Raw genomic sequence first — 114,096 nt, forward strand, 5'->3', positions numbered from 1 at the left:
AACACTCAGATCACACTGCGGCTGCCCTTCCACTCTTCTCTCATTTTGTCCTCCTGAATTTGCTCTGCCACTCTTCATATCTGGTTATTTGTTCAAATATCTCCTTTGATCCCTTGTCTTTCTTTCCATTGTGTCTCCTTTCATTGTCCATTGTCATTTTCAAGAGTACCGTGAGAAATGTTGCATCTTGTGACATTCATCATGATGTTTCAAAAGAAATGGGGTTTGCCTTGCCTAATAAGGAGAAAAGTGAACGTTCAAATTATAGTTCCTGTTGATGTCACCTAAAACTTTGTGATTGTATTTTTCAAATCAAACATTTGATACATACAAATCCCTACCTTCTAACTGGTTTAACAAATTGTGCCAATTTATACGACCAGAGGCCCGCTGAGTCACTTCAAAAGTTACATGAGCTCTTAGGGATGAGGCTATATTCCATTGAAAAGGAACTGGACTTTTGCTCCAGCTGCAGTGACCCAGACTGACCCCACCTCAGCCAAAAGGTCAGCCAAAGTTCCACACCACTGACTGACCCCAATCAACTGAACAGAGAGGAAGCTATTGTGGGATTGTTCAAGAGTCATGGCATGAAAATGAATACTGATAGACATTGCTGATTCGCTGACTAACCTACAGACTGACCGACTCACTTGCTGATTACCTGTTTGATTTTCGGACCAACCTTTAATACGCTGAATGACAAATCAGGAGCCTTTTTGGAAATGTGTGCTTAGCTTACTGAGTGACTTCACTATTCACTAGATAACTGATTGGATAATTTCCCAATTGAATGACATACCCAGTGTGTCACTTACTGACTCACTTATTTACTATTTGACTTACCCAAAACTGACTAATGTCTGACTCTCTGACTGACTGACACACTTAATGAATGAGTGACTCACTGATTGACTTATTGAATAACTCAGGGATCGCCTACTCTCTGACTGACTCACTCACTAACTCTTAATCACTCATTGACTCTCAGACTGACTCATTGGGTCAATTAGACAGAAATACTAGCTTAAACTAAGATACTGACCGTATACTGAGTTTGCTAATAAAGTTGAGTGACTGAATGACTGACTGACGAATGAACTAACTAACACATCAGTGAGCAATAGACCAAAATAATGAATTAACAAATGATGGATTGAGTGAATGGATGAACATATGATGAAACAAATGAACAAAAGAACAAATGACAAATAGATGAGCAATAGACCAAACAAAAGAACAAATGACCAAACAAATGAGCTAACGAAACAAATGAACAAATGCACGAACAAACAAATGAAAAAAAAAATAAACGGACATATCAAAGACTGACTTAGACAGAAAATTATAGGCTGGCAAATTGACTGAATCATTAGCAAAATGATTGACCTCCTCACTCTCTCTCTTACTCACTCACTCACTCACTCACTCACTCACTCACTCACTCACTCACTCACTCACAAACAAACAAATGAACAAACGAACAACCGACAAAACACAATCCAAGCATCTGACTGAATGACAGATTAACCATTGACTCACTGACTGATGAGTTCACCGGTTGACTATTGCAATAACCAATTGACAGAACAATTACGTGATCAACAAACAGGCTCAAATGCTGACAGTCTTATTCAGTGACTTCCTGACCCATCTAAATATAATATATTCATAGCTGTGCAGGAGCTTTTAGCACAACCATTTCCCATGTACCATCCAAGCAAGTTGACAGCAACTCAAACAGGGTGGTTGATGTGCGGGTGTAGGAGTCTTTGCCCAGAGAGAAGATTGAATTGGTGAGTTGACCTCGTTCTCAGGAGTGTTAGTGTGTTTTGAGTAAACACTTGCTGCAAGACAAAAACACAGGTTACACACACGGGCCAGCCCTCATGCAGTGACACCATTCTTTCCCCAATGTTCCCAAACAGGCATGCAAGGGAAAGCTGTCACTGAGCTACAAGATCTACTCGTGCTTGTATGCACTGGTGACCGGGAATTTATCACATATTGCACACAACATCAGCACATTTGTCTTGGAATTTTGACAATTGATCATGATGAGAATCATGGCAAAAAATGAGGGCATTCGATAATTTGTTAAGTTAAAGTTTTGCATGCCTATAGTGTGACATACTTCATGTGATGTATGCTATTTTGTGATGATCATTGCGACCACAGTACCATGGAGAAGGGAATCAGATTATTTATTTATTGGTTTGTTCGTTTATTCTTTCATGTGATAATTTATTCATCAAAGGTTTCTTTATTTTTTTCGTTTATTGCAAGTTGTGTAACATTGAACATTTACTAAATGTGCTTTATCTGGCCCCTACAATGCATGTGTCCATTGTGTCCATTCATATACCAGAAAAATAGCAACAGGAATGGTCAACTAAACATAAACAGACCACACACGAAAGTATATTTGACAATAAATTGAAACGTAGCCGTAAATATTTTTTTATCAGTGATTAGGATTTTTCATCAATCTAAGAAATTGTATTTATTATTACTCTAATTACTAACAATACTAAACGTATAGTAATAGCACTGGAGGTAGTAGTTTTACTACTACTACTATTGCTATTACTATGATTATACTATCAAAATGTATTGTCATGATGGACTTTTTTTCACTTTATTAATACAATAAAAATAAAGACTACCTTGTTAACATTTTTGCCCATTTATACTGTTATTTTCTCTTTTAAGTATTTGAATCGTTTGTCCTGGATCTCGTTGCATACCACGTTCACTACGTTAATTTAATTACATTAAAGACTTTTCTATTCTATTCTATTCTATTCTTATTCTATTCCACTTATTTCACTAAGTGGCATGAGGTATATAATTAAGTCTTGTAATGTACTAAGTTATTATTTTGTTTTGGTGGTACTATGTACTGTATCTTTTAATGTAATTGCAAACTGGCATAATTTTACTGACACCAGGACCTCGGGGTGTTGTCCTCTGTGAGGTCTCTTTTTGTCCGTTAGGTTCATGCATGTAATCATTGATTCTTCCTTTGTGACACAGCGATTTACCATCTGTGGGCCCTCATGGGGATACTCATGTACTATCATTGCACACTTTGAAAACCCCCATTGAAAAAAAGATAGTTCCTGACATACCATGGCCTCACCTGTTATTAAATTCCTTTGTTTTGACAAAACTAAATTGTATCCTCAAGTAGGAGTGGGCGATACATGGTGGTATCGATTTATACTGATACTTTTTTCTTGGAAATGTCATGATTGACAGAACGGAAACAGGACCCAATTGCGTAACGTTTACCACAAGTTTTATTGAAGGGAAAGAGGAAGGGCTGCATCCACGATCCGGTGTTCGCTGGACGCGGGAAGCAAGTCGCTCTTGTACTCGGATTGTGATCCGAACACAGAAGTGGATGACCGTAGCGAGCGATGGCGGTGTCAGGGACGGGAAAACTGGTTGGTAGCCTGTAATGGGAGAGCAAGGCGTGGTCGGGGTCTGAAACGAGTCGTAAGCCAGAGCGAGAGAGTAGACATAGTCGGGAATAAAAATGGGTCGTAAGCTGGGACGGGAGAGCAGACGTGGTCAGGATCAAAACGGGTCGTAGACAAACAGGAGCAAAAACGGGACTGGCAGGAGTCAGAGTCGAAAAAGGCTTGCCTAGTATACTGGAGTGCACAGAGGAAACCCACGAAGGCACAGGGAGAACATGCAAATTCCACACGGGGAGAACATGCAAACTCCACACAGGGAGGCAGCGCTAGCTGGACATGAACCCTAAACCTCCACACCGTGGGGCTGTGCACTAACCACCCAGCTGCTGTCCTGCCCTACAGAAAAATATATGTTAAAATATATGTAAAAAAAATTAGTCCTTTGCTAAATTACCATTTTATTTAAAAGTATATTTACCTGCCCAAGACTCACCACAGAAAATGAATTGTTTCTAGCATATTTGAGCATAGACATGTGTTGTGGCTACTGATACTTCATATTGGCGTATGCGTATTAATATCATGTTTGTTTCGTCTTTAATTTTGTAAGTTTTAGGGGTGTGGAGCCATGTCTAGGAAGCAAGACCTGGAGGAGGCAGATATGCTCAAAAAGAGGTACAGTATGGTATTTAATAACGAAAGGATGTACAAAGTGACAAACAAGGGTTCACGAAACGAAATGTCCAAACAAAACAAAACTGTAGAGTCCAAACCAGAAACACAGACAGAAACCAGCAACGGAAAATGCAAAATATAAAACAATTTTAGTGTTTTACAATCTTATTTTAAGCACTGAACATTTTTAACTACACAGAATGCCTGAAAATGCAAAAGGATAAAAATTAACCCAAGTGTTATAAATAAACGATAAAATAAAAACAAACCTAACTATTTGCAATTATATTTTAACATTTTTAGACACAGATCCTCTGAAAACCACAGACAAAAATATAAATGATTTGAATTTTTTAAAATGATTCAAAATTTGGCTAATTTTCCAGATTTTTGTACTTACAGTACTTTCTTTTCCGTCCTAAGTATTAACCACCATTTTTACCTGACACCTGTCAGTGTTAAACCCTTTTTGTGTATATGTTAAAAAGTGTGAAGTATTGAAACTGCGCTTCAGTAGCAAAACAACAAATGGTCACAAAACCATTTACAAAATGTCCAACCAAGACAGCCAATAAAAAAGGAAAAAAAAACTTGCTATGGCAATGAAATTAAATAAAGATAACCCGACAACATGCACTTTCAAAATGTCCGGTGAAGATAATTAAGGACAGGTGTGTGGGGATTGGACTCACCTGTGCCCGGTTCCAAACACGCTTGGCGCCCCCTGGTGGAGGGAGACGCCGAAAACTCTAGCATTATTAGCATATTTGGTATTGGAGTAATCCAAAAAATAATTGTAATTATTCAAGTTACATTACTGTGACATTATGGCATTCAGATTATGTTTCTAATAACATTTTTCAACAGTGAACTAGCAACTGTATCGGATTACATTTTTTAAGTAACCCTCCCAACCATGCGTATTGTTGCGATCCAAGAACCCAGTATCAATAACATACCTGTCAAACTGTACGTTTTGGCCGTACAAAGTACGTTTATTATACATTTTAAGACCTGTACGACGTACAAGAAAATCTGTACGGAAAAACGTGAATTTGTCAATTATGGGTACCATCCGGTAAACACCGACTATCACCAAACGACAAATCAATCAAGTCTAAAGAGTTCGCCGCGGAAGCCTCAATCTCTGTATCATTTTTTTTTCGTTGCAAACGAAGCGAGCGCTTTGATGCTACTGTGCGCATGAGTCTGCCGCCTGGGGATTTCCCATCATGCATCATTCCGAAAAAAAAAATGGTGTAAGATTATTTTGTATTTTGTAAGGGAAAATACGACAGTTTGTACGGGCATAGAGCTGTGGAGGTTGACAGGCATGCAATAATCTTGGTATTTGGAATGATCTACTAACCCTTAGCCTCAAGTTTACTTTGTGTGCATCATTTTTCCCACTTGCCGAATAAAAACATGTACATTTCTGCAGGGTAATACGCAGCAAAGTGCAGACTTACATTGCACTATTTTTAGAACACTTATCACATTGTCAAAAAGACCAACGAAACTTTGTTTGGATAATCCATTCGTCCAATGATTAAAAGAAAGTACAAAACCCACAGAATAAGTGGGTGAACCTGCTCAGTCTCATTCCCCATCACCACCCCACCCCTCATTCTCGACCCCCTTACGCGCCTCCCTGGCTACTTTTCCCACTGCTGAAAGGAGCAGGACGCGGCCAATACGGCGGGAAGTAATGATACTCAAGCACTTCCCTTAAGAAGAAGGGGGAAAAAAATCACAAACACAGATGCCACCACTAGTTCAGATCACATCGTCTTAGACACCTGAGGGAATAACGTGACAGGACTCATGCAAATGTGGATGAATACTTTTTGTTACAATACTTTTCTCTCTCTTGATATTGTGTGCATGTTTCAGCACAAACATTGAATTAATCATTCTTTATGTGTTTTTATTTTTGTTTTGATTTCATGTAAATGAAACCGTGGCGTTTGGAATGACTTTTTTTTAGCTTTTTTTTTTAAATTATCTCTCTTTTTTTTAGATCATTTTGCAGAAAGACGGACAGAAAATCCACACAGTGCCTTTCCTGCACTACGTTGAGGTGAATTGAGTGAATGGGACTGTTGGGAGCAGCTGTCAAAGTCATAGGATCAAGCTCCCCCCCAGTCGCCTGGGAGCGCCCCTAAGCTCTCCACTGCGCATGAGCGCAACTCGGACAGCTCCAGAGAGGGAAATTTAAAAAACGTTATTTTGGGGGGGAGAGAATCAAGTGCTGCAAAGTGGAATACAGTACATGCTATCCTGCAGGATCCATTCACACATTCTTCTATATCGTCTAAAAGAGGTAAATTGATGCAAAATCCCTTATTTTTTTAAATGTTCTGCTTGATTATCAAATTGATATTTAAAGGTCATGTTGCTTTCTAGTTAGTGTCTTTGTTTTGAGGTGAGTGAAGAGATACTTCAATCTTTAATGCTGACAATTTAATCTAGAATTTCCGTTTGAATTTCTTAATAATAATAGTGTTATGATAACTTGTTATTTAGATATCAACATCAATACGTTATGTTTTTAATGATGTCAGTATTTAATAAAATTGATTTAAAAACAATAACAAATCAAACACAAAACACAATGTGAGCGTTTTTGTACTTTTTGTGATGGTTCACAAATACATTTTGTGTAAAGGTAATCTCATACCTGTCCGCGTGAACATAATATTTTATATATTCATGATTGTGTGCGCTGTGTAGAATTTTCGAACTGGAAAATAATTAAAATAATAAATGAATATGTTTTTTTTACAAAAACTTTGTGGGGTGAGCGGATGGTTGTAAAACCGATCTCGTGTTGCCCATTTCAGCTCTAATCACAGATTGAGTTTAATATATTTTATTTAGGCAGAGCACAAAAATAACATCAATCATTCTTAACAAAAGGCAACAGTTACTATTTGAGCCATTTGCACAAAGAACAGCTGTACAATACAATCTATAGACATGTTACCAAAAGAAGTAGGCTGAAGCCAAACCTTTTAAGTGCCTACCCCTAATTCTTTTTTTCTTCCTTGCAGGGAAGACGTATTCGAAATCAAAACAAACATACAGCACCATTTCCACTAAATGGAAATGTTTAAAACAGATAAATGACATTTCAAACTTATAATAGTGTCACTTGTGACTCCAATAAAGTATAATACTCACAGAAACTCAAATTGGCAATTTCCTTACTATAAGTGGGGGAGGACTATAAAATGCTGAAAGAATTGTTTGTGTTGTTTATTTGGTGAATAAAATAAACTTGTTTAAACAAATGACATTTGTTTTTATTCTACATCGTTCCGTTTGGCTGTGAAATAAATAGGTGCCGCTTTGCATTTGTAAGGTTTATCATCATTTGATAAGGAACTGATTGGCTGAGGTTGACAGATGTGTAATAAAATATACTTTTGTGTGCAACATTTGGTTTTCTTTTAATGTTTCAGTGCCACTATTGGGGTCCCATATATCACAGGAAATGATAGAAGGAGGAATTACATCCAGAATGTCAGGAATGATTGAGGATGCTGGCCATCATCCGTCGGCACAAGATTTTAGGTGACTATCTTAAAAACCTGCATACCTCTTTGGTGATTCATCTATCCTCGACGTTTCTTTGCGAGCATTAGAAAATAGTTAAGAAGCAACACATTCACTCAGTTGAATCAACACATTTGACAAACAGCTCATTTTGACAATTGGGGGAAGGGGATGTATGAAAAGAAAAAAGACAAGAAGAATAAATGATTTTCGGTTTGAATGGATCTGTCAGAAAGCATCAGCTCTGTTTACACTCCCGCTGTCGGGCACAGGCAGAGCTGGAACCTCTCGGCCGACGGCTCAGGGGGAGATGGGGCGCTCGCTGGGTCACCCGCATGCACAAGTGGCTCCCAATTAGACAAGGACCAGAAAGGGTGGGTGTTCGGGGGTCTGTGGGTTTTGTGGATTCAATATTTTGTGTTGTTGGACCACTCGGAGGACTCGGGTGATAAACGGAGGCACAGGCTCAACATGTTATGCATCGGTGAGCAATTGCTATGCTTCCTGGTGGTGCAAGAAAAGGGGGAAGTGGCAAAGGAACTTGTGTGCCAAGTTTTTGGTCAATGTTTATGACATATGATCAATCTATTTGATTAATTAAGTAAACAAATTAATCTATGCACAAGGAAAAGTCATTAACTACAAATATCCACCTGAATTATGTTTGTTGAAACAACATTATAGGACAGCGTCAAGCGGTTAGTTTTGGTACTGCAAAAGAAATCAAAACTCATAGTAAAAGCTTTAAAAATCTCTTGAATCAAAATGATCCAAAGCATTCATTCTAAAGTTAAACTAGAATGGTTGTGCAACATTAGAGCACCACCCGCATTTGAAACACTGTCACGGTTACCCATTGCCCTCACTTGGCCCCGCCCGTTTTGCGCCAGCTGTGGCTCTAAGCCTGATTGGCTTCCCTCCTATTTAAACTCAGTGCTCTCATTCACTCCTTGTCAGTCCGTCGATGAACCTTTGCACTTGCAAGACTTGTGTTTTTTGCTCGTGTATTCAGTATCCGATATCGATCTCGTCTGTCTCTTCCTGCCCGGGATCTTGATCTAGTCTCCAGAATCTGATATCGATCCCACCTGTCTTGTCCTGTCCGGTATCATGCCCCTGTCACCAGTATTCGGTATCGATCCCGTCTGTTTCGTCCTGTCCGGTATCTTGCTCTAGTATCCGGTATCGATCCCAACTGTCCCATCCGGTATCTACCCGTGTGTCCTGTATTGATCCCATCTGTTCTGTACGGCCTCTATCCTGTCTGCCTCTGACTTCTCTGTTTCAATTCTTCCGTCTAGCGATCACCGCATCCCTGGCGTTTGTGTTCATGCGCATGACTGCCCCATTCCCGTAAAATAAAGCTTGTGTGAAAACGTTACGCATCTGGTTCCTTCTCCTGTTCGGGTTCTGACAGACACTAAACCATTAGCCTTTTTGGCAGGGTCCTTGGCACATGAGAATGGAAAACCCAGAAGTCAGACTGAGTCCTGATGGAACTAAAATCCTGAAATGGGGGTCTGAGCAGCCCAAATATGTAATTGTCTACATATGTACATGTTTGGAAAAGATTCAATTCAAGATGAAAATAATACAAGAAGAAAACAGGAAAAAAATGGAGACCAGAAGTTGAAAAGCAGCTGTTCAGTCATTGTTTTGCTCTTTTTTGCTGAGTCATCAAAACCAAAAGTGCTGAGTCAACTTTTTAGTGGGCATTTTCTTATCTAGGGTAACCTACTTGATGGCCTGTGAAAGGTGGTGGTCAAATCTAAACTCCTTCCCCTTTTTCTTGGGTGGACAGACCCACAAATAAACACTTATATCCCAAAGATCAACATTATCACCAACTTTGCTTTGCCTACGGGTGATAACCAGCTTTAAAGCTTTAGTTTATGAGTTAAGGCTTAGCTTATGAGTCAACGCTGTAATAGGGTGGGTTGTTTGAGGTGTCCTTGAAAAACATAAAAGTTGAATGTTTTCGCTGTTGAGTTTGTGTTTACAGTACCCAACTAAGAGCAAAGAGCCCTTCTGCTTTATTTTCTACCCTGTCCATCTTACGTTTAGCAAAGATGTTTGGATCAGAACACATAAGGTAGGAGGAATGGGGGTTGGAGAGAAGTGTTAGAAAATGACGTCATGCTCGTCCCCTCATTTATTACGTTCTTTCTACTTGTTAGTTTATATGAAAATTGGGAAGGTCATAAGAGGCAATCTTCAAGTAGAGTCCAAACGCCAACCCAAACCCCAAGAAATATGAAAAAGAAAAGGTTATTTCGAGCGCATCTAAGAAATTCACGTTCCTGCACACGCATCATGAACAAGCCGATCGAGGCTGCAATGATGACAAAAGCCACGAGATGGCAGCAGTGAGAAAAAGAAATCCGTAAAGCTCCTTAAAACTTGCAATCGAATGAGCATTAACTTACGGCTTAAAGCTTTAACCATTAAATTGAAGCTTTAGAACTTAGAGAATGTGTTAGTGTCAGGCAGGATGTAATGAAAACTGAGATCACTTGCACTCGTTTCTTGGTTTTTATTGGAAGGTAGGAATGACAAGACGTGAATCTTCGATCCGTTGTTTGACGGATTGTCGAGACTTGACAGGCAGGTGAAGGCTTGGCGGGAATGGTTGCGGACAGGCGTAATCGTCGTGTTGTTGGTTGGGGCTGGACAAGAAGGGCGTCGTTGTGTTCGGAAGAAAGATCAGGAGTCAGGCGGGCAGGGCGTAGGCAGATTCGGAAACGGGTCGGCAACGGAGATCAGGTAGAACAACAGGAGGCAGGCAAAGAGTCGGAGGTACGGGCTTTCTGAGCAAATGGCAACAGATCGCATAGTACAATCGAACAAAGTGTTACCGGAAACTGGAGATTTAAATATACAGGGTGCGCCAATCAGCTGTCCTGGCTGTTGGCGCCAAATCCTGAACACAGGTGTTCCCGATCCGGGTGATTGTGACAGTTAGATTAAATAAAATTTAGAAAAAAAGATTTATGGCAAATATATAATTCACAAAATAATTGTTATTCAGTTTCTGGTTTTGAAAAAAGTACATTTTCTCCCCAACCAAAGTATTTATGAATACAATTTTTATTTATTCGGGAAATATTTACAAAAATTGTTTAGTGCCACTTTTTCTCAGTCTAATACCAGACCTCTCAGATACTGATGCCAATAGCGATACCACTATTACTACTTAAAAGGACTACTCAAATCAAAGGCAGAGAATTTCTGAGATCTATTCAAACATATCATTTGTCAAGAATTGTGTAAAATTAACGCCTATTCTAATGTTAGCGAGTACGTCAATGCAATACCAATACCAGGCATCGGTACTTAGTCATAGTTGGGATCCCCTGCAGGATTGTGGCGGCCCATGCACCGCACGTTTGACACCTTCAATTCTAAACTTAAAAACGATATCCCAACAATTAAATGGTTGTCCAAAGATTTAAATGTAATTTTATATAATCAGTGATCAGTTGTTGTATATTTACTGCATTTCTAAATTATATTGACATATTATAATCATAATTTCTCAATAAATACAGTATTTTTTTTTTTTTATTATTTTTTTTTTTTAGAATTTTGGAGAATGTAAGTCATCATAATTGGCTTCTGGCACTATCTCGGGATGTAGAATCTAGAAAGACACAATATCACCTATTTCAGACTGATGCCATAGAAGTTATAGTCATTGATACGATACCAGATATTGCTACGACCAATACAGAAAATCCACCCTGAACCTCCTACCTGAAAAAGGTATAAGACCCAACATTAGGGATAGGTATAGATATTGCTTTTAATACTAGCACTAATCATGATGGTAGCCGTATCACCTGGCCAATCTGCCGCCTGTATTTATTTTTTTACACACTTGTGCAGCATTTGCAGCACTGTTCCCTTAAAAACTGTTGATTTTGACTTGCTGTTTGACTGTTTTATACAAAAAATATTCTAAATTGCCATTAGATTAGTACAATATTTAGAAAAACATATCATCTTGGAATTTAACGTTATTCCGTTATAAAAAAAACAGTCATGTTTTTTTCGAAAGAGAAGAAAGTTTTACACACTTATGGTATTAGTATGTGGTGTCAGTATCGATAATTGGCTATCAGTCGGAAAGAAATTTGGTGTTGAACACCGTACCAACATGATGTTTTTGCTCACAGTTGCATCAATCTAATGACCATATAAGTTTCACCTAATTCTGAATTTTTAGTTCCTGATTTGTAATCAGCTAGGGATGGGCGGTAAATACCATTTTCATCAAACATCATGAGTAGGGCTGCAACTTACGATTATTTTAATCATCGAGGAATCGGAATTATTTTTCCTCCTCTAGTAAAATTCTGAAGTTTTGAGCAAAAATTGTGCACAAAACAACAGATAACATAAAACACTTTAAACAAAAATGTTTTTTCAAATATCCAACAACAAACAAAAGTACATACAAATATATTCTATACACTTGCAACGATGTAAGGTAGTTTTCTTTTTTACAAAGTGCAAAAAAGAGAGGCAACATCTATCCATCTATCTGTCTGTCCGTCCGTCCGTCGATCAATCGATCTATCTATCTATCCCTGGTCATTTCCCTCGAGAGAGGTAACCGACAGCAAGACAAACACATACACAAAAACAAACAATATAAAAAAGGAAAAAGTAGCAAAGAACACAAAAAAATGACCATGGCCAACCCCAAAACCCAAACACCCAACCAAGTTAGCCTCCGTAATTTAAACACAAACAAACAGACAATCCTCTAAAGAAGAGGTTGCTTGCACGTATACCAAAACTGCCTCTCTTTAAAGCCGTTTGCTTAAGTCCTGGCTTTGCAAGTAACTTTTCGTATGTCATTTTATTGTACATTGATTTTTTTTTTCATACAGTACTTTGAGTTGCATTTCAATGTCTAAAAAGTGCTATATTAATGAATTTGGATTTGGAACAAGATGACTTTGTGCATCAAAATTTGGTCTCGAAGCGGCCTTTGCTGGACCAATGTGCTACTAAGTTTGTCGCAGAATCAAGAGGAAATTTAATGGACGCTCTTATTTGCATTGAATTTACATGGTGGGTGCCGCATACATTGCCGGAAACAACAAATCAATATGAGATTCATTGCCAACACTTTTCAAAATTGATTTAAACCTATGTTATCGATTCATTGTTGCCGCCCTAACTAGAAGTATACTGATTCTTTGTGTTATTTGTACCTGGTATTTGCGCCTCAATAGTAGAAAGCCCTAACTAAGCCAGTTACGGTCTGTGATCAAATTCTTACCGGCCGCGGCCTCTATCAAAAAATTATTATTATGTGGCCCGCTAAAAACTAATTTCCATTATCTGCACCGCGCTTTTCCTCAGTAGAGTCGCGAGTAAAACTAATTTGTTTAAAAAAACATGATTTCACCAGTCCCTGGGAGTAGTCATTTGTCCACCTTGCCTTTGGCTTTCTGGGTGAATTTTAGCCCACCCTGTTTCTGATATGGCGACTGTGAATAAAAAAGGAAAGTTGACTGTGAGGGCTGCTGCTTCCAATACAAGTGGATATTGGGATATTTTTTTCACTGAAATTCGCCGGGAGAGTGCGGCTGTTTTCAAAGAATATGATATTAAGAGGCACTGCCAGACGAAACTTGCCGACTACGACAAGCCAACTGCAAACAGACGCTGTGAAAAGGTGCAGCAATTGGAAGCTGTTTTAAGGGAACAGCAGCACTTTTTCAAAAGACCTCGCGAGTCAAATAAAAATACTACAAACATGAACTGCGAGGTCCCGATGCTGATCGCCAAGCACTGTAAACCTTTCACAGAGGGTTAATTCAAGACTGTTTAAAGAATGCCAAAATTACTACAAAATACCAAAAGTTTGGACACCCTTGTTCCAATTAGTTCCCATTTCCAAGTGATTTGAGTAAAGCGTGTGTTTGACGCGTGCTGTCTGGAGTGATGTCACATCACAAAACATCCATGAAAATACAAATTAAAATCTGACCCCTTTAAGTGTAATTCACCCCCCTTTGGCCCTTTAGTTGATTTCCTCATTTTGGAAGACAGGGGGGGGGGGGGGGGGGTTGTATAGTGTGGATATGGGATGCAGCCTAGGGCGTGGCTTTAACGAGGCTGGAAAGGGACAGGCAAGCAGATGGTCTTCTATTTGTCCCTCTCATGTGAGGCCTGTCATTTGGGCAGATTAATGCAAGGGCCCGAGGCAAAGAAAAGAAACGACAGAAACAATCAAGGAAGGGTCTGGCCCAGACAATAGAGCCACGTGCCACTGGGCAGATTTGTCGTTTGGCAAACAATAGGTGATCATTTTTCAATAGACGGGGCCAACTGTTGCAGGCAGCATGTGCTGCTGCGCCCTGTTTCAAACGATCTCATGTCTTGTTTACGTTTGATTGAGCCAATGGGGAGGGCCGGGCTGCGGTCACCTGACTTTTTTTTTTAATAGGAGATTTGGGGTGTGTTTGAGGGGGGTTGTTCCTTCACTGTCCCCGCAAAGTGAATTGTGTATGTTGTCATGGTGACCAAAAGCCCTGAATACTTACTGTGTTTGCACAGGCGAGACTGAAGAGGATTCTTCTCTTTTTGATTATCTCGCCTCCAAATTGGTTTCCCCAAAGATGTCTTGGTCATAAGATGGTAGTTCAAAGTTTAAAATGAAAGTATATTATTAATAAGTTTATTTTGTTTCTAATATTGGACACAAGCAAAGGAGATTTCATAAGATACCAGTTCCTTGTTTTGACAATTATTAGGCACTGTTGTTCGTTGTTTTGACTATTACATCATTGTCGCTATTGGCCAATTATATTGCTGATCTTTGATAGCCACACCCCTTTGGGCTGATCTATTCTTTTGTAACCTTAAAGATTTCAAGGGCAGGCTCTAGGACAGGATGGAATTCTCTTATCTGAAAGCTCTTCTTCCGTTCCTCATTGCAAGATCAAAATACATTAATGTGTTTTTTCCTTAATTTAAATGTCTACTAAAGTTTTAATTTAACAAAGATTATATTTTTAACTATTATGAATAATCATTGATGCTGGGTGCTAATTCTTTTCAAACAAGTACCAGTAAAATAAAGATTGCGGGGGAGCAACACATAAAAATGATTTTGTTAAACATATTTTTTAGTTTTCACTTTTTTCTTATTCTAATATATTTTTCCAAATATTTTACTGGACACATTGCTGTGTGGAAAAAAGTAAGACACTCATAATGAAATGGCAGAAATATTATTAAAAATGTAAAAATGATCTACTTCTTTTTGTAGAGATTACTAATTATTTCATTTAAATTACATATATGTTTTTGTATTTTACTATTTTTTTCTCCAAAATGTTAACTTGGATTTTTTGCAATGTGGAGATTCAAGCATTTTAGAAATAAATATGGTAAAATAAGAAAGCAATTAAAATAGAATAAATACATCTTGAAATGCGCAAAATTATTGACTAACAGATCATGAGATTTTTACTTTAAAAAAAAGATTTTCATGACATATTTTTCTCAATTTTTTGAGCTAAGCGGTCGACCCCAATGTTCACAAATATTTTTAATAAATACAATGTTCCCTCTATGGCACAGTGTCTTTTATTTAGCACTTCTCTGTGGATAACCGAACTTCATTCATTCAAAAACAAACAATATTTATTCAAGTCATAAGCAATGACCTAACATATAAACATTCATTTTTAAAATTGTTGAGAAATTAGAACTTATTTTGTGTAGAATGAGCCCCACCTGATGGGAGCTGACATAAATATCTACCATGCTGCTGCTACGGGTGCCCAAAAACCTAAAAAAAAATGGGGGGGGGGAATAAGAAGTGAAATGTTGCGTTTTAGTCACTTTGAGTCTCCGTAGTTTGTATTTTTCCCTGTGCTCTCAAGCACTTGTTTTTGGTTACTTTGCACCATACAGTGACATCTATTGGTCAAAATTACACACTGTCCCTTAGAAAACAGGAGCAGTCAATTTAAAAAAACACATTCATGCACATCATTCCTTGTTAAAGGAGCTGTACGGAATTTGCAACATCTTTACTTGAGGCCGCCATCTCCTGGCTTGTTTTATCATTGCAGCCAGTTTCATACTCCTTGTGTTGAGCGTGCAAGTACAAGCATTTCTTAAATGTGCTCGAATAAACGCTTCTTTTTAGATTATTCTTGGGCCATGGGTTTTGGTATTTTCTTTATTCTCATCCCTAGTTGAGGATACAGATATTTATAAATGATGTTGTTTATAAATTTGAAATAGTCTCCTGGTGCTTTGCATGTCTATAATTACATTGTTAAAACATTTTTACAATTACCAACAATAAGTTCCTTGGTATAAAATATTTTGATTTGAGACAATGCCAAAGTAAGCACTATATTCAGCCCCATTCCACGCCCATCACAAAGGACCTATAATATATTCTGAATGGGATTTGTTTAACCCTCTCATCGTTGATTAAAAATGTCCCCGATGAATTAACACAAGTAGCTAATCTCTTTATATGGCCAATCCTCGACGGTTTAGCTAATGCACTTAAACTCGAACCCTCACTCGGCAGCTGAGCTTCTGACTGGGAAAGATAAAAACCTTCTCTTTGCAGCTTTCATGCAAATTCCACCTGTGCTCTTTGGGCTGGATCTGACAGGCATGTCGGCCCCTGACGAGTGCCCCCTAACTCTCCCCCCTCTCCCCATCTGAAGGCTTCTGACTACGGACCCCTCCCAACTGAGGGAGGAGGACCTCCCCGGGGACCTTCAGTCTCTATCATGGCTCACCTCTGTGGACGTCCCTCGGCTGCAGCAGATGGTGGACGGCCGCGGTCACAATAACGGGCCCGCACAGAGCAATTTGTTGGAGCAACCGACAGGTGAGGTCATACAAGCAAAAACGGCAAAGAGTTACAGAAATGGATGGACTTTTGGTAGTGTGGTCAAAGTCCATTTTAACTAATGTTAACTTACCAATGGCAAGTCAATGTCCAAAGTAGCAGAATCGGCTCTTTCGGCATGGCTTTCTGAAAAAAAAACTGTCTCTTTTTGGCTCCCAAACGGTTCTTCAGGTTTTTTTAATATAAATATTACCAATAATAATGAAACCTTATGCCCCAAATTAATTAATTTTGAAAATGTATTATGCTACTGTATTATAATGGCATTTATGGGACTATATACAGTGAACCTACCCAATTTAAACTTTTAAATTGTTTATTCTAAGCAAAAAAAACAGGGATGACAGAGAGAGGCAGAGAAAGAGAGAGAGAATAGGAGGGAGAAAGAGAGATAGAGGGAGAGAGAAAGAAAATAGCGTAAAAAAGAAAAAAGGGAGAGAAATTGAGAAAAGGAGATAGGGAGAAAGAGTGAGTGAGTAGAAGAGTGAAAGAAAGAGAGAAAAAAAGAGAAACGGGAAAAAAGAGTAACAAAGGAAGTGAGAAGGGAGCTAAACATTGGGGGAAAAAGAAAGAAAGAGAAAAAGAGTGAGAGAAAGAGAGAGAGATTGTTTAGCCAAATCATTTTGTTCTGCACGTAAGAGAAGCACAAGAAAAAAATGAGTCAAACAATGACCTTCCGTTTCAAATATGTCCAAGGGATGTCGCCAAAGCCAGGTGCCACTCCCAAAGCGAACCATCTTCCATTGCTGTATTTTCTGAGGACGATTTATCAACCAGAGAACATTGAGGAAACCTATCCCGATGTTATTTTACTTAAAAGGAAAGTCAAGGACGCATTGTCTAAGGCAATACAAAGAAATACAAAAAAAAGTAAAGATGTTCGGATAAACTACATTAAAAATAACAAGCAGAAAGACTTCTTAATTATTATATTAGGCGTTTTTTAAAATATTTAGTGTTTCTATGCCATTTTTGTCCCTTTCCAGTCTACATAAGCTCCCCCAAGTTAAATAAACAGTGGTGGAAATGAACTCACTTGTTGTTTTCCTTTTCTTTTTTTTAACAAATGCACAGTTGATAAACACAAGAGAGAAAATCTTTCTGAAGTAAAAAAAAAAACAACTCAATCATCATTTTATAATCAAATTTGGCTTCCCTGAATCATAATTTAATTGTGAGCCACCAAAGAGACCCATAGCCCTCCAGCTAGGTAACATTGTTTATGCCATTATTTTACTTGTTTGGCCCCCAGGAGAAGGGTTTTTCTACAATGTGGCAACCCGAGCTAAAATGAGTTTGACATCCCTGCTTAAAAAAGCATTAACCGACTCAACTCATTCATGCTTTAAGGCTTTAACTTGAGTTAACTCAGAACTACTTTAAGGGTCATTGTGTATTATTTAGCACCCCCTAGCAGTGAAGAAAACGTATAAACCTGTGAAATACTCAAAATTTGCACATGTTTTACACAACGTGAGCCTGATCTTTAGGGAGCTGTTACTACGGAGATCCAAAATGGAAAAATCTCACGATAGGCTGGGCAACAATTAGCAGAAAAAAGTCACGGTTTGGTCACTTTATGTCTCAGCATTTTGTAGTTTCTCATGTCATTTCTGGCACTCATCTTGATTGAACTTAACAATAAAGCGACCTTTAGTGGTCAAATAATACACACTGTCCTTTTTTACACAGAATCGCTTTAAAGCCTAACTTGAGTTACCTCAGAAATGCTTCAAAGTCTTAACTCGCCAAACTCACTCAAGTGAACTTGAGTTTAACTTAAAAAGTACATCATTTTTATACATAAAATTGACATTTTTAGAAAAGTTAATCCGTTTGTCATTGAAGGTCAACTGAGCAGCATGGCCATGACAGGAAGTCAGTCATCCATGCTTCACCTGCAAAGCAACATCCAGCACAGCACGCTGGGAATCAGCATTATCAACACCCACAGTGGAAACGTGAGTTCAACTCAAATAGTCTCAATACACATCCAAGCCGCTCATAACATGATGGTGTGCCTCCCAGATTTCTCCATTTTCCATGAATGGGATGCCGTCACCGGGGTACCAATGCCCTACCTCAGTATATCAGTCAGCGCCACAGCAAGTGTACTCGCTAACACAGACTGGACAACAGGTATCGTCATTGAATGAATGAGTGAAGCCTACTTGTTGATCCTCATTATTTTTCTGGCAGTAGGCCTTAACCTTTGTCAAAATGGGTTTCGCTCGCTTACTATCACTCGTAAACGAGCTAATTAGGAGTTGCATTAAACAAAACTCTAACATACATTCATACCAGTAGATGGCATAAGATTACATTTTTCTTCTTTTTATATACTAATTATTTGCTCATGAGGTTGGACAGCATATTTAATAACTTTATTTTGTTGAATGTAGCGGTTTAAGATCGCACTGCCAAGCATGATGAGATAAATCAACTCAAGTAGAAATCTTACACATTATTTGGCTGATTTTGATCTTATTCTATTTTACCAAAAAATGTTCTACTTGCATAGTTTTTTCTAATTTTAAATACTGTTTTTGTTATTTTAGTAAACCAAAAATTAAAGTTAATATATTTTTAAATTAAAAAAATAATGGTTAAAAATTGTAAAATTTACAATCACAACAAAGTTAATATTCAAAAATAACCTGGAATACATCCTGAGCCACTGTGACCCAAAATGAGAAGAAATCTTTGTACAGTAAATTTAGACAAAATCAATTTGAAAGAAAAATAGCATTGAATTGGTGCTGGGTTTTTTTTCACAAAAGTTTGCAGACGGTGTGCCTCAAGACTTTTATACTAAAAAAGCGAGCCTTGATTCCATAAAAGGTTGAGAAACATTGAGTAGCGTATGAGTAAACTTTTTCATTACTTTGTAATATTTTGTGATACGTTAGTGTTTGCCATAGCGACATTAAGACAATATAAGACTTGTAATGTTTTGTTTAATTAATATATAATTCAGAATATATGACTTTAAAAAAAAAAATCCTAATACAGAAAATAAGGAATAATATTCTAATTCTATTCCAATGTATAGTCCTGTAAATCAACTCAGCAATTTGCTAACAATGGTTATAAAATGTCACAAACCACTTTTGGATATTGAATTTTGGGCATATTCAGATCTGGTCTGACTTAGATCATTTAAAGGGACGTTGTGTATTATTCAGCGCCTCCTAGTGGTAAAAAAAACTACAACTTCATGAGCAAACATAGATGAACTCTCACAAAAACATGCATTTTTGATGCTCATTTATTTTACGTATCATGAGGCTCCCCTAGAAGGAACTGGGATAATTGTCCGCCATCTTGATGCTAAGGGTTTCCTAAAAACCAAAAGCCTTGTGAAAGGCTAGGGCAAAAAAAAAAAAGAGAAAAAAATGAGCAGTTTGGTCACTTTGAGCCTCTGTAGTGTGTAATCTTCTCTGTGCTATGTAGCACTCGTTTAGTCTTTTTAGGTCAGGTTGTGCTCATTTAAAGCAATCCAAATTAATTCCGAAAAGAGCACTCTGAAGAACAACTTGAAAACACTTTTGCCGTTCAACATATAAAAAGACCATCATGTTTTTTATGCCTTTTCAACATCTCTTAAAGGGACAGTGTGTAATATGTAGTGCCTCCCATCGGTACAAAAAAAACGTCATTTAGTTCGATTTAATTTACTATCATTTTTTTGTTAATTTTTATAAATAGCCATGGGTCGAGGAATTTGTATTGATTTTATGTAGTGAAATCCTTACCGAGAAGTTGCCACCATATCTGGAATCTTGCTGCTACGCTGTGCTTTTGGCACTGGTTTTCGTTCTCATTATAAAACATAGTGCCATTTAGTGTTTGGATACTACAGACTAGGGTAGTTTTTGCTGAATGGTAAAATATTTATAAAAGTATCTTCAAAATGGCAAACACGCTTCAATTTTTCCAAAATAAATCTTCAACCAATCTGCTATGTAGAAATAAGGAAAACTATACATCAAAGTCTGAAGTCTGAAAAAGATGCCAATAATGATCATAATTCTGTTTACCACAGGGCTCAAATGGAGGGCTGTACAGCAGTGTCTCTTTCAGCAACCAAAGTCTCTTTTCGCAATCTCGCCTGGCCCCACAGGAACAGGACCCGCAACCCAAATGTTTCCCCAAGCCCATCTACTCCTACAGGTTGGCCCTCAAGCACCGATTTATTCTTGAACCTTTTTGCCTCAGCACTCAATTCAAGACTCATTTCTCTCGTCAGCTGTTTGATTGCCATGGCTCTGAAAAACAGCAAAACCGGCAGCCTTCCAGTCAGCGAAATCTACAGCTTTATGAAGGAACATTTTCCTTATTTTAAGGTAAAAATAAAATGAATATAGTTGTCTTCATTTTGAAGTGAATCCTGGACAAAGGCGTCGCTCACACAACTTATTTACAGACAGCCCCGGACGGATGGAAGAATTCAGTCCGCCACAACTTGTCTTTGAATAAATGCTTTGAGAAAGTGGAGAACAAAACAAGCAGCTCCTCCCGCAAGGGTTGCTTGTGGGCGTTGAACCCGGCCAAAATCGACAAGATGGAGGAGGAGATGCAGAAGTGGAAACGGAAGGATCTCCAGGCCATCCGCCGCAGCATGGCTAATCCAGGTCGGTGTCGTGAATTTAGGGGTCCAAATAATACATTGACAAATTAAATTGAAGAGGCAAGTTTCATCTCTTGAACTTGTCTCTCCTACAAGGAGGACCATATTAGTTTTTTTTAGATAATTTTAACAGGAAAAACGATGAAAAACATTTCAGTTAATCTGATGGTAGGCAACACAACAATTTAAAGTGAATTACTTTTTCACCATTTTTGAAAGTTCATCAATTTTTACTGTAGATAGAACCTTGGGCAACGTGTAATTCGATATTATTCCCGTTTAATTACACCAATCCATACCTGTACCCATTGGGATGCATTTCAGAAGCAGTTGAGCCCCATTCAGAGGGTCTGGGCAGGAGACTGCTGTTCAGAATCCTCAAGTCCAGAGGCCTGGTTGGGATGAGAATTATGATTCAATGTGAGACAGCCTTGGGTGAGGCCTGGCGGGCCCTTTTCTTTGTCTCGTGGATGCCCAAAAGGGAAGGGGCATGCCGGATAGACACTTTTCCGGTGGCTGGATAGTCGTATTGTGGGGAGCGGTCAAGCTCACACCTTTTTCACCGATCTCCTGGGTTATTGACAAAGCAACCCCCCAAGGTACTTTGTTTCAAAGATGGGACATAAGATCTGACCAACCTTTGCCAGCATTAAACAATTGAATCACTCTAAATAGATTTAACTCATTTAAAAATTATTATACGAATAAATGCACATCTTCTGACATCTCACTTAATAATTTATTTGGACACTTTTTTTTGCAAACACGGATGGGTTGGTTCAATCCTGTGGAGTTCAGCTGGGGGGGAGAGAGGTGGAGAGCGAAGGGGTACTTCATGTCTGTGTGCCCCCTTGTAAGACAGAATGCTGTCTAAAGGCATTAACCAGCTAATTTCCTCCACAGACAGCAACTTTACTTATGAAGAGTATTTTTTCTGTCTTTTGTCTCGCAGACGAGCTTGACAAACTGATCACAGACCGTCCGGAGAACTGCAGGCGAAAGGCGATGGAACCGGTCATGACCCGGCTGCCGAGCTGCCCCACGGGCCTTACGCTGCCGGCCCAAATGCAGCAGCCCCAGCCCATCGTCACCCTCTCCCTGCCGTGTTTACCCATGCACCAGCACCATCAGATCCAAGCCCAATTGCAGGCGCAAGCCCGCTTAGCGCCTGTGTCCCCGGCCCCGGCCCAAACCCCGCCCCTGCTTGCCGTGCCCGACCTCGCCCACAGTCCCCTAACACAGCAACCCGGCAAGCCACCTGACGATTTTTACAGCGTTCAAGTGGATGGCCACACAGAGGTGGACGCACTGGACCCCAGCATCATGGATTTTGCCCTGCAAGGTACACGCAACAAAGACAGTGTTCATATTTTCCATTGGAAGTTTTTACAGTCATGAGTCATTTGAAAATTTTGAAATTCCTTTATCATTGGTTGTTTACTGGTTTTGTGATTAGATTTCAACATGAAAGATACTTATTTCAAACCAACCCCAGCAAACACAATCTCAAATCTGGAGTAGTTAACAAAACCAGCAGATAGTACAAACAAATGTAATATTTTTGGAAACTGATACCTAGGATCAGTATCAGTGCCAATATCAGTCTTTTTAAGGGTATTAAAAGATATTGGCTTAGCGATAGTAGCTGACTCTGTTTTCAACTGCTGTCTGTGACCATTTGAAAATCAGGATCCTGGAACTAAAATAATGGTAAAATGTTATTTAATAAAAGTTTTATGCAATGAATGACGAGGTTTTAAAAAATATATATAATTCATATTTCGCAAAGGAAATGTTTTATATTAATAATATCAGTGTGTGAGATCAGCGCCAATACTGGCATTCTTTAAGGTATCATACTCGCAATGTTAGTTAATGCCAGTATTGGCTGCTATCTAGTGGGAATTTTAAAATCAGAAACTTGAAACTATTGGAATGGTAAATTGTCATCAAGTAAAAACAAGAAAAAGTGATTTTATTTTTAGAGCTTCCGTTGACTAAGCAAAATTTTGGCATGGGTCTAAAATAATGTGGCAACAATGACAAACAATTTAAAAGAAAGATGCATGCAATATTCCCCTTTCACGACAACTGCGCTAACGGCAATTTTTGGATGTAACGACATCATCGATTAAAGGAGCATAGGAACTGTATGTCAGCAGACTTAATTGCCAAAGACGATAAAGCAGGTAACGTCTTTCTCATTACAAGAGGCATAATAAGTCAAAGTAAATTACAGCTTCATTATCAAGAAGGGCTGGCAAGACCATAAGAACTGTCAAAAGCAATACCACCAAGGGCATAGAACATTCATAGAAACTGTATTTAACATCAATAAAATCATCATACCATTAGGTATAGTAACTACATACATAGAACTAGAAAATTGCTTCATAAATAGTGACATTGCATCTGCACAGTAACTGTCAACGCCATTAAGTGTATAGTAGGTAACCGACTTTAGTGTCAACAAAAGGGAAGTTTTAAGTCAAGTCATGTTTATTCGTCAAAAAGAGTCTCAAAGGGCTGCACAGACCACAGATTATTGCAAACCACAGACTATTATTACACCATCCCCTGATCTAAAACCGAAACGAGGGCAAGAAAAAAAACTCAAAAACTTCCACATGAGGAAAATGAAGAAACCTTGAGAAGGGACTGCACATGAGGTAATCCCCTTCCAAGATGACCAGGCTGCAAAGGATGTTGCAATAACAAATAATATGCAGGTATTGTCAACATAAAATATAGGTTATTCATATGCTGTAGAATGGAAGTGTGTTTTAGGCCTAGATTAAAACAGCTCCACTGAGGTTGCAGATCGAATCTCAAGGGGAAGAGCATTCCACAGAACTGAGGCCCTGATCATCATCATGAAGGACTTAGCAATTAAATAGAACTACTAATTTCATGACTAGAGACATTGCATTTGCACAGCAACAGTCAATTTTAACATCGCTAGGGGCAGTGTAAGTATATAGCAACTGGCTAAAGTGTTAACAAAAGGGGGATTGTAATAAGAAGAGGGGCTTAGCAACCAAATACAACTACGAACTTCCTCATGACTAAGACCGTTTTTTCCTACACAGCAACTGACAATATAAACATCACTAGTGGGCATTATGAGTGCACCGTAACTGACGTCATCTTCATAATCACAAGGGACATTGTAATATGTAACAATCCAATGGGGCATATCGACTGCATATAACTTCCAACATCACAAAAGGAATGGCAGTTGCATAGCAACTATTATCATTACAGGGGACATTGCAAGTGATAACACTATGAAACGAGGAATAGCAAGTGAATTGCACGGGCAACTTCATTATCTCAAGTGGGATTGCACCCGTTCAGCAACTGACAAGATCATTACAGGAGCCATATCAATTGCATAGCAACTTATGTAATCAACACAAGAGATATTTGCAAATGATATTACCATCACATTGGGATTAGCACTCCCCAAATATCAAAAGGGGCATAGTTACTCTGCGATAACTGACATAATCATCACAGGAGACATGGTAAATGCATAGTAACTAACATCCAAATAAAGGACTTTGTAATTGCAATAAAAAGGTTAACTCCTATCATCACAAAGAGCATTTGCACAGCAGCAAGGGAGATTTTTAGAGGGGACGTAGCAAGTGCATAACATCTCAACAACATTATAAGGGATATCTTGGGACCAAAAAAAAGTATAGAGTGAGCCAGCCCATCACTCCAAGAAAGTCTAATAAATAAATAAAGCACGGTTTATTAAAAGCCTTTGTCAGGGGTGTCAAACTCATTTTAACTGGGGGCTAGGCTAGTAGATTAGAGAGAAAGAAAGGGAGAGGGAGAAAGAAGGAAAGACAGAGATAAAGAGAGAACAAGGGAGACCGAGTAAGAGATAGAGAAGGTAAGAGAAAGAAAAAGGGAGCATGAGAGAGGAAGAAAAAAGGAGAAAAAAAGAGTAGAGAAAGGGAAAGAGAGCGAGAGAGATTGAAAGAAAGAAACATTACTAGTCACTTTGCGAGTGGTGCCTGACTTGGGTGACATCAAGTGGACATATTTAAAAGTGCAGCTCATTTTTCCCGTGCACTTCTCTCAGTGTTGTCTCGCGGGCCTGATTAAAACACTTGCAGTGCCTGATCCGGCCCACTGGCTGCCTGTTTGACGCCTGTGGCCGAGGTCATCGGGGCAACCCAGAACCCATTCCTCTCCAGGGTAGTTTTTGAGGAAGAGGTTTTCCCCCCCCTCCCCCGAAACAGATAGTACTGGTTTCCACAGTTAGCAGTAGCAGGAGATTGCCTCCGAATCTGACTCAGTCAAAGCACCTTTATCACCTGGTTACCGTTGTTGTGGGTGTAAAGCATCTTCCCACTTGATAGACATTAGTCAGACAGGCAAAGAAAATGACACGTCCCAAAACTCAATCATAAATATTGAATGATTTTTGTGTGTTGAGTGTTTTCATGTCACGTGATGTTGAGCCTTAAAGTGATTTCTCTATCACCTTAGGTAACCTGTGGGATGAAATGAAAGACGACAGCTTTAATTTGGACGCATTGGGCACCTTCAGCAACTCCCCACTTCGTCTCTCGGACTGCGATTTGGGCAGCAGCCTCCCTCCTGCCTCTAGCGCAGCAAATCTGCCACTCTCAGACGTGCAAGTGACGGGCCTTTACACGTCGTACACGGCACAGGACGCAATCTCCTCACAGTACATGAGCACTACGGCCAGCAGCAAACCCATCGTCCTTCTATAGAGCTTTTTACAGTGAATAATTTTGCCTGACAGATACTGACTGGAGGCCATTTTTGTACAAATCAGCTGGGAAGCGTTCAAAAAAGAAGATTTTTTTTGTAACGCCGGCAAGAACACTGGAAGGAGAAAATGAAGGCTGCAGATAAGCATTTAAGACTTCACAGTATTGTGCTTTCTTGATCAAAGCTTGCAAGATGCTCGTGTAAGTACAAATAAAACTCGGTGGGGGGAATGTCCTGTTTGAAAGGTCTTCATTAACTGTAGTTCTGTCTTTTGTCTGCTGTACTGTGATAGACATCATGGCTGTATTTTTATTTATATTTATATAAGAAATAAAGCAGCTTTGGAAGTTGACTGCTGGCCAACCTTTTGCTGTATATATTTCAATTGTCACAGAAAAGCTTTGACTGCGCTTACTCAATTTAAATCCAAAATGCTGGCCTGTTCATTTTAAACCTTTGTGATTAGCACATTGGATGCACTACTGAACGTTTACCGGTACTATGCTCTATTAAAAGACAAACGGTTAAATAAAATGTCTTTCTTTTGCCAAAAATAAAACTGTGATGTTTATTAACATGTTGACAGAGGAGAGAGCAATCTCATAGACAATTGTTGAAATCAAATCAAACTGAGCTCATAGCTGGAGACAAGTTAGAGGCCACCACTGAATAAGTGCATTCGTAAAGCAAATGTAGCAGAGTTAAACAGAACGGTCAAGGTGGTGTGGAAACTTCACTAAATCTGAAATGTGTGACATCGAAAAATGAAAATGATCAGGACAAGTGGTCTACATTCATTTTGCTTAGTGCTAAATGTTAGCATTCCGACATGGCTGTTTTTGCAAACATAAACAAAGGCCTGAGTGTTTAGTATAACCGGGATCAACCTGAAATATATATATGAAGGTGTGTGTATGCTGACAATGCAAAGGTAACTTTAGTGTTTCTGTATGTAAAAAAAAAGCAGAAGTTTTTTGGTAAGACCGAAATGGTGTACTGTATGTGCCTTGCATGAGGTCAGAGTTAGACAAGTCATGTTGTGGTATTTTTCAACGAAACCGACGCCAATTCGATTTTATACAAAGTGGTTCTTCACACGGCACTCTTAAAAGTACGAGTGTAACCTTGGTATTAGTACAAGTCTTTAAAAAAGTTCAGCTGGTGTTATTGTCCATGGTAGCGAGCAGATGTGAAAGCTTGGCCTTCTGTGACGCCGTGATGTTCTGGCTCATGTGGATGATGCAGTCCATGGCGACCTCAGGGTTGGACTCGACAAGACTGCAACCCAGAAGCAAAGAAACAGTCAGGAAATACTAAATTATTTGACAACATTTAAAAGGGTGTGTCTGAAATCACTTTTTTTCTGACTGATCTAAATATTACATTTTGCAGAAATAGTTTTTTGCTTGGGTGATACAAATGTTTTGAAGAAAAAACTCACAGTAACATTGTAAATAGCGACACAACACATACTCAATATACATAATAACATTTTAAAAAATGAACTTTAACACATTGCCATTGTACCAGGCAAAAAGAGTACAGTGTCGTGAAATAGTATTTGCCCCCTTCCTGATTTCTGTGTTTTTTTGCATATTCATAACTGACAACAACTTCATCCGTGGAGGGAAGGGAGTTTAATGTACTAGATCATCAAACCAATTACAATTTCACAGAAAGACAACCAAAGGAAATACAAAAGGCAGTTTTGAAATATTGGTGACATTTATTAAGGCACCAAAAAAAATCTAGGAGTATTTGACCCCATCTAAGAAAGTAATTGCCCCACTTGTTGAAACACAAAGTTACCATGAATAACCACAATTTTGGAAAAGTTCAATTCCAAACGCCACACCCAAAATTGTTGGCCACCACTTGTGTTGAATCAAAAAATTACTTGGGTTTCCTCTGTTAAACAAATTGAAGTAGGCTACAAAATCCACAATGCCCCAAAATTCCAGAAGAAATGAGAAAAAATGAATTCAAATCTGACAGATACTGACTGGAGGCCCGTATCTCCAAAGGTCACAAGCCATATCCAAGGCTGTACGTCTCCAGCGAACCACTGTCAGAGCCGTTAACCATGAATGGAGAAAACTGGCAAGAGTGGCAAACCATCCAGGAGTGGACGGGCTACTAAGATTACTTTATGAGTGCGACGAGTCCTATTGATAAACTAAATATGCGTAAAATATTTAGTGTCATTTTAGAAAAAATAATGTATTACAGAAAAAGGTATGTGGAACTTTATTTGATATAATCCACATGTGTCAATCTCATGGCCCAAGGGCCAAATGTGGCCCGCGAGAGCTTAAAATGTGCCAGCGTGTACAAAAAAAATGGGTAAAAAGAGTGTTTTGACCAAAAACCACATTTTCCACAAAGCCCATTATCTAGAATACCTGAAAAGTGACAGAAAGCTCAGCGCCTCTATACGGCAGTAATGTTTGTGACTTGAATAAGTTATACATTCTGTTATTTTACATCAAGGAGTAGTGAGATGTTTTTTACATGTCATTTAATTACATTTTGATACATGTATAAGGTACATCAGGCCCTTTGAGAACAGCCATTACGCTGAAGGGGTCCTCGGTGAAAACGAGGTTGACATCCCTGATATCAACTGTTAGAGGTCGCTCTGGGGACAAGTAGAACTATGAATAAGAAGTAGTCTGAGTTTTAGTATACTATAGTTTATTAGTGACTAGTCTCAGAAACGTGGTACTTTTAAAAACCCAATACAAAATATAACAATGTTTCCAGGTTTTGTGGTGGGTGAGTACATACCTGCGGATATGTTTTAAGGCATTTTCCCTTTTTAAGTACTTGATATTCTCTCGGATGGCAGAGCGAGAGCCGTCTTCCTTGGACCAGTGTTTCTCAAGCCACTCGACTACTGCTTGGTTATTGTCCCAAAGGTATGCCTAAATGTGAAGCCAGGAGAAAAAACTGAATGAGGATCTTGAAGATCCAAATAAATACGTACTTCATTCCTTTTATAACTGAACATGCGCCAGACCTGGACAGTTCCTTCCGTTTCCACAAACCAGCGGCGCAACATGGATTGCATGTGTCCATCGCTGAGGTCTTTATTGGCCTGGAGGATCTCGAACTTCACCACCTGCTCCAAAAGGAGGCGCCGCAAACGCCAGTAGAAGAAAGTTCGTGCGTTCTTCCAATCCAATATATCCTGGAAGGAAGCACACATAAAAAAAATTCACTTTGGTATGCAACCACCCATTTTTTAGTGTACATTGCTTTTGTGAAGAAGAAGCTGATCAAAAATGAGGTAAATAATTTAATGACCTCACTCCAAATATTTATCAATCCATTGGGGGGGACGGGTGAGGGAGACTGATTATCATTTAGCAGTTTTGCAGTGTTTTTTAAATATTCATGTACTGAGAGGGAAATCTTTTTGGAGCCAATGATCCCTTTAACTAATGCTTTGCTAAAAATATTTGACATTGTAATGAAAATAAAAAATAAATAAATCTTTCACTGATAATACTGCTCATTCTTAAAGATGGGGTTTGTTGAAAAAGTTGAAAGTAGAATATGTTCTCTATTAAGTATGTGTTAACAATGCACAACTGAGTTCAAAAAACCCTTATGCTTTTTACCCCACTGCGCCTATCTGCTTTTATCTCACTTGCATCCGTGCTGTTCGGGACGGAACACATTAGGTTCCAGGAATGGAGAAGAGTGACGTCATTGCCACAGGGTTTTGTTTTGTTTTTATTGTTAGTGTAACATGAAAAGAGAAGAAGCAATAACAGGGCTGCAGGTCTCACCTACTGCTGCGGCTACGTTAAAACTCTCACAAGCCACCGCTGCAGAGCCTGTATCTCACCAACGCCAGCTCCATTATATACAAAACGGATGACCTGGAAGTACAACTCGTTGGAAGACCTATTGTATTTTAATTATCATGTAGACCTGGCTCAACCAGAGGATCCCCTATGCTAGAGTTGCAGCTCGCTAGCCGCTCTCTACATTGCTTTCTTACACTTAAAGGATAAGCCAATTTTATTTTACTATTCTACAATGATAATAAAGACCATTCACTCAACTGCAATGATGTGTTCTGTTTTTATTTGTATAACTATGGTTGATATTTTGTTACACTCATATACATGTAACTGATTTCTGGATTGATATTTTCATAAAAATGTTTTAAAAATATATCTTTATATTTGTTTTAAATATTTTCTATATATTCTTATTTCATCTATACATCTTAAAAAAGATTAGTAATATCTGCTAATGGGGAAAATATATTGGTGGACGGAAAACAAGTGCTGTCATTTTGTGTTTATGCCATTTTTAGCCTCTAAATATCTCACATACTGCCATTTAACACACTTTCAGAAGACTGCATAGAGCAATATTTGCCTTGTCATGGGATAAGTGTGCATGTTGCATTCACTCACAGTGATGACACCTTTCTCCTGCATCCTGCCCGGAGTGTCGTGAAGATCCACAAACTGCACTGCCACCTGATGGTAGATGGGCAACAGGAATTCCTCTCTTGCTTTGAGCTTTGACTCCAGCTCCCTGCACTGCTTCTCGGGCATATCTAGAGAAGCTTCGAAGTACACATGTGCATGTAAGTTTCAGTTTTTGCTCAACTTGCATCATTTACAGACAAAAAAAACACTAACAGATTACTTACAAAGATTCTCTACTAGACCAGCGTAGACAGAGTCAAGTCGTCTCATAGTTTTAAGCAGGTCCTTTTTCCTGAATTTGATCTCCACTGTGCCCTCAGCTTCTAGCACGCCACCTCTGGATAGGGACAAGAATAGAGTCTACAAATCTGTTCCAAAAATCTTCACACCATCCCAACTTAGTTACGCACCTGCTCTCCCTGTCAGCGTAGAGTTCCATACACAAAGGGTTAATGGTGGGGTCGATAACCACCCAAGACCCCCCTCTCAATTCCGCATGTGGCGGGATGTACACTAACACGGGTTGACGGAAACCACGGAGGGCATCCACGATGTAAGCCCCAAACTTCAAAATCTGATCGTACATATCTGAAAGGAGCAAGAGCAAAAAAAAAAAAAAAAAAAAGAGCAAGCAATACTTGAATGGTAAATAACCTAATTGAACCAGATGACTGCAGTGTTAGTCCCGCATATTACTGGCCACTTTGCTTACCCAATTTTGAACACTCGCCATTGGAATTATATTTTTTATTTCATATATGTATAAATATATCCATCCATCCATTATCTGCACCGCTTATCCTCAGTAGGGTCGCGTGGGTGCTGGAGCCCATCCCAGCTATCTTCGAGCAGTGGACAGGGGACACCCTGAACTGGTTGCCAGTGTATAAATATATAAATATGTATATTTTTTATTTTTTTAATACCCCTTGTTGATATTGTCAATATTCATTAGCTGTTATTCATTGTCTTTTACTGCTGTAACAAAATAAATTTCCCCATTGTGGGACTAATAAAGGATTGACTTTTCTCTTATCTTACCTTTCATTCCACCGGAAAAGCCCCTCCAGTTGGCAAACACCATGAGAGGGAGATGCTCACGGTTGAAATCACAAATGGCTTGAGCTGTTTTGAAAGCGGAATCAGGAAACCACACTTGCCCGGCCTGTTGCAAAACCTGGACCAAACACATAATCATCACTTTAAAAACATAGAAACCACTTAGTATTAACAAGTAACAGTAATTCAAATGAAAGAAAAACGATTTTAATAGGGTGATGACAAGCCAATGGATGCTCACTTTTGATTCTGAATCCAAGTTGGCTGGATCAGCCGGGACAGTTAACTCGACAGTACGAGTTTCAACAGAAATGACACCAAGCGGGATTCCTCCTAACCTGGATCATTCAGCCAATGTTTGACGGGGTTAGGATTAGGGGTTAAGGTTATGACCAGGGTTAGGGTTAGCACCCTGATCATTATATATACTTCATACTTGGATCCCCTAAATGTATTTACCGTGCTCTGCCCACAACAACAGTCTGAGCCCAAGAGCCCATGATCTCCATAAAAGAGCCATGGTCGAAGAATCCGCTCTGCCAGGTGCCTCTTGAGGCTAAGAATGGTTAAAAAAACAAAGGTCTTGCTCTTTAAACAATAAACCGGGGTTCTTTTACTGTATATGTATGCTGCTCACTAGGGTGAGGTCTCCCGCCCAGCATCCAGCGGGGGTCATACGGTGCTTTTGTGGGCGTAAAGTCAATTTCTCTATCAACGGGATCTGTGGTTGGTACAATGGGCACAGAGGAGTTGTTGTTCTAAAGAGGAAAAAAAAAAATCTTGTTAGTGACAAAAAACTGTTACCAAGGCAACTGAACCATAACATAAACCTTCACCTTTGGCATGTAGGAAAGCCACTGGAGAATGGTAACAACACCCTCAAAATCATCCGGCACGGTAGTGTGTGTCACTCCATTGTTGTGCATGATCTGGATGCCACCAAGCTGATTGTTGGAAGTGTACACTTCTCTGCCCAGAACCTTCAAAAACGAAACAGGAATGTAAGGAGGTTTCAGATTAAATACTAATGGATGGGGATCTGAGGATCATTTTTTGTAACATAGAAAAGTACAACTGTGCAGCATTATCAAAACCATACCCAAACATCCTGATTTCAAACTTTGCAACATTTGGATCGTAATCTCATGTCTTGCATCAATTTTACACCTGGATTAAACACTTAATAGTGACCTTCATGTCAACATTTTTTTCAGATTGTAGTATTACAATAATACACACAATGAAAAATATTGTTTGAAAATACACTTTAAAATAGTTTTTATAGCTTGATAGAAAATTGAGTTAAAACTTAGAAAACAGTTCGGAAAAAACCCAATACTTTAAATTGGGAAAATGAAACCATTTTGGGGATTATTTTTTATTTATTGGCATTTTAAGATGTTTGAGTAGAAAAAAACCCTTAAAACAAGCCTTTTGTTTTAAGAGGACTAAATATAGCAAAGTAACAAATTAATACTTAAACTAAGAATGTTAGGTTAATGTAAGATTCAGTAAATATAGTAAAAATGAATAAATAAAATTGCACAATTGTCCGAGGCTATGAAACGGTTCATCTTTTATGCTTCATGGATTTGGGCCAAACACTACCGGAAGGAATAGCTATCTATATGATTTTTTTTTGTTTTAATTCATAGTACAGTACTATTATTTTTCAAACAAATTTTGGGCCTGTAAACGTGTTTTGTTCTTTGGTTTAAAATATTGTAGGGTATTTTTCTTACGGAGTCCTTGGCCCAATCCCATTTCTCTCACTCGGCCCTGAGGACCCTCCAGTGAGGTCCCTCGAAGAGGAGTGCCCTCCGCGAGTGAAGTGCAAAGCGGAAAAGGTTTGGACAAGACTTGCAAGGTTCCACCCCTGTCCAGGAGATGGCGGTAATATTAATTGGCTGTAGACCTCAGTGACGTATTGGTCTACGTCACATGTAAACAACTCGAGTCTCAACCTGTAGTGTCTCAGTTGGAGAGTTCGTGCAACGTTAAAAATGCCCGCTACTGCTGTGTTATTACCGATTGCCTGAAAGCTAATCATCTTTTCCGTGTCTCCAATCAACGGAGGAGAAATGTGCTATACTGAAGACAGCTTCGGCGCTATGTAGTGCTGATTCATCTTTACAAGGTACGTACACTCATTAAAAAAATGACCCGTTTGGTCAAATACAGTAAGAGTTAACATACAATGCACGTTCACATAATACCCTATGTTTGTGTAGACATAAATGGCAATCTACTTATTAGTATCTTAATGCCATTTTATGACATATAGTAGGGGTCTTGAATCTGTGACATGACGAAACGTAAACAAACACAAGAACAGTCCACCTGACCCTTTAGCTGACATAATATCGTCACCAAACTTCCCTGTACGACCCAAAAACCTTAGTTCATAAGGAATTTAATTCAAAAGAGTTGTCATTGAATATAAAAAGGTCATTTCAACATTTTTTCATGATGCTTACATCACAGTTAAAGCGGTCTTTTTCTTTTCTATGCCCACATTTATGTCTAAATTGTTTGTTATCTATTGTGTTCCAGAGTGGCTGTCCCATAAGCGTGGACAGGTTGGACAGGAATGTTCCCATCCTGTGCTTATGGTTAGATGTGGAGTCAGAACTCATTCAGGACTTAAGGTTGAGCAAGGTTATGTGGGCCCTGCAGGAGCTGCTAAAGAGGGAACAGGGCCATGGCTGGAGGTCCTGATCTACGTGTACTGGCTGGTCCACGCTCTGTCCTACCGTGTGGTGTCACGGGTCTTCAGGGTTCCCTGGTCCACCGTACAAATAATTGTCCACAGTTAATATGGAATAAATTGCCCAAAAGCCATATTTTAGGCTCTGGAAGTCAGACCCGCATTTGCATTATGTGCTTTTCTGCATTACTATTCAATAAACATCTTCATTTTGAGTAACACCTTGGTGGTTTATTTCATAATGATGTGAGATACTGTGTGTGAACTATGTGACTGTTGGACAGAAAACAACTACAAATCACTCCAGCTTAAATAATGGTTTACTTACAGAAAAACAAACTCACATTGGGCCAAAATACATAATAGTAAATAAATAATGTGTCACAAATTTTAACAAAAATATACCAATATTTCCATAAAGCTGGAAACACAAACTGGAACTTCATTGAGTTCTTAATATTTTTTTTTTCCTTTTATAAAACAAAGGGAAACATTGCAGAGATGTCACTGTTCTGGAAATTTGTCCACGAGCTTCCCAAAAAGGACGGGAACCGCTCAGTTTTGGCCACAGTTTCTTCGAGCCTTTTCCTCGCTCCGGCAGACTCCGCTTTCAAAAAGTCAAGGAGTGTATCGTGCTTCCTTTTTTTTCTGGGTGATTTGGGGTTTGGCGCCCGATTAGAAGGTGCCAACGACGTGCCCGGTGGTGTGGATGGCGTGGTAGCTGTGATGGTGACCAGCTCTTCCACGGGACGTTCTACAGTGGCCTTTAGGTTGGGTGGAAAAAACAAGAATTACTTAATGCTGATGTATTGTACAAAACAACTGTGTATAGGATGCTCAACAAGTTGATATGAGACAGGAAATTATAGAATGTGTTCTGGATAATTATTTGATAGTGAATAGATACAAAAAAGTGACATGTTATTCTTATGGCTGTAAGAGCCTTCTATTGGCCAGCATCACATATGCTTTAGAATTGTCTCCACATTTGGACAACATTTTGAGAAGGTAATTAGTTTACTTAATATGTGTTTACAGAGAAGGCAGTGAACTATGTGATAGTAATTTGTTTCAACTGTATTTCCACGTGAAATTCGGAGACATTACTCATAATGCATGATGAAAACTAATGCATTCTGATCTCACATGAAAGAATCATATTGTAAATAAAACACGACACCCGAAATTGTGTGCAGTAAACAAGGGTTTATGTCCAGAACGGTATTCTGACTATGCTCCATGTAGATGTAAAAGGACGACTCGTTTAAGATAAAAACAGGGATGGGCTGAACCGTGATTTTCTGCACAGTTATCCTACTTTACAGTTTGTAGCGTGAAGGTTTTTTTTTTGCCAGCTCCCTTGGTAGATTAGTGCACTTCGTAAAGTAGCGATTTTGCAATGTTCGTGTTTTAACGCGAAAATACGATTTTCTATTGCATTTACGTCTAACTAAGATATCTCAATACAATTTATTGCAAATACATGCGTGGTTGTGGAAAACTACTTACATTTGTGTGGTTCCTTTTCGGGCATCTTTGTTGATATTGAGAATTCGCAAAGCCTTCTGGGTAGTCACTTCGCTGCCAAGTGAGGTCGAGAGCCCCCTCGGTCTTGAAGTGGCTACGACATGGTTTGAGGGCACTTCTGCCTCGGTCTTGAGAGTATCGGGACACACCCCATTTTCACGTGAACGCGCAAACCGAGTGACTAGGGCACATAGCGAGTGAAAGTGCGAAGAATGGGACTCAGCCCTTGTGTCTGTTTGTGTAAATAACAATCTGGGATGTTGGGCGTGAGCAAAGGGTGGTATTTATTTAGTTTACATTGAAAGTTTTTAAACAGCAATTTAAGTTACATGTTTGATTAAAAAAGTATATAGAAATAAATGTAAACAAAGGGTTTCTCCCCAGCAACGCATGCAGAACAGTGACACAATTAGCATTTATCAAGTGCAGCTCATTTGAAAACTTAATTGTGATGAAGTACTTAGACTTCAAACATCTGGAACATATTTGGAAAAAATAAATATTCAAGCTTTTTATTTTAATACTTGAGAGTTCTGATTTAGTGTCTGGTCTTATAATACACCCCTAGTCCAGTGGGTTCTTTGTTTTGGAGTAGTTTTCGTGAACCGGGTGTCTTACTTCCAGGTGAGAACAATTTTAATCAAAAAAGAATGAACAAAGCCTATAATTTATTGTGAAACAGCTTAAAATCAGAGGGCATTTCTCTTTAATTAGAGGTATGATCTTGGCCTGTACTGGGCACAAACCCGACCCCACATTTGGGTAGGCCTGAAATGTCAATCAGCGATTCGGGCTCGGGCTGGGCTTTTCACTCTCTGTTTTCTTTTTTAATTATCCTTGTCGATATTTGTGCAGCATCGTACACACTTGTGGCACCTCCGCGCATGCTAGTACCACCGCTAATCTGTGTCTGACAGTGCCGGCGTGCTCGTCAGTGCACCGACTCTTGCTCAAATTAAGTGAATTTGTCTAGCTCGGCCTGGGCTGGGCTTTAATACCAGCGGGCTGGATTTTTTTTAGGCCGAATTTCTCTCAATGTTCTATCAAATGTATGCTATTTTTATGACAGGGCATACCTAGCTCAAATATGCTTAACCAACCTTATTGAGTGCACCTGCTCCAGTCAGGATAATGTGAGAGTTCTCCACTTGGATCACCCTCTGGCCCAAACGTACAAGATACGCCCCAATTCCAATAGCACGGCAGGTCACCTAGAAAACCAAAAATCAATTTGTGTTGTCTTGTTGTGGTCTGACTACAGCCTTGGAAGCTTACCATACTGATTGTGATGATTTCGTCATAGGCCTTAGAGGATTCTCCAGCAATGGTGCCTGATCCTCGCAGGTTCTCTACTCCCAGGCCTTCATCCTTCCCAATGATGTCAGTGATTATGTACCTGGTAAGTAATGCACATACAAAAGTTGCACCAAATTTCTATACCGTATTTCTCGGACTATATGGCTCACACAAAACCTATCCACTACATCACCAGGAATACATAAAATGACATTAGGTCATCTAATTATCATACCATTTTCAGTAACGGTACCAGATATGTTAGAGTAGAGAGAATGCGGTCTTACATTTTCTCAGCTCAAACTAAACATTGTAAGTGACACAAGTTTTGAATACATGCGGCCATGCGCCTATTTATGTATTTCAAGACAACCGAATTACTCCTCATGATGCCATTCTCTTCATTCAGTTCAGAATCTCGTGCACTTCGTAAAGATTGTGTGAGTCGCTTTACCACGATACCAGTTAAATGTTTGGAAATGTTCTTGAGGCTCAACCCAAAAATAACAACAATTTGGTACCGTGACTAAAAATAGTATAATGATGAAATAAGAACGTCTGCCTTTTTGTAAGTGATCTGTGTCCCGAGTGGTCTAGTGCATAGGATCTACACGCCGTGGGCTGGGATCAATTCCCGTTGCATCCAATATAAAGCAATTGCAAGTGATTGTAATCACGAATATATCCCAACTGATCCATCCATTTTCTGTACCGTTAATTCTCAGTAGAGTCTTGGGGGTGCTGGAGCCCATTCCAGTCATCTTTGGCGAGTGGGCAGGGGACACCCTGAGCTGGTTGCCAGCCAGTGTCAGGCACAGACAGACAAGTCACACCTAGGGACAATTTGAACCTGCCAATGGACCTGCGATGGTTGTTTTTGCAATGAGGGAGGAAACTGAAGTGCCCGAAGGAAATTTATGCAAGCATGGGGAGAACATGCAATCTCCACACAGGGAGGCCTGCGGAAATTGAACCCTGGATCTTTGCATTGTGCAACTTTAGCCCTTGAAATAGTTTGAATCTGATGCACCACCTTTTAGTCCGGTTTGCCTTACATATGAAATAAAATAAATCACAAAAGACTATATTTGGGGGTGCATCTTACAGTCCAGAAAATGCAGTATTTCTTTCTTTGTGTGTGTTTTTTTTCTACCTAGACTCCCCTCCTTCCTCCACATGCTGGCAGTGGACGGAATTGGTGGCGCTGATGAGTGTGTAGTCGTGTGGCGTCAGGTAAAGATACTTAAAACCCTAAAAAGAGACATAAATTCACATCTTCTAGTGTTTCCCTGAGGAAAAAGGAAAGAGTTGTTTCTAAAGTTGGACGCCCACCTTGTAGGGATCAGAAGGGTCAGTCCAGGCCACTTGGAACATGTGTCTGATCTCCTCAGCGAGTCCGATGCGAGCTCCGCTGTTGGCGGCGATGTAAACGCGAGGGATTCCCTCAGCCCTGGCGAGCTCGGAGGCCCTGAGAAACAGCTCATCTTCTTGAGGTCCAAATGAGCCGATCATGTGGGTGATGTCGTTACAGATGACCACAATGTCGCGACCTTCAGGATACTCCGGCGTCTTCATCCTCATCTTGTAAGCCACTATTCCCACCTGAAGGAGACACGTCATGTGCTAGCTGAAGTGATTTAAACGTACGGTCAGCGGGACGGATCAGCCCTGCCAACAGATTTAATCCGGGCCATAGGACAACGCTGAGAGAAGGGCAAAAAGGCCACATCGCATCAAACTACAGCAGGCAGTTTTTAATATGCCCACTTATGGGCGTCAAAGCCAAGCGCCACTCCCAGAGCAACTGTAGCTGTATTAGGTGACTACTATTTATCAACCAGAGAACATTTTATGTTGTTTACATGGAAAAGAAGCATGGAAATAAAAAGCAGGAAAATACTTTTGAATCAAAAATGAATCGTTGAATTAAAATTTCAAATTATTTGCTTTTAAATTAGTATTTTTGTGCATTTTTTGTCACTCTTTTTCCAAAACAAATCATGAAAATAAAAAGCAGAAAAAGACTTAAATCATTAAAATAATAATTTAAATGTACATGAGTTTCTATCAGTTAAATTAAGGGGCAATGTGTAATATTTGACGCCTAAATGTCACTATATCGTGTGCAGTAGGCAAAAATGATTAGAAACTATGGAGACTTAATTGGCCAATACCATGCTATTCTTCTAGAATAAAAAAGTATAAAAAAAGACAAGAAAAAAAGGACAAAACGATGAGAAAAACAACTAAAACAGCCAAAAGAAAATAAAGACTTTTGTCTTTAAATACAAAGAATAAGAGGGCAGGGGGAAGGGGAAAAGGAAACAAGTAAGAAAAACAAATAGGAGAAAAACAAAAAAAAAAGATTCTAAAGAAAAGTTATTTTGGGTTCTATGCAGCAAGATAGCGGACAATCACTAAGCTTCCTCTGGGCGGGCCTAATTGTTATGTGATATACAAATTTCTCAACGTACGAGAATTAATAAAGAATATATTAATAATTTTGTAAGAGAGCTCATATATTTTTGCTTCTTATTTAAATCAATATTTTTTTTATTTTAACCAAGGGAGGCACTAAAAAATCCGCACTGTACGATTAATTAAAGTGAAAATTATTTTAATTGTTTTGCTTGTTTTCACAAACGCACAGTTGACAAACATTAAGAGATTATATCTTAGGGAAGGAAAAAAAGGATGAAAATAATCAATAATCGTTTTGTAATCAAATCTCAACATCTCTGAATCATTATTTCAATAGTGAGCCTCCAAGAGATCCCCAAACCTACAGCTAAACAATATATTTTTATGCCATCTATTCACTCGTTCAGCCCCTACCAGAATTTTTTTGAAACCATGTGGCTCCTGAGCTAAAAAAAATGTTGACACCCCTGAGATAGCAATTGCACCAATGTTACATATTTCACCAGATGCGTTTCTTACTTCATTATCTCCAGGCAGGCGGTTTAGTTGCACCAGACGACCTTGTGGATCCAGAACCAGCTCGGTGCATATCAGCATATCTTTCGGATATTTATCCCCTGGGCCCCATTGCTTGAATAGAGCCTACAGAATGATTTCAAAGTGAGGGCGATGTCTTCTGGAAAATCTAATTTAGGGTTCACCTGCTTGAACATCTCAGGGAAGTCATAGACGTAAGTCGTGCCCAGAGTTTGAGCCTGGAAACGCTTGGCTTGCAGCAAATCTTTGGTAACATAAGGAGTGTTGATCAACATGCCTTGTAAAAGTCCCTGTTTGTCCCCATAAGACTGGAACATAATCTGTGAGGAAAATCACAGGAAATAATTAAAAAGCTGTTTATATGATTCATACCATGGACAAGTAAAACAAAAAATGTAGGGATGGGCCAAGATTATGGCAAACATTTTCTGCTGAAATAAACAGAAGAGTGCACTTTCAATGAAAAAAAAAATACAGCGAAAAAGGGAGAGCTTGTTCAATTCCCAATCTGAACGGGCTTTTCTACCAAGAAACCTTCCAGCCTTTTCTTTTAGCTCTACTATACACTATACATTAAAAGCCCTCACAATTTGTACCTATGAACAAATAATATAAAACAGAGGGAGAGAGAGGTTGTTCATTGCAGCTGCTTAAAGCAATTCATTTATCATTATATGCTTATAATTAACTTTCTTATAGTATTTGCATTTAAAGTTTCTTAACAGTTTTACTTAATCTTTTGCACTTTGTTATAGTTAGGTTTTTTTTTTAAAAGCACCATAACGCCATTTTTTAGGAGAATTCAACAAAATAAATACTTAAAAACCAGCAGCTAGCTTTAAGACAGTGAGTCGTTTATCATTTGTATTGTTTATTACGTCAGTGCAAAGAAAAGGTTTTAAAATTGTATCTTTTAAATGTTGAAATGTATTTCTGTGTTTTAACCAAGCGTTTCACATTTTCTGGCACAAAATAATTTAAAGGTACACTGTGTCATATATGACTAACAGGTGTCGCTGTATTATGTAGTGCAGGGGTCGGGAACCTATGGTTCGCGAGCCATATACTGTAAGGCTTTTATCATAAGTACGTGTAGCTAGGAGATAAAATGCTCCTCATGCAAATGTCCTCCATAGCATTTCATTTCTGATAAGCTCAAAGTCGAGTTAAGAGCCTGCATAGCCAAAGCTAGGGTGTTAATACATGCGGTACGGGCCAGTATACAAAGAGCGCTGTCTCAACCACAACTTACAGTCAAGGTGTCACACTAACAGACCCTGTTTTGGCTGTGCGTCACTGAAGAATACTTTATACGGAAGACCACTTCATGATAAAAACCCCAAGAACCAACTGTAAACACCCTTAAAACGCCAGCCAAGCACACAGAACAATTTGATAGGTTGAGGGTAGGGGTGATCTCTGCACACATAACACGCTCCCCTCTCTCTCACACGTGTCCACTGCGCTAATTGGAAATACACCCGTGAACTTTTCGTTTGCGTTTTATTTTCTTTAAACCATTACTTACAAAAACAAGAATATTGTTTTTGTTTTAATAAATAATTTTCTTGTTACCAATAGAAGGCGCAAAATATTACAGTGTCCCTTTAACAAAGTTTCACAATTCAAATATCTTAACCTGTCCGGAACTTGGGTCAGTGACTTCCTTATACAGACTGATGTCCAGGTAATAGCCAGATTCATTCGTCAAAAAGAGACGGATGGGTATGGCAAGCCCGGTTGGAGTCAGGCGAATGTTGATTTTCAGCTCCGCTTGGAGGACACGCAGCTTCCAGAGTCGGCTTCCGTAGCGCATCACCATGGAGCGGACAGATTCCTCGATCTAATATGCAAAAGCAGATAAAAAGAATTTCACACAGCGAGTAATAATACCATATTTGGGCTTCTGCCTGACCTCATTCCAATACTTGTACAATAAATGATAAAAATTTAAATAATTCAAAAAAATACAATTAATATTATTAAACTTTTCTATTTGTATATAACTTAATCACAAGAAGTCTCAAAAGGCTGTGCAGACTACAGACGCTCCCCTCCTTATGACCATTCGAGTTACGAAAAACGGTAGATACGAACATTTTTTTCGGGATATCGAAAAACACTTGGACATTGCTTTAAGTTAGATTTTGTTTTGTGTGCACCTTTTTCCAAGTACAGGACAGTACTGTAGTGCTTCTTTCCCCAGCTACCGGCGTGTGGCGCTGTGAGAGCTCACCCAGCATCCACCTCAAAGAAGAAATCCGCTTGCTCTTCCTAGTTCGTGTGTGAACATACTGCACTGTATCTCCAGCGCGCTAAGAACTTTTACATTTTTATTGTTTAATAACTCGTGAATCCATTCAATATGGTTGGTGTAAAGTGTAAAGAAGAGGCAAGCCGTTTCATTTGAAATTAAAGTCAAGTATGGTAGCTTGATGCAGTTGAGAAAATAGTTGGATCGCTTTTTTTCGGCCATTTTCTAGCACGGAGGAGGAGGAGGTCGCCAAACTCTTGAAGCTCATCTTCCAAAAGTAAGATAAACTTATCTTTATTTATCTTTATAGAGCATATTATTTTATGAAATGTTCATTTTTAGTACATAACAATACAGGTTACTTATACAAACCTTAAACTTACAAAATATAGCACTGAAGCAACTTACAAACAAATTCAACTTACAAACGATTTCCCGTTCATAAGTAGGGCAACATCTGTACAGTTATCCCTGGCTAAATCACAGTTTCCTTTTTGCGGTTTGGGGTTTTTAGCTAACAGTCAGTTACTCGCACCGTTTGCTTATTGAATTCCTTCACTTGGACATTCAGAGCACTGCACAGCAATCACATCTCGCAAACACTCGCCTTAGGCCCTCAAGTTGCTTTGTTTTGAAGGTCTGCACTAGTTGTAAGCCAGCTACTACACACCCGCTATTTGTTATTGATCTTTAACTAGTTTTAACGACAACTTGGAAGGCTGTCCCTTTTTGTAAACCATTAAATCAAAAACTAAATTAGTTATTCTTGTCACTAAATTACATCATATTCAAAGGAAAAAATGCGCATTATTGGTTTGATGGGACACTTACTTTCGATGGGTCCATAATGACTGTGGGGACAAAGTTGAGGAAGATGTGGTTGCAGTCGGTCCGGACGTTGGTGTTGCTGAAGGCCACCTCCAACTCATCCATGGCCTCCAGAAGAAGGCGTTCACCCTCGTTTTGAAGATACTCAAAAGACGCTTCCTAATTCACATACGGACACAATCCAAATAAGAAAACACCTCTTGACCTCAACACATACGCCCTTTTTTTCTTGACAGTCTCTTGCCTTTGTAATGAGATCAGAGTGGCGGATGATAGCCCGGACGAAGAATCGGTAATCTGTTACTTGGGCGCCCTCCTGAACGCGAGCGGCTCCCAGGTAGAGGTGCATTTTGTGGTTGGCACAAGGAACGGCATTGAGGTCAAAGTTTCTCATGCGGTTCAGTTCCAACTGGAACGCCAAAGCTGGTTCCAAATTACGGTAGATACGATCTTCCTGGAACTGTGTGCAGTAACAGATGGGAGGGTTAGCCAGTGCTTTACAGAATAATTCATCTTCATGCTTTCTAAAAGTAAAATAAAGAAAAATACCCCATCTCTTGCCCTGAAGGTAAAGAACTTGGGGAACTCCCTCTGTGGAAAAGAAAACAATCAGTCTCAGGGAAAAAACAGTAGACAGCTCTTGCGGGTCGCAATTAGCATGCAAATTTTGGATTATATAAGGAGTCAACCCCAGATTTTTTGCTGATAAAGCAGATACCTTATTCCACTAAATATGTGCAACTATAAAAAAACTTGTTCCAAAATGATTTGCATATACAGATGATTTCATTATAAGATTTGCATTAATAGAATAGAATTACCTTCTGTGCAACCAAAAATGTGATTCGTCGGATTCCATATTCAAAGAGGGATGATCTCTGAGGGGGAGAAAAATACACAATTTTGTGCAATTCCAAACGAAAATTACAACCAAGAGCCTCAAGGGAACTATTTTCCACACTGTAAGGCGCGCCAGATTATAAGGCACCCCCCGAAAATAGAGTTTACTGGAAAACATATATATTTCTTGCAAATAGAAGGCACACTGGACTATTAGAGGCATGGAATTAAATTAAAAGTTAAGAATGAGTCCTGTACAGCCACCAGGGGTGGTGCTACAAGCGGAATAAAACTACTGTAAGATCCAGCGTTGCACCAAAAATAAAAAAGTGCCTTTTTTTGCGCATAGATTAATCAGCCAGAATATATTTTACTGATCACAACTGCATAAAACAGGATTCAAAGGGTATCAAACCCAGATTGCAACGTAGAGTGCACTGGATTCCATCCACTAGAGATACAGACAACACATGAAAAGGCATTAGGTCTTATGTAGTCATAACAAGTTTTAGTCGCTGTATCATATTTGTTAGAGTAGAGAGAACGTTGTTTTACTTTTCTCAGCTCAAACTAAGCATTGTAAGTGACAATCCTATTGAAGTCGAGCGGCCATGCGTTTATTTATATATTTCAGGATGATCGAATGACTTCCCGCCACAATTCAATACCCGTTGCATTACATGTTAAGCAATTGTGAAGAACCATCTACTGGACTGTCTCAGAAAATTAGAATATTGTGATAAAGTTCTTTATTTTCTGTAATGCAATTAAAAAAACAAAAATGTCATACATTCTGGATTCATTACACATCAACTGAACTATTTCAAGCCTTTTATTATTTGAATATTGCTGATTTTGGCTTACAGCTGAAAAAAACTCAAAAATCCTATCTCAAAATATTAGAATACTTCCTCAGACCAAGTAAAAAAAATAATTTTATAACAGCAAAACTAAATCAAACATTTGAAAATGTCCATTGATGCACTCAGTACTTGGTTGGGAATCCTTTTGCACGGATTACTGCATCAATCCGGCGTGGCATGGAGGCAATCAGCCTGTGGCATTGCTGAGGTGTTATTGATGCCCAGGATGCTTCGATAGCGGCCTTCAGCTCATTTGCATTTGTAGGTCTGGTGTCTTTCATCTTCTTCTTAACTATACCCCACAAATTCTCGATGGGGTTCAGGTCAGGGGAATTAGCAGGCCAATCAAGGACAGTGATGCCATGGTCAGTGCACCAGTTACTGGTGGTTTTGGCACTGTGGGCAGGTGCCAGATCATGCTGGAAAATGAAATACTCATCTCCATAGAGCTTTTCAGCAGATGGAAGCATGTAGTGCTCTAAAATCTCTTGGTACACAGTTGCATTTACTCTGGACTTGATGAAACACAGTGGACCAACACCAGCAGCTGACATGGCTCCCCAAACCATTGCTGACTGTGGGAACTTCACACTGGATTTCAAGCAACTTGGATTTTGCTCTTCTCCAGCCTTTCTCCAGACTCTGGCGCCTTGACTTCCAAATGAAATGCAAAACTTGCTTTCGTCTGAAAAGAGGACTTTGGACCACTCTGCAACTGTCCAGTGCTTCTTCTCCATAGCCCAAGTCAGACGCTTCTTCCGTTGTCTTGAGTTCAGAAGTGGCTTGACCATGGGAATACGGCTATTGTAGCCCATTTCCCGGACACGTCTGTGAACTGTGGCTTTTGATACATGGACTCCAGCTTCAGCCCACTGTCTTTGAAGCTCCCTCAAATTCTGGAAGCGGCTCTTCTTCACTATTTTGTTAAGGCTGCGGTCATCTCTCTTGGTTGTGCAGCGTTTCCGGCCACATTTTTCCCTTCCGACAGACTTTTTGTGGATATGCTTTGAAACTGCACTCTGTGAACAGCCTGCTCTTTGAGAAATTTCTTTTTGTGTCTTACCCTCCTGATGGAGGGTATCAATGATGGTCCTCTGGACAGCAGTCAGATCAGCAGTGATTTAGTTTACTGAACCAAGCTGAGTGTTTTTAAGGCTCAGGAAACCCTCGCAAGGTGTTTCGAGTTAATTAGATGATTCAGGTGATTAGTTGAATAGCCTACTTGTATACTTTTTCATGATATTCTAATATTTTGAGATAGGATTTTTGAGTTTTCTTAAGCTGTAAGCCAAATTCAGCAATATTAAAATAATAAAAGGCTTGAAATAGTTCAGTTGATGTGTAATGGATCCAGAATGTATGACATTTTTGTTTTTTTAATTGCATTACAGAAAATAAAGAACTTTATTACAATATTCTAATTTTCTGAGACAGTCCAGTATGTCCCTGGCAGCCTTATGGTTATGATTTGGTGTTTTTAACATTGTTTTTTGAATTGACACTTGCTGCCACCATTGTTATGCGAATTGTGGCCAGCGTTATCGACTGATAAATAATTTCACAATTATGGAAACGCATTTAATACGCATATGAGAAACACCAGATTATAAGATGCACGTTTGAATTTCTGACCAGCTTGGGGGTTCTGGGTGCGCCTTATAGTCCAGAAAATACAGGATTTTACTCTGATGGCCAGATACAGAAAAATGTAGTGATATAATGGACACTTCTTTGTTACAAAAATACAACACAACCATACACACAAAGCAACACACCATACAATACACAGCGTGTCTTGTGATATTCAATGTGTGTGTGTGTGTGTGTTGTTTTTATTGTCACTTGTGCTGTGGTCTGTCAAGAGGTTTGTTGAGTAGGCTTGTAGGTTGTGTTAGTTTTAAACATGCAAAATTTGATTTAAAAAAATACTGTTAGTTTTAAACTGTATAGTTGGCATCTTTGGATATTAAAGTGACATTGTGTTCGATTTGATCACCAAATGTCACTGTATTGTGTAGTGCAAGGAGTCACCAACATGGTGCCCGTGAGAGCCTGGGGTAAGACCACCTGAGTAGTAGTGAACTGGTTCTCAGAGATATATAATGGTTCATTGTAATATTCAAGGAAATTGATTTTCTAACTGGCATGGTGTTTAGTGGTTGACTGAACCTATTTTAACCTCTATTAATAGCAACCTGGAAACAACAAAATAATGACCTGGTAGAAAAATAGTAATACCATGTTATTTTAGAAATGCAGATCCATTTGGTAGCCATTTGCTCAAATCAGTAAAAAAAAAACTTTCGTCACGTTTTTGATTTTGGGGGCACCCGTAGCAGAAAGGTTGAGATCAATTTTGTTAGCTACCTCTATGTAAGCCTCAAGTTATGTCATATCAAAAATAAAAAAGACCTACGAGAATATCTAAAAATGCAGGTTTATGCGTATTTTTGGTTATTCAAATCAATATGTTTGTTTCGATGAATGAAGTTTTTCTTTTTCCATTACAAGGCGCTACATAATACACAATGACCCATTAAACTCATTTACTTCTATTGGCAGCTATACACATGCAATATCAACAATTACTGGTATGGCAGTGAAAGACGTACTACACATTTGTCAGAGTAAGTAATATTTTCAGTATGTTGTGGGGCACTGAAAAATGATCAGAAGGTCCCCCGGGCCTTAGTTTGAGCACCCCTGCACTAAACTATGGTTACAACTGACCTGTGACTGGGCAAATGAAGTGAAGGCATTGACCAGAGCATCATCATCCTCAGTGTCAGCTCTTTGTATTGATACATTTATGATGTGGATTGGATTCTCCCTGGAATTCTATCAGAAAAGAAATGCATTGCCGTAAGGGAAAAAAAATCCCAAACATTTAAAACAAAAGCATTAACCTTAAAGTTCTCCTCTTCATAGAAACTGGAGCAGGATTCTAAAAACGGTTGGTTCTCCAAAAAAGGTTCCGCAAAACTGCAGAGCACTTCGTCAAAGTTCCTACAGAACCAAAGCAATTAAATGATTGGCTTAGTTTCTTCGGAAACACAGCCGACCCTCGACAGAAACCTTGTAAAATCATCAAAACACAGGAAGGCGACCATGGCGCCCATGCGTTGACAAGGAGGAGAAAGCGCCCCCTCCAGGAAAAGATCGCTGCTTTGCCGCCGCATTTTTAACTGGCGTGATGGGTTCAGTGGGACGGGAACCCTGAATATAACAAAAGAAAAGAATGATAATAACTAATAGACAGAACCGATCAATCACAACAGAACAAACGCGTGTTTGGTCAAATACAATAAACAGTTAACAGCCAAGAGTAAAAGTATATAAGAGTATTGCACTTTTAGCATATTATCCAAAATGATTCTCTTCATTTGACTTCAGAATTACATGTGTTACACCATTATGAACCATGAATTGTTAATCTGATCAAAATTGTTGCTCCACTTTCAAAATACAGTGGTACCGCTTTACACGAGCACCTCTACACTCGAGAATTTCGCTCCTGACTGCTCACCGCCATCAGATCAGTCTAGTTTGCGTATGCGCCTCGCGCCATCAGAAACCCGATTTCACGACCATGATTGCACCTGTAAAGTACTTGTATTTTGTAGCAAGATGGTTTTGATCGCAGATTTATTTTGAGTTACCAAGCCAAGGAGTACAATCGTAAAGCAGCGAGTTCCGATCACAAAGCCGTGGAAGAAATTACACAAAGCTTTGCTGCAGTAGCTTCCGAGGAAGCTTGTGGTCCTGTTGCAAAAGAAACAGCGAAGAAGATGAACCAAAGAAGCTGGCGTCTACAAAGGAGATTAGAGGTGCTGACTAAGTGAGAGGAAGTTGCTGCTTTTGTTAGACAAAAATAAATAAGTTAAAAGTGTCAACTCGTCATGTGACAGCTTTCTTTAATTATAAATGCATTTCCGTATCATATTGAAGAAGAGGCAGAGAAAAATATCAGTGGAGTGTTTTTTTTTCATTTGTCTCCAAAAGATCTGTACAAAGTAATAGCTGTGCGAGTCCAAGTAAAAGGGCACCCCTCTCGCATCGTGCTCACAGCTTCTCTATGGTGACTCGAGTCCCTCCGTGGTAAGTGGTCATGGTAAACTTGCATTTTATTATGTTAATATGTTATATATCTTCTTACGGTACTTTTTTATGTTTAATTACTAATTGAATGTATTTTTATTGATCAGGAAGATGTGTTAAATTGCTATTTAGGGTTCACTTTGACCCTTTTAGGAGTATCAGGAACGGGCCAATTACTTTTGAATTATTTTATATCAGCAATTCAAGCTACAAGCATGATCCTGGAAAGAATTAAACTTGTATGTAGAGGTACCACTGTATTTGAGAAGTATTTAGAGAAGTTCAGCTTTAAAAAGGTGAATTAAGAAGAACCGCTTATACAGTAGCTGTCCTTGAGGGCAACTTTTTCTGGCTAAACAGGAACGGAAGGGGAAATAAGCAATACAATGCAGGCGGCATGCTTTTCTGCAAGACATACACACCATCGGGTGTAGTTGGCTGGGAGGAGCTTTTACTCTACCTGTTCAGAGTGGGGCTGCTCTCTCTGAAATAAGATGATTGACAAGTGAATATTAGCAGTGGAGGATCAACATCCTCTTCCACTATTGTGATTTAGACAGCACATTCCGGTTCAGTGGGTTAAGCTACTGTATAGAGACAAGGTTAGGCATACAAACATTAGACACAAAAGGTTATCTACATTAACTTCGCCGAGAGATTCCTCAGTACTTGTTCCAAAGTCGAATCGGGGAGCGGAGCTTACCAATTTTATTCACCTCATTTGGCACTAAACAGGGTTATAGCCTGATTTGGGATATTCAGTCAAACTGCGGAATTCAGGGTTTCGTTCATTTCAGCAAAGTGTTACCTGTTGGGATGCGACGAGGGCAGCATAAACTGGAAATCGACAGCGCACGTTCCTTCCCGCAGTTGGTGATGCTGGATACTGTTGAGCTCATACGCGATGTAAGCTCGGCGCACGTAAACCTGGAAATAATAAAACAGAAAGCCATCGTGTCCCAATTTGATATAAAAACGATTGCGGGTTTATGACGCATACCTCTAGTGCAGCCATACAGACAACTTGATTGGCGTGGTAGAAGAAATTGGGCAACACGTCAAAAATGGAGGTCTCGGAGAGGATGAGTTTCTGAAGCACATAATTGATTCGATTTGAAAGACTGGCCAAACTTAGTCCTGGCACTCAATCCTTACTTTGAGGTTTTCGGGGCAAAACTGATGGCCATACATGTCAATGGCGGAGAGGAAGATGGATTCAACTTGGTTGTGCCTTAACTCATATGATGGTAAATGAGAGGCAATCAGCACCTGAGAGAGGATTTGTTTAGCTCAGTAAAATAAAGCAGCCTCATAAAATACTGAAAGCCGAGACAACTTGGCTATCATTATATTAACATTAAGAACTTGATATTGATACCACAGGTTAAAAGAAGCAAACACTAATTCTTTAAAAAGAGCTCAAATGTATGAATATCAAAACAGAATGCTTCATACAAAAGTATTGCTTGATCGATCGATCTATCAACAGACGGACAAAAAAAAAAAAACGTTAACTACCTCAAAAAATACAGATTCTCATTAGATCTTTTATCATCTTTAACAAAGACTTACAATAACATTGCTTACTTAAACTGGTAAGAAAGTATCAAAATAATACAATACACTAAGAGCAATTGAAAAACAATACTGGCAGTTTTTGTATACTTTGACCTCTTAAGGGCAGTGTTGTTCCATCCATGTGTGATTTACATAATTGCACTTTTTGATAACTTAAGCCTGTCCCCAATTAATACCCTGAAAATATTCTTGCCTATTCATCCTGACTATCTTAGATTTTGTTTTACAGTTATGTTTCACTTATAAGTCTTTATTTTGTGTTTATCGTGGAGTGCCATGTCTGATCTCGTTATAAACAATATTCATTATGTTGTTATTAATAACAAAGACAATTCAATTCAACAGAAGAAAGTTGCAAATTAATTTTTAATCATGTCGTTATTTTAACAGATTGAGAACTAATTTGAAGAGTGTTATGTTACATTTTGGGTTTTTGGACAATGTTTCTACTAATTTCTTGTTAGCACTTAAATAAACCTCTCCACTGCCATGTTGGCATTGACACATGCTCATATGTTTTTAAAACAATGAATGCTTTACGCTCAATTATGCAGAGGATGTAATTCCTCGTCATGTGTTGTTTTCCAGTAAAATCCGATTTGACGCATTAAACAGCTCAATGATGCCACTGACCCAGCGCTAACCAGTACAAACATCAACCTCTCCTTTCTTTGACAAATGTGAATTTTTTTTCTTTCTTTAAGACGCATGACAAGGAGGAACTTTGCTGCTGTCAGATGCTGTGATCAATACTAGGGCCATTTGGCATTATATTCTAAATACAATCAAGTAAGTATTTTCAAATAGCTGGAAACCAGAATTCAAATATTTCACTCACTTGTCTTGCTCTCAATGCAACTTTTGAGTTCTCCATTTTACTAAGTTGAGTGAGTTCATTGAGAATTGCCATGAGCTCATCTGCCAGAGTTGGATCCCTTCCACATAGCTGATCCTAAACAAAAGTCAAAACGTTTAAATAGTGCGTTGCAATGAATCACTGAAAATGTCCTTACAATGAGCATCGTGACCAGGATGTTCTTTTTGAAGACCTGAGCGTGAGAAAAAATGTATTCCAGCACAGGACTCATGTCCGGCTTGTACTGCTCCCTCAAGTTAATGACGCACTTGTCGTAATGAGCTGGTTGTGGAAAGTAAACAAAATAAAATCAAAATACACTGTTTGGTTAACGTAAAAGCAGACACATGTCACAAAATATTGCAGTCACCTTGTTGAAACTCCATCTCTACTTGAAGGTAGCGCTTGAGCAAATCCAGAACCACAGACTTCATGTAACCACGGATTCCGCTGCGATACCTGGAGCCCATCGTGACACGTAAATCACAGCTCATCCTTTCTTTTTAGCCAACATCAAGAAATCGACTAACCTCTGTACAAGCTGGACGATACTTTGAGTGTTAATAAAGAAAACCTCTCGATCCGCTTTTCTTTGCAGAGTGGCTGCATGGCTGTCAAGAATATTTGCAATCTGGAGTGAAATAAAATAATCATATTCAGAACGTTTGAGTTGAGAATTCACTCAATTTTGGAATTTCTAATATTTTGAGGGACATTGAATAATAATGAACTACTAGATGCCGCTGTATTGTGTACTGCAACTGAAAACTGGTGCTATAAAGCACAAGGAAGAAAACAAACTACGGAGACTCAAAGTAAACAAACCACTTTTTTTTTTTTGCATAGCCTTTCACAAGGTTTTTAGTTTTTGAGAGTACCCGTAGCAGAAAGATGGTGGACAATCATGTGAGCTTCTTCAAAGTGAGCCTCATGTTTTTAGAAAAAATGCACGTTTATTTGATAGATCATTGAGTTTGCTTATCATTTGAATTAATAGTTTTTTTAAAGGGACCGTGTGTAATATTCAATAATGTGCCTCCTAGTTGTAAAAATATTTTTCATTCAGTTAAAAAAAGGGATTTAAATACTAGGCAAAATACATGAATTATTATAAGAATGCTATTAAAATATATATATAATCTCCTAGGTTTAGAAATGTGTATTTCTTTTACATAGTGGAATCAATATCTAATAGTCCACCAAGTTTGTCTGGTGTCTTTCTTCTTGCTTTGGCATTAGTTTTCTTTCACATTGGACAGGAGTGTCATGTAGTGGTAAAATATTACACACACTAGGGCTTTAAAGACCCAGTGTGTAAAATCTTCATCATTAGATGGCACTGGTGTCTAAGTGTTGCCACACTGTGCTCTGTGGCACAGGTTTGTTCACAACATGCCAACATGGCGGCCACTACCACATATGAATTTTACTATGTAAAAAACAAATTATAAGACTTATGTTTGTTTTTTTTTCATAAAAATTTGGTATGATAGTTCATGTATCCGTGCCAAGTATTCAAATTGTTGTTGTTTTTTTTTACAGAATTGATCTTTTTTATACCACTAGAAGGCACTCAATCTTACACACCGTCCCTTTAATGAATTAAGTTTTTTGTACCACTAGGAGGCACTGAATGATACACTTAAAAAAGAACGAAACAAACAAAAATTTAAATGCTCCTAAAAGATTTCCCTTTGTTTTATTATATAGCGGTAAGCATATACAAAAATAAGTGAGTCTATGTTGAACATTTTCCAGTATTTTTCAGGTTTTTTTAAGCTTTTTGTGTCTTTTCAAAATATTTTTTGTATTTTTAATTCTAGAAACTATCTTTTCAATTATCATTTATCATTTTTGGGATTATTACTACAGCTGACTCTTCTTAAAATAAGAGCCAATTGTACCAAAATGTGTTAAATCATTGATCAAACAAGCTGTTATTTATATTAAAAATTTAGAAAAATACTTTTAAAATTGAGGACTGTACCCATTGCTGCTGGGCATCAATAGTTACAAAATAATCATTTTGAAAAAGAAGGGTCATTTCACCCTTTGGCTTGGAAACTGGCAAAGAACGGAAGTGATGTTGCTGGCATATTGGGCCATGACTTTACGGATATCTTTCTCAACGCTGGGCGGGATCCGGCCTGCCACGCTGGTCATGATCTCCTGCAGCTCCAGCAGTGGAAGGGAAGGGTCCCTCAGAGTCTTCATGAGGGTTGCCACCCACTGCTTCAACTTCCAAAACAAGCATTTTATTTAGTACGATCCCTTGATATCGAGGGGGATTCTGTGGCATTTCTACCTTGGTGCTAAAGTAAGGCTCTTCAAGGCAATAGCCATCCATGACTTTAACAAGGTTTTCGAGGATGCTATGAAACACCTGATGGAGCTTTTCACCAACTATGGGTAACGGGTTCTGGGGAGGCAGCGTGGCTGTATTGAGCTCCACCTACAATATAACACAACAAAGTTTGATAAGAGGAGAATTACCATATTTATATGTATAACGCGGATCTCTAATTCTTTATTAAAACTTGGTATAACATTTTCTTTTATTTTTTTCTTGGCTTAAACTAACCGTGTAAGTGACAAACGTGTTGAATAAGTTCGAAAAATATATTGACAATGTAAACTATGATCACAGTACCAAATCAAAATACAGTAGTACCTCTACTTACGAAATTTCAGGTTACAGAGTACATGAACGGGAAAATATTGCCTCTAGTTATGAAGTCAAAAATACAGTGCAGTACATGATGCAATTCGCCACTCCCACAGTTTTCCCATACGTAAAAAAACTGGATATCGCTTCATATCTGCCAGTGCACATGCATGCTCCCAGCACGCTCTTTGCGTCACTGTCACAGATCAGAGTTCACAGAGAAGGAGGAAAAGGGTTTCCGGCAAGATAACGGGGAGGAGGACACAGCCATCATTTCATCAGCCCAAATTCAAGATATTTTAGCAAAATTCCATGAAGTTTTTTAATTTGTGGAAAGGAATCACCGGGAAAAAGTGTTGACAAATCGATTTATCGCTACGTCTGCCTCGTACATTTCCAACGGATTGTCGTAGGCCTGCAAAAAAAATCAAAGTTTTTTTTACATTATTTGCCTCTCGTTTTATGTTTGTTGTGCAGCAATCTAATATTAACATGTATTTGTAGCATGTTCGGATGTTCTTCTATGGTTTATTTAAAAAAGAGACGATACTTTTGCGGGGCTTGGAGCAGGTTAGAGCATTAACATACAAAATGCGTCTCTAATCACAAAGTTTTTAGGTTACAGAGCTACTCCCAGAACGAATTGAATTTGAATATCTGTATCTATTAAATGTATTACATAAACTGAATCATCGTCATATACACCAGAGAGTTGTTTCCCCTCATCGTATTTTTGTGGTTTTATTTATTTTTCAGGATGTCCCTAGTTATGCTTTTTCTTTTTTCTTTTTTTCTTTTTTTTTTTTACCTTTCAGGACATCCCTCATCATAATTTGGGGTTTTTATTGGAATGTCAGGACGTCCTTCGTCTTGCTTTCTTGGTTTCACTTATCTTTCAGGACGTCTTTTTGATTTTTCCATTCTCTAACAGTCTCTGGCACAGTGAACTGTTAGCTCGCTGCTCTATTTCCGTAACATTCAATGAGTTCGACAACTTTGAGCTTGAAAGAGGCGTCATATGCAGAACACTCCCTCTTTGCAGCCCCAGTTGCCATCTATTACTCTAGATATTGGTAATAGCGCAAAACAGCAATGCTTGACTTCCATTTCAGTGTAAGCGAGGTGAGTGAGGAAGGAAATAAATAGGCGACTCGTTTCTGAGCAGGATCCATCAAGAACTGTATTTATTATTAAAGGTCTGTGCAAGTGATTTGGATATTGATACTAAAAATAGATTAAGTGTCTTGTGGGTCTTGTGGTGATTGCGAGCAGCAATTTTTTTCAACTAATCATTGCACAAATACAATAACATATTATACGATAATATTATATTAATATACTTATATACTACTGTAACGTGCACTCAAACTTTGAGTTGTTTTTTTGTAGGTAAAATAAAGAATGTGCACAGGAATAAATACGGTAGCTTCTTTTGAGCAGTCATATTACACAAGAATAAAAAGTAATTTTAAGAGGTTAACTTGCCCGGTGTATACTGCTAGGGTCATCCAATTCCAAGTGTGCCATCACACAGCCAGACTCCAAAACTGCCCCTGGTCTCTTGACAAAATATATCTGTCCTGCCTGCTGTACAGTCAGAGTCATCACCATCTTCATCACCTGAATCCAAATCACAAGCAGCCGGTCACATAAAATAAAGGTAAGCATTTGTATAGAGGAGTAATAATATATTTCTCTTTAAATTCACCTCAATCTCCGCATAGGTCTCTCCTGAGTTAATATGAGATCCATCTGCAACAATATACTGTAGTAGTTTGCCAGCAGAGGGCGATCTTAAGACAGATGGATCCTTTTCTTTGTCAAACACACAAGTCTTGTTGCCAACAGTGATCCGGTAGCTGCAGAATCCAAGATGCATTTATTTACATTATTTTTTCTCATAATAAATCCTGTCTGATTCTTTCAAATATAACACTTAGCTTACCTGTCCAGCTCCTCTTTCATGTAAGTGGTATGGCTGCTGCCATCATATGAGAGCAGAAGACCACCATCGCTGAGCCGGTGGACATCGATTTCAATGTTAGAGCTGTTCATGATGATGACGTACGTTGTCGGGGACTGACGGGCGACCTGATGTTGACAGCAAGAAGAGACTTTATTTATAAGGGTTTTACTTTCGAGCAAAATGGAAAAAGAAGATACCTTCAAACAAAATTTGACTCCTTCATATATGAGATCGACACTGACAGAGTTGAGGAGGCTCTCTGCAGGCAGAACTTGGCCTCTGTGAGAAAAGAAAGCGGAAACACAAAGGAGGATTATTACTTTTATGTAGGGCAGGGTTATTTTGGCCAAATAAATTTTAAGGTTTTATCACAAAAAACGATTTATGTTAAGTTATATTTCCATAAATTCTGGACTACAAGACGCAGTTTGCTTTAAGCCACACCTCATACATTTTAAAGGGAAAATCTAAATAAGATGACTGACTGTAAGCCACACATGCCATTGTGCACAGTGGAATCACCTAGGTCATCTGCTCTCTGTGCAACCCAGCCTTCAATACTGTAATAGTTCGGGCCACCTGCATTATTTACCCCAAAAAGCTTTTTTTGACTTTACATGGCTCCAGTTCTTCCTGCTGCCGTTTCAAGCGTTTTACCATCGATTCATCAACGGGAAGTTTATGTGCAGCAGCTCTGTTTGCGGCCAACTCGATTGCTTTTAACTTGAAAGCTGCATCATATGCTTTTCTTTTTGCATTTTCAATGATTAGGGTCAGTTAATGCTAATTTTATTCATGTACAAATCCCCATAGCATTTGTTGAACTTCTTATTCTATGTTGTTTATCGTCGATTGTAACTTGCGTCTTCCTTATCACTACCGGTCTCACTCTTACATTTTCTGATCAAGTGCCCCTGGTGGCAGTTAGAAAAAAGGATACATTAGCCGTGTCTGTGTATAAGCCGCAGGGTAGAAATAGTGACACGAAAGTTGGGGCTTGTAGTCCGGAAAGTACGGTAAGAGAAAGACACAAAAATCCATCAGTTGATTTCATATTATCAAATATTTAACATGAATATGTTTAAAATAACCGCCGCAGTCGAGATCTTTCATCTTGTTCACCGGTAATTGGGCTGCAGATCTCTAATTTATTTGCAATTTTTGAATTACCACACTTTATTAATACAAGAAACAAAAACAACGTTTTACCTAAAGGCACAGGGGTTATTATTTGACCACTACATGTCATCGTATGCTGTAGCACAACCGAAAACAAACGACGGTGACTCAAAGTGACTAAAACTAACCATTTTACTTCTCATTTCTTTACCCAATCTTTTTGAGGTTATAGGTACCCATAGCAGCAAGATGACAGACATTTATTTGAGCTCCCATTAGAAGAGACTCATGTTATGTAAATGCTAATTTCTTGACTCACGAGTATTCAAAAAGAAATGCACACTTATATCAGAGTTTATGTATTTTTGCTTGTGATAGATGTGCAATGAAGAATGTTTTATTTTTAGGTTGACAACACTTGCCAAGTGTTCACGCATGTTCACACCTACCTTCCATCTAATGGCTGCTAATGTTAGCAGAGAGGTCCATGATGCTATTGCTAATGCAGCGTTTGGCGAATGATAGTCGCTAATGGTAGTGTTCTCTCAGTTTGATGCTAACATTAAAGACTGCATTGCTAGTCACTGAGGCTAGTTCAGCGAATGGGAGTCGATAATTTTTGTGTTTGTAATGTTGAATCTATGCATTGATTTTCTGCACCACTTATCCTCAATAAAGTCGCAGGGGGCCAGAGAGTAGGGGACAAACTGAACTGTTTGCAAGCCAGTCGCAGGGCACACAGAGACAGACAATTGTTTGTAATGTTAAGAGCTATCAAATAACATCTGTGATGCTAGTTGCTAATGTTAAAAAAAACCTAGTTGGCACAATAAGTGCTATATATGTATCCAGGATGGCAACACCAGGAGACGTATCTGCCATCCCAACCTGGAAGCTACAGAAATTGACTGGGGAAAAGCTACAAAAGCTAATAGGGGAGAAAACATAAAAGTGTTTTGCACTGACCTTTCCAGTGAGTGAAGAAAGTCAGACATGCTCTTTCTGAAGTTTGCATCGGCAACATGCAAAGCTCCACAGACAATCCCCAACATGGTGTCCGGTCTCTCTGCCTGCAGGAAAGTCACATACCTGTTGTCACAGAATTCACTAAAACGACATGCAGACACGGCAACCAGATGGCTCGTACTTGGACTTTTTCTGCAATGAGATGATCCAGCCAGCTCGTGTCGATTTCATTGTTTCGAAAACTTTCAGTTTCGAGTAACTTGATGAGATATTCAACAGTGGTCCTAAAATCCCCTCGGATTGAGAGCTCCTTCATAGCTACCACCATGTTCCTAGAATAACACAGCATTTTTCAATTGAATGTGTGTGTTCATTTCAAGCATACTTAGAAATGATCCCTTTCAAATTGTTTTATTAAGATCCCTTGACGGCGATAGATGTTAAAAACCTAACATATTTTCCAGACTATAAGGCACACCTAAAAACAAAAAATTGGCCAGAAATTTAAAAGTGTGCTTTGACCCGTGCGCCTTATGTACAGCAAAATATGGGAGTTGGTATTTGTATGTTGTGTTACTACGTGACGATTTATGGTATATTACCGTATTTGTGCAATGATTGATCAATCAAAAACATTGCTGACCATCACAAAAGTGTTGTATGCAACAGGAATGGGTGGCGGTGATGAGAGTGCCGACACTTAACCACGTATCAAAGTGTTGTATGCAAGAGGAATCGAGACCAGGTCGTAGTGGTGAGAGGGCTGACACTCAACCACTAGACCACCAGTGATACAGATGACATATAAAAAGGCATTTATTTTCTCTCATTATTATACTATTTTTACTCAGGGAGCCAGAAACGAATGTTAGAGAATGGATAAAACAGAATATCTTCCAGAAAGATATAAACACAAAGACAGATTCATCATCTGATACACCAAAGAGTTGTTTCCCTCGTCATGCTTTTTTGTGTCATTTCATATCTTTGAGGACAACTTTCTGTTTTCTTCATTCTTTAACATTTGTTTCTGGCACCGTGAGTCAAAGGTGTGATAACGTTATAAAATGTTATTCCTTTTCGTATTGCATCTGTATCATTGGTGGTGTAGTGGTTCGGTTTCAGCAATCTCACGGCCGGAGTTCAATTCCAGTCGCATACAATGTTTTGCGAAACGGGTCAGCGACATTTTGACTGATCAATCATTGCACTAATATATAACGTAAGTGTATAAAATGCGCAACAGTTATACACAAATGAATATGGTAGCTCTTACTGTAGTTTTATTACTATTTGACTATTTTGGGGGGATGCCTTCTAATCCGGTGAGCATTATAGTGCGGAAAATAGTTTGGCTAGCTGTAAATTAGTCCATATAAAAAAATAAATATTACAAAAGATCACTAGTAGACAGGGTTCAGAATCACAACAAAAAAATGGCACTTACGAAATGGCCTCTTCTCGGTTCTCCCCCCAGGAGAAACAGTGGCCAAACTGTGAGTCAGCAAATTCATGCAGACCCCCGGTCGCTCCGACACTGAAGTAACCCCAAACATTTTTACTGCTACGGAAGTTGAGCTCCTGCACAGTGCCCGAGCTGGGTTTGAACCCCTGTAAACGACAAGACACAAAATAATCTTGCGTAAAAGAACACAAGATCAAATTCGTCCGAGTAACAGGGCGCTACCTCGTCAGGATTCTCGCTGGTGATTCGGGCTGCTATAACGTGCCCTCTCGGACTTGGTGGACATTCTGGAGTCTCAAAGTTGATAATATTGTCACCCCAGGCGCTTTCTCCATACAGCAAACGAATGTCTTTAATTCTGTGAAGGGGGATTCCCATGGCAATCTGTCGGAGAAGATAAAATGTGTGAAAGATGATTTATTTTTTTGTTACCAAGTTTGGTTAAGTCTAAGAAATATACATACAATGAAGACCAACGTATTAAGGGACACATAACAATAGTACAATCATTCTTATTTTTTTAGTTTTGTAACTTGTCCCACTTTATTCCAACTAGGTAGGAGCGATTTATGGTTTACCTTGTTTAAAAGTAGCAACCTAAAACTAATAATGAGCATTGATTTCCTTTGCAACATGCCAACTTTAAACAATGGACTGAGCAGAGAGGGGAGTGTGAGTTGTTCCACAACAGCTTAGGTACAAGAATGCTTTTTTTGCTTGGTGGATTCAAATTCATTTTCCCGAAGAAAAATCGAAATCAAGGAATATATCGAACATGCTAGAGATCCCTCTCAGTATCCTCGGAGTCATTGTCCAGTTGCTGGAGTTCTCTTTACTCACCAAGTAACTATGACAAGTAATTTGGCCCAATATCGTGGAAAACACCAATCACAACAAAAGCAGACGACTTTGTACGTCTGTGTTGCAATCTGGCACTTATTATAGAAATGTTTAAAGTTCCCTGACAAAGTCATCTACAAATATGGCACATTCCTCATTCTTCTTTTCCTTTAGCGCTTTAGTGAATATGTTGTTATCTTCATAATTGCCATCTTACTCTTTGGTAGTCACCATCTTAAATCATCTTAAGTTCATAATACATATGACCTAGACACAATGGAATAGAGCTGAAAACAGCAACAGGTGTGTGGGGGGGGGGACAGCGCCGTAGGCGTTTTGCACCCAAATGGAGTCAATCACTAGATTCCCAAAAGCTATGGCATCAAGTGTGCGCAGGACTTTATCAATATGGTTTTCTGTACTTGATCTGGTTTACCTGAAGTTGAGCAGCTGGAAGGTTAACATCTGCAATCATCTCTGTACAGGGATGCTCCACCTGCAGTCGAGGGTTTAGCTCCAAAAAATGAAAACTTCCATCCTCGGAGAAAAGATACTCCACAGTACCAGCACTGACATAACCAACCATCTTGGCTAACCGGACAGCGTACTAGTTCAGAAAGTGCAAAACAAAATGTTATTTTAAATGCTAAACTGGAGGGGATTAAGAGTAACTGACCTGCTCCATCTGCTCAAACGTGGAGGGTGCAGCTATAGTAGCAGGGGCTTCCTCAATGATCTTCTGGTGCCTTCTTTGGATGGAGCAATCTCTACCAAACAGTGAGACAGCGTTCCCATACTCGTCAGCCAGGATCTGAACCTCGAGGTGCCTCGCATGCTGGGCCAGCTGCATGATAAAAATAGGCGAGCCTGGCACTTCCGTCTGAACCTGCACGCAAAAAATGTTTGCCAACAAAGTTGGGCACACAAGATTTTTGTGACAGTTCGCAAACCTGTCTGAATGAGCTTGGGAAGTTGTCGGCACATTCTACTTTCCGGATGCCTTTTCCTCCTCCGCCTTCCGAAGCTTTGATGACGACTGGATAACCGATTCTCTCGGCTCCCTGACCCAAGACACGTACATTGAAGTTTGTAAAGCAAAATAATGAATGTCAGATGGTTTTTCCTGATGCCTACCACTAGACCTTCATCCACGTCTTGAACGCAGCCTTGTGAGTAGACCTCAGGTGGAACACTCATTACATTGCCAGGAATCTGATCAGCTTCCCTCCAGTCCATTTTCAGACCTAGGCCGGGCCAAAAAGATTAGTGAAGTGTCAAGTGGTACCATTTATGTCAGTGCTAATGGTTATCTATTTGTGGGTTTTTTACTGCTGGATTTCCATTTTTCCGTTGCTAAAAGGTGATTGGTTTAGCTTGTTCACATAACACATACACAACTGTTCTGAAGTTCGGGGTCGCCCAAATAACTTTGTGTTTTCCATTAAATGAAAAAGTCATACTTTTAACAAATGAGTTGTGCAATGTCTGTTCTTTTGCCCATACTCGTCGCTTCCTTTTGTAGGCCAGTCTCAGATATGGCTTTTCTTTCCTACACTGCCTTTCGCAGTCATCTCTTCACTGTAGATGTTGTCACTGTTGTTTTGTGGGTACTATTTAACTAAGCTGTTAATTGAGGACCCCTTACGCTAGAGACTAGAGTCAGGAACCTATGGCTCACAAACCATATATGGCTCTTTTCATGAGTTCATATGGCAAGGAAATAAAATGGGGCTTCCGCAATTATTGAAAGTATTGTTACATACAGAGCTGGTCGTCACACGTGCAAAGCCGAAACAATACTGACTGCATACAGTGTTCGGTCAGCTGTATATATCTATCGATCTATCTACCTTGGTCATATCCCTGGAGAGGGTGTGTATACATACTGGACTGTCTCAGAAAATTAGAATATTGTGATAAAGTTCTTTATTTTCTGTAATGCAATTAAAAAAACAAAAATGTCATACAATTTGGATTCATTACACATCAACTGAACTATTTCAAGCCTTTTATTATTTTAATATTGCTGAATTTGGCTTACAGCTTAAGAAAACTCAAAAATCCTATCTCAAAATATTAGAATATCATGAAAAAGTATACAAGTAGGCTATTCACCTAATCACCTGAATCATCTAATTAACTCGAAACACCTTGCGAGGGTTTCCTGAGCCTTAAAAACACCCAGCTTGGTTCAGTAAACTAAATCACAAGTAATGCTAACACCATTGTACAAGGGTTTTCTAATCATCTATTAGCTTTTTTGATTAGTTTTAGGTTATTTTCTTTGGAAACAGTTTTTATTTGATGTTTAAAGAGACAGGGTGTAACATTTAGTCCCTCCTAGTAGTACAAAAAAAAACTTTAATTTTGTAAAAAAATAAAACAAAACATTGATTACAATAGTAGGCAAAAAAGCTGAACCATCAAACCAATGTAATTTTTTAAATAAAAAAACGTTAGGCAGAGACATGTGTTATTCCTCTACAAAGTGGAATCCCTACCTAAGGTCGCCGCCATATTTGTCAGGCAACTTGCTGCTACACTGTGCTCTGCGACACTGGTTTCTGTTTGCATTAGACAATACATTACCGTCTAATGGTCAAATATTACACACAGAGGCTTTAAAAGCTGTGAAATATTGATTTCCTCATTTTAATGATGTCACCAAAATATATTACTTTTAAAAGCTCATTCTTGCATTAGCTAACGATTTGTAGCTTCAAACGGATTTTTACATTTGAGGGCTTATTTAATCCCCAAATGCTCGCTATCAGTTAAAATCACACTGCTACATGTGATGGCATTAGAATGAAGTATTTACACGAGGACTATCTGCAGTTCAGCAATGTTGTTTACATTGTGTAAAGTGAGACAAGGAGGTCAAACCTGATCCGCTCCAGGGTAGCGTGGGAATGTCTGCACTCTGGGCCACTATGGAGGAAGCCACCTTATCCCCAAGAGCCCACATAGCCTTGCTGGATGGCCCTACAATAATCATATAATTAGAAAATGCTGCACTCACACCTAAATCGGGTTTCACAAATTTTGTTTTACCTAAGAATGAAATGCCTGCTTTGTTCAACAACTCGGGGAGTTTGGGATTCTCAGAGGCATGACCCCAGCCAGCCCACACCGCCTGTTTACAGAGATGCAAATATTGGGTTAATTTGTTACATTTTTACTATTGTTAGTATTTAAAACATTAGAAGCTTTTTAGTATTTAACACTTTAATAACTTGCCTGAACTGGGATTCTCTTGGCAATGTCAACTATTAACTCCACATTTGCGTAGTTGTTATTGTTCGATCCGCCAGGAACAGGCACATAGTGGTCAGCCATTTTGATGTATTCTGACAACAGAGAAAAAAAGTAGTGATTTTACTTACTGGTACATTGATTTTACCTCCTGTGTAATGAAATTGTTATGATAATCATCAAAGAGGCTAAATATAATTTGAAATTGAACAGGATAAAAAGGGAATTAAAAAGGTTAAACTTATTACTCGAACATAAGATAAATAATTCAATAAAACTACTTGGTCCAATAATGAAAAGCATTTATATAAAAAAAACAAGCCCTAAAACAATAGTGATAAACTAAAGTCGTAGTATTATTATTTTCTACAATTGTACCCAATTTTCATTCCATTAAGGCAAAAAGATAAAAAAATGACAAAAATCGATTAGTTTTTTCAATGACAGCGACGACATATTTAAAAGGTGAGGTGCATCGTTTGAGGGGTCTTTAAAAAGTTGAAAGTAGCATATTCTCTATTAACTAAGTGTTTACAATGCCTGAGTTCAAAGAGCCTTTATCATTTCTTTTCCACTCCTATCTACTTTAATCTTACTTTTAGCACCGCAGTTCGGGGCTCACGGCACATTAGGAAGCAGGAAAGGAGGGGAAGGAGGGGTGGAGATTTAATGCCCGTTCCTAGATTTTTTTGTTAGTGTAGCCTGAAAATGTGAGAAGTAAGAAAATGCCTGTTTCAAATACAGTACAAAAGCCAACCCAAACCACCCAAAAGATGAACTAATAAGGGTTTATTAGCACTAGAGGAATGACCTGACTGACGCTGCAACCATGACTTTAAGCCAAGAGAGAGTAGCAACATTTCAAGTTGCGGACACCACCGTTAAACATACGCAGAATGTAATTTTTCTTGTTGTGCGTCATGAGGTTTGCATGCTGGAGTTTCGCTACCATGAAATATAAGTATTGTTTTGAGCACCTGCATTAGCTTTCAAGTCTTCGGGGGTTACCATGACCACAAAGCGAATGGTCCGCTCATTTCGAAACATCTCGTAGGACCAGCGGCGAATTGAGCGCATACATTTCACTGCTGCGATGCCGTTATTGGCAATCAGCACCTATGAAAGATACAAATAAATTACTAAAGGAACTAGGGAGTGTTTTTCCCCCCCACACGATCATGCAAATTCAAAAGATATATTGGCATATCAGTGCTAAGATCCTAGCAATTATTTTCTTCTGCCAATGACAACATGAAAGTAAAGGTTTTTGGACTTACTTTTTCAATGACACGATTTCCACCAAAGCGGGTCACAAATTCAGCAGGTGAGGCCACAGTGAAGTCTCTGTGAAGGTCCATCTTTCTGTGTTCACGTCCTTTCTTCACCAAGTGTAGGCCGGACATGCTAGGCCTGGAAAAGCAAATCTTGGATTCATTTGCCTTTTGCAGAAATAATGTTTGGCTCAGATGGGCCCTTCCATGAGTTAACAGAGAGTAAGCTGCAAAGAGCTACGAGTTCAACACAAGTAAACAGCTTGAAAAGAAGTGAGAAGAAAGCGAGGGGTGGAAATCTAAAGTCAAAGTTCAGTTTTTGCTATGCGGGAACCAATCTACAGTGCTGTATGTCCTTATCTCTTTTTTTCTGCTGTTACAAGGAAATTGTATTCACACAACACTTAACATAGAACAATTTCTAAACATGTTGAACAAAAAATAAGCTTTAATTGAAATATAGGAGAAATTAGTACTAGGTAGTGTGTTTAAATGTAAAAAAATAATAATAGGGCTGTCCCTGTTTTTAAAAAAATGTTTTATCTTAGCGATTAACCAGCTAAATAGACTAAAAATTGTTTCATTTTAATCGGTGCATTTTATGAACAAAACAATAATTTGCCTTTGTAGATTAAAAAATAAATTATGATCATTTAGATAATGATTAAGTCAGAACCTAAAATTGTTATCATTTTTTCCAAAATAAAGGCAACTACTAATGTAAGTAGTGTAAGGCCAAAACCATTTACCTCCAAAATAATTATTTTGAATCAGACCCGCCAAACATCATGAATAATTTGTGAAAATAACAACCACATTTCAGATAACTCTTTCGGGAAAAATTACCAATTTGTGACCCTTTGGACCTATAATAATAGGTTCGATAGTAAGTATACTTATTTTAATGCAAACAAAGATAATTAATCTTTTAGGGAAAAAAGGTGAATATTTGCATTTAAGAAGCTGAAAGCCTGAGTATATAGAGAATTTCTAATTTAAAAGGCTATCTCCATGATTAATCAATTAAGCAATACCGTCCAATTCATTTGATGATTGATTAGTTGTCGATTAATCAATTACTCATTGCATCTGTCATTCGCAATGCATTACATAAAAATTGGAAAACAACAAAAATACCTTAAACAACTGATACACTAACGGTGATGTGATTCATTACTGGAAAACAAGATTTGACATTAATTCACTGTCTAAAACAGTAAACACTGTCATTTTAATTTAATGTTCAGAATAAGAGTTTAATCAACCAGCTGTTTTTATCGCAATATGATAGGAATAAACATGAGTTTATATGTTTTGATATATTAAGGAGAACACCAAAGCATTGTTTTGCATTGCACTGTTAATTTGTAAGCCAAACACAAGTAGGCAACTTATGAGTTCGTCAAAACCTTTGTTGAAACGCTTGCCTATGTTTGGAAGCAAATGCTTCTTATCAGTGCAGTGGGTATGAGCCACAATTGTACACATTTATAACTAAGTCTTTTTCATACAATAGCTACATGATGTGTGATCGTTCATGTTAAAATATATCAACTGCAGCATCCGTATGGAAGGGACTGCCCAATTGCTAAACAAAATGTAGAAAATGGAAACAGCGATGGTTTTGAATAAAAGTAGCTGACCTTTAAGAATACAGGAACCAGGTGACAGGTGTCCAAACATCTCCCTCTTTGACATAGCCAAGTTACAAACTTGCACGTTTGAAATTTGGAAAAGAAAAAGACGAGTCCCACTTCCTGTTAAGCTCCCAATTTAGGCTGTCCCCTCCCACAAGTGCAGATAAACACATCTGCCAGGCTACCACTTCCAAGATAAAACAGAGCAGACGCCAACTGTTCCTTAAGCTACAATTCATGCAATCGAAGCTCCTTGATTGGTAAGCTTGAAATGATTTTACAGCCACATTTGTGAGGCCAAATAGAATTTGCGCTTGGATGAAAAAATAATAGAAAGAAAACAATAAAAATAGGCATTGTTCAAGATATTTCCATCTTTGAAAGTTTTTCGGGACACTTTTTTCATGATTCAGTATTAGTAACTTTTGTTAAGGGTTAATACTTTTTATAAACTGGGGTTGGCTAATTACAACTATTGGATATCAATATTGGGGTCATTCCAACTTTCTTTTCGGGTAACAAAAAGTACTTGTAATAGCATTTGTGATTGCTAACAGACAATTGAATTAGAAACCAGACATTTAAATTTACTTTTAGTATAGAATTGTATTTTCCACTCTAAAAATTCTATCTTGTAAGACATTTACTTTAGTATTTTCTTTTGGCATAGAGTGATCTTTTTTCTATTTATATAAAACATTTTTATCCTGAACCATTTCTTTTTGTTCGTTAGGATGGTTTAATAAATGAATACATGAATGAATGAATGAATGAATGAATATTCCCACAAAATAATATTGTCAAAAATCGGAAGAAAAGAAAACAGAACAAAACAATTTTTAAAGTATATACTGTTTAGAGAGTGAGATAACTGAAAAAATAAAATAAAAAAGAAAACGAAAATTAAAAAAGTGAAAATGTAATACTGTACTGAAAATCAACAAAAACAGCAGGAAGACAAAAAGAAGACTTGCGAAAACGTTTTTTTTTTTTTCTCGAGTGACTTCAATACACTTCAAATACTTTTGGATATATTAGGTTATATGTCATCATGTCTGAGGTAACATTTCACATTTTGAAAATAAAAGTATAATAATAATAATAATAATTTCCTTTGTATTGTCATTCTTTGTAACAATGTACAAAGAACGAAATTTCGATACACCTGACCCGTTGTAGCGAGCCGATGCAAGAACTTATTGGTGACTACTCGAACTCAGTACTTGTACTTATGTCAGTCTAAAAAAAAAAAGGAAAATGCCTATTACTTAAACAGGTTCACTGTATTTACAACTAGTGCCTGCATTTATGTGTTGCTAAACTGTTGTATGTGAATCCAAATGTTTCTCTTCAACCTCTAGCAACAAGTGTCCCCAAAATGTAGTCCAAATTCTGAAATGTACTTCTTAATTGTCCTTGTGACGAGCAACCCATAAGGATCTAACACAGAATCGAAATATGCAGCGGTCTAAATCAGACCTGTGCACTCCGATCCTCGAGGGCCACATGTCCTACCTGATTTTAGAGGTTTCTCTGCTCCAATACAGGTGATTCCAATAACAGGACCCTGCTAGCTTGCTAAAGAGCTGATCATTCGTATCACCCGAGTTGAAGAAGAGAAATCTCCAAAACAATGAAAGACATGCAGCCCTTAAGGTCTGGTCTAAACAATTCTTTAGAAGTGGTTTGGTTTGCTATGTACTGAAGTTTCAACACAAATTTCAAAGTCACTTTGTCGCCAGTAATAGCACAAAGCAAAGGGGGTGTGTAGCAAACAACAATAGCACAGGTCATCTTGTTGCTGTCAGATGACAAGAGCCACTTATTGAGGAGAGGGCACCGTGTCCTGATGCACCTCTGGCACTATTAGCACAGCGTAAACAACTTGCGTAATGACACAGAATCGTGACAACCTTTCAAATATTTTCATGGCCGCATGTCACACTGACATTCACGTATATAATGTATTTCAGAAGAGAGCTCTTACTTCATGCCCGTGGCTTGTTGGACTTCAGGGGACGTCTGCTGACGGGATGATTTAACGGTGAAGGCGGACGGCTGCAAAGCGCCGCTCGGTGGTTTCGCTGCCAACGGCTCCTCGTCTGAGGAATTGTCCTCAGAGGCTCCAAGGATAAACTTGAGACGCTCCCTCGCCCTGGGCCCGGATCTGGTCATCTGCACATCGCTTGTGGAAGGTTTCTGTCCGCCGAGGGACTGTTGCTGCTCTTTTAGATGAACTCCTGCGGAAGAGCCGTGATCTTGATTGCTGCTCTCCCCAGGCTGAGTTGATGCAGACTGTTGGCCTGGTGGCTGAGAGGCGTGTGCAGCAGGCCTGTCCTCCTCAAGTGCCCCTGACGGCGAGTCTTTTCCTTTCTCGGACATCGCCGCTGGGCTTCTATTATTCCCCCGAATGTGAAAAACAATCCATAGGAGTAATCCCAATAATGCAAACACGAACATTCACAGACATCCTCGAGACACTGTGGAAAAAAGAAAACTTGATTAAACCGTTGTATTTTTTATTATCAACAACTGCTGGATAATAAGAAAGGTCTTCAAAATATATAATAAAACTGTATCATAAATATATTCTAATTTTCTGCATTTTGCTAAATGTTATTGCCACATTCTATTCTTGTATTCAGGCAGAAAAGTAAAGGTAAATTTAAGGTGGTCAGTGGGCATTTTCGGCAGTAAGGCATGCTTGGTAACTGTGATAGTCACTATATATTTGTTTTAGACTAAAAACCCAATGATGCACTAACACCTCAACTAAACTCACTTCCACTTTCAAAACTAAACATAGCAAGACATTGTGTATTATTTAAAACAGGGGTAGGTAAACTACGGCCTGCGGACCAGATCAGGCCCACCAATAAATTTCATCCGGCCCATGAGACAAAGCTGAGAGAAGCATTAGAGAAAAATAAGGTGTATCACGTCAGACAATGACCTTCAGTTTTAAATATGTCCATTGGATGTCGCAAAAGTTAAGCAAACTCGTAAAATAGACCATCCACTGTAGCTGTATTTTCTGACTACAATTTATCAATCAGAGCACATTCGAGGAAACAAACCATTCCATTGTTATTTGTCTTAAAATACAAGTCTTGGATAGGTTGTTTAAGGCAACACGGTTGCTCACACCTGGATTTCTTAGCCAGTGACCCTTTGTAAATCCCAATTAAAAACTATATTTTTCACTGTGCTTGCTTTTTTGGAAATCAATATTTTTTTATCATAGTATTTAATTTCATGTAATAAAACACTTCAGATGTAGCCTTATTGCATTAAATTTTCAATGCAAATTAGTTATTAAAAGGGGATATATTACTATTATTTTTAATTAATGTTTTGATGTGTAAATAAATACATTACTTTGCTTATTTTGAGTGTTTCAAAACAAATGGAATTAAATGGTCCCTTTGGGAAAAAAAGACAATGAAACATAACTTGGCAGGTAAAAGCAAATGAAAAAAATTGATTGGCTGATGCTTTCCTCATGTATTGCCAATGTATCAGATTTAAGATGCTGTATCGGCATACACCAAAAATAAATAAATACAAATAATCAGCCCATCTTTTCCTACAGCCCTATGCAAGTTTTTTCAAAACCAATGCATCCCAGTTATCTTTCAGGCATAGGGCAAGGGACACCCTGAACTGGTTGCCAGACAGTCGCAGGGCACACAGAGACAAACAACTCACCCGCTCATAGACACCTCGGGACAATTTGGACCGGCCAATTTACCTGACATGCATGTTTTTTGGAATGTGGGAGGAAACCGGATTGCCCGGAGGAAACCCACGCAAGCACGGGGAGAACATGCAAACTCCGCACAAGACTGGTAGCTAGATTTGATCCCATGATCTCAGAACTGTGCCGTAGACACGCTAACCACTTCGCCGCCATTCTGCCCAATATTTATTTAAATAGGCAAAAACAAATGAACTATCCAATAAATATGCCTTTTTCATTGTAGGTCGAGAAATGTATATTTTACATAACATGATGCTCATGTAGCGAGAGTGAAACATGTTTTTCCACCATCTTGCTGTTATAGGTAGACCAGAAAGAAAAAAACTGAGAGGCTAGGCAAAAAAATTACGTATAATGGTACAGTTAGGTCACTTCCAGTCAACCTAGTTTGTATTCTTCTTTGTGCTGATTAGAAATCCATTTTCAGTAGCACAGCGCAATACAGCAACATCTGGTGGTCGAATCATACACACTATCCCTTTTAAAAAGGCTGGTATCTGCATTGATATCAGGAGTCACCCGTCTCGAATTTAAGCAACCCCCTAGTTAGTTAGATCATGGATAAAGCACAAAAACGAACACATTATAGCTTTCAAAGCAACTTTCCCACTGGACAAGTCCAAATTTGTTCCTGATCCAGATTAAGCCTGCATGCAAGTTTTCCTGCGTCTGGAAGACAAAACAAGCCCCTCTGCAACAGCTGACATCAGATCCAAGAGTGGCTACTGACAAGGTCATTTGGTACCGAGTCTGAGGATTGACAAGAGGACCTAAAGGTCGTATAGCAACACATTACAGACAGAGTTACACATGGAAGCGCCCATTTAAACTTGTTGATGCTTTACCAGCTACAATGGACGAAGGAGTTTCCTAAAAGTAACCTTCAGTGGTTACAATAAATGCTTTGAACTTGAGATCAGACACAAGGTCTGCGTAAAAAAAGTTGTATTTATTTAAAGTGCTTTGTGAAAATAATGTGCCTTTCACACCAAGTCGCTTATTGTTTGGATATTTTTTTTTTAAAAGTAAAAAGCATGTGGTAGACAATGTGGCATTTGATTAGTATCGATGCTAATTGGCTAGCTCAAAGAGAAATAGCTTTCCCTGTCAATCACAAGCGACAGCTTTTTTTTTAAATGACATTAGACTATTGCAAGTAAATTTAGTTAATTTAATTAAGTTAAAGTCAACCTTCCACTTACCTGCAGTCTTGTGTCAATCCCTCCCCTCCCCCCTAGCGTAGTAAACATGTGTCGCGGTTAAGCTCCTCCCACTCCCACTCCACGAACGGAAACTCATTCAAAGATCGCATGTGTCGGTCGACGCCTTTATGATAAATAATGTCGTCGTTACGTCTTCTTCTCGCTGTCATTATCGGACTTTAATAGGGCTGTGTATGTTATTTAGTGCTTCTTAGTCGTAAAAAAACATTAATCAAAATACGCATTGTTTCTAAAAAAGGGCAAAAAATACATGCACTAGTATTTAATCATACTTTTTCTTAATTACCGTGCGTTGCGAAATCTGTAGTAATTTTAAAAAACAAAAGCCTCACCTTGGAGGTAACCTACATAATCGTCCACCATCTTGCTGCTACTGGAACCCGAAAATCCAAAACTTTTCTAAATGTTGGGCGAAAACATATTGCAAAATAATTTGCTCTATGATCACTTTGAGACTTCATAGTTTGTGTTCTATCTTGTGCTTTATAGCACTCATTTTCGGTTGCACTACACAATACAGCGACAACTAGTGGTCAAGTAATACACACTGTCCTTTTGACGAAATAAACAATGAGAAAAAAATGTCTTCTCTCATCAAAACGGAAAAAATGGCATTTTATGAAAATATAATTACAAATAAATACATCTCCCAAAGAGCAGCACGGCGGCGCAGTGGTTCGCGCGTGTGCGGCACAGTTCTGAGGTCATGAGATCGAACCTCCTGTGTGAAGTTTGCATGTTCTCCCCGTGCTTCGTGGGTTTCCCCCGGGCACTCCGGTTTCCTCCCACTTTCCAAAAACATGCATGTCAGGTTTATTGGCCGATCCAAATTGTCCCTAGGTGTGAATGAGCGAATGAGTTGTCTGTCCCTGTCTAGCAACCGGTTAAGGGTGTCCACTGCCCAAAGACAGCTGGGATGGGCTCCAGCACCCCCGCGACCCTACTGAGGATAAGCGGTATAGATAATGGATGGATGGATGGATGGACATCTCCCAAAGATAATGGTTCTTTACTTGTTAGCCTTGTATACCTTATCATACAATCGTTTTTCATATTTAACAATACATTGCATTGCTGAATTTATTTCTTTGTTTATTATTATTTTTGCCTGTTTGTTCGTTCGTCGTTTGTACCATTTATTTATGTATATTTTTTTCTTTAATTCTTTAATTTATTTGTATATTCATTTATCGGCAGGGAAACTATTTCTTACCAGTGAGGTACATTGTTGGTTGATTGATTGGATCCCTTTACTACTGGGGTCGAAGGGACACCATTTCCTTTGGTGTGTCTTGGCCAAGTTGAGCCTGGTGGCACCCATCCCTCTCCAGGCCAATAAATGTTTTTACCTGGTCTCGAGTCAGTGACCTTGGGGGATTGTGCAGTACGTAATTAAATTACACACCAACGTCAACGGTGACATTTTGAACACCGGTCTCAAAGTTGGTTGCGTTCTGAATAGACGATCTATGTGTGTGAACTATTCGCTTTGCTGATCTCGCGGGAAGCTCGAGAGCGCGCCAAACTAGGAAAACAACAAGCCTCACCGCTGTGACAGAATCAACGACGCGGGATTAAAACAGTTCCCCTCAAAATCGCATACGAAGAATCAGTATCAGATCTATCACTAATTCCGAGTTGGTAACTTTTTTTTACCAGCCCGCAAGTCAGCACATCGCACAAAATGGTGTTGCAAAATAGTGGAAGATTCAAATCGGACCGGGGTAAAAGCGGAGATCAGGAGAAAGAGTAAGTAGTTCCGCAACGAAAAAAAAGAAATTCTCGCAAATATGTGATTAAATACATACATATCTAAAGGTGTAGCATTTGTGCTATTAAGCACCTTGAGGGAAAGCTACCAGACTAGTTCAAGGTATGATGATGAGTGGTAAGATTGACTGAGGAAACACAAAAGTAAATAGGACTATAGCTGAATATTTAAAAATCATTGTACAAGACAATAGACTACATTTAACCTAACTTTTAAAAAAAGTACACTCTTATTTTGTTAAAGATATTAGATGAGGAATCCTAAATTTGGTTAATCTTGGTCTACTAACCCTTCTTTATTTCTATTTCAGTTGGATGACTGCCCTTCTGCTCTATTTCGTTGATAAACCTATTATTAATTGCGGCAAACCTTTTATGCGCATTTAAAGTGTTTTCTAGTCATCCTGGAAATGTTTTTGTTTTAAAATGTAAAGCCACTCTATATTACATCTCAAATTCCAATGAAAATTCAAATGAATGCCAGGAAGATTCATCAAATAAACGACACAATTTTGATGTTCTCCAATTCAGGGAATCCCAAATTCATGTGAATGTGCTAAAAGCACACGCTGTTTTTCAAAGTTCAGCAGTCCACAGTCAGAAATAAACAAATAATTCAATTCCTACCGCAACCTTGATGTGGAGCTCTATGATGAGTTAGATCTTTGTTGGATTCCTGGTCTGGGTTGTTAGCCACACAGATCAGATTTCCAATCCTCCAAAGAATATAGGAATTTTTACCGGGAGAGAGAAAAACAAAGAAAAAACTTCTGGATCGGGGTTTTCATCCTTTGTGAATCACACATTCACCAAGTGAGGTCAAGTCGAAGAAAAGGAGAGATTTATTTTCCAATTCTAGGCAATGTCTTGCTAACGATTGTTAAGATAATATCAGGTCATGTCTGTCATGTACACTGGTGTGCGTGTTCTGCCGGCAGCAAGCATTGATGAAAAACGGGCAAACTGCTCTCTCTATGAGGTCTTTTTTTTTTTTTTTTTACAAAACTTTATTGAAACGGGATAACAAATTGTCCCTCATCAAAATAATTATTAAATTTGACAAATTTGTTCATGATTAAATATTATCCACCATGTATTTCTATCATGTGGAACACCGGCTGAGTGATTAGCACGTCAGCCTCACAATGCGGAGGTCCAGGGTTCAATTTTAGCTACGAGCCTACCCATGTGAAGTTTGCATGGTCTCCTTGTAACTGCGGTTTCCTACCATTTCCCCAAAACAGGCATAGCAGATCGATTGGCGTGTCCAAATTGTCCCTACGTGTGTTTAGGCGTGTGAATGGTTGTCTGTCTCTGTGTGCCCTGCAACTGGCTGGCAACCATTTCAGGTTGTCCCCTGCCAACTACCTGAAGATAGCTTGGATGGGCTCCAGCACCCCCGCGACCCTACTGATGATAAGCGGTGCCGATAATGCCTGAATGGTGTTATATTTAAATGTTGAATTATCCTTTTATTTCTAACTAGCTTTGTAATGCAGGTTACACAGGTTAATAATGCATTTATGTAAACTAGGGACGATGGGTCGTCAATGTCAGCCCTCAAAAGGCTGGAACGTAGCCAGTTCACGGATGAGATGGACAGTCGCTTCGGTTTTGAGAGGATAAAAGAGCCCGGGGAGAAAACAGGCTGGTTGATCAACATGCATCCTGTAGGTTAACTCTCTTTCACCGAATTTGCTTTTTCGGTCTTTACGAATTATCAACTTGAAGACTTCTTGTACCTCCAGGCAGAAATCCTGGATGAAGACAAAAGGATGATCAGTGTTGTGGACTACTATTTTATCCAGGAGGATGGAAGCAGATTTAAGGTGTGTAGGAGAAAACTTACATATTTTTATGACTTGGGTACAAATTAGTGTTGGGCGATACTGGGAATTTTTGTATCGATCCAATCCACGTAAATATGGCTTAGTATCGGTCGATACAGATCTGACACCGGTGTTTCATTGCTTGGAAATGACATGCTCATTAAATAATTGAACCGCTCTACACTTACATTTGTTTATAAGTACAATACAAGCTTGTACAGTATCAAAACTTTTTTTGATCAAACTGTTTCGGAACAAAAGTCAAGAGAGTCAAACCGAAAAGCAGACATGTACAAATTCAAAAAGTCAGTAATGCGAATAAAATGTCCATTGTCTCTTATTCCAAGCCTTTGACTCTGCTCCATGTAAGAAGCCATTTTGGTTCTGAAAATGGATTTGTAGGTTGTTGTTCAGTAACAATACTATGTTTACTTTTTTGGTTTCAGCATGCTCTCTGTAGGATGAGCTTTTTTTTCATGCAACCATGTAAAATTGTAGACCATTTTAAAAGTCCACCCAGCGCTTTGCTACCTGTTTCCCTCTGTCATTTTTAGCTCCTGGTATGGGTGGGCTAATCGATCTGTTCTGTTCTTTTTATACTTTCTTTGCACTCTCTTCTGCCTAGCAGGTAGGTTGCAGCAGGCCAGCCTTGTCCAGATAGGGGAAAGGGTTGAAAAATATGCCTGTCAGTCACTCACTCTGGCATGCGGGGGCACTGGGTGAGGGAAGGAGGGGGGCATGTTTTCCGCGTAGAAAAGCGGCACTTTGAAGAAACTGGTAGAGGAGCGATCGTTCCGGTCCGAGAACTTGCTTGATCTTGATAATATTTGGATCAATGTCCCCACCCTTAGTAAAAATGACATCATGCTGAATATGGAGCTTTCAATTTAAATGTGTCTTTACAGGTTGCGCTCCCTTTCAAGCCTTATTTTTACATCGCCACAAAAACGGTAATGTGACCATCAAATGTACATCTTAACAGCTGCCTCTAAAAACTACACTTGCACTTTTGATGTAGAACTGCGAAAGAGAGGTTATTTCATATTTGTCGAGAAAATTCCAAGGCAAAGTGTCCAAGCTTGAAATCGTCGCAAAAGAGGATCTGGATCTGGTAAGTCATTTTTAGTGTTTATGAGGAACGATAACACCTTGTTTCTGCAAGTAACCTTCAATAATTCATATTTTTATTTAATCTCTTAGCCCAACCACCTGGTTGGACTGAAGAGAGGTTACATCAAGCTGTCGTTCAGCACAGTGGACGACCTAATCAAGGTCAAGCGTGAAATTTTCCCAGCAGTACGCAAGAACACAGAAAGAGAACACTCAAATAACATCTACACCTCAATGTTATCAAGGTATGTTTTTTTTAATTATTATTCTAAGGAATGCAAGGTCCTGTCACATTTCCTATTACCGCTGCCATAATATCTTTAGTTTATACTGCTCTGTCAAGCTGAAGCAGTATCAGTGGCTGAAACATTCCCAATTAAAATTCAAGTCCACTGGACTATCATACAAAGCGGAGTGACGGTGCTCAAAACTGTTTTAAATACATGTGTCTACTTTTAATGTCCATATTTCTCTTCAGTGCCAGTTATCTTTATATCTTGCAGTGCTTTGTCAGGTGGAAACGTGACTTCAGCAGAAGAAGATGCACGCTCCAAAAGTATCTCCGACCAATTAGACAACATTGTGGACATTAGGGAATACGATGTGCCCTACCACGTGCGGGTCTCCATCGACTTGAAGATCCATGTGGTGAATACAAAAAAACGACTACGAAGGCCAATAAATCAGATGGCTTATATTCATTTTTCTTTTTATGATTTCACAGGCTCACTGGTACAATGTTCGCTTCAGGGGTAGTGCTTACCCACCAGAGATTGTTCGCAGGGATGATCTTGTCGAACGACCAGTATGTTTTTTTTCTTCTTTATTTCCACCATGTATACGCGCATATAAGCCTACATTACACATGAGTTGACCTCCTGGAACTGCTTTAAAATAGCCACATACTGAAATAAAATTTAAAAAAAGGTGTGCACCAATATATGTCAGTTGAAAAATCTTTAATATTTCTTGGCCTGTGCAATCTTGAGAGCTTCCAAACGAACCCTTAGCCTTGACACTAGATCTAATTTGTCTCTGGGCTTCAAGCTAATTGAAGACCTCCTTCTCCATTTCTGGGTACTTCCCGTGTTTGTATTTCCTGTTCTCACGTATGGCCTTGGGTGCTATTTCCAGTGATGTATGCTTTTTTTTCATCATCTGACATCGTTTTCATCAGCAACACATGTTCTTGCTGCTTCCAGGTTGCTTGCTTCTTCAGCAACCTTTAAGACTATTAGCATAAGGTCAGCAGTATAGGACAGACGTTTTCATTTTTTTCCAGGCATGGTGTATTTCAAAACTAATTTTAAGAATAGAATTATCAAAACTAAGCACACTTTTACTGTATAGTCTGTGGATTCATGATCATGTTTGCCCCATTAGTTCCTGGTTTGTTGTTTGTTCCTTTATAAGCCACACATCCCTTCCCGGACTGGTGACACACAACCAAATGTGGGCATATAAACTGACACCCCAGAACACACCCCCCTCCCCCCAATTCCAGTATTTGATTTTAAATTAGGCTTATATGCTAAAATATACTATTTTTGTCATGTTTTACATTGAACTTGCTTTCCTTTATCTTAGGACCCTGTCGTTTTGGCCTTTGACATAGAGACCACCAAGCTTCCACTAAAGTTTCCAGATGCTGAGACTGACCAAATTATGATGATCTCGTACATGATTGATGGACAGGTTGATTTTAAGGACACTGCTCTGTGTTATGAATTTACCTAGCACCTGTGTCATTGATCTCCGCTTTCTTCATTCAGGGATTTCTAATCACAAACCGAGAGATTGTCTCTGAAAACATTGAAGATTTTGAGTTTACACCCAAACCTGAATATGATGGTCCTTTCACTGTCTTTAACGAAGATGACGAGGTCCGTCTTATGAGAGATGACATACTGGATTCAGCTTTTACGGCTTGCAGCCTTGTAATGACGGTATATCTGATTTTAGGTGGCGCTTATTAAGCGGTTCTTTGATCACGTGCAAGAGACAAAACCCAACATCTTTGTCACTTATAACGGGGACTTCTTTGATTGGTGAGATTTTTTCTGCTCTTGTATTTCGTCATCAAACATTGTTTCTCACATTTGATCCTGCATTAAATGAAAAGGCCTTTTGTCGAGACTCGAGCTACAGTGCACGGACTGAGCATGCACAGGGAGATTGGCTTCCAGAAGGACAGCCAGGGAGAGTACAAATCCAGTCAGGCCATCCACATGGACTGCTTAAGGTACTTCTTATACCTCTTTCCTTTTTGTCCTCCTAACTCAAGGTTGGGCAAACAAGTTGTGGGCCGCGTTGGGTTAAAGAATTTGGCAGAAGGGCCAGCTAGGAAGAAAAAAGATGATTGATTTTTTTGGATTGGCAGATAAAACCAAATCTAAATAGTCTCAAATCCAATACCATAATGATACATGAGGGATAACGATGATGCAGGCCCATTAAAAAAAAATTCATATGCATTTATGACTAAATATGCATGCAGACATCTACAGTTTCTTGTTATATTTGATTTTATATTTGTTTATAAGTCGGTTATTTTAATCAATTTGGTTTTGAAACACTCAGAATGAGAAAAATGATTTTTTTGCTCATTTTGTTGCATGACCTTTAATAAATATCTTCATTAATAAAATTCACTATAAAAAAAAAGTTATTTTAAGCACAAAATTAAATAAAATGTGTTAAATTCAAAGTTTCTTTTGCAGTGCATTTGTTAAATTAAAAAAAATCACAATAAAATAGATTTAAATAAAACAAGGGACAAGAGTGGCACCAAAACAACCTTTTATTCATCAGTTGTACTTTTTTAAAGTCATATGAACGGTTTCTACAGGTGCTTGAAATCCTTGAAAATGCTTGAATTTTAATGTTGTTTTCAAGGAATGAAATTCGCTTGAATTTTGGGTGAAGTGCTCGTAAAAAATGCTTGAAATCGTTGCAATGTTTCCCGACAAGTCTTATGAGAAATGACCCCAACAATTCTCTTTGGTTGTTGTACGATGCCATTGCCATTGCATTTCTTCTTACCTTGTGAGTAACTGGAGCTGGTATTAGTTTGTAAGACATTGTCCTATGAAGCGTCATTGCCCCTACGGGTTGCTGCCAACTGGACATTTGGATGCTATACCTTCACAGGGCATTATGAGATGTGTATTAGTGCAAGGTTTCCGTATCAATTATGGACTTTTATTAACGGGCCATGCTAAAAACGAAGGTAGCGTTTTCCAGTAGCAAAATTGTAATAGGAAGAACTAGCCGCAACTGAAAATGTAAGCTACATATACATTTTTAACTATATGGGGCGAGATTTGTCTCAAAAATATTCACACATGTATTGTTTACATCTACAAATATATTTTTGATTTACTCAAGATCTAAAAATCATATGTCATGACAAATGCACACGCAAGATTGAAAATAGCATATGTTAATCGCAAATATATTTGTGGCTCTGCAAAATACCTGAGACACAATGGATTTCTTCTTAAAACTGGAGAAATTGGAAAATTCGCTTTGAAGGTCCTTAAAAAGTACTTAAATCTGGCCATGAAAATGGTGTTCGAACTTTGTATATGCAGTATCAGTATATTTTAACCATTTTTGATGGGCTGCTCGGTTTAAAAAGCTTGGCTCACGGCCTGTAGTTTTCCCACTTTCGCCCTCACCTTACCACAGTGTCTAGTACAATGTGGGGTATTATTTAAACACACTAACCTATCCAGATTTTTGTGGCTTACTTGGAAGAGAATGACTTTTTTTGTTTGTTAGGTGGGTTAAAAGAGACAGCTACCTGCCAGTGGGAAGCCAAGGTCTGAAGGCCGCAGCAAAGGCTAAACTAAGCTATGACCCTGTTGAGCTAGACCCTGAAGAGATGTGCCGCATGGCAACAGAGGAACCGCAGGTATGATTCATTTGTTGTTTTTAAATCAATTAAAGCGATTAATTTAGTTGTCTTTCTTCCCCTCTTTGCAAGATATTGGCCACCTACTCTGTATCAGATGCTGTGGCCACATACTACCTCTACATGAAGTATGTTCACCCTTTCATCTTTGCCTTGTGCACGATTATCCCCATGGAGCCCGATGAGGTTAGTCTACTCTCTGGTAATGTGGAGAGTGCCAATTACTCACGGATTCTGATTTTTGTGTGTGTAGGTGCTGCGCAAAGGCTCTGGAACTCTATGTGAAGCTCTTCTGATGGTGCAGGCCTTCCACGCCAACATCGTCTTCCCAAACAAGCAGGAGCAAGTTTTCAACAAGCTGACGGACGATGGCCACGTTTTGGACTCTGAGACTTACGTGGGCGGCCATGTGGAGGCGCTGGAATCGGGTGTGTTTAGAAGTGACATCCCTTGTCGTTTCAAAATGGTAAGATTGTGAACGTTGGCCATATTTTTATGAATACACTGTGATAACTGGGTTGAAAATTGAATCGAATTGAATTGTCTTTGTTTTCATTGATATGTTCTGAAACATTGTATGCAACGAGATTTTACATGGAACTCTAAGGGTAAGACAGAATAAATAGGCAAAAGTATTTACAAAATAGTACTTAAAGGCTGGCCTACAGTATAATAATAGTGCATTGTAAAAGTAGTGCAATGAAAAGTGGTCAAACAACATTAAGCAGCAACAAAAAAAAATCCCAAATAAGACGCAAGATGTATACAATTCCTAGCAAAAAGTATGGAATCATCTTTCTTGGACAAGTACTCACTTTGATATTTTACTCTGTAGAACAAACTGATAAAAAGCATGAAAAAAAATAAAGGTGTGGCATTCAGAAATGCTAAAAGAAATTAATTAACAACAATTGTGGTGGTGTGTAAATTCTAATTTTATAGACCAAGCAAAGGGGAAAATATAGAATCACTCCATTCTGAGAAAAAAAATGGAATTATGAAAAAATAACAATCAAAACATATCACTAGTATTTAGTTGCACCACCTTTGGCTAATATGACAGCTTGCAGTCTCTGTGGCATGGACTTGATGAGTGACAAACGGTATTCCTCATCAATTTGGTTCTAACTCTGATCGCAGTTCCCAGATCAGCTTTGCTGGTCAGAGCCTTGCCGTGGACAATACTTTTCAACGTCAACCACAGGTTTTCAATTGGGTTGAGATCTGGGCCAGGATATTGACTGGATGTGTCTTTCTCCAAGGAATGCTTTCACAGTTTTTGCTCGATGGCTTGATGCACTGTCATCTTGGAAAATGAGTTCATCATGCCCAACAATTTTTTCAATTGAAGAAATAAGAAAGCTGTCCAAAATATCAATATAAACTCAAGCATTTTTGCAGATTTGACCACAGCCATCTCCCCAGTGCCTATGCCTGACATGCAGCCCCACATCATTAGGGACTGTGAGAATGTTGATGCTTTCTTTCGGCAGTCCTCATCGTAAATCTCACCGGAATGGCACCAAACAAAAGTTCCAGTATCATGACCTTGTCCAATGCAGATTGGTGACGCGTCACTGAAGATAATCCTCATCCAATCATCTACAGTCCATGATTGCCTCTCCTTGGCCAATTGCAGTCTGGTTCTTTTGTGTTTAAGCGTCAACGATGGTTTCCTTTCATCCATCCTAGATGAAAATCCTATTTCCTTTAGGCGATTTTGCACAGTTGTGTCACAAACATTGACTCCAATGTCCTCCCATTTCCTCTTCATTTGTCTTGTGCATTTTCTGGTTTCAAGACATATGGCCTTTTGTCTTGACGCCTATGTGTCTCCCTTGGCCTACAAGTATGCTTGACTTTAACAACCTTCCCATGCTGTTTTTACTTGGTCCAAATCTTTGATAGAGCTGACTGTGAACAGCCCACATCTTTGGCAACCATATGAGTAAAGTTACCTTCTTTAAGAAGTTTGACGATCCTGTCTTTGGTCTCAAGAGATATCTCTCTTGTTGGAGCCATGATTTTTGCCAATCCACTTAGTCCCGGAGCCCTCCAAGGTGTGATAACTGCACTGTTTTTAACTGCTAACTGACAAGCAGCCAGGTGTCCAATTAAGGAAAGTAAATTGACTGGGTGTGTCCTTTTTTCTAATCAAAATGCACTGATTCCAATTTATTTTCCCCAGAATTGAGTGATTCCATATTTCTATTCCTGCACTTGCTCTATAACAGTAACATTTACTGGAATGTTTTTTCTTAATTCCTTTTATATTGGGTTTATGAATGCCAATATGCTGCACTTTGGAATGAGCTCACGATTGTTTCATGTTTGTGAGTTTTTTCTACAGAATAAAATGTCTAAGTGAGGGCTTGCCCTAGACTGGTGATTCCATACTTTTTGCTAGGGGTTGTACATCCACAAAATAACCTATTTCGTTCATAATTTGAACAAACTACTAGTACTTTACCTTAATTCTACCCAATTTTTGCGTTGTTTTGCACAGACAACCTCATAAATAGTGATATGGTTTAATACACAAAAATTGTAATTTAGAATCAATCCACCCAAAAATAATTTTGTTAAAAAAGACAACCAAATGAGTCATTTTGGCTATAGACACCAAAATTAGGTCAATTTGCCTAAAACAATTTCTAAATTCTAGGCCACTATTAATTATTGAATAATAATTGGGTTCATGTTTCAAACACTGTAAAAATGTACTTATTAACTAACTAGATGAAGTTAATCCAAATTTCTAGGTTACTAAAAAAAACAATGCTTAGTCTGGGGTTGGTTTTAACACAAAGGTCTACATTTTTTTTGTGATTGTTAAACAAAACTTGTGGTGGAGCTACTGTATTTCAAACAAATAGACCGATTTATTTCCTGTTTTTTGTTGTTGTTGTTGTTGTTTTTTTAACCATTATGAAACCAACCCACCTTGTGATCTGGTATAAACAAACAAACCCATTTTAGGCTGATTCATTCAGCCAACCAGTCCCGGAAGTTTGATCACACCAACTTAAGTTACCGCATACCTTATAGTCTCTCTTTGCCAAACATTTCTTGTGAATCACTAGTCCATACTAAGGATGGGCAAACTTTTACACCCATACAGTCTTGAATCTGATACCTGGGCAATACATAAGAAAAAACGGAGGGAAACAAGGACAAGAGGGGCTCTAAAACAACAATTTTTATTAGTAGTACTTTATTTTGTATTATATTTTGACCATTTTTGTTTGGTTAGCCACATTAATAAACCTGACAGCATGTGGCCCGCAAGCCGTAGTATACCCACCCATGGTCTACACTGATATTTGATTGTGATTGGTTTGTTGACAGAATCCAGCTGCTTTTGACTTTCTATGTCAAAGAGTTGAGCAAACAATGCGTCATGCCATTGAAGAGGAGGAGAAAATCCCTTTGGAGCAAGTCACCAACTTTAATGAAGTATGGCTATTTTTGTTGACCTATTTCCTCTTTAATTAATAGTTTTCTGGCCCAATATCTACATTAGTTTCTATATATGTTTTTACCAGGTCTGTGATGACATAAAAAAGAAGCTAACTTCTCTGAAAGAAGTTCCAAACAGAATCGAGTGTCCCCTCATCTACCATCTTGACGTTGGTGCAATGTACCCCAACATAATCCTCACCAACCGTCTGCAGGTTTTAAAAAAGACAAATCTGTTCTATAAAAAAAGTTGACGAGAAATCTCAAGAAAGTATTTGACCTGTTTACAATTTTATGATTGCCATCCAGCCGTCTGCAATGGTAGACGAAGCCACTTGTGCTGCCTGCGACTTCAATAAGCCTGGCGCCACGTGTCAGAGGAGGATGGCTTGGCAATGGAGAGGAGAAATAAGTAAGTTTACCATTCAGACCTTTCATATTCCAAAGCACTGGCCTGCACACGTGGATCCCTTAACTAGGGTTGTAGGGGCACAATTTCCTCTGGTGTGTCTTGGGCAAGTACAGCTTGGTGGCGCTCATCCTTCTCCAGCCCAACAATTGTTTCCACACTATAAGAGACTAAATCTTAGTGAAGGAAAAAAATATTGAAGAGAAACAAAAACAGTTTTTGTTTTACAATCAAATCTTGCGTCCCTAAATCGTAATTCAATTGTGAGCCTCCGAAAAGACCACAGCCTTCCAGCTAAGGCACACTTTTTATGCCATTAATTTAATAGTTCGACCCCCCCATGAGAATAGTTTGTCTACCATGTGGCTCCCAAGCTAAAATAAGTTTGACATACTCATCTCCTCTTTCCAGTGCCCGCCAGCCGTAGCGAATTCCACCGCATCCAGCAGCAACTGGAGTCTGAGAAGTTTCCTCCTTTCTTTCCTAACGGTCCACCTCGGGCCTTCCACTCACTCAACAGGGAGGAACAGGCGCGTCATGAGAAAAAACGTCTCGCAGGTATCCTTCGAAAACAACTTTTCATGAAATAAATTCAGCTCTGACACAGGTCATCATCTTTTCAGACTACTGCAAAAAGGCCTATAAGAAAACACACGTCACCAAGCTGGAAGAGCGTGTCACCACTATCTGTCAGCGGGAAAACTCATTTTATGTGGATACGGTACGAGCTTTCAGAGATCGGCGATATGAGTTTAAAGGGCTACACAAGGTAAGTTTATTACTGGAACATTGCTCTAAGTTTGATATGTATGTGTACATAAAAAAAGCTTGTATAATATTTTCTTAAAAGATTTTGCTTTCAATATTGCGACACAATCATGAAAATTGCAATATAAATATCGTTCTTTTCATGTACAAATCATGTTAAGGTGTGGAAGAAGAAACTGTCGGCAGCTCAGGACAGAGGAGACGCTGCCGAGGTCAAGCGTTGCAAGAACATGGAGATCCTGTACGAGTCTCTCCAGCTGGCTCACAAGTGTATCCTCAACTCGTTTTACGGCTATGTCATGAGAAAAGGGTATGCTGTTTGTATGTTTTTCCCAACTGAATCCAGTTAGCCCCAAACTTCTCACTTACAAATCCTACTCTGTGTCTGCCAGGGCTCGTTGGTACTCGATGGAGATGGCCGGTATTGTGTGCTTCACTGGTGCCAATATCATCACACAGGCCAGGGAGCTCATTGAACAAATAGGGTGAGGAACTTATAAAACCTGTAAAAGTAAAAGTTGTGTAAAGGAACGATAGATTCAAAATCTGTTTTTTGTCAACTTGCCTCTTTAGGAGGCCTCTTGAGTTGGATACTGACGGCATCTGGTGCGTTCTCCCAAACACTTTCCCGGAGAACTTTGTGTTGAAGACCAACAATGAGAAAAAGCCCAAGGTGACCATTTCCTACCCCGGGGCCATGTTGAACATACTGGTGAAGGAGGGCTTTACCAACGACCAGTACCACGAGCTGGTGGAACCTGCGTCGCTCACATACGAGATCAGGGCAGAGAACAGCATCTTCTTTGAGGTGGACGGGCCCTATTTGGCCATGATTCTGCCTGCCTCAAAAGAAGAAGGCAAGAAGTTAAAAAAAAGGTATGGCTAAATACCATGTGACTTGTCAAAACTTCCGTCTTCTCCACAGATGTCATACCCAAATGAATCATTATGTTTGTTCACCTTTGTGCAGCGTTCTTTTATTTTAACGAAGCGAAGCGCAGCATAATCTCTTCCGCGGCTTTGTTAAATGCACTCGCCTCTTCCCCATGCGCTACCACAGAGTGTATGCCAGTCCTATTTCTACACTTTATCAATTATTTTTCCAGAACTCATGGCAGGGCCACCATAAAGTAGATACAATGCTATAAAACACACATACACCACACACCACTCAAACACAACTCAAGAACGAGGGATCAAGGGTCTTATGACGGGAAACAAAGTGGGACAAGCTCATGTGGTGAGTGGTCTCGGTCGGTCTTTACTGATAGCATCTGGAAACTCTCTTGACTTGGATTTTCTCTCTTATGTCAGGCAAGATTTTAAACGACACTAATGAATGGATTTATGCATTTCCAATGGTTCCAATAGAAGTTTAGAACTTATTGCTGTAAATTTGTAGGTACATATTAGGCTCCTGTGCTCCATGTAGTTATTAAGAGTGATTAATTTAGTAGTTAGATTTTAAGGAATTTTTTTGACAATTATTGGTCTTGACCTTTTTGGTCTTAGGTACGCTGTATTTAATGAGGATGGCTCTCTGGCTGAGCTAAAGGGTTTTGAAGTTAAGAGAAGAGGCGAGCTCCAGCTCATCAAGATCTTCCAGTCATCTGTGTTTGAAGCCTTTCTCAAAGGTACCACGCTGGAGGAGGTCTACGCTTCTGTTTCCAAAGTTGCCGATTATTGGCTGGATGTGCTTTACAGCAAGGTAAAAATCGTTTTAACTCTTGTTTGAAATTGTCAAACAATATTTTTTTCACTCACAAAGAAAATATACCCTTTATGTACTGCATTTTCCGGACTATAAGGCGCACCTAAAAACCAAAAATTGGCCAGAAATTTGAAAGTGCAAATTGCTTGATCAACCGAAAAACATTGCTGTCCATTGCTTTTTTAGTGTGCATTTATTTATACATTTTAGGACGACTTTGTTTTCTAACATTAGTGTCTGACATGTGAGTAAAAATATTGTGATCTAATACCTTTTCGTATGTCATCTGTATCACTAGTGATCTAGTGGTTAGGTTTCGGCGCTCTCACCGCCGCTACCTGGGTTTGATTGCACTACATTTTTCAACTGATAACTCATTACACTAAAATATATCATAAGTGTATAAAACACGCAATGGTTTTATACAAAAAATATTAGCTCTGACAGTAGTTACAATGGTATGCGCCTTATAGTCCAGTGCGCCTTATATATGACAAAAGACTATATTTTGGTGGTGCCCCTTATAATCCTGTGCGCCGTATATTGGGTATAATACGGTAAACTAATCAGTCGATTGATCTCCAGGCTGCCAATATGCCCGATGCTGAACTTTTTGAGCTGATATCAGAGAATCGCTCCATGTCTAAAAAGTTGGAGGACTATGGAGAGCAGAAATCGACTTCGATCAGCACAGCCAAAAGGCTGGCTGAGTTCCTGGGAGACCAAATGGTGAAAGACGCCGGCCTGAGCTGTCGTTACGTCATCTCACGAAAGCCGGAAGGATCTCCCGTCACCGAGAGGTGGGCTGATGACGTGTTGTGTTTAACAAAACAGTAAGATATACAATTACTCGCCTTTTCCCCTCTCAGAGCGATTCCATTGGCCATCTTCCAAGCCGAGCCAAGCGTGACCAAACATTTCCTGCGTAAATGGCTGAAGATGCCCAGCCTGCATGACTTGGACATTCGCTCGGTAAGCATTTGCATTAAAGGAACTTTTTTTCACGAATGATTTTGGTTATGCCGGGTTCCCTTTAAAGATCTTGGATTGGAATTACTACATTGAGAGGCTCGGGAGCGCAATCCAAAAAATTATCACCATCCCCGCAGCTCTTCAACAGGTAATCAAACATCTATTTGATTCCAGCATTTCATTCACTGAACTTATTTTGATGTCCAGGTGAAAAATCCTGTCCCTCGAGTCCGACATCCTGACTGGCTTCACAAGAAACTCCTTGAGAAAAATGACATCTACAAGCAAAAGAAAATCAGCGAGCTGTTCACCAGCGAGGGCAAGAAAAAGGTAGATTACCTTGAAATAATGTTAGAATTGGGAAAGGAATAATTCATGATTTGGTACATAATGCGTATTTAGCTCAGATCCTATGGGTATGGGCCAGGTACCACGCTTTATTTCAAGGTATCACTTGCATCGTCGACAGATACTGGTGGCCATTTTATGATCAAAAAAGAGAAATAATAATACATTTTAAGAAGTATGTATATAATATGTAATGAGAGTTGTAGCATTGCCTTTTAACATTTTTTCATTGAATCTTTTGACTGAAATAATCCTTAAAATCGGGAAACTGTATCATAATTTGATATTCTTGGTTTACTACATTAACTGATTCCTCTCTAATTTGAGTGTAATTTCACTTATCTTAACTATATTTTTAACTCTTTAAAATAACGATTAAAATGAGCTGTTAATTTCACTTGAAAAATGACTTAAATATTGTACTATGCTTCAACGTATGATCAAGATAATCACAAATTGCAATATTTTCTATCCATCATGTTTCAAACTTATCTGATTTTTTTTTCTTTTTCCAGGGATGTGATTTTTCCGCTAATTCGCGGAATTCCGCTTTCGCTCCAAAAATAAAATTTTAAAATTTCCGATTCTTTTAAATGGTAAAAAAAACGATTTCGTCTCGACAGCGTTCCATTTTAGTGTTTCCGTAACTGAAATGAAACGTACTTGCGATTGGTTGAAGTCTCCGTGTTGACCAATAAACGCGCTCCTTATAAAGGCGTAGGAGTATGCCATTGTTCATTTCTCACACGTTTTTGCCGAGTGTTTAAAGAAAGATGTCCGAGATCGAACGCAAAGATGCTCCGCGAGTTAAAGAAATTGCTAAGATCGTAAAAAAACAAGTTTCGATCGGACTGGTTAGAGAAGGAATTATCTACAAATGTTGGTGACCCCGACGTGATCCAATGTAGCGAGCAGAGACGGGAGTCGTAAGCGGAGTGTCAAACAAAGGTGCCAACGAAAGCTGCTTTAATGACATTTAAACTGGCGATAACAAAACAAACACGAGAGTGGCTAGAACCGGCCGAATTAAGAGTCCCCCTAGGAACTCGCTAACTAAACAATGGTTCCGTGGGTGAATTATGTACAACCCACTACAGTACTTTCATTTATAGATAACATCTTCTTCTATAACAAAGACATTTATGGTATGTTCTAATATGAGTTACTTTTCATTTGGTCATGATACAATTATTTGTTCATGAAATTTGAACTCTTCAACATGATTTATGTGTTAACTTAGTAATCACATGAGTTAGATATGATGATATTCTCAGTGATAGTTTTTAATAGCAAAGGCAGTCCAATGTTTTTTAATGTGACTGATTTTGAGTTGACTTAAACTGTAATTTTATATGGGATAGTTCAAAATACATTGAAAATGTATGCTGTTGTTTTGTCTATTTCTTTGTCATCTGAGTGCATTGAAAGTACTTAAAAACACGGAAAACCCATGACCTCCGGGGGGCTTCGCCCCACTTCTCCCCCCACCAGGGCACTGCCCTGGACCTAGCTGGGTGCCCGCGGCCCCCAGACCCCCGCCTAATTTTCAGATAATTTCACTTTGGTCAAATCACATCCCTGTTTTTCTTTTTTTTCAGGTGGCTCATCAGCTCCATGAAGGTAGACCACTTCCCGATCTGGAGGACTTTGGTGTGTCAGCGAAGCCTCTGCAGCCAGCCATCCCTATCAGCACCAAGAGAAAGAGAGCATCGCAAGGGGAAGAGAGCCAGGTTGAGTCACAGGATCTTGAACTCACCCAGTCGTGGAGGGAGATTTTGGGGCCACCTCCATCAATTGGCAAGAACAAGGTAGGCAACCGGCGGGACGCTGAGGGAAATTTGCGAGAAGATCTTCTGTGTTTTCTTTCCTATGTGACTTTGTTTGTAATGGCTGCAGGAGGAGATACTTGTTTGGCTGCGATACCATAAGAAGAAGTGGGAGCTGCAGATGAGGCAGAGAAAAGAGAGAAAGAAGAAAAGAAGGCTGCTTGACGGCGAATCCCAGCCCGTAGGCGGAGGGGTGATCAGGGACGGCCCCTCTACAGGCCTTGGCAGTTTTCTCCGCAAAACTGCTCGCAGCATCCTGGACATGCCCTGGCAAATTGTGCAGGTGGGTATAGTTCAACTTCACCCTAAATCCGTGTACTGTAATCCTTTCTTTCCAAAATTGGTTTACTTTTTGTAGTTTCGCTACTCCGCGCATTTTCATCGTGCATTGATTTTGATCGGCTAAACAATGACTCCCCCTCTTCAATACCTACCTGTGCGTCAATAACATTGCAGTTTAATATGTACATGTGCGTAAAACAGCTTTTTGAATTCACATTACGCATGTGCAAATTCTCTTGCCATTTCGTATTTCAGCGCGTAGCTGAAGAATGAGACGTTTTGATGAGCCGTTCATTACAGTTCCCCGATATAATCGATGGTGACATGTTGGCAAGGGCGTATATTTGGCTAGGACGGATGTGTCATGTTCATTATCGAGTATTCATTGATTGGTCATCATGAATATTTGTAATCACCCCTTGATATTATTCACGCCTACCAATAACTTAATTATAACTAGGGGTGGGATAATATGCTATGGCCCCGATTCATATTATAACACGATTCTCGATAATTGCAATCCCAAAAGTATTGTGATTCGATATAATTGACGATGCTAAAAACAAGCAACAAGCAGAAAAATGGACCTAATATATTATTAAGCTTTCAACTTGAAAATGAAAAAAATACTATCAAAATTAAACAAAATACTACGACAGTATTACTGTAATGCAAAAGTAATACCACGGAAATACTTAACACTACAAAAATGCATCTAAAATAATAATTCAAAAATACTAAATAAATACTGCAAAAATACTACTGAAATACTAAAATAATACTACTTTAAAAATACCCCAAAAATACTTCTACACAAATACAACCAAAAATATTACTACTATCATACAAAAATACTACTACAGAAATATTACAACAGACAGACTACTAAATACAGCTACAGTAATAGTCCCAAAATACTACAGAGAAACTAAGACAATACTTCTATGGCAATACTTTCATAGCGGATATGTCACAAAAATTGATTCCGAGGAGAAACATCAATTTTCAGAATCGCTGTAAACAAAATCAAGATATATGCATTAATGGATTGTCTGTCCCACCCCCAATAACAACAAAACAATAATTATACTAATCATAATGATAATACCAAGCACGAAACCCCTGTGTTAAGACGAGATCACCTAATCGACATGGAAAAAGGCCCTAGATTATACCTTATCACACTATCTTTACTCACAGTAACACATTGTTTTGGCTTTTTTTTTTTTAAACACGGACGCGACCGGTCAATTATTGTACAAGAGTCGTTTTGACCTGGTACCGGTGGTTGCCTAACTCCATCTTTAATAAATGAACACAGGGTTTTACTTGACGGATTTTGCCTATCGCGGACTGTTTTTGGAGCACAACCCCCACAAAAAAATGACAATAGAAGTCACCTATGTATAATTTTCAGATTGCTGAAACAAGCCACCCTGGGCTTTACAAGTTATGGGCTGTGATTGGAAATGACCTCCATTGCATGAAGCTCAACATTCCTCGCATCTTCTACGTCAACCAAAAAGTACCAAAGCAGGATGAAGGGCCAGCGTACAAAAAGGTAAGGGATACCCAAGCCAACGAATCTTCTATTTTAAGAAATTTGCTTGTGGATCAACTCAGGTGAATCGCATGCTCCCCCGCTCCAACGTGGTTTACTACCTGTACGAGTACTGCGTGCCTGAGGACATGTACCAGGAGCACATTAACGAGATCAACGCGGACCTCTCTGCCCCAGACATTGAAGGCGTCTATGAAACGCAGGTATCTGACAAATATACAAAAGGATATACAATTCCTTCATTGACACACCCATGCATTCATCCACCCATCTTCTGCGCCGCTTATCATTAGTAGGGCTGCGGGGGTGGTGAAGACGATCCGAGCCATCTTCGGCCTTGGGCACCATAAATTGGCTGGAGGGCACTTGAAGACAACCATTCATATGCTCATTTCTTTATAGGGAACATTTTGGAGGACATGTAACAGGAGCACATTAACGAGATCAACGCGGACCTCTTAGCCCCAGACATTGAATGCGTCAAAGAAAATTACATTTAAATAATCAATGTATGGTTTTATGAATTGATCTTGGATCATGTGAAGGGAAATCGTTATTATTTAACAATGATTTTCATGAATCCACCCAACCTTATTGTCTGCCATTCCCCAAAAATCCACAACCTTTCATTCAGTCTTTATAGTTTATTTTCTTGAATTACTGTATATTCCGGACAATAATGCGCTTCTAAAAACACAGAATTGGTCAGAAATTTCAAAGTGCACCTCAGTGCGCCTTATATACCACAGAATACTGGTGGATAAAATTGGAAATGCATACAGGATTTATTCGTGTGTGTTAGTTGTGCAATGATAGATCAATCGCAAAAACATCGCTGATCAAAATCGCAAAACATTGTATGAAACAGGAATCGAACGCGGGTTAGGGGCCGGTCACACAGCCGTTTGCGGCTGAATCACGGCTAAAATTTTGCGGGGTTTTTTTGCCCGTGGTTGCCCGAGATGGAAAATGCGCAAAATTGGCCAACCCGCTGTTCATCGGTGGTATGCCCGCAAAACAGACGCCGGCGACTGTTCCGCTTCCTCATCGCGTCATTTCCGCGTCATTTTCTCGTGTGGACCACGGGTATAAAAGCTCCCGAGCCGGTGTTGTGCCCAAATCCGACTCCTACGTAAACAACAGCGCCCGACAGCGCCCAACAGCGGTTCAGCCTCGATACGCCCGTAAAAGGCTGTGTACCCGCGCTCTAAAGAATTGAGCAGCGCAAAACTTTTTCGCGCTGCCACCCGCGCGCGAATTTCCGACCGCGTGTTAAGCACTGCTGTATCTCGTCTGTATGGCGATCTCAAAGCGTCCAATAGCGTCCGCCTCACAGGCAGAAATTTCTGGCCGTGATTCAGCCGCAAACGGCTGTGTGACCGGCCCCTTAGTGTGTGAGACTGCCACAACCTGACCATTAGACCACTAGTGATACAGATAACAAATGAAAAGGCATTGGTGTTTATCTAATTATCACACTAAATAGAGGTACCAGAGACTAAGGTTAGAGAATGGAGAAAACAGAAAGTGGTACTGTAAGATATAAATAAACACAATGTCCGAAAAAGATACACCAGAGTTGTTTCCATCGTCGTGTATTTTAGGGTTTGTATCTTTCATGACGACTTTGTTTCTGTCTTCTTTCTGTAAGATTCGTTTTTGGCACCGTGAGTAAAAACTGTGATAATGAGGTAACATTGAGTGTCTTTTCTTACGTCATCTGTATCACTATTGATGTAGAGGTTACATTTTGGCGCTCTTACCGCCGCAACCCTTGTTCAATTCCTGTTGCATGCAGTGTTTTATGATTTTGCTCAGTGATGTTTTTCAACTAATCAATCATTGCACTAATATATATGTGCAACAGGAGCTCTTACTGTAGTTTTAATTCCATGGGCCTTTTAGTCCAGTGCTCCTTATATATAAAAACTATATGACAAAATACTTTTTTTTGTTGTTGCGCCTTACAATCCAATATAGATAGATGGATAGATACTTTATTCATCCCCGTAGGGAAATTCACACTTCCAGCAGCATCTTTGTGTTGAAAATAAAACATTAATAAAGGAAAAGGAATATAATGCATAAATACCCAATGTAACGTGTTGATATAAAGTATTTAAATAGTGCGACATAGAATACACACTGTAATAAAAATAGAGTAATAATCCCTTATAGTGCAGAATATACAGTAAATGAATACTCTCGTCCATCACCATAAATGTGGTTCAGCTGTGTCCATTGGAGCCATTTTTGACAGAAAAGTTTACACAACATCATTAAATGTCTTTCAGGTGCCATTACTGTTCCGTGCGCTAGTGCAGCTGGGATGTGTGTGCATGGTCAACAAGCGTTTCGGGAGAGATATCGTCGGCAGGGAGGCGGACACTTTTGACCTGGAAAATCTGGACATGAGGTCTCTGGCCCAGTTCAGCTACTTGGAACCGGGTATAAACAAAACACCAGAATACCGTGCTCCTGTGATTTCACGAGTTGATCATCCAAATGGGTCTTTTCATCTTTGTTTTGCTTCTAGGGAGTGTCCGCCACATGTACCTTTACCATCACAGTCAGGGTCAGAAGTCCCTTTTCGGTCTTTTCATTCCTTCGCAGCGCAAAGCCATCGTTTTTGTTCTAGACACTGTAAGAAAAATGCATTGCTCAATGTTTCCCCCCCAGTTATAAAGTCTTCAGTAGGACTGATTTTATTTTCTCCTCTTTTCAGGTGCGAAGTAACCAAATGCCAAACCTCAGCAACGTTTACACTGCTGAGCGCACTGCCTTGTTGGAAAAAACCACAGAGGAGCTTCTGCCTCCAGAAAAACACAATTTTGAGGTCCGGGCTGAAAATGACGTGAAGGCCATTTACCGTGCACTGCAACGCACACTTCTCGGCTACAAGGTAAGGAAATAAACACTGGTATGAATTATTGTGTTGGGATTTGTGTTGCACTGATAAACTCGTCACTCAACTCAAGCATTATTGTTCCTAATGTAATATTCCTATTAATTTTTTTCTATTGTTTAAATGAATAATTTGCAGTGTTGATCTGCAAGATTTGAGGAAAGGTTTACAGCAAATTATGAAAAAAATATTCTCCATATAACAAAAGAAATAATGTGCAAAACTGGAACATTTATACTTGGAAAGATTGATTTTCATAGTTTCCTTTTTTTTACCTTGACTTATAGCAGTGCGTCGAGGAAAGTATATAATGTAAGAAAACTATTACTTAAATTAAATTTAATTGTTTGCTCACAGAACAACTGAATTTTACATTCAAAGGACCATTGTATATTATTTAGTGCCTCCTAGTGGTAAAAAAACAATTTAATATATTAAAAACAATATTTATCGTAAAAAACAAGATTTGTTTTAATACTTGTTGGTCGAGAAACTTTCATTATTTGGTATACGTACCATGAGCCACATCAAGAGGGAGTTAGCATAATATTCTTGCTGCTGCAGGAAAACCCCAGAAACCAAAATCCTTGTGAAAGTCCGGGCAAAAAAATGAGAAGGAAAATATTGTGGGTTGGTAAACCGGAGTCTCTGCAATTTGTAATCTTCCTTGTGCTTTTTAGCTCTGTTTTTCAGTTGCACAACACAATACAGAGACATTTACTGATAACAGAATACACGCTGTCACTTTAAAGGGTAAAAAGCATAATTTGCCTTAAAGGGTCCATTCATCTGCTATGTTTATTATGTGCAGGAGGAGCGCCGGGGCCCAACCCTCATCGCCGTGCAATCCAACTGGGAGTTGCGGCGACTCGTTTCGGGTTTGCCAGTCCTGGACGAATTCCCGGTCGTGCCAGTGCACGTGAACGATGAAATCAATTACAACGTGCTGGACTGGCAGCGGCACGGTGCCCGGCGCATGGTCCGACACTATCTGAACCTGGACAGCTATCTTTCACAGGCTTTTGACATGGCTCGGTAGGTGGCATGTGCATTGGAAATGCATAATGTATCTATTCATATCTCACAATAATCATTGAATAATTTGGCCAAGGTTTATATTCAAAGGATTTCGAGAGTTTTAAAGAAAAAAGATGATGAAAAAAAACTTGGTTTGGCCCAATTTTAATCGATTCCTCAAAGTAACAAATCTTTAAGTGTATTCAGAAACTGTGTTTAAGTTTTCGTGACAGTTTTATGATCACTGAGAGATTTGCCTGTCTCCAATTTCAGGTATTACCACTTACCTGTTGGAAACCTGCCAGAGGACGTGTCAATATTTGGTTCCGACTTATTCCTGGCCAGACATCTGCGAAAACACAATCACCTGCTCTGGCTCTCCCCCACGGCGAGGCCCGACCTGGGGGGGAAAGAAGCTGATGACAGCCGACTGGTTATGGAAAGTGATGACCGAAGCTCTGTTGAGATTAATTCCCAAGGATGCTACTCTACAGGTACCTCAACAAATGCATGAACCCCAATATTGAATGTTAGTACTCCCATCCTCCCAAGTCCTCACAAATAAAATATGAAATTTTGGTTTTGCTTCGGGCTCGGTCCTGCAACTCAAGTTAAGTGGTTGGGCTCTGGCTTACCCAAAGACCTGGGTCAGGTCGGGCTGGATTTTTTAAGCCCGATCCTACCTGTAATACAAAATTTACCAGTGTTTATCTCCAAATTTTCAGTGTGTGTGGAGCTGGACTTGCAGAGCTTGGCCGTGAACACCATCCTCCAATCGCAGCATGTCAATGACATGGAGGGAGGAGCCAGCCTGGGGGTTAGTTTTGACGTGATCCAACAGGCGTCTTTGGAGGATATGATGTCCGGGAACCAAGGAGCAAACTTGCTAGCTAGCTACGATGAGACCGCCCTCTGCTCTAACACTTTCAGGTAACGCAGTAACACATACATTATTCGGACCTACTGCTATAATGCATCGTCTTTTTTCTGTGTAGGATCTTGAAAAGCATGGTGGTGGGCTGGGTACGGGAGATCACGGAGTACCACAACGTGTACGCCGACAACCAGGTGATGCACTTCTACCGCTGGCTGCACTCGCCCAGCTCGCTGCTTTATGACCCCGCCCTCCACCGCACCTTGCATAACATGATGAAGAAGGTCTTTCTGCAGTAAGTAATGTTTGAAATAAAAACGGGTCAAGTTTGGGCTTCCTGGCAGGAGGTTGACCACAACACTTTTGTTTTTGTCACCCTGAAAGGTTGATTGCTGAGTTCAAGCGTTTGGGCTCCACCGTTGTGTACGGAAACTTCAACAGGATTATATTGTGCACAAAAAAAAGGAGGATCGATGACGCCGTCGCTTATGTGGAGTACATTACGAATAGGTTTGAGAATTCATATTAACTCTCAGACATTTTTAGTAGAGCTGGCATTCATTTTAGAGATTTTAGCGTCCCCTAACATTTTTGCCAACATTCTACACCAGTGATCTGCGGTGAAGCTCATGTCTTGTTAGGTAGAGTCAGAAATTTCAAAGAAATGAACATACATCTTAATTATCATTTGATTGGCATAACAAAAAAGGGTATATAAACTGCAGCATGGAAAAACATGTTTGTTTCCTCTACTTTATTTTATGCGCCTCTCCTTATGAATAAAAGCATCAATTAATAGGTAATCCGCCTTTCTGAAAAAAATAATAAGTCCATGCAACAAGAAATAAAATTTGCATGGCTTGACTTGCTGATAGTTTTCTAATACTATCACAAATTATATTGTATGGAGCTGTGCTGTGTGCCAAATCAGAATACCTTGTCCCATTATTGCCGCCTGCCATGCGTCTGCAGACCTTCAGCAAAGTAATACGTTACATATTGCTCCTTTTGAATAAAAGCATCAATATATAGGTAATCCTCCAATATGAAAAAAGTCCATGCAATGAGAAAAGAATTACTGGATAGATTGACTTGCTGTTTGCTTGCTAAAACTATTAATAACTCTATTGTTTAGTGCTGAGTTGTGCGCCAAATCCGAATATTTTCCATGATGACAGGTGAGGTACATACTCACCTGCCTCCCCGGATTGCTCATCACTGGTATACACACATTTTTATGACTGAAAAGAGATAAATTTTTCACCAGTAAAACCAAATAATTTATGCGTGATCTGAAAAAGTTATTATTAATCGTTGTCCACTGCTTATCAAGACAAAACAGTGGAGCCAGCAGCTTCTCAAATCTAACATAAACCACCCCAATTTGGGATTCTTTTTTCCAAACTTGAAATGAGCATTAGACCGGCCTACACAAAAAAAAAACCCACATGAAAATATGTCCCTGGCAAGTAAGGAGTACATTTCTATAACCAACCAGAGAATATTGAACTTTGTTTCATAGCATCCACTCCAGAGAAATCTTCCATTCTTTGTCCATCACCTTCTCTCGCTGTTGGGAGTTTCTCTTGTGGATGGATCCTGCTAACAATGGCGGCGTGAAAGGCAAACTTTCGTCGAACGTCTTGTACGGCAAGGTAGTTCCCACTTGATATATTGGGACTTTTTTTTGTTTTTTTGTTTTTTACTGTAATACACAGACATCTGAGTGATGCATCTGAGTTTTGGTTTTAGGAAGGAGTCAAAGCAAAAAAGAACTCTGAGGGAGACGAAGATATCAGTGACGATGAAGAGGAGGAGGAAGTGAATGATGAGGAAGATGCAGAGACAGATGAGGTGGAAGACTTGATTGAGAGTAACTGGAATATCATGCAGTATTTGCCGCAAAGTGCCTCTTGCCAGAATTACTTCCTCATGATCGTGTCTGGTGAGTCAACAAAAGAGAAAAGCAAGGATCTAATCGTTTCAAATTGATCTATTTAAAACGTTTCTAAGGCATGCTGTATTTGTAGATTACCATTCTCTCATACACTGCACAACTATTATTTTGTGCAACTATCAGATAATTTTGCATATTTCAAGGTTTTATTTTCTCAATTCGTTTTATTTCGAAATTGATTTTTGTGGTAGTGTTATTTTTTTCTCCTTTTGCTGTATTTCTTTTGGTTGTTCTTGTAAAATTAAAAATAAATAACTAAATTTTCCGATATCCATGAGAGCAGGAGATTTCACTCATTAATTATATATTTTTTTCTCATTTGATTCAAAAACATGTTTTATAATAATTAGAAAATAATTAACGGATCAGTTTTTCCTTTGTTTTTAACTTTAATTGTAAAATAACAATTTGGGCTGGGCTAACAATATCCCAATAGTTTTTTCTATTTTAATCCAAAATGGTCTCCCAATACCATGGATCAGTTATTTCATTATCTTTGTCTAATAAATCATGGGGAAATGTAATTTTCGAGGTCCTTTTCTGCCATATTTTTAAACCATTTTTTTTAAGAATTACAAAGTATTGCACCCAGTCAGTTCATGTTTCTATATACTGTATATGTTTTAAAATATTGAATACATTTTGATAGTTGTATTAAAGAATATCAAACTGAATAATTTGAACAATTACTTCCTCCTGTATTAACCCTTTTTTAGTTTCTGATTGTAATGGTAGATTGCTTTGCCGGCCTGTTTCCGGAATTGTTCTACGCGTTGCCATGCAGCGGTGCCAGACATTGAACAAAAAAAATCAATCTGTGGGGAAAGAATGACCATCTGCTGGGAAAAAAATGCACATAAAAGAAAAAATGAGCATCCTTTGTCAAAAAAAGAATAATAATTTGCTGGCAATTGTTGTAAGGGTGGACCAGTGTTGGGCACATTGATCATAAACTGTAACTAATTACAGTCACTATTTACATCATTTAAAACTCTGTTACCCCTAAGATTATTGTCTCCAAAAAGTAGTGCATAACTCCAAAAAAAAAACTAAAATACTTCAAAAATAGCCACTTAATAAAATAGATAAAAGAGAATCTGTACACCAACCTGTGGAAGCAGTGAAGCCTTCATATAGCTGAGACACCCCATATCCATTTTGTTGCTGGCCTTCAACCACTTGAAGATCTCCTTCCCCATTTCTGGGTACTGTTCAAGTCATTTTCTTTTGTCTCCAGTAATGGTGTAATGCAAAAATAATTTTACAAATAGAAAGACCTAAATTCAGCACACTTATACTTTGAATTCTGTGCTTACGTTTTCACATCGATTTTGTTGGTTTGCTGTTTGTGTAAAAGCCATGCCCTCCTCCTCATCCGCTGCCTATCATTTGCTATTAATGAGACACAACTAAATATGTGCATATAAACTGACCCCCTCATTCAAGTATTTTGTTTTATGGTCAAAAAATTGGCTTAAATGCGAGAATATACGGTAGGAAGAATATCTGCAGGAGGAGAAAATCTGTTCCCTCGAACGTCATTTTTCTTAAGATCGCATGTAACTAATGGCAATATTCTGTGGTTCTACGCTATAAAGATGCTCTCATTGAGCATACAGTAACAACAAATGTTTTGCCTCACTTTGTACTTATACAGCACTTCACTCTCTATTTAGCTTACATTGCAGCAGTTTACCAAAGCATGAAAGAAGAGCTGAGACGCAACAAACCTGGTGCAACACCAGTCAAAAGACGAGGCGGCAGCCAGATTTCCCAGCAGGCACTCGGGGATTCGAGCGCTCTTCCTGGTAATTTCTCTCTCTATGTTTTAAAATTGTATTAAAAATATTGTTAGCTGTTAAGCTGTGATAACCATTTAGATGTATCCTTCAGGAATGATCACTTTCTCCCAGGAGTATGTGTCTAGTGAGCTGACGCAGAACATTTTTACAATTACGCAAAAAATCCAAAAAAAGGTGACCGGAACCAGGAACGTGAACGAGCCGTCGGAAATGTTTCCTGTCCTGCCAGGCTCACACTTGTCGCTTAACAACCCGGCTTTGGAGTTTGTCAAATATGTCTGTCAGGTAATCCGAAAATATAGGAATGTTGCTGTAGTGTAAAATCATTGCTTTAATTTTCTCTGTTCATTCGGTCAGGTCCTCTCTCTTGATGGCAACATTGTCAACCAGGTCAACAAGCTTAAGAGGGACCTTCTGCGCTTGGTGGATGTGGGAGAATTCTCAGAAGAAGCCCACTTTTGTGACCCCTGCAACTCTTATATACTGCCGGAAGTTATATGCCACAACTGCAATTTCTGCCGTGATCTCGACCTCTGCAAAGACCCGGCCGTTGCGCAAGTACGACAGCGGAGGCTGTAAAGTGTGCTTGTGAATGCTAGTGTGAAAGAGTAACGTGTGTGTGTTTAATAAGTGAGTTCTCATACCCTGTTATTTTCTACCATCCATCCATCCATTCATTATCTGCACCACTTATCCTCAGTAGGGCCGCGGGGGTGCTGGAGCCCATTCCAGCCGTCTTTGGGCAGTGGGCAGGGGATACCCTGAACTGGTTGCCAGCCAGTCGCAGGACACAGGGACAGACAACACACTCGATCATTTACACCTGGGGACAATTTGGAGCGGCATGTTTTTGGGAATGGGAGGAAACCGGAGTGCCTGGAGTAAACCAATTCAAGCACAGGGAGAACATGCAAACTCTGCACAGGAAGGCTGGTAGTTTGATTGGATCCCATGACCTTAGAACTGTGCCGCAGACGCGCTAACCACTCAGCCGCTGTGCCGCCCCGTTATTTTCTATCAAGATATGAAAATAAATAATTGAAATAAGACAATTAGCATTTTTTTAAATGATGAGTTTATAGCTGAGGAGACGATTTTAACAAGGAGAGAAAATAGAAATTATTTCTGTGCTCGCAAGGAGAACAGGAAAAGACCCTACAAAAAAACTCAAAAATTTTATCTTGTTCTTAAGGTCTTTTAAATTGAATTTTCTAAAAAGCAGATTGTTTTTAAAGGGTGTGGGAACCAATGAACAGCAACATGATTGGCCAACAGTGTATTTAAAAAGTGCGTAATAGTAAAAATAATAACACCTATTTTGCATTATACATAACCACATTCTTCATTGTAAGCAAGCGGAATAAAAACAAATCCAAACACAAATTAAATAATTCACTTAGCATTAAGAACACATTTTTTAACTTTACTTAAAAACTACCTAAAAATCAGGAAAAAAGACAAATACAATTTCAATAAGCAAACTTTACTGCCAACGAAGCAAGCTTTCAGTTTTGGCAGCGTACTCATCATCTTTTAGGGCATTGTGAATATCTGTTTCGAAGAAAAAACTTTTTTTGAGAATAACTTTCTGAACATAGCATCCATTTTATATTCTTAGAATAATGACTGTATATCTTATAATAAGTTGTTTAACTATTTTATTATGAACGCTTTTTAGAGGGACATTATATATTTTAGCACCTCCGAGTGGTGAAAAAATGCACTCGTTAAAAATGGTCTATACCAGTGTTTTTCAACCTTTTTTGAGCCATTGGAAAAATTTTGCGGCACACCACTAACCAAAAATGTTATAAAATGACACTGAACAGTATGTTTAATTACAATATAATTTATAATACCCCGATTTTACAGCTCGGACACTTGACAATGTCATAATATTTGCAGAAAATGATTCATAAATGTTTTATAAAATTTTAAAAAGTGACATTGGAAAAATTTTTACGGCCCACCTGACCATCTCTCACGGCACACTAGTCTGTTGTGGCACAGTGGTTGAAAATCACTGGTCTAAACAAAAGGCAAAATACTTGAACTATCTTGTAAATGCACATTTTTAAAATACTAATAGGTCGAGAAATTTGTATTGATTCGACATAGTAGGAGCCTTGCCAAAAGGGATCAAAAAGAAGAAAAATGGTCTCTTTGACTCTCTGTAGTTAGTTTTCTTCATTGCGCTTTTCAGTACTCATTTTTGGTTGCCCTACACTATACAGCAACTTCTAGTGGTCAAGTAATGCACCCAGTGTGCCCTTTTAGCCTTTTTTAACCTCTGAAGGGCTCTCACGTACATCAGGGGTACGCATGCAGTTATTGAGAGACACAGTTCTAGTGCATGTGATAGCTTTGAGTAGTGTGTATAATAGTATGTGTAAAATAGTTTGTTTGGCGAGTGGATTTGTAAGTGTTAAGTTTGTCTGTTCGAGTACGTTTTGCGACAAGTTTTAATGGCATGGACTTTTCATGTTAGGATGGCGCAGGCGGGCCACAGTGGTTCTGCTCAAACTGCCAGGCCCAGTACGACACCGAGTCTATCGAGATGTGCTTGGTGGAAGCTCTACAGAAGAAACTAATGAGCTACACACTGCAGGACCTGGTCAGTTGAACATTTTGGCGGCGACTGTGTGCATTTGTGTGTGTTTTGATCCTGCAATCAATCACTCTATCAACCCCATAACTGTATTTTGATGCAATGATATGCTTTGCAGGTTTGTACGAAATGTAAAGGCGTTAAGGAAGCAAACATGCCTCTGTATTGCAAATGTGCCGGAGACTTTGAACTTACCTTCCCAGCTAAGGTACGTTTTCCACACCGGTATAGTCCTTTAATATGAGTGTTCTCTCAGTTACTCATTCTGTCTCTCCCTGAAAAGAATTTCTCAGAGCAGGTGACAGTATTCCGGAATATTGCATCCCACTACCATATGAGATTCCTGGAGGAGAGCATTGACTGGTTGATGGTGATGAGCCCACAATTGAGACAAAGTGATTGCTGAGGCTCACCGCAGTCAGTTACCATGGGCTGACTGAGTCAGTCATTATTGCTGATGAGTGGACAGTTATTCTTATTGGATACACTTAATGGTGGGAGCACTGATATAAGAGCATATGGACTTGTACTTTAATTGTCGATTAATATCTATTAAAAAGTATTGCATTTTTTACTATGAACACTTCTCGCAAACATTGCAATATTGAATGTTTTTGAGTACCACATTTGTAAATTAAAAATAAAATGTTTTTTTTTTTCGCTTTATATTTTCTATATTTCTCATTAAATACAATCAATGTACAGGAAATAGCTGCTAAGATAAAAGGGCATACTTCTTTAGGATTGATTTTTCTGAATTTGAAAAGGCTTTACCTTATCTTCAATGGCAATTTATTTCACTGATCATAACCAGTAAAAGGACTGAATGCTTGTGACTACTAATTTTAATACCAAGTATTTTTAAACATAAGAAAAACGTTTCTGTATTTCACAATTGAGTATTCTTCATTGATAGCAGGTTCACTCAAAAGAAAAAAACATGACATTTGCAAATTGTGCTTATTTTCAAATAAAATTAAAAATAAGAAAGAACATTATCTATTGTGCAATAAATAATTAATACGAAAACAGGTTTAAAATACTTTTTTTTGGGGGGGGGGAATCAAAAGTAGTATACTTTTCATGTTTTTCGGGTAAAGTTATGTTTTTGCTTCTTTCAGGTTTTGTTTACAATTTGTACAGTATACTTTCTTAATTTCGGTCATTTTACATATTTTTCTTTTGGTATACGCTTAATTGTGTAATAATGTCAATTCTTCAGTATTTAAATGAAATAAGAAAAGGACACTAAAATAATTAACAATTTGAATTTCAAGGGTAATAGTTATTTTTTTCTCATTTAACTATATTTCTAATTTTATGTGTTTTAAATTTTTATTTTTTTTTTGTATAGTAAAAACGATTTAAAATGATGCTTTTATGATTTTTCCCTGTTATGGGAATGGGTTTATTAAGATAAATACAAAGACCTAAGTTTCCTCGTTTTATTGAATGTGCCACTTCGAAAACATCATATTTGAAGTTTTATTTTAAGGTTTATTCTGTCACGGTTAAAAAAAAAGTGAATTGTGTAAATTATAAAGTGTATTATAATACAATCAGAACAAAATAGTACTTAAAATGAAGATAGAATGAATTCATGTTCCTTTTTTGTTCTTTTTTTGTAAAAATAATACATGGAATGATGTTTATTCAACTTATATAAAGTTGGTTTTCTAGATGGGCTTGTAGTTCCTGATTGTGATAAGGTCACAAGTCAAGTGCCAATAACTTGAAATAAATTAATATGCTACATTGTGTCTACACTTGTTGTGGCAAATACACTTGCAAATGTAGAATGGATTTGCATACATGTGGAAATTTAGAAAGACTTGCTTACGTTTGTGGGAAAAGGTCGGGTAGACATCCTTGAAGATACTCTTGGCAGACATTAAGTTTCCTTGAAGATAGCGTGCAAGGGACGGGACGCTCTGTACTTGATACGTGATACAGGACCGCCTTTTGGGGTGTACTCAATCGAAGCCTAATCGTCACTACCAGCTTTAAATACATTGTCATGTTCCTAGCTCTGTGAGATCTTTATTGACGCATCAATAAAGTGACATCTCCCTCCATAACGAAGCGGGCTCCTGTCTATTTCTTTTATCCACTTATGAGAAGACTTTCTCTCGATTATCGGACCTCCAATTTCTACAACATTTGGCGCCGCAACGTGGATTGGCACTAATTAAGTAAAAAAGAAAAGGGAAAAGACTTCTCAGTGGAACGGTCTCGAATGAGCGGTTGAGGTAAGGAAGATTTTTTTTCTCTCCTTACTTCGGTTTGCTTGTGGAGATTCGTGGGAGGACGGGAGCCTGTGACGTCGGAGCTAAATTATGAAAATGCGTGCACGTGGAATTTTCCGTCTATAATCTGGCCCAAGTTCGGACGGATGAGATATGTAAACTGAGTTGAGATTTATTTTTTTTGTTTTGTCCCGGGAGTTCGGTGCTCAAAGAATCCTGTTTGTTTTGGGACGTAGGCTGCTTGAAAAAGGAAAAAGGCTAATTTTACCTGGATAAAATGGTGCAGCGGCGTCGGTATTTGTATATTTATGATTGTCTTGAGATCTGTGTAAAGCTGTGATAAGACGTCGTCATTTGCTAAAGTGACAGTTCGAGAGTAGACGATCTATATATGGTTAATACGGGGCATGTTTTATGTGTTTCCCTAGTCGATTGATGATTTGGGAGGGATATGTAACCTTGCACTTAGGAAAAAGTGTGGTGCATGGAACCTCGCCATTTTCTACAATCTAAAAGGTTATACCGGCGTTAGAAAAATGAGCAGTAATCAGATGTTGTATTATTAAGATATATTCGCATAGAAACAAGCGATACACAGAATGTGTGAGAATTGCTGACATGTTTTCAGTCTGGGAGATGTCTCATTCGGGAATGTTGGTGTGTGTGCCAGCTGGCGTTAATTGTGCGTGTGTCTCTCTGTATGTGGATGTGTGTTCTGTTCGGTTCGGTTTCTCCCCCGCCCGCCTGGTGAGTGTGCGCGGGTGATTTATACTTAACTGTTTAAGGGCTGGGAGAGCCTGTGTTTCTTTTTGTCTTTTTTGTTTTTTTTTGTGTTGTTTGGCGTTGGGAGAGGAGTTAAGGGAGCATGGATGATTGATGGAGTGACTGCTTATTCTACGTTTTACGGTCTTGTATGTGCTTTAGAGTGTTTTGCTTTCCCCCACGACTCTCCGTCTTTCCCCCGTCTTTCGCTCTGTGTGAGTTGAGCTCAACCGTGTGTATTCCCGCTCCGATCACCACCCCCCACCCCCGTCTTTCCCCCGTCTTTCGCTCCTTTACTGTATGGAAAATAAAAAAGTGGAGGGAGTACTTAATTCGTCAAGTGCTCCGTTTGCGTGTGGCCTTTTGATTTGTGGGATCTTGTTCCGATAAACGTGATAAGTATAGTTTGGGTAAATTGAGGAAACAATTTGGCAAGCATTTTCAAAAGACAATGAGGGGCAGATTACTCGATCTTGAGGAAGACCATGACAAATTTAAGAATTTAATTGCTTAGGTGATCTCTTCATGGTCATTTAACCTAGACTAAACATCCGAGTTTGTAAACATAACCGATTTAACAGGATTCAGAAGTCAGACGGACTGTTGAAAAGGGCTGAAGATGGCAAAAAACAAACAAAGACGTTCACTCATCCGTTGTCTGCGCCGCTTGTCTACAGCAGGGTCGTGGGGACACTGGAGCACATCCAGGCTGTCCTCAAACAGTGAGCAGGGGGCAATCTGAACTGATTGCAGCCAGTTTCGAGGAGAAAGAGGTAGACAACTGGGCACCAAGGTCAGTGTGGCACTGATAAAGCTCATGGTCACATTCCAGCGGCGGATTACGAGTGGAACGTCACGATGGACTGAGCCAGACGGCCAAGGCCGTCGACGAGGCGGTGATAACGAACAACACGAGTCTGCATTGAATCACGCTAGAATCTTGTTGATTGACGTAGTGTTTACAAATCTGAGGAATATTGATACGTTTGGATTGTGAATTATTTTATTTTTAACACAGAAATACTGCTAAAATTGTATTTTGAATCTGCTTTCCAGGAAAACGGTGATGTGTCTCCAGATGCAGGAGCATCAGGAGGATTATTAAGGAGAATAGGTAACAGGGGAATACCTTTGACTTTATATCAGATACAGGCCACGGTAGACGGAGAGAATAATAATAATAGGAGTAGTAGGAATAATAGGAGCAGTGCCATCAAAAGATCTAGGTGCGGGAACAGTAATTAGGTTTTTGATTAGAGAAGTTATTCCGCGATTTGGCATACCGTCAGAAATAAGCTCGGATAACATTTGTTCAAAAGGTCGTGAAGGGCATCTTACAAAAACTACACATTAAACAACGGTTCGGTGAGGTTTATCAACAAAGTCAAGGGATGGTGGAAAAGAGTAAATGGAATATTAAAATCAAAGATAAACAAGATCTTTGTGAGTACTAGGCTCGACTGAGGGGATGCGCTACAGTTAGCGCTGATGAGTTATCGCATGCAAACTCATTGGATCACGCATTTAACACCGCATGAAATGCTAACAGGCAGACCAGCGCCGCATCTAGGAGGTCCCTATAAGGGGCCGCCACTTGAGCAACTACAAACTGAACTGAGAGACTGTATGGGACAATTGACGGCTGTCATCTACCGGCTGGTTAAGAGACAAGAGCCCAAGGTCGAACAACCATTTGAAAAGACGTCCCAGGGGATCTCGTCTACATCAAGGTTTCGACGAAAGAGGAACCATCCGAGGCGTGAGGGACCGTACACCGTCGTGAGGGCAACGCTGGCCGCAGTCCAGGTCGAGGGTAGCTCAACATGGTACCATCTGAACCGCGGTACCACGGCTCACGCTGCCACCGTCAACGAGACCAAGCAAGATCAACAGGGCAGTAACGTTAAAATTAGGAAAACAAAATGTGGATGACAAAGCTGTGTGTGATAATAAATTGTCTGATATGATTGTTACTAGGAGCAGAGCTCGAGAAATCGCAGCGGCGAATGGAAATTGTGGGTCCGAAAGTGCAGCCGGAGATCCAGAAAAGCGACGCTGCAGTTGCAGACCATGACGCATCCTAGAGACAGCGGCCCGGTTAAGTGTGACACTACTGTATAACATGCCGAAACGGTTGAGGATTTGGAAAGTACAAGTACATTTTACCTCATGAAGGGCTCAATGGCCCTGAGGTATGGAAGCTCGAAAGTACCAAAATTAAAATATTACGGGAAAAGAGAAAAAATGTGAGATATGACGAAAATGTGTAAAATATAATTCTTAGAATATGGTTTCGTAAGAAACATGCACTCGAAATCTTTTAAAGGGACAGTGTGTATAAATTGACCCCAAGATGTCTTTGCACTGTGGAGTGCAACCGAAGTAAAAGTGCTGAACAGGATAAATAAGGAGAGTCACAGTGCCCAAAGAAGCACTATTTTCTTCTAATTATTACTCTAGTTTACAGTCACGTAGTCACACCAGCGGTCCCTGTTTTGGATGTAAATTGCTAAAAATACTTTATAAGAAAGCTAATTAAACGATTTAGGTTCACTATCAAGACATTTCTAATAAAAACTCGCAGGAAAAAACCTTAACCGAGAACGAACGTTTTATCCAGAAGCTGTAGCAAAGAAACTCAAACGTTTTGATTGGGTAAGTGTTAGGAACTATAAACAGGACATGCGCATTTTGCTCCATTGCCCAGCGCCTGTGCTAAAAGTAAATAATAATAATAATAATAAAAATAAGTAAGTATCTTCAGTTGTAGGGATTTTTAACATTTTCATTTTGGGACAGAGTGGCAGACAAAATGAGCATCAGCACTCATAAGTGACGGCGGGAGGGAGTCGAATTCTAAGTCGCTCGACACTCAAAACGTCACACAGTGAAAATTAAAATCGCTAAATGAAAGTACCGTAAAAATACTACGACAGTAATACGGTAATAGAGAAATGCCCCTAGAGCAAGGGTGTCAAAGTCATTTGAACTCGGGGGCCACACGATAGAACAAACATTCTGTCGGGGGCCTGACGGGTAGATTCTAGAGAAAGAAAAAGAGAGAGAAATAAAAGAGAAAGAGGGAAGGAAAAGGAGAGGGGGAGAGAGCATGAGAAACAAAAAAGTCAAAAGAAAGGGGGAGGAAGAAAGAAATCCAAAGAGAAATAGAGAGGCAGAAGGAGAGAAAAGGAAGAGTGAAGGGTAGGAAGAAAGAGAAAAGAGAGAAAAGGAAAAAATGAAGGTAGGGCAAAAGAAGTTAAAAAGAGACACAGTAAGTGAAAGAGACAGAGACAAAGTGGGAGAAAAGGGGTGGAAAAGAGAGAGAGAAAGCGAAAGAAATACAGAACAGTGTCTTTGTTCAAGGCACCTGGGTTTCATAATTCAACCTGCAGCCTCTTTGACACCTGTGCCCTAGAGGTATACTAAACAATATCACAAAACTAACGATTCAATATAGTACTTTGAAACAGAGACATAGTACACTACATCAATTAAAAATAAATAACTACAGAACTAAATACCAAGTTAAGTGCAAAAAGGGCATTTATGAGCTGGCTCTCTTCAATAAATTGAGAAAAAAGCAGTTTTGTCCAATGAAAAAGACTGACTTAACCAATTACCAACAGCAATGACGTAATCTCGAAGCGACGAGATCTCATTAGCTAAGGTCGGCGTGCAGAAAAATAAAATCTCATACAGCAAGACCAAAGTAACGATGATGTAATGCGTTGAATCTTTGTTACGGATAATATGCTAAACCTTAATGTGACGATACAGGCGAGAAGGGTACCGACACGCCAAAGTCCAGAAAAACCAACACCCACGGCGACAGCACTGAAGAGTGAGGTTACAACGCCGACAGCCAAAAATGAGTGCACGGCCAGTACGTAAAATTCGGGAAATTGTGTAGAAGAGGAAAGCCATAACCCTAACTCGGTAGTTGTGTAGGCGCATGGTCTCAATGTGCACTGGCTTAATTAGACTAATTAACTTAAATTTTTGTGGGCCCTCTGTCTTGTCATATGTTTTATGTTTGTTCAATGTTGTAAGTGTTTGTATTCTTTCCTGTATTCTTATCTTTCTTGTCTATATGGTTGTCCAGCGTTTAATCGGCCCACGTAACTGAAAGGATTAACAGAAAAATATCGAAGGAAAAGGAAAAAGGGAACAATACAGTACTCATTGAGACGAGAAAAACGTTTTTAAAAAGGTAGACGGTTTAAAATGTATTGTTTTAGATAGAACCGATAGCACGTCTCGTTAGGAATCGAAAACGTTCGTTTTTTTAGAAATCGTTTTGACGCTAAGGGTGTGCAACATAACGTCCGAGAGCCTGTGGAGTTCCCAGAAAAATAAATGTTTTTTCAGTTGGAAAACGATGAATTTAGGGGTGAAAAGTCTAGAAAAATTATGTTTGGTTGTTTTAGGTGCTTTAGATTATGTTAATGCCAGAATAACACCAAGAAAGGATAGAATAATAACGAAAAGAAAAAGGTTAACCTATTCCAGTTTTCAGTTCGAAATTGGAAAATTAAGGAATGTGAAGACGAGGAAAAATCCAATTGAGTGAATTGGGATGGAGTAATTTGGGAATGAAAAGCATTGTTGTACGAGAATAGTGGAAAAGCGTGAGTAAATTCTTTCTTTTCATTGAATATGGAGGTAAAATTCATTGAGTCGAATAAAAATGAGTAAGATGAATCATTGTGGATCAATGCACGTCATTTTCACGTTAAATAGGTGAGGCTAAGATAGTAGATTGAATTGGTTTGGAAGGAAAAAATAAAAAAAATAAATAAATAAATAAATAAATAAGTGAGATGGTTATATGTCAATTTCCCATTAAACTAGTGGGCTAAAAAGCATGTGTTAGAGGGCGTAGGAGAAGGGAAAGTTATGTGGAAAATGGATTGTTGGCAGAGCAAGTAAGGAAGTTACAAATACAGAAAGATAAAAGTTAGTAAAAGAAGGTAAAAAGGGGAAGTAAAAGAAGGCATTGAGGAAAAGAGAAGAGGGGGACATGCAAGTGACAAAAGGAAGAAATGAAAAGGGGAAAAGGTAATTGAATGAAATATTTTTGTTGACAATTGGCCGCAGTAAAGAGAACATATGTTCCGGGTAGACGTGTATAGCTAGATGCCATCAGACAACCGAGAGGAATTCGAGATAAATTTAAAGCTAGGAATGAAATTAAGTCTGGATTAGAATCGATATGTATCTGGATAACTCCGAATAAGAACGCAGAATGGATTAATTGCATTTATTACAACCAGCAACGTTTTATTGATTACACTAACGAGGCCTTTAGTGCAATAGGAGAACAATTACATGAGACATCTAGGATGGCCTGGCAAGATCGTCAGGCCCTCGATTTTCTCTTAGCCAGTAAAGGAGGCGTGTGTCATATGATAAAGGAGGAATGCTGTACTTATATACCTTTAAACACAGCCGCAGCAGGAAGCTTCACAAAAGCAATGTCGAAAATTCGTGAGTTGAGCAATGAAGTGACAGTGAATACTGAGAAGAACAGTATTTCTTTTGATTGGTTCTCGTCTACATTTGGGTACTGGGGTAGTCTGTTAGCGAAAGGGGAAATTATTGTGCTAACTGTCGTAATAATTATGTGTTTGTTGTGTTTCTGTGCCATACCTATTCTTAAAAGAGGAATGCTTAAGACTTTTGGAGAACAAATGACAGTAGTGGCGATACTAGGGTGGCCGAAGCTCAATGAGCACAGTTAGTGATTGAATAAGTGAGGAAGAACAGATGACTCAACTAAATTCAACACCTTGAATTTTATCTGGCAACATTAACAGTCAGTCTACATTACATTAAATAATGGAGCATCTGCGGAAAGAGACACAAATGATGATCTGCACTAATAACAATATCAATTAGCACTACTGTTAATCACGCAACACACTATATAGCACTAGGAATAACAGCAACAAATATATTGGTTTCTGATTGTGATTCTTTTGTTGGTATGTCACACTGCCGGGGAGCAAGCTGCTGTCTGGGATGGTCAGGATGCATCGTCGCTTCCGGGTTTTTGGCTGCATGGAAACTGAGCGTGATGCCTGCTGGGATGAACACTCACTCCAACATCTGACTTCACGACACCCGTTGACGAATACGACAATGCATGGTCTTCAAATTGTTCACGGGGGTCAGGCCATAGGCCAATGTGGATATCACTATCCAGTCATGCACTCATCTTGGAATGTATCGACGACTGTTACCGAAATTTGTTATCACTCACTTATCAGTTCATTTATTCATTTACCTTTATCACGTACCGATCAACCGTCGACGGTCCGCGTGTATAATCCAGTGTGTACGGATAAAGATAAATGAAGGGGGGGTTAGTGCATGGGTCAGATGTTTGGAGTGTTGGGGATTTTTGTAAATGAAACATGAACAATGAAAGTTAGAATGATCACAGCAGGCTGACCGCCAGAATTTTATTTTATTTTAGATTCGCGTAAACTCTGTCCGTGTATTGATGTCTATGATTTGTAATACTTTGCCACTACTCTGTATTGATTTTCAATTTTAATTTCCATTCAAAGTGGGAGTATAAACTCCCAAAAGGGGGGATAAGGTAACAGAAGAAAAAAAAAAAAAAAAAAGGGGGGATATGTTGTGGCAAATACACTTGCAAATGTAGAATGGATTTGCATACATGTGGAAATTTAGAAAGACTTGCTTACGTTTGTGGGAAAAGGTCGGGTAGACATCCTTGAAGATACTCTTGGCAGACATTAAGTTTCCTTGAAGATAGCGTGCAAGGGACGGGACGCTCTGTACTTGATACGTGATACAGGACCGCCTTTTGGGGTGTACTCAATCGAAGCCTAATCGTCACTACCAGCTTTAAATACATTGTCATGTTCCTAGCTCTGTGAGATCTTTATTGACGCATCAATAAAGTGACATCTCCCTCCATAACGAAGCGGGCTCCTGTCTATTTCTTTTATCCACTTATGAGAAGACTTTCTCTCGATTATCGGACCTCCAATTTCTACAACACACTTGCCAAGCCCTACTGATATTGTTTAACTGAAAAATTAGCTTTTTGTAAGAAAGCCTGAGTTGATTCCTTCTAGCTTGGAAAACAAAAACAGTTGCTATCACCGCACATTTCCCTCGGATGTCTTTGTCTACTTCGCATGTAGCTTGCAACATTATTCCCACCTTAAATGATCCTTCCCCCACCATCCCAGAAACGGTTCGATTACTCGTCAGTCTTCCTTGCTTACTGATTTGTTCCTCTCAGTAATCCAAAATCTTGTTAGCGAAGCATTTTATGGGAAGACACTGCCTATTGGATTACCGCTGGTCTTGTGCATCCTTTCCTGATGGATGCTCTCTGTTTTCTTTGCACACCTGGCTAAAAGAAATGACCTTAGTCAAATTTATGTGAGTTTAAGTAAATGTTTATCATTGTGACTGATATTGCAGATTTTTGTGTATGTTAATACAATGTTGTTATTCTGTCTATCCCTCGGATGTTACCCTTGTAAAGATAATGATGACAGTGTTCGTACGGGTGATTGAAATGTTTTAAAATGCTTTAATCTTAATGTTGTGTTTTCAAGGATTGAAATGTGCTTTAATTTTGGGTGAACCGCTTGTAAATCCTTGAAGTTGTTGCCCTGTTTCACAAAAAGTCTGCCTTAAAATGACGCCGACACTGCTCTCTGGTGGCTATACTTTGCCAGTGCATTTCTTACCCCAGGGTACTATGAAATTTGAAATGATTACGGATCAATTATGGACATTTGTTATGCCTATGCAAAAAGCTGAAGGTTGGGTGCATAGATTGAGATGTCCTTAAAAAGTTTAAAATTAAACATTTCTCTATTGCGTTTGTGTTAACAAGGCCCAACTGAGTTCAAAGAGTATCAAGTATTTATTTGTTTTTCACTGCAAATATGCTTTTATCTTACTTTTACCTCGATGTTCAGGCCACGGAGCACATTTTGGTGGTGGAAAGGAGGCAGGGGATTTGGGGGTAGAGGTAAGATCGGGCCCAAAAAAAGCACCCGAGCCCGACGCAGGCCCGAGGGGTATTAAACCCGACCCGGACCGAGCCCGACTAATTAACTGGATTTGCTGGCCCGGCCCGAGGGGGCCCGAAATTACATATTTTATTTATAAGGAGGGGTGATTTATGATAACAAATTAAACTCTGCCTTTTGTTACAACATCTAGGCCTAAGTTAAATAAAACTGTATAAACATTTACATCTTTTATATTTCTGTGTCTGCACTGCAGATGTTACATTAAGCGACAATCTGTCATTGACGTTTTTTTTTTTTTGAGGTAGCGAAAACATTTAAGGGCGTCCGTCATTTTGACGACTTGATCATTGGGCCATAATCCACAGCAGCAGTAGTAGTACGTCCTTAAGATTTTAGCGCGGCACTATCATTGAGGGGGTGTTGACGTGTTGTGCCCTTTTCCGACTCCTATGCAAATCCCCCCCCCCCTGATCGTATTCTATATAAAACGCTTATTAAAACAATAAAGCG

At 39.0% G+C, this 114,096-nt stretch overlaps 3 protein-coding genes and 1 long non-coding RNA gene across 6 annotated transcripts; 3 read left to right on the forward strand and 1 right to left on the reverse strand.

The window, feature by feature from the left end:
• The first annotated feature begins 6,112 nt into the window (after nt 1-6,112).
• Nucleotides 6,113-26,374, forward strand: foxn4 (forkhead box N4). Its single transcript, XM_088335921.1, has 10 exons — nt 6,113-6,423; nt 7,565-7,676; nt 16,373-16,539; nt 18,409-18,521; nt 18,589-18,699; nt 20,606-20,733; nt 20,810-20,906; nt 20,987-21,194; nt 22,143-22,532; nt 25,697-26,374. The coding sequence occupies exons 2-10, from the start codon at nt 7,597-7,599 to the stop codon at nt 25,942-25,944; spliced, it is 1,542 nt and encodes a 513-aa protein (XP_088192047.1). The 5' UTR covers nt 6,113-6,423; nt 7,565-7,596; the 3' UTR covers nt 25,945-26,374.
• A 105-nt stretch (nt 26,375-26,479) lies between these two features.
• Nucleotides 26,480-71,430, reverse strand: acacb (acetyl-CoA carboxylase beta). 3 transcript variants are annotated; one of them, XM_088335917.1, is made up of 54 exons: nt 71,407-71,430; nt 68,432-68,924; nt 64,814-64,946; nt 64,514-64,652; nt 63,522-63,631; nt 63,336-63,417; nt 63,168-63,266; nt 61,416-61,525; nt 61,232-61,342; nt 60,958-61,167; nt 60,718-60,888; nt 59,664-59,825; nt 59,424-59,587; nt 58,158-58,308; nt 57,977-58,080; nt 56,089-56,170; nt 55,871-56,016; nt 55,634-55,784; nt 55,411-55,545; nt 53,566-53,712; nt 53,310-53,498; nt 51,791-51,891; nt 51,631-51,719; nt 51,418-51,542; nt 51,243-51,356; nt 49,982-50,095; nt 49,827-49,916; nt 49,635-49,753; nt 49,287-49,310; nt 47,804-47,944; nt 47,635-47,734; nt 47,459-47,566; nt 43,847-43,903; nt 43,575-43,616; nt 43,270-43,485; nt 43,029-43,184; nt 41,583-41,786; nt 40,108-40,263; nt 39,926-40,048; nt 38,318-38,587; nt 38,139-38,236; nt 36,965-37,085; nt 36,790-36,900; nt 32,292-32,435; nt 32,093-32,213; nt 31,915-32,011; nt 31,697-31,793; nt 31,438-31,573; nt 30,807-30,984; nt 30,621-30,733; nt 30,379-30,533; nt 28,965-29,135; nt 28,733-28,869; nt 26,480-27,223 (listed from the first exon to the last, which is right to left on the reverse strand). In XM_088335917.1, the coding sequence occupies exons 2-54, from the start codon at nt 68,902-68,904 to the stop codon at nt 27,100-27,102; spliced, it is 7,221 nt and encodes a 2,406-aa protein (XP_088192043.1). In that variant the 5' UTR covers nt 68,905-68,924; nt 71,407-71,430; the 3' UTR covers nt 26,480-27,099. The 3 variants fall into 3 exon arrangements, with proteins under 3 accessions (XP_088192043.1, XP_088192045.1, XP_088192046.1); XM_088335919.1 differs by lacking the exon at nt 49,287-49,310; XM_088335920.1 differs by lacking the exons at nt 68,432-68,924; nt 71,407-71,430 and adding an exon at nt 66,451-66,468.
• On the forward strand, nt 33,212-34,381 carry LOC148365546 (uncharacterized). The gene is made up of 2 exons (XR_015850417.1): nt 33,212-33,592; nt 34,009-34,381. It is a non-coding gene; the product is annotated as an uncharacterized LOC148365546 (long non-coding RNA).
• A 1,539-nt stretch (nt 71,431-72,969) lies between the features above and the next one.
• On the forward strand, nt 72,970-103,219 carry pole (polymerase (DNA directed), epsilon). The gene is made up of 48 exons (XM_088335922.1): nt 72,970-73,176; nt 74,732-74,867; nt 74,946-75,026; nt 75,932-75,976; nt 76,045-76,137; nt 76,227-76,381; nt 76,640-76,784; nt 76,861-76,941; nt 77,724-77,831; nt 77,909-78,019; nt 78,099-78,184; nt 78,259-78,378; nt 79,920-80,052; nt 80,125-80,238; nt 80,306-80,518; nt 83,401-83,508; nt 83,598-83,726; nt 83,821-83,923; nt 84,332-84,478; nt 84,544-84,689; nt 84,850-84,998; nt 85,081-85,173; nt 85,262-85,564; nt 86,201-86,396; nt 86,985-87,199; nt 87,269-87,371; nt 87,439-87,519; nt 87,579-87,701; nt 89,318-89,527; nt 89,616-89,828; nt 91,245-91,388; nt 91,451-91,591; nt 93,683-93,836; nt 93,925-94,031; nt 94,114-94,290; nt 95,105-95,328; nt 95,584-95,804; nt 96,036-96,240; nt 96,306-96,479; nt 96,569-96,694; nt 97,707-97,839; nt 97,937-98,129; nt 99,818-99,949; nt 100,035-100,228; nt 100,301-100,501; nt 102,432-102,557; nt 102,670-102,759; nt 102,835-103,219. Exons 1-48 carry the CDS (start codon nt 73,112-73,114, stop codon nt 102,955-102,957), a joined length of 6,870 nt encoding a protein of 2,289 aa, XP_088192048.1. The 5' UTR covers nt 72,970-73,111; the 3' UTR covers nt 102,958-103,219.
• The last annotated feature ends 10,877 nt before the right edge of the window (nt 103,220-114,096 follow it).

Source organism: Urocampus carinirostris, chromosome 5 (genome assembly GCF_059441175.1).
Source record: "Urocampus carinirostris isolate Australia breed hairy pipefish chromosome 5, RoL_Ucar_1.0, whole genome shotgun sequence".
NCBI lineage: Eukaryota > Metazoa > Chordata > Actinopteri > Syngnathiformes > Syngnathidae > Urocampus > Urocampus carinirostris.

Coding starts and splice junctions, on each gene's coding strand:
- foxn4 (XM_088335921.1), top strand. CDS start 7,597: ATGATAGAAGGAGGAATTACATCCAGAATGTCAGGAATGATTGAGGAT. Junction 18,522..18,588: donor TCAACACCCACAGTGGAAAC/GTGAGTTCAACT, acceptor TGTGCCTCCCAG/ATTTCTCCATTTTCCATGAA. Junction 21,195..22,142: donor CCGCAGCATGGCTAATCCAG/GTCGGTGTCGTG, acceptor TTTGTCTCGCAG/ACGAGCTTGACAAACTGATC.
- acacb (XM_088335917.1), bottom strand. CDS start 68,904: ATGTTCGTGTTTGCATTATTGGGATTACTCCTATGGATTGTTTTTCAC. Junction 31,794..31,914: donor GTTGTTGTGGGCAGAGCACG/GTAAATACATTT, acceptor TGAATGATCCAG/GTTAGGAGGAATCCCGCTTG. Junction 28,870..28,964: donor AAACGGAAGGAACTGTCCAG/GTCTGGCGCATG, acceptor CTTCACATTTAG/GCATACCTTTGGGACAATAA.
- pole (XM_088335922.1), top strand. CDS start 73,112: ATGGTGTTGCAAAATAGTGGAAGATTCAAATCGGACCGGGGTAAAAGC. Junction 98,130..99,817: donor CTTCCTCATGATCGTGTCTG/GTGAGTCAACAA, acceptor CTCTCTATTTAG/CTTACATTGCAGCAGTTTAC. Junction 102,558..102,669: donor GCTACACACTGCAGGACCTG/GTCAGTTGAACA, acceptor TATGCTTTGCAG/GTTTGTACGAAATGTAAAGG.